General features: G+C 38.7%; 1 protein-coding gene, 1 long non-coding RNA gene and 1 pseudogene across 4 annotated transcripts; 1 reads left to right on the top strand and 2 right to left on the bottom strand.

Moving 5' to 3' along the window:
• Positions 1-20,102: 20,102 nt before the first annotated feature.
• Positions 20,103-21,006, top strand: LOC114275458 (uncharacterized). Its single transcript, XR_003633719.2, has 2 exons — positions 20,103-20,401; positions 20,769-21,006. It is a non-coding gene; the product is annotated as an uncharacterized LOC114275458 (long non-coding RNA).
• A 31,547-nt stretch (positions 21,007-52,553) lies between these two features.
• LOC114298160 (rust resistance kinase Lr10) lies at positions 52,554-56,213 on the bottom strand. Of its 3 annotated transcripts, none has more exons than XM_028242689.2 (3): positions 56,102-56,213; positions 54,143-54,175; positions 52,554-53,917 (listed from the first exon to the last, which is right to left on the bottom strand). In XM_028242689.2, exons 1-3 carry the CDS (start codon positions 56,148-56,150, stop codon positions 52,812-52,814), a joined length of 1,188 nt encoding a protein of 395 aa, XP_028098490.2. In that variant the 5' UTR covers positions 56,151-56,213; the 3' UTR covers positions 52,554-52,811. The 3 variants fall into 3 exon arrangements, with proteins under 3 accessions (XP_028098490.2, XP_082748710.1, XP_082748709.1); XM_082892584.1 differs by lacking the exon at positions 56,102-56,213 and adding an exon at positions 55,093-55,835; XM_082892583.1 differs by lacking the exon at positions 56,102-56,213 and having other exon boundaries at positions 54,143-55,082.
• A 15,981-nt stretch (positions 56,214-72,194) lies between these two features.
• LOC114275450 (PR5-like receptor kinase pseudogene) lies at positions 72,195-109,685 on the bottom strand (annotated as a pseudogene).
• Between the last annotated feature and the right edge of the window lie 34,494 nt (positions 109,686-144,179).

Genomic DNA, 144,179 nt, shown 5'->3' with positions numbered 1-144,179 from the left:
GACTGATCAAGAGTCACATTGGTGGTCGCCAACGCCTTGAGCCAGCCATGCTTGAAGCCTCGATTTTTAAAATTCAAAGCCTCATCTGCATATAGCTCTTTGGCCACAAGCTCTTCGTCATCATATGCTTTTGCTACATCTGCCTCAGCGAGCTCCTGTGCCTTTTTCGCCTCCTCGAGGTCGGCTTTCAATTTCGCTATCTCCTCTTTGGCCAACTTCAAGGAGCCATCTATGAAGTTTTCCCTTTCTTTAGCGGCCCGTCGAAGTAGATCAACGTGCTTAGCTTTCTCCTCTTCGACAGCGGCTCTCGTTCACTCTTCTTCCGCTTTCTTAGTTTCGGCCTCGGCCATGGTCGTCGCCGTCACCAAGTCAGCCATAGCAGCTGTGGCCTTGCTTCTTTCCTCTTTAAGCCAGCCTTCTATCACGTCAAGTTTCTCCACAACGTCATAATGACAACGGCCGATTTCGGTTGTCCTTCTTGCCGCCTAACAAACATAATGAAGCAAAGGTACATTAGTTGACATGGAAAGTAAAAATGGATTACAAGTACGTGCTACCTACCAATATAGCCAATTGAGCCGCAAAGTAATTGAGACCACGTCCAGCTTAGTACGGAATGCAGTTTTGTTCGCCGGAAAAGAAAGTGCCGAAGCCACGCTTAAGGCCACAGCGGGATCTCTGATAGCTGACCCATTGGTGAGAACCAGCATATTTTTCATCCTTGGTTGGATGATGAATGGTGCGGTCGAATCAGATGAAGTCGCCTTCACCCTTTACCGTTTATTAATTGGTTTCTCTGATGACTCAATAATAGTGTCGGCGGGTCGTTTCTCACCTCTTTGTTTGGAGCCTGAGTCTTCAGTTTGTTGCTGATTAGGAACCGATCAGCCATAGCCACAACAAGTTTGCGAGCTATTTCTACTGAAACAGCTACTGGAGGGAGAGCTTCTTGGTCCCCCCCTAGTACCACAAACTTTCCTCTTTGCTGCTATCTTTTTAGCATTCCTCCTCCTGGGAAATTGGGAGAGAGATTCTCTGCCCATCTCCTTAGAATAGGCCCCAGGTAAAGCTCCTAACTAGTTGAAGATGTCGTCCTCTAGGGAAGCAATAGCTACTCGGCTAGAAGTGGAGGGATGGCCATTATGCTGATCAAGGCTGATTTGCTTGAAGGCCAATTTGATTTCCCTGTTTAGTTTCTGCTCTTCTAAACGGCCCTTCGATCTAGTGTCTTTGGCGTCTGAACTCTCAAGATTGATATCTCTTAAGCTCTTGAAGTTGGGGAATATAAGTGCAGTAAGTTGTTGTTCTCCCCTCGACATTGGGATATGGTCTGCAGCCGAGAATATGGAATAGGTTGGGTCGCACTTCAATAGCATGTGAGCGACGCGCCCCTATCCTTGAAGATTTGCATGCCCTTTGTAATTAAGGACCGTCTTTACTTGGTCAAGAACGGCCTCGTCCACCGACGTGAGAGCCCTTTTTAAATCATTGCCTACACGAAACAAAAAACTGGTCAGTGTAAAGAATTTAAGTGTCGGACAACTCATTTAATCAGGAAATAATTATATTCGGCCACCTGGCTCCTTTCGGTCTTGGCACAGGGTCTGGGCGATCTTCTCCCTCGCCGAATTCCCAATTACCTTAGATGGCGACCATAACATCGTCAACTCTTTTGCTAGAGCTAGCAAGCATAATCACCAAATGGTGATCTATGTCCTTGGATGTCAAAAAATATCGGCCCTGTTGACCAGTTAATTTCGCCATGACATAGCAGTGCCGAATAGCTGGGATTTCTAGGTTAATGCCAAGAAGGCGGTTCAGTACTACTATGGCCATGATTATATGGTAAAAGTTCACATTGGGCTGAAAGGGAATTAGACCCCAATAACGCAGAACAGTCCTAAGAAAAGGATGGAGGGAAAAATGGATTCCGTCCTCAATAATTGATAGAAGAGGAAAGACGATGGTGTTTGCGTCAGACCTCTCCATGTCAACCATATTGTCTGCAACAAGGGATAGATGGACGTTGTTCGGATTGAAAAATGACGATAGAAGGTAACGACTCGCTCGTCAGAGAGAAGAGCTTTCAAATGTGTCGCCATTCAAGACGAAATAGAAGATGTATACTAAATAAAAAAACACACAAAGGGGACTGGAATGTGAGCAAAAGAGGAAGAGAGAGGGGGACTTACAGGTCAGAGTGAAAGAACGATAGGAAGCAGAGTCGAAATCGTAGAAGTCTTGAGGGAGGAAGATCGGTATGAAGAATGCCAAAGAGCCAAGAACCTTTCAATTCAAAACACATAGAGGGACAGTTTTCAAATCGCATTAAATGAGTGTCAAATAAGAAGGGGTGGGAAGCAATGATGATTTCGTATCGTGTTTGTTCTGACGTATCAGTACTAAAAAGCATGCGTGCGCCGTATTTTTGGTTTTCGAGACATCTTTTGATCTGTTAACCGAGTAATATATATAATCAACCAAACACACCAACTAAAAAGATCTTAATCAGATGTTCGAGGGGCCATTGTGGGAGCCGAAAAAATATAATTATTTAGGAAGCCCGAAAATTGTCCCAATCGGAAAGTCATGTACAAATCGGCCTAAAATCGGCTCTCCGACCCATGTGGCCCGTAACTGGCTACGAGGGGGCCGAAGACAAGTTGGCCCGTGCCAGGTCCGTCTGGAAAGGGCCGTAGCTAGATAAAAATAAGTTGAAGGGCCACTAGAGCCATATATTCCATAGGATATATGGGGGTCCAGAGATGGGTCAGGGTATCTAGTGGGCTCATGGAGAACATTATAAAAGAAGAAATTTCAATCAAAGGAAATGAGACATAACTTGTGAGAAAAGAAAGATCGGAGAGAAGACTATCAAGTTCGTAGAGAAGAGAGGATCAAGAAGCTATGTTTGGACTAGAGAGTATTTCCAAATCCACTTCACCGCAAGTTCTATGAATAGAACCCATTTGAAACCCTGGTACCAGGTAACTTATAACATATCACATTATGCTAAGAATGCCACAATTACATTTCAGAAAGCTGGACAATCATTCATGGTTCACAAAATAGCATTTCAGAACACAGAGAGTATCATATCATTCAAAAAATACTTATAGTCAACATAGGTTTACAAAATTGTTCCTCATAGATAGCTCCAGAAGTAGAACTGACAATGTAGACAGATCGGTCGGATAATGGCGCATGACCTACACATAACCACGTGACAAATACATATTGGAACACACACTCCGAGTACATTTAACCTATTACATTTCTTTTTTAGTGTGTTTCTAATTCATATCCTCATTAATATGGCCTAAACCATGGGTTAAGAATGCCTAAGATGAAATGAGGATGCAATAATGCACTTTGAAACACTTTGCAAAATTTTTGAAAACATGGCAGTACGCTTGAATGAAGCTTTGGTTGCTCGAGCGGTCTGTAAAGTTTGCAAAAGTACTAGATGCGCTCATTTTACGCTAGAGCCAACTTTTAGTCGCTCGAGCCAAGGTTCAAAACAAAGGATGGTCACTCGAGCGGTCAAGCCAACCATCAAACTCTGCAAAAATATTGAGAGCTCGCAAAGTAAGCTCGAGTGAAGGTTTCACTGCTCAAGTGAACAGTGCAAATTCTGAAATTTCTAGATTGCTCTTCAAGGTTCAAAACTCAATCCAAAGTACCAAAACTCATTGGGCCAAAACTTGAGAAAACACATAAAAACTTATATAACAACATGAATAGAAGATTATTTTGTAAAATCAAGGTCCAAAGCTCAACCATTTCGTCAAAACTAAATCAAAACTCATATCAAAACTCATGTCAAATACATGCATGCATTGTTTTGAGTTCAAACTTTTAAAAGCAAGAGTGAATACGATGTTAAGTACAAAATCATGTTGGATACTCAAACTCATGCAAGTCTAGGCCCATGCAAGTAAGAATTCTTGGAAATCAAACTCCACACATGAAGAATTATGCATGCATGCATGATTTGGTTCTAAATTCTTCACTCCTAGTTTAATTTACACTCATAGACTCAAATTCCTCTTGATTCTACATGCTTAATGGCTGAAACATAAGATTTAGGAGTTGAATTCCTTATCTATACTCTTCAATTGGACTCTTAGTAGCTAATTCTTGAGCTAGCAAGTCAATTCTCCATTTTTCTTCCAAATTTCTCTCCTCCTAGCTTTGAATTCAACTTCTCTCTCTCTCCCCTTCTCTCTCTCTACACATTTTTGATCTCAAGAATGAAGTTTAGAATGTTGTTGGATGAGTCTTAAGTGGCCTTATATAGGCTTGATTAGCTTATGCTAATTAATTGTGACTAGAGCTAAGTTAATTCAACTTAATAATTAATTTATTCTAATTATTTGACTTCGAATCGAAATCCAATTAAACTTATCATAAAATTCTCAAAATTCATATTAACACATTGACGTAGTCAATTTCACATTCGGATGCCGATAAGGCATTTAATTAATAGAACAAAGTAAAATTTTGAACAGATATTCCTACGGCTAACAGATAGGAATGCAAAACACATACACAATACATAATTAACACATAATCCCATTCCTAAAACTTAATTAGCATTCTTTATTACAGATTAACAGCTAATTATAGATCGATGTTATTACACTTAGATTTGAAATTTTGGTCTAAAGTGGATTTTCAATTAGGTTGTGGATTTATTTGATAAATTGAAGATGAATGTTTATTTGAAAGAAGGATTTGAAATTATAGCGATTCTGGTTAGGACCCGACCCATTTGATGTTTTAGATTCGGGTTTCATTATTATATATAGTTATCCATCTCTTGTTTTCCCTTATATCTCTTTGAGTCTAGCTTTTAGAATGTGTTAATTGCGTTGGGAATAGGTTGGTAGCTTGTTTTCCAATCTTTTGTTGCCTAGATTTTTGTTTCTTTACTTGAGCGGCACTTCCTGCGCTCGAGCAGTCTTTGTGAACCTCCAGTACTTTTACAGGTCTTCAAAAATTTTGGAAGTTTGTATTCTTTGCTTGAGTGAAGCTTCTTGTGCTCGAGCGATGACCTTCTGTTTGTAAAACTTATGGGAGTTTGTATTCTGCACTCACGCAAAGTTTCTTGCGGTTGAGTGGTAAAACTTATTGTGTCTGGTCGCTCGAGCGACACATCTTGTGCTCGAGCTGACTGTGCGTATATCAGATCACAGAACCACCTTTTTGAGTCACTTTTTCATTTCACTCTCTCTAAACATTCCAAAAACCCTAGATTTAGACACACTTTCTCTAAAACTTACACTTTCTCTACAAAAACATCAAGATCTAGTGATTTCTTCACCCTACTCCCTTTGTTAAAAAGGTAGAACGCTCTGTGGGCTCTCTTTTCATCCAAACAAAAGTGGATCTCGGCTCCTTTGAGGATTCTCCACTCTCTCTCCTTGGTCTTCTAGCTTCGAGGTAGGGATTCTCCACACTATAGTATAGGTTTGTCTTTGGTATTTGTTATTTTGAAAGACTATAGTGGTTTGGGGATTTTTGGCAAAAAACTAGGGTTTGAAATCATAATGTAAAAGAGTGGGTTTCAACTGTTTTCTTGAAAAAGATTGTGATCATGAGTTTGGGGTTGATATATGTTGAAATGAGATATTTCTTGTATTGAAATGGATTTTCAAAAAGAAAGGGGTTTTCCCCTAACATGTAAATGTTGAGATTTTAAAGAGAAAATATAATTGATATTGGAAATTGTGAAATTGAAATGATGATAATGATGAGGGTTATAGTTGTTGTAGCCCGACTTTCCGCACTTCTTTCGGAAGACGAATAGTCCTATAGTTCAGACTCTACCTGTGGTTCTAAATCTAATTTCACAAAGTGCAATGTGAAATAGTGAAAAGAAAAAAAAAGTCCAAATCCGGTAATTCTTTTTGGAAAATCAATGTTTGAATCAAATGCCAAAAATGGACTGCTTTGCTAGATTTCAGAGTCGCCACCTAAATATTTTTGAGAAATTTAGAAAACTCGGGACTGGTGCCAAACGCTATTAGTCCGTCATTATCAAAGTGTCTCGGCTCGAGAACTTAGGTACAAGAGGGGAAGGTTATGAATTGAGCATCCCACTCGCCTGATCAAAGATCGGCCTCTATTAATCATGATGTGATTTTTATTTACATTATATGCTCTTGTTCCGATTTTTTAGCTATATCACTATGTGATGCACACACAAGGTATAGACTAATATTTGCAAGAATTGGAACATTTGATTTTATGTTTTGTTCGAAATTGTTTTGTAAATTTGCCACTTAAAAAAGTGGGCTAAAATGAACATTTAATCAAGCCATCCTAATTCAAGCAACTAGCCTCATGGAAGTATGCTTGGACATGGCAACACAAACATATTCATGCAATATGCTAAAGCTCAAAATTAATCACCTAGTACTTCGAACCAAACAAAGCAAAATAATTAGAAAAATATGCATGTTCCTAATGAATACAATATGACTAATACAACGCACATATTATGTATTTTATAGGCTCGACTATGAGCATGGCATATGATTTTATTCAAGACATACGATAAAGCACGTATTCAAGAAATGAATTTGAACATTGATATTGGGTTAGTATGATGAGCCGAGCCTTGGATGCATGCAAGAGAATGGATGCAAAGCATAAGGATGCTAATGAAACGTGATGTCCTATACTAACCATCATAAGCAAGTAAGTAAAAGGGAGAAAGACATGGGGTTGGAAGATATACAACTTATTACAACATTGCCCTCGTGCAAGAGGGTGCAAATCAAAGTTTGAAAGTCTAAATTAAACTACTTATTACAAAACTGAATGAATAAATAAAAACATTAACTAGCTAATTATGCTATTACAACAAGGATAATCAAGATAAGTAAACTACCTATTTAAGCTATTTAACTATAACAATAACAAATAAACAATAATAATAACAATAATTAATTACAACAATGATAATTAATAATAACAATGATAATTAATAATTAATCATCAAACATGGATGCATAAGGTATGTACAATGTTCGCATGCGCAACAAACAAGAACATCCCTGTCTGCCTTAGGTTACTCTGTTTCACCTTCAGCCACTGCTTTATGTTTTCTGCAGAAATACACTGTTGACCAAACATTGATGACCAGCTAGCCCTTAATGGAGCCCAGCCGGGCCTAAAGAAGACCGGCCATGCCTCAATGTCATGTAAAATTCTATTTTGTGCTCTGAAGTGAAAACAGTACAAACAAAGTGTTTTGGACTCTATTTGTCCCTCTCATACTTCTCTGTCATGGGAAAGCCTCGAGAGAAGGTTAGAATTGTTTCCAAAACCATCAATGAGCAAGTTGATTGCTTGATGATTTCGATGCACAATTTTGGACAAAAATCAATAAATGAAATGAATAATGACCACCTTCCCTCTTATCATGGAGTGAACTCAAAGAAGGAGGTAGAGACGCTTTAAGATCCATCAAAACATCATGAATTGATGTAAGAGAACTCGTTACGTGAGTTGGTTCATTTTAAGCCAAATTCATTAGTTTTTACCGTCCTTTAATCCATTGAGTCCAAGATGATTGTTACGTCCACTAAAGGTTATGTCCACTAAGTGAGAAATTTGTCAAATGGGAGGTGATTCTTAACATGAAAAAGAGACTACACCGTTGGCAATGAATCTCCATAAAGATTAAGCCATTAAGTGTAGATTGCTAGTTCACGTTTTAAATAACCGTTAACCGATTGAAACAACTCTCAAATGAAGGAGATGAATGGTGAGTTGATTATTAAAATGAGGTTCTTAAATATGGAAATGAATTGAAGAAAAGCTTAGAACAATATACAACATGCTATGTATGAGCTATGGGTAAAGGTGTAGAAAGAACAAACTCTCTCTACCCTTTTAGTAGCTCTTCAAACCCAAACTTAAACACTTAAAATAGGATCAAACAACACAAAACAATAAAAACTAGGTAGCAAATGAAAGAAATGAAAGCAAGAGGGAAGATAGCAAGCTTACACTTCTCAAGGGAGTAAGATTTTTGTTTGTGATCAAACTAGGCTCCAACACACTCTCAAGCTTGAATTATGGTGTTCAAAGCTCAACCAAGGTTCCTAGTCTAAGGTATGAAGGAATGTATGGTGTATGGATATGAGTTCAAGGTGGTAGGTTAACTCAAAGTGTTACTTGCACAAGAAAAAGAAAAAGAAGGAGCTCTCAAGGTGATATAATGGCTTTCTTGAAATTCTTCAACCCTAAAAACAGAGATATATGGTCGTTTTTATAGAATTTGAGCCAGAAATATCATAAATATCGTTAAAAATGGATAGCTGGCGGCCTCCTGCCTAGAACAGTGTTTCTCGCTACCAAGGCCCTGCCGGCCCTCACTGAGGCACGGTTGAGCCTCAATGCATTCCCCTATTTTTCTATTTCAACCTCAACACAGGGTGGCACAAGGTGTAAAAATGGATTTCTTGGGTATAAGCAATGGAAATATGGAAGGTTTGGATTGTTTCGAAGCTTAAACACGGCCCCTTCATTGAGACATTGAACCACGCACAATACCGCTTTCATCATCGAGTGTATTAGACAAAGTGCTCAAGCCTTGCAGGTGATCAAAAATGGGGTGTCCACAGCTGCGCTTTTCGTGCTCTTCGATGGGGTTTAGTCTCCTCAGATACGATAGCCCTACAGTTCGGGCTTCCGTGGTTTTGAATCTGGTTTCACAAGTGCAATGTGAAACAAAAAAACACAAATGAGAGTCCAAATTTGACAAATCTTAAAAAATCCATTCATCATCAAAGATGACAAAAACGGACTGCATTGCCAGATTTTAGAGTTGCCACCTAAATATTTTGAAAAATTTAGGAAACCCGTGACTCATGCCAAAGGCCATTTGTCCGTCATAACCAAAGTTATTTTGGTTCAGTAACTTAGGTATGAGAGGGGAAGGTCATAAATTGAGCACCCTACTCACTCGATCAAAGATCGGCCTTTACTAATCATGACGTGATTTTTATGTACATTATATGCTATTGTTCTGATTATTATGCTAATTTACTATGTGAGGCACCCAAGTATAGACTATGTCACTCATTTTGTAATGCTTTGATTTCATGTTTATTTGAAAAGAGTTTTGAATATGTGCTAGTTGAATGAAAAACGATCTCATATGTGCATTTATCAAAGTCGTTTCAACTTAAGCGAAATAGCCTTCATCCACAGGCATTCAAACAGTTTATTTTAAGTAAGCACGTAACCTCATGGTAAGATACTAAGCATGGCAACACAAACACACATGAATATGCTAAAGCTAAAATGCTTACCTAGTACTCCGAGACAAGTCAAGTAAAAAGATAATAATTAGAACAATGCATGATCCTAACAATGCGCATGACTAATGCAACAAATACAAGCATGCGACTAATAGGTTCGGCTTGTTACATGTCATATGGATTAACTCAAAGCATGCGGTGGTGCACGTATTCAAGTAAATAGGAAATGACAATGATATTTCAAGAATGATGAGTCAAACCTTATTGTATGCAAAAAAAGGATAAAAGCATGGCAATGATATGAAACTAAAACATGACATTACATGCAACCACATTAAGCATATAAATAAAATAGAGAAAGAAATGGGGTTTGAATGACATACAAATATTACAAATTTACCCTCGCACAAGAGGGTTTGAATGAATGTCCTAATTAACTAATTATTACAACACCTAATAAATGAACTACTTAATTAATTAACTAATTATTACAAGTCCGAATGAAAGAAACTAATTAATTACAAATTATTACAAAATATGAATATTTAAGCTACCAATCCAATGGACTAAATCGGGAGGTGAGGAACCACATGTACACAACCAAGAACTTCCTCTGGAAACCTCTCTATTTGCTACCAGAATCAGCTTTGTTTACAGTCAGAAAATTGTTCTGTTTTGGCCTCAAGATTTGCTTTGTTCTGTTGTAAAAATACCACTTCCTGTACAAATGGCTGGCAGGAGTAGATTCGATTCTCAAATCATCAATCAAGGAAAATTTGTTGTATGATGATCTTAGAAGCGATAGGACAAGAGTTAATAAACGCAACAAAAGACAAACAATATCTCTTCCCTATCATGGAGTTACCTCAAGGGAGAGGGTAGACATGCTTCATGAATCATCGAACATCACTGAAATAATATACGATGATTCAAGACGTAATAGGTTCAGTATAACGTCCAACTGAACCTAACCAAATTTTATTTTCTCTTTATCCTTTTCACTCTGGTTTTATTAGCCTTTTTTACTTTACCTTTCCTTTTTCTTATCTTTTCTTCCTTTTTGTCCAAAGGTGATGATTATGTCCACTGAGTCCAAAAGCAATAAAGAATAACAAGCATGACTTACCCGAGAGACTAAAAAGGAAGAATCAAACCCATTTACGAGCAATAATGAATTCAGAGTCAAACTCGAAAAAAGCGATAATGACTAGTCAAACTCAAAAAGAGCAATAATGACTTCGAATCCAAACCCGATAATGAACTATAATGAATCTTTCCTTTATGTTTTCCAAGGGTCTAACTAGAAAATTAGTCCCTTAGAAGTAATGCACCAGCGATAAAAGGAAGTGTCAAACAAGAGATCATGGTTGACATAAGAGACATGTAATGCCCTAGTAATGAGCCTCCGAAGAGATTAAACCATTTAGCATAAGGGGTCTCTTTTTTATGCCTTGAGCAGCAATCTTTTGTTTGATACAACTCTTAATCAAAAGAAAAAAAGAAAGGAGGGAGGTTGCAGAGTATGAATGAAAAGTGGATGATTACAATAGTGTGAATATACACATGAAAGTTATAAAAATGAAGGAAAAGGCTATCAACTCAAATGGATTGGAATCTATGGCCTATACACCAAACCCATGAGGACTTACAACAACACAAGTGTAATATTCAAAGCATAAATTAAATAAACCCATTAAACATCTCCTAAACTCCAAAAAACAGTGGCCAAAACCAAAATAAACAAAGTAGAAAAAGACAAAGCAACAAGTTATGAAATAAGGCCTAAGGAAGGGTGCCTAACCCCTCCTCTTTTGTGACTTCAAATCACATTTTTAAGCTTAAAATAACTCTGAAATCTGTATGAAATGGCAAAGAAAAGAGAGAGAAAATATGGTAAAAGAGCTCAAGATTACCCCTTTAAAGAGAGGATGAGCTTCCTAATTGGCAAATCACAAGCTTAACATTCTCTAGGATTTGAAATTATCTTCAAGAGCCTCAACCAAAGCCTCAAGTTTAAGCTTAGAAGGTGTATGTATAGTATGTATATTGTAAGAGAAGGGGGAAGTGTGTTGGACAAGTTATGGCTCTTGGAGAATTTTTGTAAACCCAAACCATGAGGGGAGGTCTTGAATTTATAGAAAAATAGGTTCTCACATAGGAAATATCAACAAAGAGACAGCTAGTACAAAGCATGCACATGGGGACAACTGGTTGTTACAAAATATCTACTGTCGAGAAACATGGTCAGCCGGCTATGAAGAGGTACAACCGTTCTTCTAAAAATAGCCTGCTGGCCATCTGTTGGTCGGTAGTTCCCTGAGTGGTTACGTCAAAAAAAAAAAAAAAAGCTTTTGGTCCAAAGGAGGTGCAAGGTTTTTTTAAGCTTGAAACCGAAGCTTTTTTTTGAAGAAAGCGAATAATTGCATAGTGTAACATTTCATCATTGAGTGTTTAGAGTGAGGCGCCCAAGTCTTAAGGGCAGTCAACATAGGATGTCTGCAAGGGTAGAGTTGGATATGTATTATCACTTCCATTTGAGATTTTGAAAAAGTGTATCTTTAATGGAAATTTATTTATCTGTTAGAGATATTTGTTTGGGCTATCGGTGGAGGATAGTTATGATTGTTCTAGAAATTGCATGAGGATTAGGTGAACTAAAACTAAATTCTCATCCATTTTGTACTGAGCATTGTTGCATACTGACCAATACATTGAAAATGTATATGATTTGAGAAAAAATGGTGGATTTGTGATTGAGGCCGAATTGTACAACACTGAGGCTGTTAATTGAGATCTCTTAACTTTACTTGCTTGTCAAACTATATATTTTATGTTTGTTTAATGTCAATCAGGTTGTACATAGTGGGAGCATAAAATGAGCAAAAATACAGAACTTGTAGAGAAAAGTGCTTCCTGCCCGTGCGAAGGCCCATTCCCGTACATGCGGCCTTTACCTCGCAACCAAACATGGCCCAAGTTTCCTGCACGTGTGGAGGCCCATTCCCACGTGTGCGGAACCATTGCCGCGCATGCGATAGAAATTCCTACATGTGCAATCGTACCTTGGGACACGAGCCTGTTGTTTTGAACCTGTTGGAAAAGGCTAGAGGTATAACAAGACAAAAAAATAGGTTGGATTAGGGTTCTAAAAAATTCCAAGAGACAGAAGAGGCTAGGGTTTGGAGAAAGGTAATTCTCAAGCTTCATAGGCAATTTCCGTGTAGGGTTTTTTTCCCTTCACTTCTTCCCACTCCTCTATGAGTGGATAGGCTCATCTTTCTAGGGTTTTGATGAAACCCTACCCATGTAAATAGGTTTTCTTTTATGTAATGGTTTGAACAATTGTATGGTGTTTAAGAAGTTTCAAATATATTTTTTCCATTATTTCTTTGAGTATTTGACTTTCTGTGATTGTTGAATGCTTTCCATACAATGGTTTTTTTTTTTCCTTTCATATTCAAGGTATGAGATGAGCCATACTATGAGGGACAAGTCATTTTGCTATCCTAGTTTAGAGCGAACGACTTGTACTACTTGAGATGGTTCGTGCCTATACATTGACCGTAACTCTCTTGATCAATGCTTCGAACTAGTAGTTACGAAGTATTATTTAGTTCAAACCGTAACATAATTGATTTTCAAATTGAAACCTTATTTATGTAACTAGTGGTGAATTCATTACCCTAGGTTTTTCCACATTCAATAATTCCAATTTCATTTTTTATCGCTAGTTTAATCACTTTGTTTAATTTAATTATTATTAGGTTATGAACAACCATTTTTTTCATCAAAATTAATTTAGAATTTAACAATTAAATTAGTTTAATTTCCCATTTGTCCCTGTGGATCGATACCTAGACTTACCATTATCCTAAGGAATTTGGTACGGTTTAGTCTTTATTTTTGGTGTGTGAAATAATCCATCAAATTTTGGCGCCGTTGCCGGGGACTTCAGGCGAAATTAAGTAATTTAAAGTTACATTCCTATTTTAATATTTAGTTTAGGATTTTATATTTTAGTGTTGCTAAGTATGCAAAGTTTTTGCAAGTGAAGCTGTCATCGAAGTGCAAGCGGAGCGCAACCGAGCTTTAAAAACAAACTGCAACACCAAAGTGCTTTAAAAAAAAAAAAGAAGCAAATACTAGCAAGCAAAGCACCAAAGTACTAAAACTAGAGAGCTCAGGTGGAAATTGGGGACAATGTCTACACGTCAAGCACCCGCAAGACGAGTAAAGCATTTTTGTTAAATCGCTGTGAGTATTTTCTTCTTTGGTATTTTGCTTTCATAACTCAGTGCACAAGAGTCAGAACTTAGTGTATGTGTGTGCGAGTAGTGTATGCACAGGGGCCGTTCTTGTCACTATGAGTTCTGAAATTTGGACCTTGAACTAGAAAGGACTCTTAAGAAACTTAGAGCCTCTTCCCTGTGTTCCTAGGCTTGAATATCCACATCCATACTTCGAGCCATTAGAGATGGCGAACCCAAATGGCCTAAATGGGCCCAACTGGACCCTTAAGAATTACTTCACACCTACTGCATATACATCACCGTCATGCATCCAGTTACCCAACACCACTGCTGCTCATTATGAGATTAAGTCCAACAGCATCCAAATGCTCCCATTATTCCATAGACTAGCTCATGATGATCCTTATAAACATTTGCATGAATTTCTGGAAATTTGCTCTACAGTGAGGATCCAGAATTTCACAAATAGAGGCCTTTATGTTGCTACTGCTTCTATTTTCACTAAAGGACAAAGCCAAACATTGGTTGAACTCCTTACCTGCTAATTCTGTCATAACATGGGACTAATTACAACAAAAGTTTTCAGAGAAGTACTTTCCCATTGGTAAGACCAACTAACTTAGGCGAGCCATCACCAATTTTGCTTAAATTGATGGCGAGCAATTTCATGAGACATGGGAGAGACTTTGTGACCTTCTCCAACAGTGTCCCTACCATCAACTGCCTGATTGGCAATTTGTTCAGACCTTTTACTATGGCTTAACTAAGCCTCACCACCAAATGGTGGATTCTTCTTGTAGTGGGACATTCATGTCCAAAAATGATGCCAACGCATGGCAATTATTTGAGAACGTAAGTGATAATTCCCTTCACCATGGCTCCGCAGCCTAGAAAGTCCGGCAACCAATAGTTGAAGCCCTGAAAATAAGGGGCATTTATGAGGTAGGGCAAAACCTAGAGTTAGCCCAACAAGTAGAGGCATTGTTCCACAAAATGGACCAATTATAAGCTGTGGGACATGCCCCTACACAGCAAGACCAGCCTCAATTTCACGAGGCATGTTCTATTTATGCGAGCCCTGGTCATGACTCGAGTGAGTGCCTTTCGGCATCACAATTTATGGAATTAGTCCAAAAGCATGTGAATGTGGCTCAAGGATTCTCCAACCCGGGTAATGACCATATTCCAACACATATAATCCGGGATGGAGAAATCAACCTAATTTTCATGGAGACCTCATTCACAAGCCACTTCTTACAATCCTCCACCACCAAGGAAGAATTTTAATAATTTTGCCAACCAATCTTCCTACTGACCACCATAACCTTACCGACCCCCACAACCTTATTGGCAACCACAACCCCTGCCTGTTCCTCAAGGTAACTATGCCTTTGAGACTCAAGTATTGGAAGTTCTCTCAGAACTTAAGGGGTTAGCACCAGTAGTTCACTCCTATACTCACTCTATTGCCAAGCTAAAGGCCTAATTAGGTCAAATGGCTAATAACATGAATAAGAGAGATGAGTAAAAATTACCGAGTTAGACTGTAGCCAACCCTAAGGTTCAATATGGGGTAGAGGGGACGAATGGGAATGGAACGCACCATAAGCAGGTGCAAGCGGTGATCACTTTGAGAAGTGAGAGAGAGTTAGAGCCTCGGCTAGTTGCGTCTGAAGCAACTAGGGCTAAGAGGGTGACCACGGCGGTAAACCCAGTTAGAGCAAGGGCAAGGGAGAAACATAAAATGGGGATGACTTAGTCCCTAGTACTTCACATGAGTCTAAGGCATCTCTCCAATGCCTTGATACACCGTCCCCTTTTAATAAGAAGGAGGCATCCATGGAAGCGATGATGGAGGTTTTTAAACAAGTTAAAATCAACCTCCCCCTGTTGCAGGCGATTAAGCAAGTACCCTCATATGCTAAATTTTTGAAGGACCTTTATACGCAAAAGTGTAAATCTAGAACAACGTGTCCCAAAAGGTCTTACTAACGGAGCAAGTAAGCTCCATTTATTGATGACACCTCCCCTAAGCTTAAAGACCCGGGTGCCCCAACCATTGCATGCATTATAGGGGATCATTTCATTGATAGGGCCTTGTTAGATTTAGGGGCTAGTGTCAATTTGTTGCCGTACTCTGTGTATGAAGATTCGGACTTGGCGAGTTGAAGCCCATTACTGTTACTCTCCAGTTGGTTGACCAGTTCCTCAAAGTGCCACGTGGCATGATTGAGGATGTGCTAGTAAAGGTCGATACGTTTTATTGTCCTATTGACTTTTTGGTTTTAGATATGGAATTGGTAGCCAGCTTTCTTGGCTACAGCCAATGCATGCATAAATTGTCGTATCGAGGTTATGGATGTTTCATTTGGAAATATGCAAGTGAAACTCAATGTTTTCTAAGCATCCCAAAAACCCCATGAAAGAGAGGAGTGTTTATTTGTGGATATTGTGGATGGGATTGTGGATGAGGCTTTACCCTCCATTCTTGTAGAGGAGCCTCTAGAAGCTTGTCTAGTTCATTTTGGGTTTGAAAATTTTGATATTGACAGGTTAGTTGAGGAGGTGAATGCCTTACTTAATTCTTCTTCAACACTGGATTTTCCTCCATGGAAAGCTCGGTTTGAGTCCCTTCCTTCTCTGTCTAGAGAGCTTACCATACTATCCATAGTCACACCACCTACACTTGAGTTGAAGCCACTTTCGACCACACTCAAGTATGCTTTTTTAGGGCCAAAGGATACTTTACCTGTCATCATTGCATCTGACTTAACTACAGAGCAGGAAAGTCAATTAATGAGTGTTCTTGTGGCACATCGGGGTGCTATAGGGTGGTCGGTGGCTAATTTGAAAAGGATAGATCCCTCCATGCGCATGCATCATATACATCTAGAAGAGGACACCAAACCTTCTCATGAAATGCAACGGAGTCTTGATCTAAACATGAAAGAGGATGTGAAAAAAAAGGTGTTGAAATTGTTAGATGCAGGTATTATATGCCCCATCTCGGATAGCAAGTGGGAGAGTCCCACACAAGTGGTGCCTAAGAAATCGGGCATCACTGTTATAGAAAATTAACAAGGAGAGTTAGTCTCCATACGAACCACTAGTGGGTGGCGAGTGTGTATTTATTATAGGAGATTGAATTCCATGACTTGGAAGGACCATTTTCCTTTGCCATTTATTGATCAAATTCTTGAGAGGTTAGCGGGGTAGGGTTTTTATTATTTTCTTGATAGCTACTCGGGGTATAATCAAGTCCCGGTTTGCCCCGCTGACCAAGAAAAGACAACGTTCACTTGCCCTTTTGGCACTTTTGCATACAGACGCATGCCCTTTGGGCTATAAAATGCACCGGCGACTTTTCAACGATGTATGATGGCCATTTTCTCCGATATGGTGGAGAAATTTCTAGAGGTTTTCATGAATGGTTTTTCGGTGTTTAGACCGTCTTTTGAGGAATGCCTTAGGAATTTGACTAGGGTGTTGGAACGATGTATTGAGGCAAACCTGATTTTGAGTTGCGAAAAGAGCCATTTTATGGTTCGTGAGGGTATAATGTTGGGACATCCTGTCCCCTCGAGGTATAGAGGTAGACAAAGCTAAAGTTGATCTCATTGCAGGCCTTCCTCCACCCACTTTTGTGCGTCAAGTCCGATATTTCTTAGGGCATGTAGGTTTTTACCGTAGGTTGGTCAAAGACTTTAGTAAAATATCTCGTCCTTTGTGTAGTTTACTTGTTAAGAACGCACCTTTTATCTTTGATGAGGCATGTTTGAAAGCCTTTGAAACACTAAGAGTGGCCCTTTCTACCGCCCCAATCACGAAATCACCGGATTGGTCATTTCCCTTTGAAATCATGTGTAATGCCTCAGATTATGTTGTCGGGGTTGTGTTGGGCCAAAGGGTCAGTAGGGCACCCTATGCTATATACTATGCCAGTCGCACTCTCTCGAATGCACAATTGAATTGCACTGCCACCGAGAAAGAGTTGCTAGCTGTGGTCTTTGTCTTAGATAAATTCCGGTCCTATCTCCTAGGTTCCAAGGTCACAGTCTTTATGGATTATGCCACTTTACGGTATTTATTATCAAAGAAAGAGACCAAACCTAGGTTGATTAGATGGATTTTGTTGCTTCAGAAATTTGACCTAAAGATCCAAGATAAGAAAGGATTTGAGAATGTGGTGGTGGATCACCTCTCCCAAGTCCTTGTTGCGTATACTAGTGACCCTTTAACTTTGCATGATTCGTTTCCAGACGAACAACTTCTTGTGGTGTCACGAGCCAGCCTTCCGTGGTTTGCACATATTGTGAATTACTTGGCCATTGGGCAAATTCCTAAAAATTGGTTTAAGCGAGACAAAGACCGATTCTTTTCACAGGTTAAGTATTATTTTTGGGAGGATCTGGAGTTGTTTAAATATTGCTCCGACCAAGTGATTCGACAGTGTATGTCGAAGAGTGAGGTGCATAGCATTTTTATATTTTGTCATTCTTCCTCATGTGGCGGTCATTTTAGTGGGCATAAAAAAGTCGCTAAGGTTTTACAAAGCGGGTTTTGTTGGCCCACCATTTTTAAGGATGCCATCAATTTTGTAGAACTTGTTTGCACTGTCAGCAAATGGGTTCGATATCTCGTCGTGATATGATGCCAATGCCCTCTATTCTTGTGGTAGAGATCTTTGATGTTTGGGGGATTGATTTTATGGGCCTTTTTTTGTCGTCATTCGGGTTTGAGTATATTCTCTTGGCAGTAGATTACATTTCTAAGTGGGTGGAGGTGATAGCTACCCAAACAAACGACCATAAAGTAGTGAAAAAATTTTTGCGTGAAAATATCTTTAGTCGTTTTGGATTTTCTAGAGCCATAATAAGTGACCAAGGTACACATATTTGTAACCGGTTCTTTGAGTCGGTAGTTAATAAATACTCTATCACTCATAAAGCTGGCACTCCTACCACTCTCAAACTAGTGGCCAAGTAGAGACATCTAATAGGGAGGTAAAGCACATAATAGAGAAAATGGTGAGGCTAGATAAGAAATATTAGTCAAAACGTTTGATTGATGCATTATGGGCACCTATCGGGATGTCACCATATAGGGCAGTGTTTGGCAAATCTTGCCACCTCTTGGTTGAACTTGAGCACTGAGCGTTGTGGGCTATAAAGAAGTTTAACTTCGATAGGGCTACGACTAGGCTCAACCGGAAATTGCAACTCAATGAGTTGAAGGAAATTCGAAATGATGCATATGAGAGTTGGAAATTTTTTAAAACTCAGACTAAGGAATTCCATGATAAACACATTAATAGAAAATCATTTGAACCCCGGCTAAAAAGTATGGCTTTTTAACTCGAAATTGAGACTCTTTCTAGGTAAGCTTAGATCAAGATGGGATGGTCCCTTTGTGGTTATAGAGGCATTTATTCATGGCGCCGTTGAGGTGTAAAATCCAAGGAATGGCCACACTTTCAAAGTGAATGGCCAAAGACTGAAGCCATATATAGAGGGGATTAGGAATGAGGATATGATTGAGTCCATTGCTTTGATGGACCATTTTACTCTGTTTTGAGAGATTGATATCTTGTTCTCTTTTCTTTCCTTTCTATTCTATTATATTTTTATTTATTCTTGCTGTGCTTTATTTGATGTCTGGGAGACTTTAAATCCTTTAAAGGTATAATTCCTTTGGTGTTAGCTGTGCCCGAATGGCATTTGACGATCTGGTATAGCCACCTAACTGTGTTTGTAGTAAGTTCCTAGGAGACCAACTTAGGCGGTGGAAACTAGAGTTCGAATGGCAGAGCCTAGAATGCAAAGGTTTGGAATTTTCAAGACTAAATTCTATTTTAAATACCCAAGGGTGTGGAGATTGCTTCAAAACCACCCCGACTTGAACTCTGTATGGTAAACCTATAGGTCGAGTTAGCTTTATGTGTCTCGATTTTGGATACTGAATCAACCTAGTCTGTTACCTTGTTAAAGAATAGGCAAAGTTACAAACATTGTTAGGGAGAAAAGTAGTACCCGTGGTTTTTGCGTGAAGATTATACTTTTGTTGAGCATTTAGTTATTTTTGAAATGCTATATTTATTTCGGATGTGAAATGAAGGTATAAATGACTTGAATTGTTTTTGGATGTACTTGGGTTTTAAAAAAAAAAATCCTGCACGTGCGGCACAACCCACCGCACGTGCAGCGAAAACTCCAGTTTACAAATTTGCTACTGCTTTAAATATAGAAGTGCGATATGGTGCGGCTTGGGTCCCGTACGTGCGAGAAATTTCTTGAAACAAATTGCATCACTTGCTTTATATGCAGGTGCGTGACCGGGTGCGCATGTGCTGCCGCACATGCGACGTACTATCCCTCACATGTGGAATGACGTCAAATTATAAAAATTTAAAAAAAAAATTCATTTTTTTCCTTTTATTTATTTATTTGTTTATTTGTTTATTTCTTATTTATCTACTAAATAAAAAAAATAAATAATAAAAATTATTACATTTTTTATTTTATCTATTTTATTTTATTTTATTTTTGTTTTTCCAAAAAAAAAAAATTTGATTTCATCACAACCCTAGCCCACTCTTATCACTCTCACAGATACACTTTCTCTCTGCCTCACATATTCTCTCTCTCTCTCTGCCTTATCATCTTCTTCTTTCCCTTCTCTTTCACACAAACCCCACCACCACCAACTTTCTTCATTCTTCTTCCCACTATCACTAATCTTCACCCAACCTCTTCTCACTACCACTCTACCATCGGAGCCTCACTGCCGGCGCCCTACCTTCTCTCCGTCCTGCAATCTCCGGCGACCAGCATTTTTTTTTGGCGGAGCTTCTTTCTTTCTCTTCACTAATTCAAGGTACGTCCTCCTTTTTGTTTAAACTTTGCATTTATTCTTTCAATCTTCCCTTGTAGTGAGGTTTAGGGATAGTTTAATAGAGATCCATTGCTCATCCTTTAAAAATATTTTTTTTTTAAAAAAAATCTGGGTTGCCAAGAAGTTGACCGCCGCACGTGGGGCTATCTCCGATGCCTGTGCGGCCCATCAAAAAAAAAAAAAAAAAACCACTGGCAGCTCAATAGCTATACAGGTTTGCAGAATTCTCTCATGAACAAGAAGAGATTGACTAGGATCATCAGGGCATTTATAGTAAACTGTGTAGCCTGAGCAGCCTTTGTAATCACTGTATGATTATGGTGAAAGAAATCCTTAATTTGCTTGTCAGGTGCACTGCTGCCGGTAGGGCATTTGAAGAAGGTGAGACTAGAGGAGACTAAAAGAAACAGAAGGTGTAGTGGAAAGAGTCCAGCTCAAGTAGAAAGTGAAAACATCAAAACTTTTGGATTTTATGAGGCTTTCAAGCCTTTTGTCAGCAACATTAAGAACACGTTGATCATCATTTTAAAACTTGCCTTGAAGTTCATTCCAATTTTGATCATCTATACCGAAATTGAGTTTTAGAACTTTTTTCCTGCAATCTACAGTGCATAACCCACAATTTAGCAGAAAATAAAAATAAAAATAAAAAAACCCATCAAGAGCCTTTGTATAATGTTCGTTGATCATGTTGGTTTGGCTTCTTGACACGGTAATTGACTTGGAAATACTATTAAAGGAGAGAGGATTGGCACAGAGAGAGAGAGAGAGAGAGAGAGAGAGGAGAATGGGGTGAAAGTAGAGACAAGTGGCCTAACGACGTTTACCCATTGACTCTTCGGACACTCCTTCCCCTGTCTTTGTTGAATGAATGAATATATGCATACTCTTTGACTCTTTCAAACTCCCTCTCTTTCACCAAAAAAAATTATTCAGAAAATTACTTAAAAATATAAATGAGGATTTCGGATTTATTCTAGATTAAAGCTGCAAACAAATACAACTGTTCATGAACAAAGTCGAGTTTCGTTTAGTAAAGACTCATTTAAATATGGTTTGTCAATTTTTTTATTGCGTTCGAAATCGTACTCGATATCTGTTGGCTTTTTTGGCTTTCGAAGGTTAATTTTGTAATTGCGAGCGTGCCAGCAAGGATCAATCAGTCCTTACAGAAATTTAATTGCCAACCAATTATCAGACGATTGTGTTTTAGTTCTTTCAGCCTCAATGAAGATGACTTTTACTGATGGCTTGATTTAGGAGAATTAAGGAAAATATCAATCAAATGAAGAACAACTGAAGCATTTCATTAGAATGAAAAACTTACAATGATCCAAACTCAGCCTCGTAGAGGTTTAGAGCGACAACCTACTTGAAACTACTCCTATGAACGAAATGCAGTACAGGAATGTAAAGAATAGGAAATGTAAAACTGGAAAGAAAAATAAGAAAAGTAGAATAAGACTGGTTTTTTGGATCTGAGTCTGGGGGTTTTCTGGGGCCTTCTCTGCTATTTATACTTCTCAAGGATGACCATCGAACTGTATTTCAAACCGTCGAACTGCTCCTCCATGATCTCTGATCATGTTGCTTTACAAGTAGTTCCACTATGCCATCACTTGCAGTTAGGCTTCCCTCATAAATTTGAATTTGAATGTGAGTAACCGTTGAAGCCACATCACTTTATATCTCTTTGCTGATCCAATGCTACTCAGATCTCGTAAGAACCAATATTAACTGCCACGTGTACAATCATGATTGAAGACTTAAACATTCTTCCCGTATTGCCCTTACTCTGCCACGTGTTGAATTGTAATTGGCTTATACAAAATATGTAGCCAACATTACCCACCGCACTAATATACCCAATACTTGGTGATATTAGTTGATCAAAGTCTTTTTCCTGCGTTTTTAGAACGTGCATGGACTTTGTATTTTAGAAACACAACCGTCATCCATTGATGATCATTTGCATTAACTCTCTTTCAATCTTTTAAACACCCCCACCACCTTAGTATTCGAAAAGACTGATACCTTTTTCATGGCCAAATCATCTCTATTGATCGAGCATATAAAGAGTCATTTGATGATGCTGTTTCTCCTCAAAGGAACCTCCATGCATTAATTAGTCACCTTTACCCACCTTTTTATATTCAAGTCATGGAAGCCTTTGCAAATTATCAGCCTTTGGACTACGAACACATTGCCCTTAATCCTTCGATTCAGAAAGTTAAAAACATGGACGTGGGAAATTCTTATTCTGATTCACCCTTGGGCTATGAACAAACTGCCCCTAATCCTTTAATTCAGAAAGTTGCAGATATGGACATAGGAGGCCTTTCTTCACAATCCTCTGCATGGGATAAGGCTGTGGCTTCTATTTCCTCCGGGGCTTTTGGCTGGTCAAGCTGGTCAGAACCTGAGGCTTGCGATTTGAGGGAGCGAATTAATCACCATTTTGTCGAGTTCACTGACCCTTTGGATTTCCCTTCCGATATTCGAAGCTCGGTGGTTTATCCTTACGTGCCTATCGACCATCGACGCAGTTTAGAGGACAATCTACTCGTAGCATGGTATACATCATCCATGCCTACAAAAATGGTACGATCTATTCCCTGCCCAGAAGAGGCACAGGGGTTTAGCCCCTCATTCTTAGCCAGGAAGGCGAAGCTTCATCCTTCTGACTAGCTTGATTGTGTTAATGTCCCTCGATTTCTTCCTTCCTTTGAAATGGAGGCCTCTATACCTCCTCCTCCGAAAACACTTTCCTGGATGGAGAGGTTGAAGCTTATTCTTTCTGCGTTTTCCCTCCTTACGAGCCTCCATCTCTTCTTACTCCATCTCAACAGAAGCAAGCCCAACTCCTACTTGCAGCCTTTTCTCACCTACCCTTCAATGTTCTTGAGGACGATATTCCCCTTAAGAACCTTCGATGGGCCTGTGATATTCTGACTCGGGGCCATGTCCTCAACCCCATTGCCCAAGCAGAACTTCACATATTTTTGGACCAACTCCCATCGCTTCTCCATTGGCACCGCACTTCTTTGGCCACCACTTAATCCTTGGATCAACTTTCATCCCTTCGAGTTTACACCCAATACGAAGCAGAGAATCTCATTGAAGAACACAATGACTTCAAAAATAAAGATTCTGCGTATTGGGATGATTTGGATATGGATGAGTTGGAACAGGGATTGAGAGAAACAGCGTTCAAAATAAAGGCCGAAGAGCTCTTTTATGAGGTGAGATCACATCAACTTCAACAACCAGTCCTAGAAGAAATAGAGGATAGAATAAAGAAAGAATAGAAATTCATTGATCATAGTTGGGTCAAATTTCATGATCTTGTCATTTACTCTATTCCTTACTTTTATGAATTAGAATTTGTACCAAAAGAGGAACTTTTAATGTAATCGCTTTTATTTCGATACATCTAAGTCTTTTCTCTTTGTTTGGTATTGTCTGATTTTGATCTCTATTTGTCTTTATAAACAAGTTTAGGGCTTCGAATTAACCAATCTTACTCTTCGAATTTGGATCCAATCAAATCCAATAAAAATGCTGAAAAATTAACATGAATTTTCTAACTTATGGACTAAAGTTGACAGTTTTGTTGATTTCTGTTTAGAATCGGTGCTTCGAATTTAATAATCTTACCCCTTTAATCATAACCAAAATATGGTCATGGTTAGTACTGATCATTTTTGCTTCGAACAACAGTCCATACTTCTAAAAATATGGAAGCTCCTCTTGGGGTTGCACTATTTTAGTCCAAAAAGACAATCCTTTCAGTATATATATAAACCAACTATTGGTTTTGACATTTTGAACACCAATTCCCATTCTTAAGGGGCCCCAAGTTTTGCTTCGAAAGACATTACTTTCATTAAGAAATCTAACACAGGTTTTTTAATTCCTTCGAAACGAACAAATACTTTGAGCATCCTTACATCTTTAAGCATGGAAAGTGCTTCGAAGCCAGCTTCTCTGTTTCGAAGCCATTATTATTTGACTTTTGGCGCCAAAATCTGGTTTCGAAACCAATATTTTACTTCGAAGCTGGCATTAACATCTGGGCTGTGTTTTTTCCCTCCAAAAGTATCAATATTGAAGGAAACTCTTCATATTCGTACTTTTAGTACTTAACGAATCGCGCGATATATCTCCCAGACACAAAGGCTTTTAAAACCCTTTTATTTCGTGCTCTGAAATTACTTGCTTGCTTAACACACAAACCCTTCTCTTCTGTTAAACCTCTCTTCCTTGCTACTTGCTACCAATGGATCCTTCCTCTTTGAAAGTACTTGCTGGCGATCGTATAAGCCCAACCATGGCTGTGAAAAAATGTATTGATGAAGAAATCGCCAAGCTAACAACTGATGGGTCAAGTGCCATAGATGGGCGCCTCTTCGTTCCTCGCCACAACAACAAACAAGAGTACGTCCTAGGTCCCATCTTTCGGGAAGCTCCTGCTCAACTTCTAGCTTTATACCCTCGCTTGGAGGATCACTTTCTTCTCTACCAAGGAGGGCTCGATTGGGGGAATTGGAGAATGACCCGGCCTCACCGTTGTTGGCCGACATTGAGAACTGAATAGGAGGAATGGTATGAAAGAGTTGTGCTTGTGAGAGAAGATGACCTGCAATAGCTTTGTGTCCTCGACGCCCTTCGTCTTTCCAGGTTCATCATTCCTGAGGACCCCTTTTTGATTCCTGCTGCTCTTTGCTTTTGGAATATGGCTTTTAATTTTTTCCAGTTTCGGTGCGGCATGATGGCCCCCACCGTTCTTGATATTTTCCATCTCTTAGGGCTTTCACCTCTTGGCTCTCCTTTCACTCCCAGTTACGCAGACCTCTCTGTCAAATTTTCCCTTCCGCTCTTAAACTCCTCTTACAGTGACTTTGTAAAGGCTGAAAATAAAAGGGAAGGCCCCGTGAGAGATAGGGAACTTTTTTCCTTTATTTTATACTAGTTGTGCAAATTTCTCTTTTGTACATCATCTCAGAGGGTTATGCCTGAATTCGCTCCACTTGCGAAGGCACTCGTTTTGAAAAACGCATAGCCCTTGCTCCTTATCTCTTAGGCCATGTTTACAGAGCCTACTCCCAATTTTGTGAAAAACTTCTCGATGTTAACCAAGGAGGTCCCCTCTGGGTGCTCCAACTCTGGCTCTTCGCTTGTTTCACTGATTTGCATCCCAAATGCTTAAAATTCCTTGTTCAGGATCCTAGCACTTATGGGGAGAAGTATGCTAGGATTGTTCTTTATCCTGCTTTCTTTGCTTATAACCTCACCTTTTTTCACCAACTCCCTATTTCTCCATCTGCCACATTCTTTTGTCCTTTTGATGCCAGCAAAGGACCTGCTTGGCTGCAAACCTTTTTGGCTGATAAAGAGTGCTCCATCTCACCACACAAAGATATGTGGGCTTCTATTCTGCTACCGAGGGAGCTGTTCATTGGCACTTTAAACCCTCGAGCTTATAAATGTATATCTGAGGTGTATTGCCCTTCTTAGTTTGCCAGGCAATTTGGGTTCACTTAGAGGATTCCTGTTCCACTTTGTAGTCTCTTGAATGTTCATCTCACGGCCAGAGACCTGAGAATCCCCAAATCCAAACTAGAGGCGGCTACATTCAAACTGTTGAAAGAATTGAGTGAGTTCACATTTGTCCCCTTTCTTCCTTCTGGCTTGGTCTTGAAAAGATTCCAAAACTGGTGGATAGCCAACATGGAAGTACGCCTATCAGTGCACCCTCACGATTTACTGATAGGGTTAGGAGTGCCTTCTAAGGCTAAATCAACAATAGCCGAGAACATGCCTTCTCTTTCCACAGTTGCTCAAACTGTTCCTGCAGCCTCACCCCTTCCAGCTAGAGTCACTAGAGCTGCTTCAAAAAAGGGTTAGTATTTTCAGGTTCCTTTTCTTTTTGACTCTTTTGTTTGTTTCCTCTTCACTCATACATTTTAGTGCAGGGTCTCCACAAGAAGAATCTCCTAAGAGAGCTGAAACTCTAGCTGTTCACAAGGACAAACAATAGCAGAAAAAGAAAAGAAAGCTGGTACTCACTCCTGAAGAATCTAAATCCCAAACCGAAGAGAGGGAGATTGAGAAAGAACAGGAGCTATCATTATAGAGGAAAAAGAGAAAGCAGATGATTGTCTATTCTACTGATTCAATCGAAGAACCTACTCATGGGACAGCTACCAAAGCAGCAGAAAAGAAACTCGCCCCTGAAGAGTCTGAGTCCCATGTTGAAGAGAGAGAGGTTGAGAAAGAACAGGAAATACCAGTACCAAGAAGAAAGAGAAGGAAAATGATTATCTCTCCTTCTGACTTGGTCGAAGACCTTGTTCATGAGGCGGCCGCCAAGGCAGTAGAGCATGAGTATTCTAAGGCCCTAATTGTTTTTTAGAGAGCTGAGAAGAGACGGCAGCAACAGTGCTTAAGAGATGAAGTTGCTGCTGTTGATGTAATCCAAAGGGACACTGTAAGAAGGCAGCAAATTGCTGAGCACTATTCCCTTCGCAACTCTCCCACTGTTACTACCTCTTCTGAAACAAGTAACTTCTTTCAAGCCTCTACTATCTTTTTCCTTGTCAAATTTTGGTATTGAGACTTAACATTACTTTGTACTTCTTCTTTTTTTCAGCAACAACTACTGAGCCTATTCTTCCAATAAGGACTCCCTCAGTTTCAGTTGAAGTTGATCAATTGCAAACTGTGAGATCCATTCAGATAATACTCCCACTTCTTAGGCCTATATTTTCTGTACCCTCCTTGAGGCCAAGTATTCCTACATCTTTTTCCTTTGGATTAAATCCATATCTTCCTTACTTATCTTTTGATCTACCTCAATTCAGATCTCTTTCGAGGCTTGCACTTCCTCCTTCTTCTAAGGAAATTCCAACTGATGCTCCATCTCTGATGGTAGTTCATTCCCCTATAGAGGGTGCTGACAGCTCTCCAATTCATAGTTTATTATCTCTGCCTAGTTTCAGCCCTTCTTCCCTTGACCTATTGGTGGCTAGGACCATAGAGACTGCTGAAGATGCTCCACCCATTTCTCCTATCCCTATGCAGTCCTCTGTGCCTTCCACTACAGCTCTTTCTATGCCCCTCATGTCCACGGATGAGGTAGATATCTTCGAAGCAAGACTCGCCAGTCTCTGCGACATGCCCTCTACCTCTCCAATAGCCAATGATGAAGCTGAGCCATTAGTTTTGGCTGACTCCTTGCTAGAAATTTTTCAGAGTCCTTCCAGTAGTAAGCCTTCTACACCTCTAATAGACTTAGACAACTGCCTGGAACTATTGACATCTTTTTCAAGGATTCCTTTCGAGGCCCTAGAGAGACCTATAATAAGGAATGGCTTCCTTCAGTGTTGCAAAGTTGTTGAGCAATCCGGCATGACTGTCTCAAGTCATCTATCTCAAGCAGTAGCTACTATTGACTTCTACATCAATATTTGCTATGCTACCAAGGCTGCAGAGGAGAAATTGGTTAGAGATCAGAACTTTGTTTCAAAAGTACATGCTGAGGTATCAGAGCTAAAGGAACAACATTCCTCTGTCTCCCAATTTCGAACTCAACTACTGGAGAAGAAGGCTCAACTTGAGGAGGAGCTATCCGTAGTCAACTAGGCCTTAGTCTAAACTGATACCAAGTTGCTGATCACCAACCAAGAAATGACTACAGCCATTCAGTTGTTTTCATCCTTTAAAAATAGAACATCTGTTGTAAAAGAACAACTAAGGCATTGTCATGATTTCTGGGCCAATTTATGGCAGAATATATTTAATTCTTTATGAAAAAAAAACTCTTGTTTATCATTTGAGTATTCTTGTGTTCTTGTACTTAGTATTTATTTTATTCCTTGTGTTCCCAAATGGTTGGAAAATAAGGCTTCAAATATCTGCCATTAATCTTTTTGGGATGTACACATCCATTCAAATTTCTCAAATAGTATGCTCCAAAAGGCAGTACTCTATGAATTTGATATGGTCCTTCCCAGTTAGGTGACCATTTGCCAAACTTATAGCTTTTAATTCCTATTGGGAGTATTATCTTCCAAACCAAATCACCTTCATCAAAGCCAATGTGTTTGACTTTCTTATTATAATTTTTGGGTGCTTTCTTCTTTTGAAAAAGAATGCTATTTAATGCCAGAATTCTAGCTTCATTTATGCCTTCTAATTCCAAGCACATACTCTGATGGTATTGCTCAGGATCTAGCTGGTCTTGGCATCTTACCTTCAAGAACTTAACATTAATTTCCACAGGTAACACTGTATCATGCCCATATACTAAGGCATAATGAGTAACTCCTGTGCTTGACCTTGGGGAAGTTCTATAAGCCCATAATACATCCAACAATAAATTATGCCAATCCCTAGGATTGTCTTCCACAACCTTTTGTATTCCTTTCATCAAGGACTTATTAGATGATTCAGCTTGACCATTGGCTTGTGCATAAAAGGGGGTGGAATTAACAAGGCTAATTCCAAACTCTGCCACAAAAGACTTCACCATTTTCCCATCGAACACAGTCCCATTATCAACAGTTATAGTTTGTGGGATGCCAAATCTATGGATTAAATCCTTAATGAATCCAATGACCTCAGTCTGGTCCACAGCCTTGTATGGCTTAGCTTCGACCCACTTAGTGAAGTAATCAGTGGCCACTAAAATGAAACAATGATGCTTCGAAGAGGGTGGGTGTATTTTTCCCATCATATCCATGGCCCATCCTCTAAATGGCCAAGGCTTTACTACTGCATGCAGGTAAGTTATGGGCACATGCCTTATTGTGCCATGCTTTTGACATGCCTGGCAACCTCTTGCATATTCTATGCAGTCTTTAAGGATAGTTGGCCAATAGTAGGAATGCCTTCGAAGCAACCATCTCATCTTCACACTAGGCTGATGGGCACCACAGACGCCTTCATGAACCTCAGCCATAGCGGTTAATGCCTCTTTTGGGCCCAAACATTCCAGCAATAAACCATCTCCCCCCCCCTTTTGTAGAGAGCATTACCATACATCATGTATTGCATAGACTGAAATTTAATTTTTCTGCTGGCCTTTGAAGATGGCCAGCCAAGTACTGCATTATTGGATGCCTCCAATCTTGTTCTTGTAAGTCATCATGATTGACTTCCAAGACCACATTCCTTTTATTCAAGGGTGGTATTAATTTCTGATATGTTGTTTGGCTTATGTCCCTTTGAGCATTATCCATTATCTTGAAATTCGAAGCTTTCTGAGCCACATCATTAGCTATATTATTCAAGAATCTTGGGACATGAGTTACATTTGCTATTTGAAATTGAGAAAGCAGATGTAAAGCAACAACATAGTATGGCAGCATGCTTATACTTTGATATTTGAAAATCCCTTTCACTTGGTTAACCACCAATTGAGAATCTCCAAATATATCAACTGCATGAACTTGTAATCTAATAAGAATTTTCAGCCCCATTATTAAGGCTTCATATTCAGCTTGGTTATTAGAACAAGTAACTTCATCCACTCTGAAACCATGTGTGGTTTCTACTCCTTGTGGTGACTTAATCACAATACCAATTCCAATTAGGCCATTGGCTTTTGATCCATCGAACCACATTTGCCATGGCTCAACACTAGCCATACCAAGTTCCATTATCTCTTGGCTTTCTGTTTGAGATGGATGGTCTGCCAAAAAATTGGCTAAAACTTGTCCTTTTACAGCCTTTTGGGGAACATATTCTAAATGAAATTTTGATAAGGCTAGTATCCATTTGCCAATTCTTCCCCTCAACATAGGTCTAGATAACATGTACTTAACCAAATCTGTGGTTGCAATTACCAAGACAGTTGTAGGCAAAAGATAGTAGCTTAATTTCATTGCAGCAAAATACAATGCAAGGCATAACTTTTCTACAGCTGAGTATTTACATTCACAAGAATTTAGAAACCTACTAAGGTAATAAACAGCTTACTCCTTGCCTTCTTCATTGTCTTGGGCTAAGAAAGCTCCCAATGAATCTTCTGCTGTAGCTATGTACAACTTCAAGGCTTATCACCCTTTGGTGGCATCAGAACTGGAGGATTGGCCAAGTAGGCTTTGATTCCTTCGAAAGCAATTTGATGCTCTACTGTCCACACAAATTCCTCTTCATCTTTTAGCCTTAACAAGGAAGAAAATATTTTAGTTTTCCCTGCAGTGTTAGATATGAATTTTCGAAGAAAATTAACCTGCCCAAGGAACCTTTGTAATTCTTTCTTACTTGATGGAGGTCTGGCTTCAATGATGGCTTTGGCTTTATTCTGGTCAATCTGTATTCCTTTCTTGTGTACTACATTGCCCAAGAAGTTTCCAGATGATACGCTAAAAGCACACTTAAGAGGATTGAGTTTCAACTTGAACTTTCTCATTCTTTCAAAAGCTGCTTCTAAGTGAAACAGATGTTCCTCCATGGATTGGGATTTTACTACAATGTCATCAATAAAACACTCTAAATATCCTCCAATGAGGTCATGAAAGATAGTGTTCATGGCCCTTTGATATGTAGCCCCGGCATTCTTCAGGCCAAATGGCATTTTAACTCATTCGAAGGTGCCAATATTCCTAGGACATCTGAATGCTGTCTTGTAGACATCTTCTTTTGCAATGCAGATTTGGTTATAACCAGAGTGCCCATCCATTATTGATAAAATTTAATGCCCTACCGAACTGTCTACCAATAATTCTACTATAGGCATAGGGTACTCATCTTTTGGAGTTGCTAGATTTAAGTTTCTGAAATCAATGCATACCCTCATTTTAGCATTCTTCTTAACTACAGGCACAATATTGGATAGCCATTCAACACATCTGGCTGTCTTAATAAAGCCTGCCTTGAGTAGTCTAAGAATCTCCTCCTTAACTTTCTGAATCACTTCTAGACTGATTCTTCTTGGTTTTTGCTTGTATGGCTTGAAATTTGGCTTCATAGGGAACCTATGTTCTACCAATGACCTATCTAATCCTGGTAGCTCATTATAGGACCATGCAAAACAATCTTTATATTTCTTCAGGACAACCAACAACTGGTCCTTATCAAGAGCACTCAACCAAGCACTTACATAGGTGGGCTATTGTACAGAACCTTCCCCTAAATTTACTTCTTCTAAGGGGTCTTGTGTCTGAGAACTCACTGAAGCTCCTTCTTTGATTTATTCTACCTTCGAAGGAATCTTCTTGCTCTGTACTGCTCTTAGGCTCTCTAATTCAACATCTTTGCCCTCCTCCTCATAGACAAAGTCTATCCAGGGGGCTTCTTCTTCCTGTATCTCCTGGACTTTTGTTTCAATGTCCAATGCACAGTATTTATCCAGGGCTAAAACTCTGACCTGTTGTTGCTCCTGCTTGCAGCGAATTATCATGGCTTCTCTCTCTTGCTCTTGTACTTTCTGGACTATTGATTTTACGTCCAATGTTGAGAACTTAATTAGAGCCAAAGACTTGGCTTCTTGGGCTTCATCCTTTTGCCTACAACCAGGCATCATTGTCATCCTTAACGACAGCCTCTTCATCAGCACTCTCCTGGACGAAGTGCTTCAGGCATGTCACTTCCTCATCAGCCGCCACTTCAGCTGAGCCATCAGATTTCCTCAGTATACTGAGTGGTGTCACTCCCTCAATATACAACTTGGCCTCTGCGAAGTCTGCACAGGCTATGAAGGGCTGAAGATTTGCATCAATTTCCTCTATCTCTCTATTGCCCAAGGCCATCATTATTTTCTGATGCAAAGAAGAAGGCACACATTTGTTAGTGTGAATCCAATCTCTACCAAGTAAAGCATTATACTTAGCATTGCTGTCGATAACGAAGAATGCCGTCATGCAGTCCCTGGTTCCAACACTCAGGTTGATGGGCAAAATTCCCTGAGCCATCTGTTTGTCTCCCACAAAGCCAGCAATGGTTGTACTGGTTGGGATTAACCTGGGGTTCCTTTTCCCTAGTTTCTTCAAGGAAGATTTCGGTAGTAAGTTCACTGCTGTCCCATTATCTATCAAGACTCGGTTCAATTGTATCCCATCGAAGAAGGCCTTGATATGCAAAGGCTTGACATGTTGTGTCATAGAGTTCGAGGGATACCCAAAAGGATATGAGAGGTTAATGCTCACCTCTTCTTCACTCTCATATTCAGTTTCCATTGGGGTAGCCATTCCAGAATCATCTTGTACCATACTCACTTGTGATTCTTCACTAGAGACTGGAATTGGATCAATTTCTTGACCATCTTGGTTCTCATTTCCAGCTTGGAACTCATGAGGTAGTATATGTACCATATTTACTGATACTGGAGGAAACGAGCCAAATTGGATGGCTGGCTTTGCCTGTTTCCCCTCTTGGCCACCTTGTTCAGTTACTTCAGAAGCATCTTCCATACTGCATTTTGGCACTTCATTGCTAACTGACTCCTTCGAATGGTCTTTCTCGACTGGTTTTTCAACCAAAAATGTTTGTTCAGCCATGAAGGCTTCGAACATTTCTTCCTCCACCATTTCTTTCTTTTGGCCTACGCCAATTTCTTCTTCTGTCTCGCTATCACTCTCCATCAGAGCTTTCTCCAATCCCACTAAGCTGGACTTCTCTCTAACTTTCAGCTCAGAATGAACTTTGGCCAACTGTTCTTTACTGCAAACCACTTTGCCTTGTAGAATTGGTTTTGGAGTATGGACTGACTTTGGATTCTTCTTTCCTTCTGTCTGGACCAATGAAGAGCTCTCTCCACTTTCTTTCATGTCTTTCTGATACTGAGTGTACCTACGCTAAATCTTCCTCCTTTGTGATATAGAAATTACGGGGACCACACCTGGTTCCTTTGTTTTTGGGTGTTTAAGTAATACCCAATTATTTGGGGCCACTAAAGGAGGCTTGACCATCCTACCTCGGTTTCCAATATCTCTTTGAGTAGACATTTCCGTAGGTTTGTTCTGCATCACAAACCAATCTGGAACTCCAGGTACCCACGAACTTACTGACCCAGATGTTGAACTATCATTTTCTTCCTTCGAAGCCATCTTCGAAGCTGGCTGTGAAGGCAACTGCTTGGCCATAACTTCATGTTTTGAGCCTGATTCAGGCCTTCGATGAAGGTGGCCACTTTCTGTTCTGCGTGAGACTGGTCTAGGGGGCCAATCTCTGGCTTTGACCCCATAACCTGAACTCTTCTCCAGTCTCCTTTCAGAATGACTGCTCTCCATTCTGTAATAATTAGGTGGCCTAGACTCATATAAGGGCCTCTTGCCTTTAGAATGCATTTTATCGACTGTTGGTTCAACCATTAATGGCTGCTGCCTAACACCAGATGGATATGGCCTTTTGTTATAAGCATTGATTGGTTTAGGACGTCTCTGCACATCCCTGTAATATTACTTCCCATCAATTGGAAGCCCTTTCAGCCATTTGTAGCTCAGTCTGCACCTGGGACACATCCTTTGCATTACAGCTGCCTCTAAAGAATCGTCATCCAGTGCTTCTTCATCAGAGTCTTCCCTCTGGTGTGGGAAACCTTGTCCAATAGCTGGCAGATTTCTAGTGTCCTTCTTGATGGTTGTTTGGTTGGCAACATGCATCTGCACATTGACTTCTTCCAATTCTTTTAAAGACAAGTTCTGGAAGTCTGACATAATGACATTGGCTACCACCTCTCCAACTTCTGGAAATGGATTACTATCGATCCCCATGGCCTTTTCTGCTTTGGCTGGGAATTTCAAACTTCCTTTCCGAATTTGTTCTTGAATCCTGTCTCAAAAAACAATGCAGTTTTTAGTCCAGTGAGACCAAGAGTTATGCCATTTACAATATACTTTTCCTTTAAGTTCAGCTGGAGATGAAATTTTGACTCCTTTTGGTAACTTAAGGAAGTTGACCGTAAGCAAATGATCAAAAATGTCATCTGCCTTTGTTAAATCGAAAGAGTACTTCCTATGAAGGTCTTTCTTTTTAAACTGCTGGTCAATTGTTGTGTCCTTATGAATTAATGCCTCACAGATTACAGGTTCTTTCCCCACAATCTCTGCTGCATCAATCTCATAGTTAGGATCTCTATAGTATGTCTTGTATGATGCATTATTTCGATCTTGTTCCTCCTCTAGTAATGCTTCATACCTAGATACATTATAAGTCAGTTCCATTAAGTCCCTAAACTCAGTTGAGTCAAACTTCTTTCGAAGCCTAAACTCTAGGCCATTTTGAGCCAATCTTACGAATTCCGGCTCTGGCAAGATGACTCTACATTTATTTCGAGCCCTTTTAAATCTGGCAATAAACTGAGTAGCCTTCTCTTCAGGCCTTTGACTCAATCTTGCCAAGTCTGCCATGGAAACCTCTAGCTCTGATTAGAAGAATTGGGCATGAAATGCCTCTTCCATTTGTTACCAAGTTTGGATTGAGCCAGGTGTAAGATTAATGTACCATACAAATGCTCTCACAGTTGGAGAGTTTGGGAATAGTCTCAACTTCATATAGTCATTATTAGTAAATTCACCGCATTGAGCAGCAAACCTAGCAATATGCTCTACTGTTGACTGGTTTCTATTTCCATAAAAAAGGGCGAAATCTGCTATCTTGAAACCTCTTGGGTATTCATGTATCCTATTTACCCATTCTGGATATGGTTTTCTGTACACAGGAGTCTGGACCCCCCGAGCCATCGGTACACACATCTCTCTAACAATGTCAGCAATTTGGTCCCAATGGATCATATTTTGCGCCTGCTGAACCACTACTGGAGGGACAAACACAGGATTTGGTGGATAACCTTGTGCCTGTGGTCATCTTGGTCCATAAGGTGGTATATTTGGGACTGGTTGTCCCTGTGGTATAGGTTGCTGTTGGGGGTGTGAGTAACCCCTTTGAGTCTGTCCTACGAAAGGACCTGCAAAAGGTGCTGGAACAAGTGTTGTGTCCCTTCCATTTGTAGGAAAACCTTCCAATCCCCCGGGTATAAATTCAAATAAGGGGTTAGTGAACCCCCTTGTGCCAGGTATGGCTTCGAACATGGGATTGGAAGCCATTCTTATGCCATTTGTGCTGGGCCAGATCCACCAATTTCCATGGCTTCACTGTTAAGCACTGAGGCATTTTGACCTGCTACAGGCCTCGAAATAGGTTCATACCAAGAGTGAGGTGATGGTCTTTCATAGTTCTGATTACTAGTTTGACCATTAGAATGTCCATTAACTTGCATAGGCTGTTTATCTCTAGCCAATCTTTGCCGAGGGACATTTAAAACTTCCTCAATGTGTCTTGTGTTTGTTGGTTGGTGGTTATTCATTAGATCCAAAAAGGATGTTGCCCACCTTTCCATTGTGTTCATTAATTGCTGTCCCATGGCATCTACTAGGCCACTCCATGGATTTATTGGCTGAGTAAATGGAACAGTGGATGGTCCAATTCCTTGGCCTTGTCCAATATTATGAACATATGGTGCTTGTTCCGAAGTACTGGTCTGTTCGACCATAGGTTCTGATGAACTGGATGCCTCCACAGGATGTGTTATCATATTATCCTCTGGATTAGGCACTTCTACCTCTCCTTCCATGCCTTCTTTCAGGCGTTCATTTTCTCCTTGTCTCCTACGTCTAGCCATTTCAATTAGTCCCACTGGGCGTGCCAAAAATATATGTTGGCTTTTTTGGCTTTCGAAGGTTAATTTTGTAATTGCCAACGTGCCAGCAAGGATCAATCAGCCCTTACAGAAATTTAATTGCCAACCAATTATCAGACGATTGTGTTTTAGTTCTTTCAGCCTCAATGAAGAGGACTTTTACCGGTGGCTTGATTTATGAGAATTAAGCAAAATATCAATCAAATGAAGAACAACTGAAACATTTCATTAGAATGAAAAACTTACAATGATCCAAACTCAGCCTCGTAGAGGTTTACAGTGACAACCTACTTAAAACTACTCCTATGAACGAAGTGCAATGCAGGAATTTAAAGTACAGGAATGTAAAGAGCAGGAAATGTAAAACTGGAAAGAAAAATAAGTAAAGTAGAATAAGACTGGTTTTTTGGATCTGAGTCTGGGGATTTTTCTGGGGCCTTCTCTGCTATTTATACTTATCAAGGATGACCATCGAACTGTATTTCAAACCGTCGAACTGCTCCTCCATGATCATTGATCATGTTGCCTTATAAGTAGTTCCACTATGCCATCACTTGCAGTTAGGCTTCCCTCATAAATTTGAATTTGAATGCGAGTAACCGTTGAAGCCACATCACTTTGCATCTCTTTGTTGATCCAATGCTACTCAGATCTCGTAAGAATCAATATTAACTGCCACGTGTACGATCATGATTGAAGACTTAAACATTCTTCCCATATTGCCCTTACTCTGCCACGTGTTGAATTGTAATTGGCTTATACAAAATATGTAGCCAACAATATCGTTAAAATCTTAGGTGTCTTTTGGGAACCAACTTATAAGCCAACTTATTGACTCATTTGAGTAACATTACCTCTCTATTTTTTTGTACATTTTTTCGTAATAAGCTAAAAAGCCAGCTTATAAGCCAAACATACTAAAACTCATCTCGTTAGCTCGGCTCGTTAATTGAATTGGTTTAACATTTATTTAAATAATAGGATAAATATATTATTTATGTATTAAATAATGTAAAAATATGTATAAAAATAGGATAAATATGTTATTTATATATTTAAATAAGAAAAATGTAAATAATAGTTAAATTTATTTATATGTAAATAATAGCTAACTATAAATAATACATTTATATAATAGTGGTGGTAGATATTATTATTTTGATAAGATATTGACTTTTTTCTGGTATGTTTATAGATATCGTATATATAATTGTATAATCAAAGTATCAATTGTAATTTTAATCTCATACAAGAGTATAAATTTATAATTTCTTTGGCTCGTTATCGCACGTGAATAACAAGAACTCAGTTCGTTAAATTTTTATTGAGTCGAACTTAAACTCGTTAAAATTTTAATAAATAAGCTCAAACATATTAACACTCGGCTTGACTCAACTCGCTTAGAGCCTTATGCTACATATAGACTCTACAACACATCATTCAATCTCTGTCGCACATAAATTTTAGGCACATCCCAAACTTAATATTTTGTATAAATTGGAGACTACCTACATAAATGTGTGATGTTGTTGGTGCCAATGAAAACTTGGACCTTTTTCTACTCCCTTTGAATATTCTATCTTGAAGGTTACTTGTGTTTGATAAAATTAAAAATTAAATGCTAAACTAATTGAATTGAAAAATTATTTGATAAAAATTAATGTTGAAATTAAAACAAGATGAAATTTGAAATTCATTTTTATTTTTAAATTTTCTCTTTCAATATGAATATATTGTGACGATGGTGAGGTGGCGGAGGCGATGATGACAATGACAATGATAGTGGTGGTTATGGTGCTAATGATGATGGTGACAGTGGTGGTAGTGTACGATGTGGAGGGATAATGGTTGTGGTGATAGTGGAAAGGTGGTGTAGTGGACGCTGTGATGGTATTTGTGGTGATTTGATGGTGATGGTGATGGCGGTGGTGTAATAGTGATGGTGGTGGTTGAAGCGACAGCTATGGTAATGGTAAAGATGGTGATGCAAGTGGAGAGTTGTGGTAATGGTAGGGGTGACATATGTTGCTCTGATTACCATCCCCTTCGTGTTTTGGTTGGTGAATTAAAATTTATCCCTTTTATGCACCACTATGAATTATATATTTCATTTGTAGATAATGGACATGCTTTCTGTGCCTAGCATGGGTTATGTTTGCTTTTTTTTCACTCTGACCCTATAAGGTTTTTTTTTTTTACTCTAGTTATTCATATTTCAAGTTTTTTATTTTTTATTTTTTTTTATTTTTAACTTCGAAAGCTAATTATGTTCAAAATTAGATAAAAAATAACACATTAATAGTCACATGATATAAAAATATTTTATTATATATAACTCATACATTTGACATAAATTTAAATTTCAATATAATAATATATATATTTTTTATTTTATGTGAGAGAATGTGACATTTTCTCTCTAATTTTGAATAGAAACTAGTTTTAGGATTAAAGTGGAGGAAAAAATTGAAACATGAAGGTTGAAGGTGGAGAAAAAAATTACTTCAAAGGCTAAAATGAGAAAATGACTAAATATAGAGGAGACAAAGCATAATTTACTCAAAATTAATCGATATGTCCGACTTATATCTTACATATAGTTTATTTCAAATGATTTTTTTTTTTTGGTATTATATATTTTAGATAAATTGATTGTGTGTTCATTTGTTATAATATAAATATATTACCATTTGATAAGTCGGACTTATCAGATAAATTCTCATCCAATAGACTTGAAGTCTCATGATCACATGAGACTCGTTCTTAGATCTAGATAGTTCGTTTTGACTTAAGAAAATGTTGAGATGTAAGCATACTCCATAATTTTTTGAAATAATATTTTCGTACCATTTTTCTTTTAAATTTCTTCCTTTAATGAATTTTTAAATATATTTTTTTTTGGTTAAAGTTACTACAAGATTCTAAAAAATATGTAAATAGTTCAATAAACTTTGCTAAATACAAAAAAAAAAAAAAAAAGACAAGACAAGAAAAATGACCTTTTTCTAAAAATTTAACTCTAGTTTTAAATTTTTTAAAATTGTTCTATCAATCAAATCTACGAAAAAAATAGATAAAATTTTATAAAAATAATAAAATAGTAAGATGATAAATATTATCTTTTTATACAAAAATATTATACTAATTAAATAAAATAATATAGTAAGATGATAAATATCATTAAAACTTTAGTGTCTTTCTACTAAATCGACAACCATATGTTTATGGTATGTGTGGGAGCCGAATGTTCCAGGGGGAGTAAGGCCGGATACAGATATGAGATCAGCCAAAGATGGAATTTGTACTCGGCATTGATCCTAGTCAACATCAGAGCCGAATAGGATAATCGGCATTCCGACTAGCAAAACAAGAGCCGAACAGATAGACGTGCAATGGATCAAGGGTGGGCCCGACCCTAAGGCCCAAGGAAAAGGATATAAATAGAGGAGCATCAACCAGAAAAACGTATGTGAGAATTAGTATGTTTAACTTAAGATACAAGCAACAAAGAGAGTATACACTGACTTATCCGTCGGAGTGCTAATTTCGACACCCCCGACCGGAGTGTTCATTCCGTTTTAGGTTACTAGCTGAGGATCTCGAGCATCCCATTGGATCCAAAGAGTATTTCCTAACCACTTCTCCACAATTGGCGCCGTCTGTGGGAATACTCCAGCACATCCATGGCAGGCGTGATTAAAGATCCTTCGGCAGTCGCTGACAACCTTACGCCACGAGTTGATACCACTCCAAGCACCATGCTGGGACCAGAAAACATTACTGCACGAAGAGCCTTGAACTTCGATTCAGCTGATGAAACAATGCAAGCGATTATGGATCAGGCGAAACAAAACGAATAGAGGTTGGAGAACATGATGACTGAGAACGAGCGCCTTCGACAGGATTTGGCCTTGGAGGTGGCAAAATCCCAACAGGCTGTGTGCCATGATCTGGCACAACCTCTGAGAAAGGATGGTCGACGACCTTGAGTTCAAAGACAAGATAGTGGCAGTGATTCTAACTCTTCATCTCCAAAACCCAAAAAGAAAGGGCGAGTCGAAGTCTCCAGTTCTTCTGAAGGAAGTCTGCGTGCACGGAATAAGAGAAGAATAAATGATTCAGATGAAGAGGACCAACATGACCCCTTTGTGCAATGGATCGCAAGGGCAGTACTACCCAAAAAGTTCAAGGCTCCATCGTTCACCCTATACGATGGAAAATTGGACCCCACTGACCATATCCATCATTATAAGCAAGCCATGACGCTGCATGCAGACGACGAGGCTCTCATGTGCCGAATATTTCCGAGCAGTTTAGGACCATTGGCTGTCAGATAGTATTACAAGTTGGAACCGACATCGATTAAGAGCTTCCATTAATTACAGAAATCCTTCAGGGCAAGATTTATCACCAATGAGGTCCAGTCGAAGTAAGCCGACTCTCTCTGGGCAATGCAAATCCAACCAGGGAAAACCTTATGAGTGTATTCGGTGTGCTATTGGGAATGCTTTAATCTTATGGATGACGCCTGCAACGACTCCATGGCCATCACCGCCTTTGAAATGGGGTTGCATCTTGATAGTGCCATCCGTAGTTCCTTGACCAGAAGGCCTCCCAAAACAGTCTGGTCGTTGATGAAGAAAGTCGAGGAATACTGCAAAGTGGAAGATGGCGCACTGCGGGTTAAAGCCGGGCACAAGGCCAACAAGATGGACCCTTCTGAAATCGTTCAACCGATAAATTCTTTACCATCCCGGAGCCCTGAACCACGGAATCAGGCTAAACGAGACAGAAGACAGGATTCGCGCCGACCAAATGACCAATGTTCCCACCGAGCTAGTGAACAACTTCAAGTGGATAGCAGGCGCACAAGGTGTGCGGACAAGAAATATACGGAGTTGTTAGAGCTGATCAGCATGGTTATGTCTAAAGTTCAACACCTTCAGTTCTTCAAATGGTCATCCAAAATGGTGGGACCTCCCAACACGAGGAGACGGGATAGGAAGTGCGAATATCACAAGGACCACGGCCATGATACCGAGAGTTGTTATGTGTTGAAGGATCACCTTGAGGAACTGGTACAAGATGGTTGGCTTAAGCAGTATGTCTGAAAAGACAACGCAACTAAAACAATAGCTTTATGGCAGGATTCACCTCCACTCGGCGTAATCCATATGATATACAGCCTGCTGACGGCATCCACGATACATACAATTCAATCGAATCTTAAACCCCAAAAGCAAATCACACCAGCAAAACGGCTCCATGAAGCTCCGAGTATTACCTTCGACGATTCTGATTTGATCGGCGTAACGCTCCCTCACATCGATCCATTGGTCATCGAACTAAGCGTAAACTGATTCATCGTTAAACGCGTTCTCATTGACCAGGGGAGTACTTCAGAAGTTATGTACTACAAGACCTTCATCAAACTTGGGTTCACCGAGTCGGACGTGTCTCCAGCTCATTATCCGTTATTCGGCTTCATCGATAATCCAGAATACCCATTGGGCAAAATCACATTACCAGTTCGAGCGGGCTCCCGAACAGTGGATATGGAATTCTTGGTTGTCAAGCTGCCTTCACCGTATAATCTCATCATGGGATGAACTTGGCTGCATACCATGTATGTCGTGCCAAGCACCTATCATCAACTACTCCGCTTCCCGACTGAACGCGGCATTGAACAAATCCGTGGTTCCTAGAAATCGGCACAAGCATGTTATCTTCTTGCCGCAAAGACTCTAAGAGAGCTGGAAGTGAATTCTATTGAGGTGCCAGATCGAGAGAGCCTCGATGATGTTGGACGGCTCCCAGGTGAAAAGGTCACGGAAGCCCTGGATCGAGTTGAAATTGACGGGAATCCTGACAGGTTCTTCATGGTCGGCACCTCCCTGAATAAAGTCGACAGACATCAGATAATTACCTTCTTACTCGGCAACCTTGATGTATTTGCATGGTCACAGTATGAGATGCCGGGGGTAGATCCATGTGTTTCTCAGCACCGTTTAAATGTTGACCCTAAATGTAAGCCGATTATTCAGAAAAGCCGACGGTCAGCCGCAGAACACACTGCTGCCGTTGTTGAAGAAGTTAACCGGTTGCTTGATACTGGGGTAATCCGGGAAGTGACCTATCCTACATGGCTGTCGAATACTGGGGTTGTAAAAAAGAAAAATGGGGCTTGATGTGTCTGTGTGGATTTCACAGACTTAAATAAATCTTGCCCCAAGGATTGTTTTCCCCTCCCCAGAATTGACCAACTCGTAGACGCCACGACACGTCATCAATGTATGAGCTTCCTCGATGCCTACAGAGGCTACCATCAAATTTCCATGCATCCAGAGGACTAAGACAAAACTGCATTCCTCACCCTAAGAGGAATCTATTGCTATAAGGTTATGCCTTTTGGGCTGAAAAATGCATGGGCAACTTACCAAAGACTAGTCACTACCATGTTCAAGGTGCAACTCGGCCGTACTATGAAAGTGTACATTGACGATATGGTGGTCAAGTCCAAAGAAGAGTAAATTCATTTAGCCGATCTGGAAGAGACATTCAGCATTTTATGCAAGTACAAAATAAAGCTGAACGCTTCCAAATTTGCATTTGGGATCAGATCCGGCAAATTCCTTGGCTACATTGTCAACCATCGAGGAATCGAAGCCAACCCGAGGCAAATCATAGCAATCCTGGAACTCGGCTCCCCTCAATTGGTGAAGGAGGTTCAAAAGTTGATGGGGATGACCGTCGCACTCAATAGGTTCATCAGTCGTTCCACAGATTGCTGCCGACAACTCTTTCATACCCTACGGCAGGGTAAAGCTTTTGAATGGACCTCTGAGTGCGAAGCTGTTTTCAACGGCTTGAAGACTTACCTCCGATTAGTTCCACTCTTGACAAGACCTTCGACAGGTGACCCGCTCATTTGATATCTAGCAGTTTCCGACCGGACCGTTAGCGCCGTACTGTTAAAGGAAGAGCTCGGGAAGCAGCGGCCAGTGTATTATGTGACCAAGGCAATGGTTGAAGCCGAAACACGTTACCTTCCGTTGGAAAAACTCATCCTAGCCCTCGTCATGGCAGCAAGAAAACTGATGCATTACTTTCAGGGGCATATCATCAGGGTACTAACAGACTACCCCCTCCGGTCAGTACTCCGTAGTGCAGAAGCATCAGGGCGCGTTTCAAAGTGAGCTTTCGAACTCGGCTAGTACGATATTCAGTTTCTGCCTTGAACCTCAATCAAGGGGCAAGTGCTTGTCGACTTTGTGGCCAAATTCACTGGGGGTCTTGCCGACTTCAAGTCTGATCAAACTCAACCTAAGCCGAATTGGAGAATTTATGTCGGGGACATTTGGAAATTGTACTATAATGAATCGTCCAATCAATGCAGTAGTGGGGCGGGCGTAGTGATCATGGCTCCCGACAGAGCAATAATCGAGTAGGCTGTCAAACTGGGCTTCGATGCATCAAACAACGAAGCCGAATACGAAGCATTGTTAACCAGCTTGCGGAATGCACATCTCCTTGGTGCTCGGCGTCTGCTTATCTTTTGCGATTCAAAGCTAGTCATCAACTAATTGAAAGGGGAATACGTAGACAAAAATGACCAAATGGCAGCTTACATGAAAACAGCAAACTCTTTGCTGGCAAAATTCGACCATCATGAACTAAATCAAATAACCCGGGATCAGAACACACATGCAGATGCCTTGGCCTGCCCAGCCTCCGCCATCAACTCAGAAATCAGACGGACAATTGAAGTGGGATTTGTCCTTGAGCCGAGCATTGCCCCCTCAGAGTCCATTCAAGTTAATGTCATAGAATTAGGTCCAGGTTGGATGGACCTTATCATTGCATTCCTATCTTCTGAATAGCTCCCGGCGGAAAAGAAAGAAGCACACAAACTACGAAACAAAGCCTTGCGATATTACTTGGATCCGCAAGAAAAGCTCTACAGAAAATCCCTTTCTGGTCTATATCTCGAATGCGTTCATCTGGATAAAGTCGAAGAACTCCTGACTGAAATACATGAAGGTTGTTGTGGTGCCCATTCCGGTGGGCGTTCTTTGGCTCATTGAGCTGTGACACAAGGGTATTATTGGCTGACAATGAGAGCTGATGCCGAGAATTACGTCAAGAAATGTGAACAGTGCTAGAAATTTTCCCCTTTAACCCATTTGCCTGCTGAAGAATTGAGCTTTATCACCAGTCCTTAGCCGTTCGCCCAATGGGGACTTGACATCGTCGGACCATTACCTCGTGCCCTGAGCAACAAGCGATTTTTGATTGTCGCAACCGACTACTTTACAAAATGGGTCGAAGTGGAGGCACTAACGTACATTCGAGATACTGATTTTAAGCGCTTTGTATGGAGAAATATCATAACACGATTTGGCATTCCAAGAGCACTTATTTCAGACAATGGCACCTAGTTTGATTGTGGCGTCTACCGGGAGCTATGCAGCAAGTATGGTATCCGGCCTTATTTCTCCACGCCAGCTTACCCACAAACCAATGGTCAAGCCGAAGCTTCTAACAAATCTATCTTGGACGGTATCAAGAAGAGGCTAGAAAAAGCTAAAGGCAGATGGGTTGAAGAATTGTCGAGTGTGTTGTGGGCTCATCGCACCACGTTGAGGTGATCCACTGGGGAAACACCATTTGCCCTATACTTTGGAACCCAGGCAATCATCCCCCTAGAGATCGGCCTCCCAACCTTGAAATCAAAAGTTTTTGACATGGACTGAAATGACATGATGTTGGCCTTGGATTTGGCTCTGATTAAAGAATGACGAGATCGTGCCCTTGCGTCCATGGCACGGTACCAGCAACAGCTTGCTAAGTTGTATAATCAACGTGTTCAGCTACGCCGCTACGCACTAAGAGAATTGGTCCTCAAGAAAATACTTCCGACTGCCAGGAATCCGGCTGACGAAAAACTGGGTCCTAACTAGGACGACCCCTATCAAATTGATTCAATCGCGGGTACAAGGGCATATCGGCTCAAAGACATGTCTGGGAGAAGTCTACCACGTCCTTGGAATTCCACGCATTTGCATAAATTTTATCATTAACCCGGCATGTGGGGCATGATGACTTCTTTTGAATGTTCGCCGTGTATAGCTTTCACTTTTATAATGAAAAGACTTCTTATCTCACTATATGGAATTTTAGTTCGAAGTTAAAAGCCTCCGAATTCGGAGCCCCATCCGTGAATGATATGTTTGGGCCAAAAAAGCCTCCAAATTCGGAGCGCCCTTCATGGATGCCACGATTGGTCAAGTTAAAAGCCTCCGAATTTGGAGCCCCATCCGTGAATGACACGTTTGGACCGAAAAAGGCTCTGAATTCAGAGCACCCTCCGTGGATGTCACAATTGGCCAAGTAAACCTCCGAATTCGGAGCCCTATCCATGAATGACACGTTTAGGCCGAATAAGCCTCCGGATTTGGAGCGCTCTTCGTGGATGCCACTATTGGCCAAGTTAAAAGCCTCCGAATTCGGAGCCCCATCCGTGAATGACACATTTGGGCCGAACAAACCTCTGAATTCAGAGCGCCCTTTGTGGATGTCACGATTGGCCAAGTAAAAACCTCCGAATTCGGAGCTGCATCCTTGAATGACACGTTTGGGCCGAAGAAGCCTCCGGATTTGGAGCGCCCTTCGTGGATGCCACGATTGGCCAAGTAAAAGCCTCCGAATTCTGAGCGCCCTTCGTGGATGTCACAATTGGCCAAGTAAAAGCCTCCAAATTCGGAGCCCCATCCGTGAGTAACACGTTTGGGTCGAAAAAGCCTTCGAATTCGGAGCGCCCTTCGTAGATGCCACGATTGGTCAAGTAAAAGCCTCCGAATTTGGAGCGCCCTTCGTGGATGTCATGATTGGCCAAGTAAAAGCCTCCGAATTCGGAGCCTCATCCGTGAGTGACACGTTTGGGCCGAATAAGCCTCTGGATTCGAAGCGCCCTTCGTAAATGCCACGATTGGCCAAGTTAAAAGCCTCCGAATTCGGAGCCCCATCCGTGAATGACACGTTTAGGTCGAATAAGCCTCCGAATTCTGAGCGCCCTTCGTGGAATTCACGATTGGCTAAGTTTGAGCCTCCTATTCTGGAGCCCCATCTGTGCAGGATCGAGTAAGCATCTGGCTTCGGCACACTTTTTATGAATATTCTGATCAAGCATCAACTTAATTGAAGGATGGAAGATTCTTAACATGTTTAAACATAAACTAAAACAACATGCAACATAAGTTGACACAACATGCAAACACGTAAGATAATATGTTTTATTGATTTAATCGATAATACATAGTTCACTCCTAATTTATGTCGGAGCGGTACAATATGCTTAATTTTATTTGGCGTCCCCCTCATCATCGTTCTTCTCGACTTCAAAGGCCGCAAAAGGAAAATGATGACCTTGGTATAATGGCGACGCCAAATCAACGCCTGCTACCCGGAGAGACTCTACAACCTAGAGAGCCTTGATCCACCCATGTTTAAATCCACAGTTCTCACATCGACAGACCTTCTCGGCGAGCTTCTTCTTCGTCTTCTCTATCCTAACTTTTCGACCCACATGAAAGCCTTGTTCATAAGCCCGGCCCTTCGCACCTTCTATTGCAAACATGTTTGCTGTGTCGCGATCGGCAATTGTGTGACTTATAAGACACTGGGTCACCCTTTCCTCTACAATCAGGTTAGCTATGCCGGCCGATTGAGTTTCGGCAGTTTTAACTTTTCTTAACTCCCACTCGGCCTTCTCCGCGCGGGCCTCTAAACTACGAATGCGTTCATCTTTCTGTTGGATCTCCTGCCGTGCGGCACGAAGGCGCATGCCGATCTCGTAAGCAGTATATAGTCCTTTCACCGCTCCATGGATGCCCTCCCCAAAACACCTTAAAATCAAGTCGACCGACCACCGACTGCTGGACTTTTGGTGGAAAGTTTTTTCGCGTAAACTCGACTGGCACATTTGGGTCGTGCACAATTGAATCTACTTCCGTCATCGGTTTGTTCCCCACAAAAACCATAAAGCTCAACGGGCACGGAGTCGCACTGGTTTCTCCCCTCGAGCGTGGTTGAGGGGAGTTGCCCCGTTGCTGTTTTTCCCTTCTGGGTGACCTACTTCGACGACGTGGGGACTGGCATTTTTCACGTTCCCTCCACGTCCTGCTTCTCATGCGCGTTGGCTCACCACCTCGATTCATCTCTGCATCTAACTCAGCGAGTGTCCTTACTTCTCCTCTGCTGTTGAAGAATACTCTTCTTGCCATCCACAACAGTCGTCCAGCTTAGTTCGACACAATGCTTTTTTCCTCCCACGATTTATTGGATTTAAATGCAAAACTGACACCTACGCGCACGTAGAGCCCACTCAATTTATTAATTATGGGAGCAGCATCCCCGAGGTGACCCAGCAGCTCCATGACCTAATCTTACTCGGCCTTCCAGTTCATGCACCAGCTAGGGCAAGGGCAAATTCTTTAATCCAATCGGCAAATTTTTGACCTGGTGCCGATCATCTCATGTGCCTCAGTCGCTCCATGACCTAATGTCATTCGGCATCCCAATTCATGCACCAGCTGGGGTAAGAGCAGATTCTTTAATCTAATCGGCAAATTCCCGACTTGGTGCCGATCATCTCATATGCCCTAGCCGCTCCACGACCTAATGTCATTCGACATCCCAGTTCATGCACCAGCTGGGGCAAGGGCAGATTCTTTAATCCAATCGGCAAATGTCCAGACCTGGTCGATCATTGCATGTGCCCCAGCCATCCCATGACCTAATCTTATTTGGCCTTCCAGTTCATGCGCTAGTTGGGGTAAGAGTAGATTCTTTAATCTAATCGGCAAATGTCCAGACCTGGTCGACATTGCATGTGCCCCAGCCGTTCCATGACCTAATCTTATTCGGCCTTCTAGTTCATGCACCAGCTGGGGCAAGGGCACATTCATTAATCTAATCGGCCACACGTCGGGGCCTTGAGCCGTTTTACTCGTTTATCGAATATGAGCCTTTCCAAGTTGTTAACTGCCGATTATTTTAGTCATTCGGCTAAATAGCAAAAAGGCAAGGGATGCTTAACTGATTCAGTTAATTTGTTGGATGTTTAATTTACTCATGTAGCAAACAGAAAAGCGTAAGGAATTGTCATTAATAAATTAAAGACAAATGACAAATAGTATATGCAGTAAACTGAAAAGCACAGAAAATTTTCATTAATAAATTGAGCGCAAACAACAGTCATTTTACACATGAAAATTAGCTTACATTTAAAGAAATGAAAATTTACTAACAAAAACCCACAACTACTATTCATCTAAGATGCCTACCTAAAACAAAAATATCCCCTAAATTAATCTTCGGGGTTAGACGCCAGTGGCTCAACGTCCACCTGCTCGTATGGAATCGACTGCACCAATGTCACATTCGCAGCAGCGAGGGCTTTGAGCCAGCCGTGTTTGAAGCCCCGATTCTCGAACTTGGGGACCTTTTCCATGTAGTTGTCCAAGGCGGTGTCCTTCCCAGCTTGGAACGCCTTGGAAATCTTGGAGTCGGCTATTTCCTTTGCCTTCCTCGATTCATCCAAGTCGGTTTCCAGCTTGGCGATCACCTCCTTGGCTAACTTCAGCGCATCCTCACTCGCTCTTGCCCTCTCCTCGGCGACAAGCCTTAACTGGTCCGAATTTCTCGCTCGCTCGGCCTCAGAGTCGGCTCTCGCACGTTCCTCCGTTGCTTGCGATGCCTCGGAATCGGCCCTTTGAGAGGCTACAGCAGACTTGTTCTTTTTATTGTCAACTTCGACTTTCAAGAAGCCGATCTGTTCTATGGTGTCATGCTGTCGGCGGCCGATTTTGGCTATCCCACCGTCTGCAAAATAGGAAAATAGAGTTGCAGCAAACAAATAATAAGAAAAATTATATATATATTTAGTTGAAAGACCACAGGTATGGCAAGTGATGTACCAATAAGGCCGACTGAGCGGCTAAAGCAATCAACATTAGGTCTGGCTCCGCCTGAAATACGGCTCTGTCAACCGGCAGGGTAATTGAGGAGGCCATGCTCAAGGCCACAGTCGGGTCCTTCAAAGCCGACGCATCAGAGGCAATCGACATATTCCTTATCCTTGGTAGAACCGTGAACAGAACAACCAAGTTTAACTCCTCAATGCGGGGCCGTTTGTCACTTTGGTCCTCACCCTGGATGGCCTCTTGCTCAGCGGGGCGCTTTTTCCCCCTATGTTCAGCCTCATCCGCTCGTTCTGCCTACTCCCTCGTGGCCGTTTCTGTCTGAGCCGTTTCTTCCGTAATAACAGGCAAAGACGACTCGACTACCGGGACGGGTGGAGTTTCTGATTGGGCGGCCTCCACTCTCCTCCGGGCGGCCATCTTTTCGGCGTATTTTCTCCTGGCAAGTTGTGTGAGCGACTCCTCAGCCATATTTTCAAGATAGGCGCCGGGAAGGTCTCCCAAGTCTGTAAAAATGTCCTCAAAGGATGCCTCCCCTCAGCCTGAGATGAACGGAGGGTTGGATGAATTGAGGCCGGCTTCTTCGAAGGCCAAGTTTAAAGCCCCGTCTACCTCGGCCTCCGACTGATTCGGCTCCTCGACGACCTCCTCGGCTACTTCTTCTTCCACTTGCTCAGAATCGGAGGCTTCCAAACCAACCTCCCTTAGGTTTTTGTAATTGGGGAAGATAAAGGCCGTAAGCTACTACTCACCCCTCAGAACAGGAATGTTGTCCGCCGCCGAAAATGTTACGTAAGTTGGTGCGCATCTCAGAAGAATGTGGGTTGCCCTCCCTTGTTTCTGAAGGCTTGGACGGCCAAAAAACTGGAGAGCGATTTTAATTTCCACAAGCACAGCGTCGTCGGCTAAAGCCAACACTTTCTTTAAATCATTGCTTGCATGAACAAAACGATTAGTACATAGAAGAAAAGCCGAATACATGTGTGATAATAAAAAATAGAAAAATAACGAAAATGAGCTATACTGCCACCTGGTATGCCTTTTCGCCTTGGCACGGGATCTAGGTGATCTTCACCCTGGCCGAATTCCCAGTTGCCTCGGACAACGACCATTACATCGTCAACACGCTTGCCAGAACTAGCAAGCATGGTCACTAAGTGATGATCGGTATCCTTGGCTCTGAGAAAATAACGTCCCAGCCGGCCAGTGGAGTTGGCTAAAGCATAACAATGTTGAATAGTAGGTATACCTAGCTTAATCCTAAGGTGTCGATTCAACTCTATAATCCCCATTATGATTCGAAAAAAATTTACGTTAGGCTGGGAAGGGATTAGACCCCAATGTCGAAGGACGGCCCTTAGATATGGGTGAAGGGGAAAACGGACTCCGCCTTCAGCAATCGATAGGAGAGGAAAGATGATTGTACTCTCATCAGTCCTCTCCATATTAGTAGTGTTGTTTGCCACGAGTGACAGATGGACGTCGTCGGGGATGGAATAGTGGCGTCAGAAGCCAGAAATTCGACCGGCAGAAAGGAGTTCTTTCAAATGTTTTGCCATCCTAGCCAGCCTAAGGATTATACGAAACTAAAAATAAACGAGGAAATGGGATTCGAAGTGAAGGAGAAGAAAACTTACAAGGAGCAGAAGAGATAATGAGAGACAGGAGGAAGTTGTAGAAGTTGCAGAAGTCGCGAAACGGAGGTATATCGAAAGGCAAACCAAAAGCTTTGAGTATTCAAAAAAGAACTTACACACGAAAAGACAACATAGTTTCAAATCGCATTAAATGAAGAATGCGTGCGAAGAGGCGGGAAAATATAATAATGCCTAAAAAGCGTCTGCTCTGACATACGTTGGGATGAGGTTAGCCGCCGTTCTTTCTATGACTTCTCAAATTCGAAAATAAACATGCCGTACGAAACCAAACACGCCAAATAACTGGCGTTAATAGAATGTTTGGGGGGCAATTGTGGGAGCTGAATATTCCGGGGGGAAGTAAGGCCGGATACAGATATGAGATCAGCGAAAGATGGAATTTGTACTCGGCATTGATCCTAGTCGACATCAGAGCCAAATAGGATAATCGGCATTTCGACCAGCAAAACAAGAGCCGAATAAATAGACGTGCAATGGATCAAGGGTGGGTCTGACCCTAAGGCCCAAGGAAAAGGATTTAAATAGAGGAGCATCAACCAGAGAAAGGTATGTGAGAATTAGTATGTTTAACTTAAGATACAAGCAACAAAGAGAGTATACATTGACTTATCCGTCAGAGTGCTAATTCCGGTACCCCCGACCGGAGTGTTCATTCCTTTTCAGGTTACTAGCTGAGGATCTCGAGCGTCCCATTGGATCCAAAGAGTATTTCCAAGCCACTTCTCCACAGTACGTATTTTTCTTTATTTTTTATTTAAAAATCAAAGAGGTATGCATACTTTTTTTTTTGCTTGATTAGGTTAACTGATAAAATGACTCAAAATGGTGATCTAATCAATTATACGAGTTCTAATTCATAGTTTAGAATTTTAGAGAAAATGAAAAAAAGTAATTTGTTAGATTTATTTAATTTTTTGCAATTATTTTCGATTGAACATGTAACCCCTAAACAATATTTTTTGTTCCACACCTGTATACTTTTGTTGGCGTACCGGGATGTGTAACAAATTTATGACTTATTTATATGTTTGTTTAAATTGCACCAAACTAATAATCTCTGTTATATATCTAATGGCTACAAAATAGTACAATGATTTTTTTTATACCCATAAAAAATTGTAAGAATCATGTATATTATTGTACTCGTAATGAGTAAGACAATTTCAAAAGATGAGAAGTTATATATGTTTTTGCCTCCCAAAGTTTGAACCCTGACATAGAGAGATTTAAATCCCTAAGGCTCGTGGGGTATCGTTCGGAGCCTATTTTGATAATTTGAACCGTTTATATTATACCGTTTGTCGAGTAGATCATTAATGAAAAAATCAAGTTAATTGCATATTAGTAACTCTATACGACAACCACATTTTTTTTTGTCAAAGAATAAACAGCTATCATAATTTTGATAATGTTTTTTTAAAATAATTAGAATCCAATCATTGGGTTATGAATATCCGATTAACTTAATTTTTTATATAAATAATATATTCGACAAACTCTATAATATGAACGGTTCGAATAATCAAAATAGGCTCAAAATAAATCCTCAAAAACCTCAGAGCAATTGTCGCAGTAGCAGTCCCCATATTCCCCTTTCTCAACCATTGGTACTGGGCATGACTTGAAATTTTTGCGGACTCAAAAATTTCAAATTTAATATAATTCATCAAAGTTCTATCAATTTATTGATCATGTTGACTCTGGAAAACATGTAAATTGTTATTAACCTCCACATTTACCTTTGAAATGGGTTGTACTTTGTTTGGAACAATTTAAGGTCTAAAGTGAAGTAGCCTGATCCCCAAATTTGAATGCCTTTGTGGGAAACAATCATATTGAAAAAACATCTAGTATTTTTGTTCTAAACAATTTTCTAGATCTTGATTTAATTGTACTATGAAATAAGCATACTAGTATTATTTGTAGAGGTTTATGATATTACAATTTTTTATTTTTTATTTTTATTGTAACTAGTTTTTAAACCCTAGGCAAAATCTGAATTATAGTAATCACAACTGTCAAACACAAGCAAAAGAGAGATACAATTTACCTAATTTTCACCAGTGCACCTTACCTTGGCAATAGAAGTATGCATTGTAAACCGCACAATATTATGCCATGAGTGTAGTTGAATAATCTGGTGGTGATCTTGGGGGAGAAGACAAGTAAGGCTTAGGTGGGATTTGCAAGGACTCCAAGCTCCCTTCTAGCATCTCTATGACCCTGCTCATTGATGGCCGGTGTGAGGGATCGGTTTGTATGCACCACAAGCCAACTATAATCATCTTCCTTGTACTTTCGTTTGCCTCATCATTCATAATGCCATGCACTCCAAGTTCTTCATCCAGCTCAAGTCGATTGTATATCCAATGTGGAAAATATATCTCACTTGTGTGATTAAATTTGATATCAATATTCTTTCTTCCTCCGACCATTTCTAGAATCATCATTCCATAACTGTAGACATCTGACTTGTGTGAAACTCCCCCAAAGTTCCTACAAAATATTTCTGGGGCAATGTAACCGACAGTCCCTCTAGCACCCAATAGTGATACAATACTCTCTTTCTGTGGGCACAATTTAGCAAGGCCAAAATCGGAGATCTTTGGGCAAAAGTCCTCGTCTAAAAGAATATTGTGAGGCTTTATGTCAAAATGCAAAATCCACATGTTGCAACCACGGTGTAAGTACTCTAATCCTCGAGCAATGCCAACTGCAATTTTGTACAATGCTTCCCATCCCAATTGGTGATATGTCAAGGAGTTCCTATCATATATGAATTTCTCAAGGGATCCATTAGGCATGAACTCATATACAAGAGCTCTATTGTGACCGTCAAAACAAAATCCCAAGAGATTTACAATATTAACATGAGAAGTCCTACTAATGGCTGCAACCTCATTAATGAACTCTTCTCCGGTGTCTTTCAATCCTTTTAGAACCTTCACTGCCACTAGGGAGCCATTTTCTAGATTTCCTTTGAAAACACAACCATAGCCTCCTTGACCTAGTTTAACTCTAAAAGAGTTGGTCATTTTCTTGATGTTAGAGTAAATGTACCTTTTTGGAGCAAGAGATCCATAGTTCTTTAGAAAGGCCTGAACATTTCGGTATTTCTCTGTTTTAGTCTTCCAAAAGAATGTGGATTGATCATTTTGTGCTAGTTTCCTTGTGATGTAGTACAATATGATTACTAAAATCCCAATTCCAGCAACAACTGAAGGAGTTGCAAAGCGAGAAAAATTAAGCTAATGTGGCAGAGGAACAAAAAAATTATCAAAATCTACTCATGCATATAAATACTGGCTAGTAACGTATATTACCAGTTTCTAAAATTAATGGCAACCTATTTCTTTTTGCAACCACTAGTTAAAAACTTTTGATGTATATAGATGCATCTAAATTTATTCATGCTTATAGATATTGATCAGAGGTATATTACCTGTTGCTAGAATCAATATCACTTGTTTTGTTCCTGTAAATAATGCCAAGGAGAAAAACCTTAGGCAATTTGTTAAGACAGAATCAAAAATTGAGAAGTAATAAACAAAACAAGCACACAAGCATACAAAAGATTTACGCGGTACTTCTATAAGTCTACATCCATAGGCAAAGAACATGAAAGCGTTTTACTATGAAAATAAAGAACATAATGAGTCGGTTCTCTATAAAACCCCCTATTGTACAAATGCTCCCAAGATCATGAACCTTGAAACTCCAAAATGATCCCTTACATATAAAGATCCGAATAATACCAAATAGGGTCAATATAGACACAAATGCAAAATGGGGTAATCCAAATGAAGAGGTTTCAAATGAAGAGAGAGCAATTGAAGAAGATGGGGTAGTCAAAATGGGCTAGATCTTTGTCGATCTGAACATCTTAAAGGGGTTCCACAGACCCTTTCGAATGAAACATTTGTTGGTCTGCAGACGAACCCATCTTCAAGAGGTTATAACAAAAAGAAGCTCCTTGATAGAATTGGAAATCTTAAGGTTGCTAGAGAAGAATGCTATTTTGTTTAACCAAGTCTAAGAAATCTAGTCGTATGCCTTCTATGAAAGAAATAGTAGGCGTTGTCCTCCAACTTGGCATCTTGTCTGTTTCTTTGGCCTAGCTCTCAAGCTGTGAGAGTTCTTTTTAGTGCTAGGTTTTGAATGATCTATTTTAATGGCTTGCTTAGACATCTTTCTTGTCCCCATAGAACAATACATAGTAATTTACTAAGCATATTCTGAATGCTTGAATTTTTAAATGGGAGAAAAGGTACATAATGCAGATTGCACATGAAAAGAAAAAAGAAGGGAAAAATAAAACATTTGATGTATTTTTGCAATATAGATGCATCTAAATTTATTCATGCTTATAGATACTGCTCAGAGTTATATTACCTGTTGCTAGAATCAATCTCGCGTGATTTGTTCTTGTAAATAATGCCAAGGAGAAAAACATCAAGCAATTTGTTAAGACAAAATCAAAAATTGAGAAGTAATAAACAGAACAAGCACACAAGCATACAAAAGATTTATGCAGTAATGTAAGTCTGCATCTGCCTCCATAGGCAAACCCTGGAACAGAAGCTCTCAAGATCACAAACCCTGGAACTCCAAAATAATCCCTTACATTCAAAGATTCGAATAATACCAAACATGGTCAATATAGACACAAATGCAAAATGAGGGTAATCCAAATCGGAAGGTTTCAAACGAAGAGAGAGAAATTGAAGAAGATAGGGTAATTAAAATGGGCTAGATCTTCGTCGATCTTAACATCTTAAAGGGGTTCCACAGACCCTTTCAAATGAAACATTCATTGTTCTATGGACAAACCCATCTTCAAGAGGTGATAACTAAAAGAAGCTCCTTGAGCGAATTGGTTAAGCTTGCTAGAGAAAATGCTAATTTGTCTACCAAGTCTAAGAAATCTAGTCGTATACCTTCTATGAAATAAATAGAAGGTGTTGTTCTCTAAGTTTGCATGTTGTTTGTTTCTTTGGCCTAGCTGTCAAGCTGTGAGAGTTTTTTTTAGTGCTAGGTTTTGAATGCTCTGTTTTAATGGCTTGCTCGGACATCTTTCTTGTCCCCGATAGGGGTGTATCAAGCATATTTTTTGGTAGATCTAACCCACTCACCTACCCCCCCCCCCCCCCAAAAAAAAAAAAAGGTATCTAGCAAGTAATATGTATAATCCAACTTGAATTTGGCACATAAAACAATTCATAGTAATTTACTAAAGCATATTCTGAATGCTTGAGCTTATAACTACAAGTAAACAGTAAATTAATCAAAACCCGCCAAGGTAATGAACCAAAATCCATATGGAGCAGACTTCTACAGATTGAAGATTTTGGATTAAATCAGAAATAACAGTATGCTTTATGCAGCAGAGAAATTCCAATACCGTGTTTTGCCTGCTCAATGTTTTTTTTGGGTAAGCCAGCCTGGACCATGCAGTGGAACTTGGAGCTGTTGTATCGAGGACATTGGCGTCCGGATCCTCTAGAGTCATCCTCTAGAGTGATCCTCTAGAGTGGTCCCTTAGAGTGCAACACGTGTCCCATTATCGCATCCAACGGCTGAGATGATCCCTCACCAAAACGGCGTCGTTTTGGTGAGCTAGACCAAAAAAAAAAAAAAAAAAAAAAAAAAAAAAAAAAATTACAGAGCTGCAGATCGAGTTGAGAGAGGGGAGGAAGAAGAAGAAAATGGATTTGAAGGGAGGACAGATCGAGTCGAGAGGGAGGAGGAGGAAGAAGAAAATGGATTTGAGAGAAGAAAATGGATTCTGTCAAATCTATTGTTGGGCTCTGAGGGAAAGATGAAAATGGATTCTGAGGGAAAGATGGGTTTCGGAGCATACAAAACTCAAACTCAGGGGAGTTGGAGTCGCTGCTTCGTCTTCCACTGCTGCAAGGTGAGAGTATTGTTGGGCTTGCCATTTGAGAGAGAGAGAGAGAGAGAGAGGGAGAGAGGAGAGTTGGGAAGTTATATTGGGTTCCTGAGGAGAGAGAGGGAGAGAGGGAGTGTTTCGAGTAGTCTACAGATGCAATAGAGAAAGGACAGAATCCATTTTCTCTCAAATCTATTTTCTTGCAATTTTTCTTTTTTGGTCTGGCTCACAGAAGAAAATGGAAGTTCATCCATGGTGATGAACTGCAGCTCTGTAAATTTTTTTTTTTTTTTTTTTTTTTTTGGGTCTAGCTCACCAAAACGACGCCGTTTTGGTGAGGGATCATCTCAGCCGTTGGATGCGATAATGGGACACGTGTTGCACTCTAAGGGACCACTCTAGAGGATCACTCTAGAGGATGACTCTAGAGGATCCGGACGCGACGGGACCACCATTCCAATCAACTACATTTAAGCCACTTCTCTACATTTACCACATTCTTCTCTCTCTCTCTCTCTCTCTCTCTCTCTGTGCCAGCCCTCTCTCCTTTAACAGTATTTCCAAGTCAATCGCCGTGTCAAGAAGCCAAACCAACATGATCAACATCCGGAAAACTCTATGGTACTAAACTAGATGCTTAACAAACATTATACAAAGACTCTTGATGGGTTTTCTTATTATCGGCTAAATTGTGAATCTACAATGGTTGTTCCCCCCTGCATTTTGGCTTTCTTTGTCCTCTCTCACCTACTGTTTCTTCACTCTGCTAGACAAGACAACACCTCATTCCAAAACTGTCCACAGTCCTTCCAGTGTGGAAAACTTGGGCAGATCAAGTTCCCTTACTCCGACATCACTTATCCCCAATGTGGGTTGTGCACTGTAAATTGCGGTGAAGCAATTCCAAAACTCAATTTCGGTGTGGACCAACTATGGTATGAAGTTCATGACAAGTTTCTTAATCATGAGGTCCAAAATGTTACTGACAAAAATCTTGAAAGCCTCATAAAATCCAAAAGCTGCGATGTCTTCACTTTGTACTTGCGCTGGAGTCTTCCCACTACACCGTCTGTTTCTTTTACAGTCTCCCCCAATCTCACCTTCTTCAAATGCCCTACCGGCGTCAACGGTACACTTGACAAGCAGATTGAGCATTTCTTTTGCCATAATCACAGTCACAGTTACAGTTATTGCCATAATCACAGTTACTATAAAAACCCTGACGATCCTCATCAACCTCTTCTTATTAATGAGAGATTTCTGCAAAGCTGTGGACATTTTCAACTGCCGGTGTTTTCGTTGAACGATGGCAAGAAGCGAAATGCCAGTGATCTGTTCTCTGTATTGGCTTCTGAGTTCTCACTCGGATTTCATGTGTCAGAGGAATGCGGTAAGTGTAACCTCACAGGAGGCCAATGTCCTCGCGTCCGGATCCTCTAGAGTCATCCTCTAGAGTGATCCTCTAGAGTGGTCCCTTAGAGTGCAACATGTGTCCCATTATCGCATCCAACGGCTGAGATGATCCCTCACCAAAACGGCGTCGTTTTGGTGAGCTAGACCAAAAAAAAAAAAAAAAAAAATTTACAGAGCTGCAGATCGAGTCGAGAGAGGGGAGGAAGAAGAAGAAAATGGATTTGAAGGGAGGACAGATCGAGTCGAGAGGGAGGAGGAGGAAGAAGAAAATGGATTTGAGAGAAGAAAATGGATTCTGTCAAATCTATTGTTGGGCTCTGAGGGAAAGATGAAAATGGATTCTGAGGGAAAGATGGGTTTCGGAGCATACAAAACTCAAACTCGGGGGAGTTGGAGTCCCTGCTTCGTCTTCCACTGCTGCAAGGTGAGAGTATTGTTGGGCTTGCCATTTGAGAGAGAGAGAGAGAGAGGGAGAGAGGAGAGTTGGGAAGTTATATTGGGTTCCTGAGGAGAGAGAGGGAGAGAGGGAGTGTTTCGAGTAGTCTACAGATGCAATAGAGAAAGGACAGAATCCATTTTCTCTCAAATCTATTTTCTTCCAATTTTTCTTTTTTGGTCTGGCTCACAGAAGAAAATGGAAGTTCATCCATGGTGATGAACTGCAGCTCTGTAAATTTTTTTTTTTTTTTTTTTTTTTTTTGGTCTAGCTCACCAAAACGACGCCGTTTTGGTGAGGGATCATCTCAGCCGTTGGATGCGATAATGGGACACGTGTTGCACTCTAAGGGACCACTCTAGAGGATGACTCTAGAGGATCCGGACGCGGTCGGGTCAAAGACTCCAATGAAGTTTCACACTCTATCTTCTCCTTCACTGACTAAAGCAAGCTGAATGTGGTAAATGTCGAGACAAGTGGCCTAAATGTAGTTGATTGGAATGGTGGTCCCGCCAAAGACACCAATGAAGTTTCACACTCATCTTCTCCTTCACTGACAAAAGCAAGCACTAATAATGACATTCACCCATTGACTCTTCAGACTCTCCTGCGACTGTCTTTGTTGAATGGATGAATATATGTATACTCATTGACTCTTTCGAACTCCCTCACTCTCACCAAAAAAATTGTTTCAATGTGGGAACCACTTATTTTGTGTAGTAATACTACAAATACAACTACAAAAATTTTATTTAGAAAATTACTTTAAAATATAAATGAGGATTTCATATTTATCCTACATTAGAGCTACAAATAAACAAAATTATTTGTGAATAGAGTTGAGTTCAGTTCAGTAAAGACTCATTTGAACATAATTCATTAAATTTTTATTGCGTTCGACATCGAACTCGAACTCGAACTCGTTGAAATCTTAGGTTTTTTTTGAGAACCATCTTATAAGCCAACTTATTAGCTTATTTGAGTCATATCTCCTCTCTACTTTTTTGCATATTTTTTCGTAATAAGTCAAAAAACCAACTTATAAGCCAAACATACTAAAACTCGTCTCGTTAGCTCAGCTTGTTAGTTGAGTTGGTTTTAACATTTATTTAAATAATAGAATAAATATATTATCTATGTATTAAATAAAGTAAAAATATGTATAAAAAATAGGATAAATATATTATTTATATATTTAAATAATATAAATATAAATAATAGCCAAATTTATTTATATGTAAATAATAGCTAACTATAGATAATACATTTATATAATAGTAGTGGTAGATATTATTATTTTGATAAGATATTGACCATTTTCTAGTATCTTTATAGATATCGCATATGTAATTGTATAATCAAAATATTAACTGTAATTTTAGTTTCATACATAATTATAAATTTATACTTTCTTTGGCTTGTTATGGCACGTGAATAGTTCGAGTTTAATTCGTTAAATTTTTATTGAGTCAAACTTAAACTCATTAAAATCTTAATAAATAAGTTTAAACATACTAATATTCGGCTTGACTCGACTCATTTAACGCCCTTTTCTCCGTATATACTTTACAACACATCATTCAATCTCTATTGCACATAAATTTTAGGCACATCCCAAACTTAATATTTTGTATAAGTTGGAAACTACCTACATAAATGTGTGATGTTATTGGTGACAATGAAAACTTGAAGCTTTTTCTACTCCCTTTGAATATTCTAGGTTACTTGTGTTTGATAAAATTAAAAATTAAATGCTGAACTAATTGAATTGAAAAATTATTTGATAAAAATTAATGTTGAAATTAAAATAAGATGAAATTTGAAATTTATTAGTATTAATTTTCTCTTCAATGTGAATATATTGTGATGATGGTAAGGTGGAGGTGGCAGAGGCAACAATGACAATGATAGTGGTGGTTATGGTGCTAATAATGATGGTGATGGTGGTGGTGGTGTACGATGTGGATGGATAATGGTTGTGGTGATAGTGGAGAGGTGGTGTAGTGGACGTAGTCAAGGACGGATCCAGAATTATGACTTTGGGGGGGCTATTCTATAGTTTAAAAAATTGGGAGGCTATTCTATATAATTTTAAAATTATCTAAAAAAAATTTAGAGATGCGAACTCCTATAATTTTAAATTTTTAGTATAATATATGATATTTTTCAAATTTTTGAGGGTGCGGCCGCCCCCGCCCCCACCCCCACCCTCTCCCCCTCCCCCTCCCCCTCCCCCTCCCCCTAGATCCATCATTGGATGTAGTGATGGTATTAGTAGTGATTTGATGGTGAAGGAGGTGGTGTAGTAGTGATGGTGGCGGTTGAAGCGACAGATATGGTAACAGTAAAGATAGTGATGCAAGTGGAGAGTTGTGGTAGTCGTAGGGGTGACATATGTTGTGGTGAGGTCGCCTCTGATTAGCATCTCCTTCGTGTTTTGGTTGGTGAATTACAATTTGTCCCTTTTATTCATCGCTATGAATTATATATTTCATTTATAGATAACGGGCATATTTTCCGTGCCTAGCGCAAGTTATGTTTAGCTATTTTTTCACTTTGAACCTTAACGGTTTTTTTTTTTTTTTTTTTTTTTTTCTACTTTAGCTTTTTATGTTAGAAGTTTTTTTTTTTTTTTTTTTTTTTTTTTCTTTTCTAATTTACTTTGAAAGCTAATTATGTTCAAAATTAGACAAAAATTAATACATTAATAGTCATATGATATTAAAATATTTTATTATATATAATTCATACACTTAACATAAATTTAAATCTTAATATAATAATATATTTTTTATGTCATGTGACAGAATGTGACATTTTATGTCTAGTTTTGAATAAAAATTAGTTTTAGGATTAAATTTGAGAAAAAATTGAAACATAAAGGGCGAAAGTGGAGAAAAAATTACTTCAAAGGTTAAAATGAGAAAATAACTAAACATAAAAGGGACAAAGTATAATTTACTCAAAATTAACCTATATGTCCGCCTTATATCTTATATATAATTTATTTGAAATGATTTTTTTTTTTTTTTATAGATAAATTGATTGTGTGTTCATTTGTTATAATATAAATATAAAACCATTTGATAAGTCGGACTTATTAGATAAATTCTCGTCCAATAGACTTGAAGTCTCGTGATCACATGAGACTCATCCTTGGATCTAGATAGCTCGTTTTGACTTAAGAAAATGTTGAGATGTGAGCATACTACATAATTTTTTGAAATAATATTTTAGTACCATTCTTCTTTTAAATTTTTGCCTTTAATGAATTTTTATTTTTTTTTTGTGTGTTAAAGTTACTAGTAGATTCTAAAAAATATGTAAATACTTCAATAAACTTTGCTAAATACAAAAAACAAAAGACAAGAAAAATGACCTGTTTCTAAAAATGTAACTCTAGTTTTAAAATTTTTAGAATTGTTCTGTCAATAAAATCTAGGGAAAAGAATTGATAAAATTTTATAAAAATTCTTAAAAAAAAAAAAATACTAAAAAGTCATTTGCCAAACCCTACCTAGAGTTTCTCTAACAGTTATCTAAAAAGCTAGAATATTGACTAAAAAAAGTGAATACTAAAAAAATTAATTTGTTTGATACATTCTTAGTTTTTAGGTTTCAGTCAAATGAATTAGTATTTAATAAGACACTTTAAATTCTTGTTTGATACTGCTTAAATGCCGAGTTTTATTACTGTTGTTCATTAGCTTAGAGCATCTCCAATGCACTAGGCATATAATACTTGTTAGTTAAAATGCCTAGTGTGATTCACTTTTTTCAATTCCAATGCACTAGGCATATGATTAGGCATTTTGCCTCAACTCATATTATCATTTTTCGATTATTTCTATTTTATTTCAGGACTGTAGGGATGGTTTTTGACACCAAAACAAAACTAACATCTAGCCAAAAAAATAATAATAATAAAAAAAAAATTAAGTGTTTGAAGGGCCCAATATGCATGAGAGGAGACAAAAGAAATGAAATGGAGTAGGATCATTTGCTCTGCATTATTGGCGAGTTCTACTTCTCTTTTCTTCTAAAAGATGAAGGCTTTAATCATTCAGTCTAAGGATAAAAAGAGACAAGTTGGCATTGGTTGATTAGATATATCATTATTTAATTTGTCGCACAAATGTTCATGTAATAAGGCTTTTAATTTATTTTGGTTTCGTTTTTTTTCTTGGTCTTGGTCCCCTATGTGGGGTAACCATGAAATAAACAGATTCCATAAGCACTTTCCAATGCAATGAGTTGGAATATCACTAAATATTTTATTCAAACGCTTCATACTTTGCATAATTTTTAATGTGACATAATTAATTTTATTATTTGTAAAAACGTAATAAGTCTTATATATATAGTTTTTATTGTATTAATATACACAATAAATAAAATAAAATAGTAAGATGACAAATATTATTTTCTATACAAAAATATTTGGGTAAATTATATTGATCTTTCTTGATATTTGAAAAAAGTACAGTAAGTCTTACAATTTTGATATAATTATACTAATTTTATTTCTAGTAAGTTTAAAGAGGTGAAATTAATGCAAATAGTATGAAAACACAAAGATCAAGAAGAAAAAAATATACATTTTTGTATAAAAGAGATGATAATATTATTTTTTTCATAAGTATAATCAATAGATTATTGACGAAAATAGAATTAAATATGGAAAATGCTATGGACTCAAACTAAATTACCAAATTTTCTATCAAACCTCTCACATGGGAGTGAGACTCTCACATGAATGTGAGTCCACACAAATTATATGTGTGTGGGTCTCACACCCATGTGAGAGGTTTAATAGAAAATTTGATAATTTATTTGAGATTCTTGGCATAACTCATTAAATATTATGTGAATTAAAATTTTAAGAAAGTTCTATATAATCATATTAAAATAGTGAAATTCACTGTATTTTTTACGAATCTCATGAAATTATTGTAATTTATCCAAAATATTTTGACTTGCAGCAATGCTAGGTATCATGAAAAGTCTTTTCATGAAAATGATCATGAAAGATTTATGACCTTTGAATTACACTTAGAATAAAGCACCACACACTAATCAAGGTAATTTAAAAGTCACAAATCTTTCATAATCATTTTCATGAAATTTTTTTCAAAATCCCTAATATTTCTCTTTGACTTGGGAGAGCCTACTTATAAAACAACTCAAAAATTGAGGCAGGAAACAAAATTTATTTTGGGTGGAGAATTGTGCCCGGAGGTGCTATTTACTTCTTTTAATTAAGCTTAGTTCATTGACTTGCATAGTGATTGGATGACTATGGATAAAAGCACAAAGAAAACATATATAATTATATTTATATTTTGAAAATAAATTTACTTCTTGTTTTGTTGTCCTTCCAAAACTGAGAACAAAGAAAACCAATTAGTAGCTAGGTTTGTTTGATGGGAGAATAACAATTAAGTGTGCATTTTAAAAGTTAATTTTAAATTAGTGATAAAATTTACAAGTATTAATAATTATAATTATAATTTTTTTAAAAAAATTTATAACAATTTTGTGAAACCACCACTGTGTTGTAATTTCCTTTTGTCTGATTGGTCTGGTTTTATAGCATTTATATTTTATTACTATTATTTTTTTACAAAAAAATATTAAATATAATTATATTTATATTTTAAAAATAAAAACTTGTTTGATGCCTACATTTATTTAAAAAACAAGTAATGTTATATAAATAATTTTTTGTTGTAAATTGATATGTGTAGACATGCCCGAACGTCCCGACTCCGCGCGTAAGGGCGCGAAATCTGTTTTGTTCATTAGGCTACTACAGTTCGGACTCAATGTCACAGTTCTAAATATAATCTCGCAAAGTGCAATGCAAGACCGATAAATCACCGAAAAGTCTAAATCCAGCAAATCGTTTTGAAAAACTGATTTTTATAAAGAAGTGTCAAACATGGACTGCTTTGCCAGATACAGAGTCGCCACCTAAATGTTTTGTTTTGGAAAATTTAAGAAACCCTGACTCGTGCCTAAGGCCACGTATCCGTCATCACCAAAGTTGTTTCGGCTCGGGAACTTGGGTACGAGAGGGGAAGGTCATGCAATGAGCACCCCCGTTCGCCCGATCAAAGATCGGCCTTTACTAACATGATATTTTGTTTTTGAAAACACATGTGTTCTTATTCTGGTGTATTAGCCTAGAATTACTGTGTGATGCGCACAACATACAAGTATAGACTAGATCGCCTAAGTTGGAACAAAACATCTCATGTTTGTTTGTTTGAAAATAGTTTGAAGGTGCTACTCGCAAGTAGGCTAAGACGTGGATTTGCCACCCTCAAGTGGGCTTTGGAAAACATGATTTTGCCACCCTCAAATGGGCTTAAAACTCGCATTTCGATGAACTGTTCCAATTTAAGCAATCCAACCTTCACCCATAGGCATTCAGGCAGTTATATCACTTAAGCATTTAGCCTCATGGCAAGCATGCTATTATGGTAACACTCACACTCATGCAAGATGTTAAAGCATAAACACTTACCTAGTACTCCGAGCCAAAACAGAGAACTAGTTAGAAATCAATGCATGATCCTAGTTCATGTTAATATGGCTAATGCAACACATGCAAAATGCAACTAAGATAGCCTCGGCTATTTTAAGATGGCATGTGAATGTAACTGGATAACATGTATTCAAATTGGTATTGAAATACAATACAGTTTGTATCATGTGCCGAGCCCGGTGCATGCAAAACAGATAAATGATGCACTCATGCAAAGCATAAGTATGCTAATCGAAACATGACCTAAAATAACCATCGTAAGCGGTTAAGTAAAAGGGAGAAAGACGTGGGGTTGGAAGACATTCACACACGCACGCACACTTATTACAAAATTCGCCCTCTCGAGGGAGGGTCCGAATGAATTTAGCTAACTAGCTACGCTAATTAAACTAATTATTACAAACCAACTAATTAACTATGCTAAGCTAATTAATTATTACAAAACAATAAAGAAATAGCTAAACTAAGCCACTTAATTATTACAACATTTAATTAATTAAAAAATTAATTAAATTACAAATTGAAATGCTAACTAATAAGTAAAACACTAAATTCTACTACTTTAGCTCTGTTTGAAGATGTTGATCATGCATGTTCGCATTCGGTTTCTCGCCCCGAAAAGTTCTCCGGTTACTCTCTTGAGGCTCTGTTTGCAGGGTGTCTTCAAGAACTTGCTGCTGGAACTTGCCAAAACAGTGCTGAGGAGTGCACCAGTGGCCTGCCGACCATAAATGGTTGCTGCCGACCCTCCTGCCGACCAAGGATGCACACTGCCGGCCACAGATGAAGAGGTGCCGGCCAACAATGAGAGGTGCCGGCCACTGGTGTGCTTTGACACCAAGCTGTAATAGAGCACAAAACAGAGGAAAGGGAGGGTCTTCCAAGGACATATCTGTGCTATGCCACTCCATATAACTTCAAAACATCAATGGAGGGGCATCATTGGATCCAAGACCATCAATCAAGCATACAATGCATGATGGCCAAAGATCCAACTTGCACACATTTCAATGAATGCAATGCAAACAAATCAAGCAAAACACTAAGACCACGGCCTTATCATGAGAGGTCAAAGGCAACGGCGACAAAGGGAGATTGGCTCACTTTCATCACTTTGAGTATGAAGTGGACCAATCAACCTTGTGTTCAACATAACGTCCGGTTGAACACAATGCAATGCACACATGCAACATGCTATGCAAGCAATCATGCTAATCTTGACATGTTAAGGCAGCATGCATGAGACTCTATCATGCAAGCAATGCATGCATGGCATGTTTAAAGGCTAAGGCATCAAAACTAGTGAAGTGTATTACACTAGAGGCATGCAAGACAATGCTCAAATGGCCAAACCAACCCCAAACAGACCTTATGCAGGCCAAAACAGTAGCCAAAATAGACTGAGATGATGGCTTGAAAGGCAAGAAAATGAGGCTCATGCAATGGCTCACAAATAAGGCAAAAGGGTACAACTCTCAAACATGATGAAGAAGTGAAGTATATGAGAGTGTGACTACACTACATGCACTGAAATTACTTTCTAAATTGTGCCATACCATGCAAACATCACATACACAACATGTTAAAGGCCCCAAAAATTCAAAACTAGTCAAGGCCCTTTACACTACAACCATATTAAGCAATGCTCAAATGACCTTAGCCATTCAAAAAAGACCTAAGGCAGGTCAAAATAGTGGCAAAAACATGCTAGACTCACAGCATAGATGACAAGAAAGATATGCTCATGTATTAGCTCATAAACAAGGTATAATGGCACAACTCTTAAACACAATTAAAAAGTGATAAACATGAGAGTATGACAAAGATATAAGCTTTGAAATACCATGCCAAATGATGCCAAGGCATGAAAACATCACAAGTATAGATTGGTAGTGGCCTCAAAACTCAAGACTAGTGAAGCCATTTACACTATAGCCCTACAAGGCAAGCCATACATGACTAAGACCACTTCAAACAGACCTCAAGAATGTTAAAATAATGCTAAAACATGTATGGAGTATAGCCAAAATAAGCTAGCATGATTGGCCAAAACATCAAGCATGTTAGACTAGTAAGCATGGATTACACTACAAGTATATGAGCCACTCAAGAGACACCCAAACCAGCTAAAAACAGAGTCATGCCAGACCTAAAAACTCACAAAAACAGGCTCACACCATGCCTCAAGAGTAAAGAGACACATGCTCATTTGATAGGCAAATAATACAAGCAAACAAAACAAGAAGAGAGGGGATCACCCCCTCTAATTTAGGACCTCAAAACCACATGTCTACCACTGAAAATCCAGTGGATTTTAGTGGCTAAAAGGCCAAATAAAGACTAACTCAAAGGCCTTAAGACATGGCACAAAACAAGGCCAAACAAGGCACACAAAAGGGTAGAACACCCTCAACACCAAAGAGGCCTTAAACAACCATCAAAAGCACTTAAAAATAGAATTTTTTTCAGTTGAAAGCAAGGCCTAAAACAATATGCAAGGATGGCCAATATGGTATATAAACAAAAGCTTAAAAGGGGAATACACTCAGCCTTGAAGCACAACTTCGAAACCAGCAATCTCTGAGGCCAAAAACCAACTTTTAGAGCTCAAAAAACACTCCGAAGAACCTCAGCTCAAAGATGGTGGAGTATCACAAGGTGTTGTAGTGCAAAAGTGAGAGGAAAATGCACTTTAAGGCACAAACAAACACAATATAGAGAGAGAGAATGAGAAATATAGAGGGAGAGATATATCTTCTCAAAATATATTGAACCTTTGTAAGGGAGGAGGAGCCTCTCCTTATATAGAGGAATGCAATGCAAAGCTTGTTAAACAAACTTTAAAAGGGCTTCATCCCTCCGTAGTGAAAACCAGCTGGCTCAAAAGGTCTAGCACAAAATCTGCTGAGACAAGGTGTTCTGCCGGCCATCAGTGGTGGCCGGCAGTGCCTCATTGATGGCCGGCAGGCTTCATCAATGGCAGGCGGGACAAATACATGGCCGGTAGGGCCAAAAGGTGGTTGGCAGTGCCTCACAAGAAGCATGCAGAAAGGGCCAACACATGGTCCAAAAATGAGACAGAAAGAATATAGGGTTTGGAAAGCTCAAACCTGTGACGTTCTGCTGCGAAACTCGAATACTCAACGAGCAATCGAACTTGTCACTGGATGTACCTGCAAGCATATTCAAGTCTTGAGGACGGTAAAAAATGGGGTGTCTACAATATGACACTAATCACATTAATAAACTGGATTCCATTTCACATTTCAAAACTTAATGATTTCATAAATTTGTATGAAAAATTTGTCTATATTGTAATATTTTTTAAAAAAATTTCTAAAAAAAAATGAAAGAATGAGTGGTTGAAAGTGATTGCTAAAGGTAGTTTCCGATGGTTGGAAGTGATTTTCAACATTAGGGGTAGGTCAGAGGTGATTTGTAGAGGGAGATTGTTATTGATAGGCAAAGGTGATTGTGCCATATATATTACAACACAAGGACAAGTTTCCTCCGATTCACTAATTGGACTAGAGGGTTCAGTTTAGTAATTTTTGGACCCATTTTAGGTTCAACTTAGTGATCTGAATCATTCAAACTTTAGTGTCTTTCGACTAAATCAATAACCATATATTTATGGTATGTATTTTTCTTTATTTTTTATTCTAAAAATCTAAAGCGTGTGCATACTTTTTATTTTCATGATTAGGTTAACTAATAAAATGACTTGAAATGGTGATCTAATCAATTATACAAGTTCTAATTCATAGTTCGGAATATTAGAGAAAATGAAAAAAGTAATTTGTTAGATTTATTTAATTTTCTGAAATTATTTTCGATTAAGCATGTAACCCCCAACAATATTTTTTGTTCCACCCATGTGTACTTTTGTTGGCGCACCGGGATGTGTAACAAATTTACAACTTATTTATGTTTGTTTAAGTTGCACCGAACTGATCGCCTCTGTTATATATCTAATGGCTACAAAATAGTATAATGATTTTTTTATACCTATCAAAAATTGTAAGAATCATGTATATTATTATACTAGTAATTAGTAAGACAATTTCAAAAGATGAGAAGTTATATATGTTTTTGCCTCTCAAAGTTCGAATCTTGGATCCATCATTGATACCTATTAGATATGTGATAGAGATATTCCACTACAACTATGCGATAGAGAGATCTGAATCCCTATGGCTCATGGGGTATTGACGTATCATTCAGAGTCTATTTCGATAATTTGAACTGTTTATATTATAAAATTTGTCGAGTAGATCATTAGTGAAAAAGTCAAGTTAATTAGATATTCTTAACTTTATAAAAAGACCACATTTTTTTTGTGAAAAATAAATAGCTATCATAATTTTGATAATGGTTTTTAAAATAATTAGAATCCAATAATTGGGTTATGGATATCTGATTAACTTAATTTTTTATATGAATAATATATTCGACAAACTCTATAATATATAGCGATCCCGGGTTTTCCCTTTATGTACAAATTCCGGACTTGAGTTCCATGATTGAGTATTGTTGTTTATGTCTTGTTCCGTCCTGTAATTCTTGGTATATGAGTTTTAGGACGTCTTGGGCGTGTTTCGAACTGGCTGGATGAGTTTTAGTCTCTAATCTTGTTGCCCAGATTTTTGATGATCCGCTCGAGCGGGTCTTTTTGCCCTCGAGCGGAGTTTGAATCCTTTCAGCATTTTGTGCGTCTGCAGATATATTGCAGAAGTGTTTTTCACGCTCGAGCGGGTATATTTGCGCTCGAGCGGGTATCTTGCGCTCGAGCGGGTAGTGCTTTGCTGTTGTGCCTTGGTGCTCGAGTTGATCTTTTTGGCGCTCGAGCGGGTAAAGATTTTGTGTCTTATGCTCGAGCATCTTACTATCTGCTCGAGCGGACAATACGTATATTAGATCGCGACTGTGTCATTTTAAATCACTTCTTTGGTTCTCTCTCTCTCTCTAAAACATTCCAAAACCCTAATCTGAGAGCTTCTCTCTCTAGAATACCCTCTCTCTCTCTACATTTTAGCTAAGATCAAGTGATCTCTTTACCCCCATTCCTTCATTAAAAAGCTTGGGCTCTTCAAGACCTCCATTTTCATCCGAGTGGAAAGTGATTTCGGCGTGTTTGGAGTTCTTCCCTTGCTAGGCTCGTCTTCTACACTTAAGGTAGGGATAACCTACTTCTTTTTATGAGTTTTGACATAGATGTTATGTATTTTGTATGAATGGTGAGTTATGAAAATTTTGGGAAGTTAGGCTTTTGAAATTTGAAATTATAAAATACAGATTTTCTATTTTTGGGGTTCCAAGTGTATGAGTGGTCCCTAAAATGAAGTTATCGTGTATGGTTAATGAAATTTGGCCTTGGGTGCAATATTTGAGAAAGGAGGGGGAAGCCCTAATTTATTTTGATTGATTAATTTGTAGAATTAATCTGGGAAATATGGAAACATGAAATTGAGATGAAAATCATGAAATTGGGAAATTATGGGATTGAATGGTGTAGCTGGATGAATAAATCGCTCACTTCTGAAAATGTTAATATTTGGATGAATAAATCGCTCACTTCTGAAAATGTTAATATTTTATCTGTTTGATAAGTTTATTATCTGTTTAGAGATAACTGCTTTGGGCTATCAGTGGAGGATAGTCTTGATTGTTGTAGACATTGTATGATGATTAGGAAAAACTGAAATTAATCACCTCGAATATGTCATTGAATGTGACGGATGGAATAACATATTGAATATATGCTTTGCTTGATCATTGTATATGATAAGTGTTTAAATACATTGTATATGTATGTTGTTTGGGAGGAGATAGGGGATGTACTCCACGGTTTGGGAGGAGATAGGGGATGGACTCCAGTGATAACTAAGTTGGTCGGAGTGTCCAGGGTGAAAGTCCTGAAATCTTAATTACGTTTGCATAACGTAGATGAATTGAAGTATTGAAATATTGTTAATATGAGTTGAATCTCATTTGAAATTAAAGTATTGAAGCATTGTTAATATGAGTTGTAGTCTCATTATAGACTGTCTGGATGAACAGAGAACCATATCTATGAATTGGTTTGGATAATGAAATGAAAAGGGATTGAAATATACTTGTGAATGTGAATTGGTTATGAAAGAGTTGTATGTTTTTTATATGAGTTAAACATTTATCAAATGCTAATGTTTTAGTTATTGCTTATATTTGGTTTAGTATATCTCTACTGGGCTTTAGCTCACCCTATATGGGACATCATTTTCAGGTTCAGGTGATATGCTACATCCAAGGACGTAGCTTGGGAGGCTTAGAGGCTGAAAGACCTTTTTGTTGTTATCATTTTGTACTACATGTAAATCAAGCCAAGGGCTTATTTTATATAAAGAGTTAGAACTCTTCTTTTGTTGTAACCAAGTGTTGACTTGGAAAGTTATAAGCCCGTAGGGCATTTACTTTTGATGTCAACATGTAATACTCTTGTACTTAATACTCTGATGAATGGGAAATATGCTTTACTCTCTTGTCTATGCATGTCAAGAATGTTGGGTTTATATGTTTTATTTTGAGGGCTTGACATAATATGAGCAATTTGAATAATTAAAATAGGCTCAAAATAAATCCTCAAAAACCTCAGAGCAATTGTCACAGCAGCAATCCCCATATTCCCCTTCCTCAACCATTGGTACTAGGCTTGCCTTGAAATTTTTGGGGACTCAAAATTTTCAAATTTAATAGAACTCATCAAAGTTCTATCAATTTATTGATTAGGTTGACTATAGAAAACATGTAAATTGTTATTAACCTCTACATTTGCCTTTGAAATAAGGTGTACTCTGTTTAGAGCAATTTAAGGTCTAAAATGAAGTAGCCTTATCCCCCAATTTGAATCCCTTTGTGGGAAGCAATCAAATTGAAAAAACATTTGCTATTTTTGTTCAAAACAATTTTCTAGATCTTGATTTAATTGTACTATGAAATAAGTATACTAATATTATTTGTAGAGGTTCATGATATTACAGAATTTTTTTTATGTTATTTTATTTTTTTTATGTTTTTTATTGTACCTAGTTTTTAAACCCTAGGAAAAATCAGAATTGTAGTAATCACAATTGTCAAACATAAGCAAAAGAGAGATACAGTTTACTGAATTTTCACCGGTGCACATTACCTTGGCAATAGAAGTATGCATTGTGAATCACACAATGTTATGGCACGAATATAGTTGAAGAATCTGGTGGTGATCTTGGGGGAGAAGACAAGTAAGGCTTAGGCGGGATTTGCATGGACTCCAGGCTCCCTTCTAGTATCTCTACCACCCTATTCATTGATGGCTAGTGTGAGGGATCCATTTGTATCCACCACAAGCCAACTATAATCATCTTCCTTGCACTTTCATTTGCCTCATAATTCATAATGCCATGCACTCCAAGTTCTTTATCCAGCTCAAGTCGCTTGTATATCCAATGTGGAAAATATATCGCACTCGTGTGATCAACTTTGACATCAATATTCTTTCTTCCTTCGACCATTTCTAGAATGATCATTCCATAACTGTAGACATCTGACTTGTGTGAAATTCCCCCAAAGTTTCTACAAAATACTTCTGGGGCAATATAATTGGTAATCCCTCTAACACCCAATAGTGATACGATACTCTCTTTCTGTGGACATAGTTTAGCAAGGCCAAAATCGGAGATCTTTGGGCAAAAGTCCTCATCTAAAAGAATATTGTGAGGCTTTATGTTACAATACAAAAGCCCCATTTTGCAACCATGGTGTAAATAATCTAATCCTCGAGCAATACCAACTACAATTTTGTACAATGCTTCCCATCCCAATTGGCGATATGTCAAGGAATTCCTATCGTATATGAATTTCTCAAGGGATCCATTAGGCATGAACTCATATACAAGAGCTTTATTGTGACCGTCAAAACAAAAACCCACAAGATTTACAATATTAACATAAGAAGTCCTAGTAATGGCTACAACCTCATTAATGAACTCTTCTCCGTTGTCTTTCAATCCTTTAAAAACCTTCACTTCCACAAGGCAACCATTTTCTCGCTTTCCTTTGAAAACACAACCATAGCCTCCTTGACCTAGTTTATCTCAGAAGGAGTTTGTCATTTTCTTGATGTTGGAATAAGTGTACCTTTTTGGAGCAAGAGATCCATAATTCTTTAGGAAGGCCTTAACATTTTGGTATTTCTCTAGTTTATTCTTCCAAGAGTAATTAAAACAATTACACTATCAATACTAGTTCCAAGAATAGGGAAAATTGGCCTCTCATCGTCACTCTCGCTTTCACTCTCTCCACCACATGAAATGGAATTTGTTTGAAAACTCCGTTTTACTTCAACAGTTCTGTTTTGTAGCTCGAAAGGCCTGAGGTCTTTGTACACCCACCCACATTTCTTTGTATGGCCCGAGGTCTTTGTACACCCACCCCCATTTCTTTCTACAGGTCATCCTTGTTACAAAACTCACACATTTCATTTCAAATAAAAAAGAAAGAAAGAAAAAAGAACAGAGTAGAGAGAGTGAGAGACAGGAGAAGATGAAGAAGATGAAGAAGAGCATCAACATCAACACCACCACATCATCATCAACAACAACCAACAATCACAAAAAAAATTGTAGAATCAACAAATCATCATCAACACCAGATCTGTGTGTATACACATATATATATATATATATATATATGAGGGAGAGATCTACACATCATCATCATCAATATCAACACCAGATCATCATCATCATTATCAACACCAAATCATCATCATCATCATCAACACCAAATCATCATCATCAACGTCAACACCAGATCTGTGTGTATACACAGATCTATACACACGCACACACACACGCACACACACAAACATATATATATATATATATGAGAGAGAGAGAGAGAGACACCCACCGGCGTGTATACAGATCCCCTTCTTCTCCTCATTTTCATCTTCTCTTCTTCCTTCTCTCCATCTTTTCTCCTTCTTCTCTCTCTCTCTCTCTTGCCTCTTCTATCTTTTTGTCTGTCTCGGAGAAGAAAGGGAAGGGAAAGAAAGAAAAGAAAAAAAAAAAACAAAACGACATCGTTTTGGGTTTCGGGCCAATTATTTTCGAGCTACCAAGTATTATTCTTACTTCAATGTCTAGCCAGTTATCTTAGATACTTTGAATTATTTATTTGTTCGTACAGACGCAAAAGGTGATTGAAACGTGCTAGGTGATTACAAAAATTTCAAAAACTTGTTAGGTATGTGTCTAAGTGATTATCTATCTGTTTTCATGCACTTCTTTTCTGAGTTATATCTTATTTGAATTTGCTTAATTTATAGTAGAGTTAATTACTTAAAAATTCTATTTACAAATCTTATGGTAGCCTAAATCCTATTTAAGATTTTTTGAACCTTTAAGTCCTATTTAATAAAGTTAAAAATATTAGTTTTTTTTCAATTTTTAAAACTAAGAACATTATCAATTTTACATAGTAATGTTCTAAATAATTGTTTTAGTAACTAATGACAAAAAAAAAAAAAAAACAGAGCATGAGATTAAACATTTTGCTCTTCTATTTATTTGTTTGATTCAACTATCAAATAAAGTCGAGAATATTAACAGTTTTTTTTTCAGTTTTAAAACTGAGAACATTATCAATTTTTTCATTTTAATTTATTTTTTTTTTTAGTTTTGCACATCAATGTTCCATCATCATACTCCTTTATAGACACAAAATTTTCAGTTTTGCACAAAAAAAAAAATAATTCAGTTTTTTCAATATTTTCAAAAAAAAAAAAAACATTAAGTGTGTTTAGTTTCAATTTTCTAAAAATTAATTTTTTTAATTTTTTCATATATATATATATATATATAGATTAATTTTTAGTGAATATTTTTAAAATTTTAAACAAGTTTTTTTTTTTTAATTTTTTTAATTTTTTTAAGGCACATTACTTAGATGTATCTAAAAAATATTTTAAAAAATAATAAATGCACAAGAATACAAAAAATATACTAAACGCTCGATTATATATATATATATATATATATGTTTTTGGTATCTAAGAATTAAAAAAAATTACTTAGAATATTAAAAAAAATTAGTGAAAGCAAAAAAACACGAAAAAATAAAAAAAAATTAATCTTTCTGAAAAGTAAAACCTGAAATAGGAACTAAACAAGCTGATTAGATTTTTTTTTTTTTGGCACATTTTTTTAAGTTGACAGAAAATCTCAGAATCATCACCCAGAATATCCAATGTTTCTAATCAAAAATCTAAAACTAGCACTACTATTTTCAATCAATTGGCTTATAAGAAGAATTCTAGATCCTATCACTGTCTTCATTGTCCTCCCCGAAGAGATATTTGGGAAAACCCAACATTCACCAACTAGAATATCAAATGTTTCGAACCCATATCCAGAAACACTTCAAACCCCCATTCCTCATTGGCAATCAACCATTACAACCATGGTGGCGCAGGGACGATGTGGTGTTCCTTGCTTGTGCTCTCACTTAGGATCTGGGTTTGCATTCTTAGAGCCGATGACAAGTTGGTACGTTGGCGGGGTTGGTCCGCCGGCTTCGACACGTTGGAGGAGGTTACCGTGCGCACAGAGAGTAGGTTAACTTGAAATAGAGGAACTGACTGAAGATCGTGCCGTGGATAAGACAACAATGATAATGTATCGCCGGCTAAGAAGCTCCAAAACACACCTAGTGACACCACCATTTTTGGACCCCTCTTCACTGATATTTCTCTTTCTCTAGAAAACAATGTGAAGCAATGCTTAGAGCGAGAAGATAAGAGCTTCGAAAGGGTTTTTTGTGTCTCTGTTGAATTAAACCTTGCTTTCGGTGGGATGGAGGTCGTCAATCGCAGTGGTAAGAGGTAGTGTAAGGGTGGTCGCCAGTGAGGTAGAGATGGAGATGAGGTTGGAGATGAGGTTGGGGTTGGGATTGGGATTTGAGTGGGAAGGATAGAGATGGGCATTTAAGCATCCCTCTAAAATTCTAACTATTAAAAATTTGATAAGATTTGAAAATCCAAAATTTTTTAATGGGTAAATTACACTGACCTCCTTGAGGTTTACCTTAATTACAGGGACCTCCCTTGCAGTTTCAAAAATAACACAGACCTCCCTAACTTTTGAAACTAATATACAAGGACCCCCTTCTGTTACCCATCAGTCCAAATTCAAATAGATGATACTGATGTCATCCATAATTATTCTTCAAATTCCAATACTACCCTTCAAGGGAGGTTAGTGTAATTTACCCATATATATATATATATATAAATACATACATTTCATCACTCTTTCCTCTCTCTCTCACTCTCTCTCTCTCTCTCTCTCTCACACACACACACTTATATATTCTAATACTACCTTAGCTCTGATCGATGTATACCGCGAGCGGTGGTACACTCTCCGACGGGGCTACCTCCGGACTGCCAACTGGGACGCAGTGGCTGTCGCTGTCATCTTCCACTGCCCCGACGCCTCTCCTTTCAAAACCTCCGCCCAATGCCGCCACAAGGCAGTGGTAATGCAGCGTGATCAGCGATCCAGAGCTTGAAGGCTTGGAATGCGACTTTGAACTAGTTCACCGTGTGTATATAATATACACACAGTGTGTGTATATATATGTATATATATATATATATATATATAAGGTGAATTGGTTCACCCAATTTTCTATCTCTCAAAATGTCTCTCTCTGTATATATATTTACCAGATCTAATTTGCCCCTTCCTTAATTTGTGTGTTTAATTTAGGAATTTGATTGGGATTACCAGATCCAATTTGCCCCTTCCTTAATCTCTATCTCTCTAAATCTCTATCTCTCTCTCTCTCTCTCTATATATATATATATATATATATTTGTTGTGTTTAGGATTCAACTGAAATTAACTAGGAAGATTGAAGAATTGGGTTGAAGATTGAAGGGAAACTGAGAGAAGAGAACTGCCAAGCTGAGAGAAAGAGAATGGGAGTTGAAGGGTCAGTTGTGTCTTTTCACAATATGGTTCAAGGGTATTATGTCAATTTAACTGTCAACTTAACGTCGTCCATGTTCTTTTAACAGGAATGGGGAATCTGTATATTATTTTCAAAAGTAGGGAAGGTCAGTGTTATTTTTGAAACTACTGGGGAGGTCCCTGTAATTAAGGTAAACCTCAGGGGAGGTTAGTGTAATTTACCTTTTTTTAATTAACACTTAATGACATATCTATTTATCTATCTATCTATATATATATATATATATATAAGGAGAATGATTTTTTTAAGAACAATGATTGTGGAAGTTCCAAACTCTCAAATTAATTTTGTTAATTTGTTAAGTTTTAAAGAAATAAAAAAAAATTCTATTGGTTAGTTCCTTGAGTCAAAATTTTTTAAAAAATAATAATAATAATTTTAATTATTTACAATTTTGAATTTTAAAATTCAAAATAATATGATAAGTCACCCACACACTTTCCAAAACAATTCAAATAAAAAAAAATAAAAACACTAATTATCTTTGATTTTGAATTTCAAAATTCAAAATAATATGGTAAGCCGCCTTTATCCCACTCTTACTTTTTCCGAAAATAATATAAATCTAAAATTTTAAAAACCCATTCAAATTAAAAATTCAATACAATTCTTTTTTTAAAATACTCAATATTTGATCTTTTTTCCTGCCTGGCCAACTCCCCCCCAATTGTAATGATGCTATGGTTATTCTCTCTCTTTGCCAATAGTCCAAACTTATTTAAAGTTTGTTTGTTTGTGATTTTTTTTTTTTATATTTTCGTGTGAGTATTTTTTTTTTTTCTCTATATGACTTTTTTTTCCAATGTATTTTTTTTCCAACTAAATTGATAATAAATATATATCTGTTAATTATTTTTGTTTTGGGAGTTGATTTGAATTTTTTATTTTTTTTCTTGGATGTTTGTGTATTTTTTATATTGTTGTTATTATTTCTTTTGATATATGTGAATTGATAATATAGTTATGAGTTTTTTTTTTTATTTTTTTTATTTTAAGAATAAGGCTTCTTATATTGTTCTTTATGATTTGGCCAATTTTTAAATTTCTTAAACAATGTTTTCAAATTTTTTATTTGTAAAAAATTAAAAACATTTAATTGACTTGCCTATCAACAAATAAAAATTTAAATAATGAACACTGTTCCATAATTTATGGATTTAAAAAAAAAAAAAATCAACACCCATATATGGAATAAGAAAACCTAAAATCATGCATTTTTTTTTAATTTTTCATTTTTAACTCTTTAAAACTCTAACGGTACCTTTTTATTTCCACAACATTGTCTTTTTAGATTTACAAAGATAGAAAACTAGACCGGAGTTGTATAATGGTTTGTAAAAGTAGTGAGCATGGTAACAACAACGGTGATGATGAACTCGACAAGAGTATTGTTTGGGTGGATTTTGAAAAGGTGAATATTAAAAGAATAGTAGATAGTTTGGGTGATAAATTGATTTAGAAAACTAATGCGTGGTAAAGATTAAGTATGAATTTTATTCTGATAACCGAGTACCTAACCGTCTCGTTCTTCCTTGGTTATTGTTGGGTTTACTCATGTTAGAGTGTCGGGTTTTAATGTGGGGCCTTGTCAACTATTGGGTTTGTTGTTTTTGAAAAACTTTTTCTCTAAATTTTCATTCTTATTTATTTCAATTCCGAGTTTCACTTGTTTCGGAAGAAGCGAGGATGGATTCGAGGTGTCACGGGTCGAGCTGGGAAATTTTTTTGGCTGGGAGGCAGAACTGCACGTGCGGGGGCTTGGGCCGCACGTACGAAGTGGGGGCTACACGTGCGGAGAAGAGGGAGGTGTCCATGGTGCATTTTGCTTTATATGGACGAGCAGAAGGAGGTGTGGGAGAGAGTGCCGCACGTCCAGATGGGAGTGTCGCACGTACGAGAATGGGTGCCGCATGTACAGGATAAAGCTGAGTCCGAAAATCTGTCTTTTTCTCTCTTCTTGGGCTAAGTGTATCTCACTTTTTACACATCTCTCTCTTTCTAAAAATATTATTTCCTCTCCCTTCTCTCTAAAAACCTCCACCAAACACCATAAACTCTTGATTTCTTGTCATCCATTGGAATTTTGGTCCAACATCCTTCATTAAATTTGGAAAGCTAACCGAGGGCTTCGTTTTGGGCGATGGAGATTGGATTTCAACACAGTCAAATTTGGGGTTTTCTCATCTTTTCTTCTCCAAAATTTTCAGGTAGGGATTTTCTTAGAGTTATATATATATATATATATATATTTTTGCAAGATTGTGTTAATTTTGGAACTTCCTTGATGGTATTGAAAATTTGGTTTTTGGCTCAAGAATGATAATGGTTTTAAAGGTGGGTTTACCCCTTGTCTCTTTCTAAACAACTTCTTGAGAGTTTAGAACTACATTGTATGAGGGAAAATACTTTGAGTGAGATTCTTTCAAAAGATGAGGGGGTGTCTATTTTTGGTGAAAAACCTAGAAATTTGGGATTTTTGAAAGGGGTTGAGAATCTATATATATATTTTTTATTACTCATTAATGCGCCAAAATGAATGAATGATTGGAAAATTTCCTATTGTTATATATAAATGACAAATTTCATGGAATATGAGAATTGTTGATTTTGGAAGTTATTGTTCAAAATGTTGATACAGTCATGAAATAACTAAATTGTTGAGAATGCATGAAGTGTGAAAATGTTGCTACTCATTGATGGATTTAAATGAATATATGGCTATCTTGTGAAATGGCATTGAAAAGAGAAATGGGAATTGTGATTATTATGGAAATATTGTGTGGAATAATAGAAAATGGAAGGGCATTTCATGGCATTGATAATTGTTGCATTGGCATTTCAATACTTTTGGTTTGTAATGCCCTCATAATAATAACATTAAAACCCATCAATTTAGACATGCATTGGTATAAAAGATAAATATTCTTCCATTCATCAAAGTAGTCCTTTACAATGAGTGTTACATGCTAACAACAAAAGCAAATGCCCTACGGGCTTACAGCTTTCCAAGTTAACACTTGGTTACAAAACAGGAGTACTAACTCAACTACACATTAAGCCCTTGGCTTGAATTTACATGTAACACATCCACATATATCACATTTCGGTTTCATGACATTAAGTCCGTGTTACATTTCATTTCCCATGTCTTTTCCAACTTTGAGTTTGAAAACAAGGCTCAACACCTAGCCAGATAACTTAATGAGATTTAGACTCATCTTTAAAACACTTTCGAAATTCATGAGGGATACACATTTTAATGCTGTATCAATAACACATAAACCATTCCCACACTTTGTGAAAGATACACATTTCGGTGCTGTATCAACATAACATAGAATTTCTTTTATACTTCACAATTGATAACGATATACATTTTAGTGCTTTATCAAATCAATTCAAACACTTCCATAATCAACACTTGATACACATTGTAGCACTATATCAATGTCACACAAAATCCGGTTTAGAGGTCCATCCCCTATCTCCTCCCACACAACACATGTATATAAATATAGATCATATACAATCAATCAATACATAGAATTAATGTATTATTCCAGTCGCTATATTCAATAGCATACTCAATCGATTAGTTTTAGTTTGCCTAATCATCATGCAGTGTCTACAACAATCAAGACTATCCTCCACCGATAGCCCAAAGCAGTTATTTCTATACTGAAAATAAATGCACCAAATGGATATATAATCAACATTTCAACTAGGTAAGTGATGAACGAATCTAACTACACCCTTTAATCCCATACACATCCAATTCCAACATTCTCAATTTAATTCCACTTTTCTTCAAATTAATTATACCAATTAATTTATCAATGTAATTAGAGCATTTCCCATAATTAACATCACAACCCTAAGGTTCCATTTGCACCAATAATCCAATATTGATCTCATTTCTCTATGCCAAACATGCATATAAGTTTATATAAACAAAACCCCAACTTTTGTTAAATTACACAAAGGCCCAAACTTTCTCAAAATTACCCAACAACCCCCAACTCATCAAAATGCTAAAATTCAAAGACAAAACTCATGAGAAGGAGTAGGATATCCCTACCTCGAAGTTAGAGCTCAAACGGGAAAGTCGAAGAAAGCCAAAATGCTCCAAACTCAAAGATCCACGGATCAAAATGGAGCCCTCGACGATCAACACACTTTTTACAAAGGCCGAAGGATAGGGAGACACTCTAACTAGATCAAACCCTAGAGAGAAGGGAGTTTCTAGAGAGAGGAGCTCTCAAAATGTCTTTTTAGAAAGTAAAAGAGAGAGAGAGAGAATGTAAAAAATGATTTTAAAATGCCCAGCTGCCAACTGATATACGACATTCCCGTTCGAGCGGAGAACACAACGCTCGAGCGTCAAGAACAAAAAACTAGGTACGCTCGAGCGCAAGAAGGCCCGCTCGAGCGCCAAGACACAAGAATAAAGTACATCCGCTCGAGCGCGAAAACCAGTCCGCTCGAGCGTAGATTTCCCTATCCCAGAACCAACACCAAAAAGTACTAACCGCTTAAGCGCTAGAGTACCCGCTCGAGCGCGACCGCTCGAGCGTAAAGAAACCCGCTCGAGCGTAAAAAACACACCTACAGAAGTTTTGCAGGGACACGAAATACTGGGAGTGTGCAATCTCCGCTCGAGCGCAATAAGGCCCGCTCGAGCGGAACGACCAAAAACCCGGCAACAAGATTTTAGACCAAGGTTCAACCCACCTGCTCGAAACATGCTCAACACATCCTAAAACTCAAACAAATAGAATTAAAGGACAACAACAAGATAGATACAACTACCAACTCCACGGAACCGAGTCCGGAATACAACAGAACAGTAAAGGGACAATCGGGATCGCTATATGGTTGTTACAAATTTTGAACTGAGATTTGAAACCTTTGCATTGATGGAAAGAATCATTGCGAAACAAGATCTCATTGTTTTGTTTATGGGATAAGTACGTTGGTAAGTTCGGATAGGGGGTGTGAATGGAATTGATTAAGTTGGCTTGAGTGTCCAAGGTAAAAGACCGAAAACACACGCGGAGGAGATACCATGTGCCTTCTGGTTAGCTACCAGTAAAGTGGGGATTTGGTAGTGCTAGTTATGCTTACTTGCAGACACTAACCTAGGGATTACCTGAGTCGTATTTACCACATCTTGAACTTAATTTAAAATTGTTTAATCTTGTTGAAATTTTAAGGTTTCATTATGCATGATGGATTTTTTTTTTATTTTTTATTTATTTTATTTTATTTTATTTTATTTAAGGATGAAGATTAGACTTTTTTATAGGCATGGCATAGCATGTGCATTGCATTTCATGAGACTTGTATAAAATATATATACTTTGTTAAGAATTTCCAACTGGGCTTTATGCTCATCCTGTGGGATTTTGGTGCAGGTAAAGATGTAGTGATTCTGCTAAACTAAGGGCGTGGATATATGTGTTGAGAGCACAAGGCTTTTGTTTTGTTGTGATTGTAATTTTTGCAAACCAAGGGCTATACTTGTATGGGTTCGAGCAACCATTTTGTGTAACCGGGCTTAAGCCTTGGACTTTGTAGCCCTAGAGGGCATTTATTTATTTTGACTAGATGTTTTACATGCTATAGATTCATATACCGAAGCCATTGAATGTATATCCACATGTGGGACTATTTTGTAAACACCTTATGATCATGTATTTAAGCGTTGGAGAATTACTTCTACTATCCTAAAGAGTGGTGGTTGATGCACACTTATCGTGTATTTTCTTGGGGTGTTACATTTACCATATAAAAATTGAATATGAATCATATACTATTTTTTATATATAATTTTAGGTACTTTTGTATAACTATAAAAATTATTGTGATTACATGTTGCTTATCATTTGATATATTATTGTTGTATTATTGTAATGAATTTTATTATTAATGTCTATGATCAATATAGTGGTGAGACGTCACATGATAAATAAAAATATGTTTTGTTATTATTATTATTGATAATATATTTCTTTATTTACCATTTTATAATGTTTAAAAAATTAATTTAGGTTTATTGTTAGTTTTTGTAGACGAGAAGTCAAAAAATTTTAATGAAATTCAAGTTATAACTAATTTGAGATTGAAAAGGAAATTTCAAAAAAAATTATCATTATATATAATTTTAAAATATTTTTAAAAAAACACAAGGAAAAATTGGAACTACAAATTAAAATTATCAAACAACCTAATTCTATGAAAACATTTAAATGAAAAATTGATTAATTTGAATTTATAATTATGAAATATTTTTAACAAGCCATTAATTTTTTATTTAGGTTCTAGCCTGATCTAGTCTTAAATAGTTTTTCAAATATAAATATATCTTAATATTGATACAATCAATATTAGATATATTTTAAGAAGGGTAAATTATATCGATAGTCCCCTAATTTTAGATTTTGAATTAATTTGGTCCAATTGATAATGCCGGTTTAGATTTTTGAAAGAAAATAGTTTTTGAGTTAGTTGAGATTAACTTATTGAGTTGAACAAGTTTATAATTTTGTCTATAAAAGTATAACAGATACTACTCATGTGTGTATTTTCAATATAAAAAAAAAACTAGCAATTATAACAATTGGATCTGTAACGCCCTCAAAATACAATATAAGTAACTTATTCATAAGATCCTTCAATATAAAAGAGATTTTATATTTTCATTCATCAGAGTCTTCTTTACAAAAATATTACAGATAAGCAACAAAACAAATTCCCTACGAACTTATAGCTTTCCAAGTCAACACTTGGTTACAACGAAAGAAGAGTTTTAACACTATTACATGTAAAGCCCTTTTCTTGAATTTACATTAAACACAAACAAAATATGTAAAAAGAAGCCTTCGACCCCTAGACCTCCCAAGCTACGTCCTTGGAGGCGGCATGTCGTCTAAATCTGAAAATAGTGTCCCAAGTAAGGTGAACCAAAGCCCAGTAGAGATATGCTAAACAATATATGAGAGTCAACTAAGACATGAGCATCAGATAAAGGTGCAACATTCTTAACTGAAATATATATTCTTTTCAAGATCAGTTAATATAGATAGCCAATACGTCATTTAATTTCCTTTTTTCCTATGCCGGGTAAATCAACTTATCAAGTTCATTATTATCAAAACAACCAATTTGAGACTACAACTCAATGGTTTACAATTCAACACATTCATCACTTCAACACTTCAATAACTTGCCATTTTACGGAATCATGTCCGAAGGAACTGGCACCCATACATATATAAAAGATTTTGGGACTTTCACCCTGGACACTCCGGCCAACTTAATTATCAATGGAGTCCATCCCCTATCTCCTCCCACACAATTGAGTGAATCCCCTAGCTCCTGCCAAACAAAGATACATATACAATGTATTTAAGGACCTTGTCATATACAATGACCAAATAAATCACATATTCAATGGTTTAATCCAATTGTCATATTCAATGACATAATCCAATTGATTAGTTTTAATTCGCCTAATCATCATGCATTTTCTACAACAATCATAGCTATCCTCCACCGATAGCCCAAAATAGATATTTATCAACTTTTCCATAGGTGAGTGACTTATTAATCCAACTACACCATTTAATCACATGTTCCTTCAGTTCCATAATTTCCAAGCCAATTTCATTAATTACACAACTAGTTGTTTAAACTCAATTTAGGGCAAATTTTCCCCAATTCCAAGACATTGACCCGAAGGTCTAAATCTCACCATTTCAACAATTATACACCAATAACCCCATTTTTAAGACCTCACATACACATATAGAGCCCAAAATAGAAAACCCCTCTTTCACAAATTCAAACTCAAACCCTAACTTCCCCTAAACTTCCCAAATCCCACCATTTATACAAAATGACAAATATCTAGGTCAAAACTCATATTAAAGAGTAGATTATACCTACCTCAAGTGTAGAAGATCAAAGGAGAAGAAGAGAGAAACCCAAAGATGCTCCAAATCCCACATTTTTCGGATCAAAAGGAAGCCCACGCAATGCTCAAGCTTTTTAACAAAAGGGAGTAAGGTAGAATGACCCTAGAACATGGAGTATTTGTAGAGAGAATGAGTATTTTAGAGAGAGGAGCTGCCGATCTAGGGTTTTGAAGAAGGAAGAAGGTTAAAAATGGTGTATTTCATCTTTGCTATGAATTGATATATGCGAGGCTTGCTCAAGCGAAGGACTTGTCACTCGAGTGACCAGACACAACAAGAGACCTTGCTCGAGCGCAAGAAGCATCGCTCCAGCGCACAATGCAAAGCTTCAGGTTTGCTACAAACGCAAACGCACGCTCGAGCGCAAGAGTTCTCGCTCGAGTGAAGGAACAAATAACACGGAGCTCGCTTGAGCGCAAGAAGGCTCAATCGAGCGAAAGCTATGTCTAAGAAAGAAACCTGGAGACCCTTAAGCATAAAAATCCTCGCTCGAGCGAAGAAGCAAATACCCAAGGCTCGCTCGAGCGCAAAAAGCCTCGCTCGAGTGAAGAAGCCAAAACCTGAGTAGCAACCATTTGAATCAACTCACAACTAACCTGTTCCAAACTCACCCAATACGTTCCAAAACTCAAATAGAAAGAGTAAAAGGAAAGAAACAAGACAGAGACAACAATATATAACCATGGAACTTGAGTTCAGAACACAACAAGGTCGGGGTAAAACCTGGATCACTATAACCTCCCCCCTTAAAGAATTTTGCCTCCAAAATTTTATATAAGTTTCAAAATCAAGGTTATTCAACTTTCAACGTGATTACAATTCAACACCCATCATCATGACCCACTCAACCTATATTACCAATATGCATATTCCGAGATTTAATAAATTTCAACTCATACATCACGTGTCTTCCAAAACATATTCAATGTTTATAACATATTTGCATTTCCAAAACACACTCAACATATACAATGTTTAAATTAAACTTGCATTTTCGAGACATATTCAACATTTACAATGTTTTACAATCCAAAACATATACAATATTCTTATAGTTCATCAACAAAACAAATTTTCAACATATACTCAAACATCAACAACTAGGTCCAGATATTTCTCTCGGACCTCCAATTCACGTTCCCAAGTTGCTTCCTCAACCCTGTGATGCTTCCACTTTACTTTGACCAAGGGAATCGTCTTGCCTTGCAAGACTTGGTCCCGTCTATCCAAGACTTGCACCGGTCTCTCCTCATACGAGGCATCCTCATCTACCTCTAAGTCGGTCCAATCCAACGCATGCAATGGATCCGGCTCATACTTCCGAAGCATGCTAACATGAAACACGTTGCCAAACGATATGCAACCTCCCCAATCCGCTCGAGGATCTCAAAAGGGCCAATAAACCGAGGGGATAACTTCTCACTCTTCTCAAACCTCATCAAACTCTATTTAGGTGATATTTTCAAAAAGACATGATCACCCACCTCAAATGACAAAGGTTTCCTCCTACGGTCGACATAACTCTTTTGGCGACTCTGGACTATAACCAACCTCTTACGAATAAGTGCCACTTTCTCCGTCGTTTCCCGAACCAACTCTGGACCCAACAAAGGTGCATCACTCACCTCAGCCCAACACACTGGAGATCTACACGGTCGGCCATACAAGGCCTCAAATGGTGCCATACCAATACTCGATTGGAAACTGTTATTGTAGGCAAACTCCACTAAGGATAGGTGTCTCTCCCACGACCCCTTAAAGTCAAGGACACAGCCTCGAAGCATATCTTCAATTAGCTGAATAGTACATTCAGACTTCCTGTCAGTCTGAGGATGGTAAGTTGTGCTAAAGGTTAACCTAGTGCCCAAGGCACTCTGCAAACTCTACCACAATCGGGCAGTGAAATGCGGATCTCTATTTGAGACAATCGATACTGGGACCCCGTGCAACCTTACTATGTCCCGAATATACAAGTCAGCAAGTTAATTTACCAAATCTCTCACGAGCATAGGAATAAAGTGCGCTGACTTAGTCAACCAGTCCACTACCACCCAAATGGCGTCACTACCCCGTTGAGTCTTCAGAAGACCCAAAACAAAATCCATCGTGACATGCTCCCATTTCCACTCAGCTATAGGCAAGGGTTGCAACAAACCCGCTGGCCTTTGATGTTCAGCCTTCACTTACTGACAAGTAAGGCACCTCGATACAAACACTGCCGCATCCTTCTTCATACCCTTCCACCAAAACTGGCGACTCGGATCATGATACATCTTTGTGCCTCCCAGATGCACCGCAAGGTGTGAATGGTGAAACTCTCGGAATACTTCCTCTCAGCAAAACTTCGGCACAAACTAGCGGTCTCGATATCTCACACTCAGGTCGGGGTCCACAGGCAAACCCTTCTCCACCTTCCCACTGGAGATCTTCTCCCGGAGGGATTCTACCTCAAAGTCACCCTTCTGTGCCTCTAACACTCGGTTCACAAGTGTAGGTTGTGCAACTACAAAAAACAAGGCCTCAGATTCAACAGACTCGCTCAGATCCAAGTCAAACTCACCAAGAGCACCCAATATCTCCCATTCCTGGATAGCAATACAAGCTACACTACTGATGGATTTCCTACTTAGGGCATCGGCCACAACATTGGCCTTCCTCGAATGATAATGCAACTCGAAGTCATAATCCTCTATGAACTCCATCCACCTTCTCTGCCTCAAATTTAAGTCCTTCTGTGTAAACAGATACTTCAGACTCTTATGATCAGAAAACACCTCAAATCTCTCACCATATAGATAGTCCCTCCAAATCTTCAAGGCAAAAATTATAGCTGCTAATTCTAGGTCATGAGTAGGGTAGTTCCTCTCCTATGTTTTCAACTTACGTGAGCCATAGGCTACTACTTTCCCTCCTTGCATCAATACACAACCTAGACCCTCTCGTGAGGTAACACAATAAACTAAATAGCCCAAACCCCTCTCTGGAATAATCAAGACTAGTGTTGTGGTAAGTCTAACCTTAAGCTCTTGGAACGACTTTTCACAAGTCTCACTCCACACAAATTTGACCCATTTCCACTTTAATCTAGTCAAAGGCAAAGCTAGTCTGGAGAAATCTTTTATAAACCGTCGGTAATACCCGGCCAATCTTAGAAAACTACGGATCTCAAAGGCATTCTTAGGCTGTGCCCAATCTTGCACTGCCTCAATTTTGGATGAATCTACAGTCACCACTTCCCCGGAAACCACATGGCCTAAGAATTTAACCTCCCTTTGCCAGAACTCACATTTCCCAAACTTAGCGTACAGTTTATGGCTCTAAGTAACTCAAGTACCACTCGCAAGTGTTCCTCATGCTCCTCTTCAGAAGGTGAATAAATCAGAATGTCGTCCACAAAGACGACTACGAAGCGATCTAAGAACTCCAGGAAAATCCGGTTCATCGGGTCCATAAACACAGCTAGGGCATTGGTTAGCCCAAAAGGCATCACCAGAAACTCATAATGGCCATACATGCGTATGGAATGCCGTCTTTGAGATATCTTCCTCCCTGACTCTCAACTGATGGTAGCCTGATCTCAAATCTATCTTAGAGAAACAGTTGGATCCTTTCAACTGATCAAATAGATCATCTATACGAGGCATAAGATACTTATTCTTAACTGTAACCCGGTTCAACTTTCAGTAATCAATGCCAAGTCTCAAGGCCCCATCTTTCTTTTTAGCAAAAAGGGTCAGTGCTCTCTGTAATAACCCTCACCACTGCTTACCGATAAACCTTGATCACTGATAACTGAACTGATTATGACTGATAATTGAGCTGATTAAAGTACTGAACTGATCATGACTGATAATCTGCTTAAATTACTGAATTGAACTGACTGACTGAAAACTGGAATTGAATTGACTGAGTGTGTATGTTAATTTGTATTCTATCTGTTTGATTGATTATTTGATCTGTTCACGTTTTATGTTTAAACTGCTAATTGAAGGCCTTATTGGCGGCCGAACCGGGAATTGATTGATGTTTTATGATCCTCATAATGAATGTGAATTTATGGTGTATCTACCTGAAAACTAATTAGGTATGATTAAATTAGATTAAATATTGATGGATTGCAAGTTTTGGACTTAATTACCATTAAGCCATCTAGTGGGCCACTACCTGGGCATATTGAGCTACACCACACTTGAATCAAAACATTTCCTCAACCTTGTTTGAGCACTCAACCGAATTTAGAGAGAGAGGGAGTGAGAGACTTGAGTTCACTTGTAGAATTGCTTGGAGAATTGAAGTATTGGTTTCATAATTGAGCTCCTAGTCTTGCATTGGAGACCTAAGGTAGAGTAATTACCCTCTTGTTATCTTGTTCTTGCATAATTCATGTCAAAATTGAAGATTGAGCCATGGATTAGTTCTAGCATGTTGGCATAGAGCATAATTCATGCATGCATGTTTGAATTGTTGAGTTGTGAGTTGATTTCATGGTAAAATGGTACATGCATGTCCATAACTTTGTAATGGTCCATGTTTTCAACTTTTTTTTTGGATCAATCGGCTCCTTAGAGCATCAAATTGAACTTTGAAGTTGTTTAAAATTCATGCATGTTTGCATGTTCATATTGTTCTTGATATTGATTTGAAATTGAGTTTGAATTAAACACCTTTGGGCTTTGATTTCTCAAATTGAGCTTTGAACCATGTTATTCTATGTGTTTATAAAGGTTTTCCAGAAAAATAGGCCCAAAAGGATTGGTTTTGATGCATTTGAACCTGGTTTTGGCTTGGAGGTGCAATCTGGAATTCCCAGATTTTGCACTTCCGCTCGAGCGGGGAAATTGGCGCTCGAGCGTGGAATCCGAGCATCCAGTATTTCTCTACACCATTTTACAGTCCGCTCGAGCGGAGGATTGGGCGCTCGAGTGGAGGCATGTGTCTCACAATCGAGCGGGCGTCGAGCGCCGTCGAGCGGAGATTTCACCCATCCAGTACTTTTACAGTACACTCGAGCGGGAGAGTTGACGCTCGAGCGTGTACCTTTGTTGCATGTCCGCTCGAGCGGGTAAACCTGCGCTCGAGCGGGACTCTGTTTTTCTGAAAATTCTGAAACTGTTTTCTGATCACATCTTTGCATCCTCATCCCATTCTAGGCATTCTTAGACCTAGTTTAAGACATCTTGTTGAGGATATAGATGTAGAATACACCGAGGCAAATTAAGGGTTAAGTTATTATCTTTCTCCAACTGTGCAGCTTAGTGTGTTCAATCTGTTAACTGTGTAGGGTTGGCGACTGGGGAGACACGCTCTAGCATACTGTAGCCCAGAACTCTGTGAGTAACAATTGTGTAAAGATATGTTCACAAATGATTATCTTCTGAACAACTGCACTGTACTGTTTTCTAAACTGATTACTGTTAACTGAATGAATGTATATCCTATATTCTGAACTGTATTGTGGCATCCTTAGCACCTACTGTTTACTGTTACTGAGACAGAAATCTCTGTCGGTTCCCTTGTTGGAACCACTACTGTTTACTGACTGATGGCCATCATTGCTGCTCGGTCTTTTAAGACCTACTGTTTACTGTACTGTTATGCTAATGGGTGTACCACATATGACTGTACTGACTGAACAACTGAAATACTATTTAAATGAACTGTTTTCATACTGTAAGGATATTCATTCTTAACCTCTATACGCATTATGTTATTCACTGGGCTTTAGCTCACTGCTTATATATATATGTAGGTGTACAGGCACCAGACCGCGGCTAGAGGCGTCAGGGTTACTCCAGTTTTGTCAAGCCAGCCTATGTGCCTCACTGCGAGGTTCCGAGCCTATCGTGCTAAGGCTTAGGGGTGTTTTAGAATTCCCTCTTCTGTACTGTCTTACTGTTCTGTATAGACTGAATGTTACTGTACTGTTCCATAGGGATTGAGTCCCTAGTTTGATGATTGTATAGACCGTGTATACCTTTCCACTGAATGTAAATATGTTTGGAAAGCCTTTTTGCATGCAGACTGTCACAGCTCATTGGGCATTGTTTCTTTACTGTTTTGGCTTCCGCCAGGCCCTGTACTCTGTTTTACTGTACTACTGTTAAGCAGGCCTTCGGTAATCTCGGATTACTGGCCGGTTACGGTGCTAAACCCATAGGGCCGGGTTTGGGTCGTGACAAAGTGGTATCAGAGCGATACTTACCACGAGTTATACCGCACACACGTGTCCATATGAGCTATAGGATGTCCTAGAAAAGTGATTAGGGCATTTCATGAGCATGATAAGTGTGTGATATGACTGACTGAATATATGCTAACGTGTTAAACTGTTAAACAAATGACTGCTTATGTTCAAAACTGTTATAACTGCTTATAGTGAAATGGATAACGCAAACACTACAAATGAAACGGAATCCTCATCCTCTGAGGCCAGAATGGCCAGACTGGAACAAATGATGGAACTGATAACTGCAAGACTGGACCAACAACTGAATCAACAGCCCCTACCTCCTCCGGCTGTACCAGAACAAAATGTGAATGTGAATGCTAATGATGGGGACATAATTGCACTGACCCATAAGTTCAGCAAAATGAAACCGCCGTCTTTTCAGGGAGGCTTAGAACCGTTGAAAGCTGAAGCATGGGTTCTGGAGACTGAAAAATTGTTTGAAGTTTTCCCGTGCTCTGAAGCACACAAAGTACTGTTAGCCACCTTTACATTGTAAGAAGAAGCTAGAAGGTGGTGGATGCTCATCCGTGATGAAAATACCGTTCTGACTTGGGCTCAATTCAAGGGAGCCTTCTTTGAAAAGTACTTCCTTCAGTGTGTTAGGGACAGAAAAGTAACTGAGTTTGAACAGCTGAGACAAGGAGCAATGTCTGTGGCTGAATATGAGACGAAATTCACCGAGCTTGCTAGATATGCACCGCATATGGTGGATACTGAGTATAAGAAGGCCAGAAAATTTGAAGGCGGCCTTAATGTTGCAATTCTTGACCGAATAAATGTTCTGAAACTACCGAATTATGTAAATGTTCTTGACAGAGCCTTGATGGCTGAATCAAACATTGAAGCACTGAAAACTGAAACGCCGTTGTCTGAATGGTGGGGTAAAAGGCAGAATTTTAAGTTTAAGAAAGGCAAGCATAGTCCATTGAACAAGAAACAGAATACGGTGTCAACGACTACGTCTAGTCAAGGAAACCGTACAATACCGCCCTGTTCTGAATGTGGTAAAAATCACAAGGGAGTCTGTTACAAGATATCAGGAGCCTGTTATAGGTGTGGCAAGGTGGGCCACATGGTTAAAGACTGTCCCTCTGCTCCACAAACTAGTAGTAAAGCTACACCAAGCGTAGCGGCATCAACTGTTACACCGAAACTGAACCCCAAAGCTACCGGGAAAGAGCCTATGAGGCAGGGCCGAGTATTCGCCCTAGTACCGGGAGACGTCCAGAATACCGAGACCGTTGTGTCAGGTATTCTCTCTATTTGTACTCAGAATGCTTATGTACTGATTGATTCAGGGTCTACGCATTCTTATGTGTCGCATGCTTTTTCGCGTAAATTGAATAGACCTTAGAACCTATGAATTATCTGTTAGTTGTATCATCACCCGTTGGGGGATCTATGACCTGTGCATACATGTACCCTGCTTGTGAAATCATTGTTGGAGATGCACATCTGTTTATCGATTTACTGCCATTGAACATTGACCATTTTGATGTTATATTGGGGATGGACTGGTTAACGAAATATCATGCCACCATAGACTGTGTAACGAAACAAGTAGTTTTCCGTCCACCTGGTCTACCTGAATTTGTGTTTAATGGGGTTGGAGTAGTACCTCCCCCGTATTTGATTTCATCTGTAAAAGCTGTAAAATTGATTAGAAAGGGCTGTAAGGGATATCTGTGTTCTGTATTGACTGTGTCTACTGATGATAATGCTAATGTGAACTGTATTCCTATAGTCAGAGAATTCCCAGATGTTTTTCCAGATAATCTTCCAGGAGATTTGACTGACAGGGAGATTGAATTTACCGTTGATGTGGTTCCCGGAACACAGCCAGTATCTAAAGCTCCTTACTGAATGGCTCCAACTGAACTGAAAGAACTGAAGGTGCAATTGCAAGAACTCTTAGACAAAAAGTTCATCAGACCTAGTACCTCACCATGGGGCGCACCTGTTTTGTTCGTAAAGAAGAAAGACGGCTCACTGAGACTGTGCATTGACTATCGTGAACTGAATAAGGTAACTGTAAAGAATAAATACCCATTACCGCGTATTGATGACCTGTTTGATCAGTTACAGGGTTCTAAAGTATTTTCGAAGATTGATCTCAGATCCGGATACCATCAGTTGAAAGTTAAATCAGATGACATTGATAAAACTGCTTTTAGAACGAGGTATGGACATTACGAATTCTTAGTTATGCCTTTTGGAGTCACGAACGCACCAACTGCATTTATGGACCTCATGAACAGAATTTTTAAACCGTACCTTGACAATTTTATTGTTGTATTCATTGATGACATACTGATTTACTCCAAAAGTATAGAAGAACATGAACATCATCTGAGACTTGCCCTACAAACCTTAAGAGAACAGAAACTGTATGCTAAACTGTCTAAATGTGAATTTTGGCTTGACCATGTTATGTTTTTAGGGCATGCTGTTAGCAAAGATGGAATTTCTGTTGATCCGCAAAAAATCGAAGCTGTAATAAACTGGCCTAGACCAACCAATGTGACTGAAGTTTGAAGCTTTTTGGGTTTGGCTGGATATTACAGAAGATTTGTCAAAGATTTCTCCAAAATTGCTTTACCGTTGACTCAACTGACTCAGAAAGGAATATCATTTGACTGGACTGACCAAAGAGAATCTGCTTTTCAAGAGTTGAAAACTCGATTAGTGACTGCACCGGTTCTTACCTTACCTTCAGGTACGGATGGTTATACTGTATTTAGTGATGCTTCTCATAAGGGTTTGGGATGTGTTTTAATGCAGAATGGGAGAGTAATTGCCTATGCTTCCCGACAACTGAGACCGCATGAAAAGAACTACCCGACCCATGATCTAGAACTTGCTGCAGTAGTATTTGCATTGAAAATTTGGCGTCACTATCTGTATGGGGTGACATGTGAAGTATACACCGATCACAAGAGTCTGAAATATTTCTTCACACAGAAAGAACTGAACATGAGACAGCGGAGATGGCTAGAACTGATTAAAGACTATGACCTACAGATCTTGTACCACCCGGGAAAAGCCAACACCGTTGCCGATGCATTGAGCCGGAAATCGATTGGAAACTTAGCATGTTTGCTTACCGGACAGAAAGAGTTGCTTTGCGACCTTGAAAAATCTGAAATTGAAATTGTTTTGAGAGAACAAGGTGGAACCTTAGCTGCTATTTCTGCTCAACCGGCACTGATTGATGAGATTAAAGAGAAACAGCAACTGGATGACTTCTTGAAGAGGATCATCGAAGAAAGAGAATCTAAACCTAGACCGGGATTCAAATTTGATTGAAGAGATTAAAGAGAAACAGCAACTGGATGACTTCTTGAAGAAGATCATCGAAGAAAGAGAATCTAAACCTAGACCGGGATTCAAATTTGAGAATAATGTACTGAAATTTCAAGACAGACTGTGTGTATCGAGTGATACTGAACTGAAAAGAAGAGTTCTGCAAGAGGGCCACAATTCAAAACTGTCTATCCATCCAGGGAACATGAAAATGTACCAAGACCTGAAATTGAATTTCTGGTGGCCAGGAATGAAGAAAGAAATTGCTGATTTTGTATCGAAATGTCTTCATTGCCAACAAGTTAAAGCCGAACACCAACGACCCGCAGGCCTATTGCAACCCTTACCAATACCGGAGTGGAAATGAGAACATATTACTATGGATTTTATCGTTGGGTTGCCTCGCTCCAGTAAAGGTATGGACTCAATTTGGGTTATTGTTGATAGACTGACTAAATCTGCTCACTTCTTACCTGTTAAGACAATTTATAATGCGGACAAATTGGCTGTACTCTATATTGATGAAATTGTTAGACTGCATGGAGTGCCCGTGTCCATTGTTTCTGACAGGGATTCGAAGTTTACATCGAGGTTTTGGCAAAGCCTACAAACTACATTGGGTACTGAACTGAGACTGAGTAGTGCCTATCATCCTCAGACAGATGGCCAATCAGAAAGAACCATCCAGACTCTAGAGGATTTACTGAGAATGTGTGTCCTTGATTTTCAAGGAAACTGGGAAAGCCATTTGCCATTGGCTGAATTTGCTTACAACAACAGCTATCATTCAAGTATTGGTATGGCGCCTTTCGAGGCGTTGTATGGCAGAAAATGTAGATCTCCGATTTGCTGGGCAGAAGTTGGAGATGGGCCTTTGCTTTGGCCCGAGATCGTATATGAAACAACCGAGAAAGTGAAACTGATACAACAGAGATTGAAAACTGCACAGAGCAGACAGAAGAGTTATGCTGATGTCAGAAGACGAGACAGAGAGTATGAAGTGGGTGATCACGTATTTGTGAAAGTGACACCGATGAAAGGCCAGACTCGTTTTGGAGTCAAAGGCAAGTTAGCACCAAGATACGTCGGACCATATGAGATTATTGAGAAGATCAATCCGGTGGCGTATCAAGTTGCGCTTCCTCCTGAAATGGAGCATATGCATAACGTCTTCCACATTCTATGTTGAGAGACTACCTCTGGGATCCTTTCCATGTAATAGAGCCTACCCGTGTAGTGCTGAGCGATGACTACACTTACGAGGAACAGCCTATACAGATTGTAAATAGACGGATCAAGAAACTGAGAAACAAAGAAATCCCGCTGGTAAAAGTTGACTGGCAGAACCATGGTGGTATGTATGCCACTTGGGAAAAGGAAGAGGATATGGCCAAAAGATATCATGAACTGTTTCCACTGAATCCTGTTTTCTTCCAGAATGAAGGTAACTCGAGTTTAGAGGACTAAACTCTTTATAAGGAGGGGAAACTGTAATAACCCTCACCACTGCTTACCGATAAACCTTGATGACTGATAACTGAACTGATTATGACTGATAATTGAGGTGATTAAAGTACTGAACTGATCATGACTGATAATCTTCTTAAAGTACTGAATTGAACTGACTGACTGAAAACTGGAATTGAATTGACTGAGTGTGTATGTTAATTTGTATTCTATCTGTTTGATTGATTATTTGATCTGTTCACGTTTTATGTTTAAACTGCTAATTGAAGGCCTTATTGGCGGCCGAACCGGGAATTGATTGATGTTTTATGATCCTCATAATGAATGTGAATTTATGGTGTATCTACCTGAAAACTGATTAGGTATGATTAAATTAGATTAAATATTGATGGATTGCAAGTTTTGGACTTAATTACCATTAAGCCATCTAGTGGGCCACTACCTGGGCATATTGAGCTACACCACACTTGAATCAAAACATTTCCTCAACCTTGTTTGAGCACTCAACCGAATTTAGAGAGAGAGGGAGTGAGAGACTTGAGTTCACTTGTAGAATTGCTTGGAGAATTGAAGTATTGGTTTCATAATTGAGCTCCTAGTCTTGCATTGGAGACCTAAGGTAGAGTAATTACCCTCTTGTTATCTTGTTCTTGCATAATTCATGTCAAAATTGAAGATTGAGCCATGGATTAGTTCTAGCATGTTGGCATAGAGCATAATTCATGCATGCATGTTTGAATTGTTGAGTTGTGAGTTGATTTCATGGTAAAATGGTACATGCATGTCCATAACTTTGTAATGGTCCATGTTTTCAACTTTTTTTTTGGATCAATTGGCTCCTTAGAGCATCAAATTGAACTTTGAAGTTGTTTAAAATTCATGCATGTTTGCATGTTCATATTGTTCTTGATATTGATTTGAAATTGAGTTTGAATTAAACACCTTTGGGCTTTGATTTCTCAAATTGAGCTTTGAACCATGTTATTCTATGTGTTTATAAAGGTTTTCCAGAAAAATTGGCCCAAGAGGATTGGTTTTGATGCATTTGAACCTGGTTTTGGCTTGGAGGTGCAATCTGGAATTCCCAGATTTTGCACTTCCGCTCGAGCGGGGAAATTGGCGCTCGAGCGTGGAATCCGAGCATCCAGTATTTCTCTACACCGTTTTACAGTCCGCTCGAGTGGAGGATTGGGCGCTTGAGCGGAGGCATGTGTCTCACGATCGAGCGGGCGTCAAGCGCCGTCGAGCGGAGATTTCACCCATCCAGTACTTTTACAGTACGCTCGAGCGGGAGAGTTGACGCTCGAGCGTGTACCTTTGTTGCATGTCCGCTCGAGCGGGTAAACCTGCGCTCGAGCGGGACTCTGTTTTTCTGAAAATTCTGAAACTGTTTTCTAATCACATCTTTGCATCCTCATCCCATTCTAGGCATTCTTAGACCTAGTTTAAGACATCTTGTTGAGGATATAGATGTAGAACACACAGAGGCAAATTAAGGGTTAAGTTATTATCTTTCCCCAACTGTGCAGCTTAGTGTGTTCAATCTGTTAACTGTGTAGGGTTGGCGACTGGGGAGACACGCTCTAGCATACTGTAGCCCAGAACTCTGTGAGTAACGATTGTGTAAAGATATGTTCACAAATGATTATCTTCTGAACAACTGCACTGTACTGTTTTCTAAACTGATTACTGTTAACTGAATGAATGTATATCCTATATTCTGAACTGTATTGTGGCATCCTTAGCACCTACTGTTTACTGTTACTGAGACAGAAATCTCTGTCGGTTCCCTTGTTGGAACCACTACTGTTTACTGACTGATGGCCATCATTACTGCTCGGTCTTTTAAGACCTACTGTTTACTGTACTGTTATGCTAATGGGTGTACCACATATGACTGTACTGACTGAACAACTAAAATACTATTTAAATGAACTGTTTTCATACTGTAAGGACATTCATTCTTAACCTCTATACGCATTATGTTATTCACTGGGCTTTAGCTCACTGCTTATATATATATGTAGGTGTACAGGCACCAGACCGTGGCTAGAGGCGTCAGGGTTACTCCAGTTTTGTCAAGCCAGCCTATGTGCCTCACTGCGAGGTTCCGAGCCTATCGTGCTAAGGCTTAGGGGTGTTTTAGAATTCCCCCTTCTGTACTGTCTTACTGTTCTGTATAGACTGAATGTTACTGTACTGTTCCATAGGGATTGAGTCCCTAGTTTGATGATTGTATATACCGTGTATACCTTTCCACTGAATGTAAATATGTTTGGAAAGTCTTTTTGCATGCAGACTGTCACAGCTCATTGGGCATTGTTTCTTTACTGTTTTGGCTTCCGCCAGGTCCTGTACTCTGTTTTACTGTACTACTGTTAAGCAGGCCTTCGGTAATCTCGGATTACTGGCCGATTACGGTGCTAAACCCATAGGGCCGGGTTTGGGTCATGACACTCTCCAAGGCGAAGTACTAAGGCGAATAAAATCCTTATCTAATAATTCCTGGAGCTGAACCTTTAGTTCACTCAACTCAGGTAGGGCAAAATGATACGGTGCCATGGACATCGGTGCCGTGCCAAGCACTAAGTCAATAGAGAACTCGATCTCTTGATGAGGTGGTAAACTAACAAGATCCTCGGGAAAGACATCTGAGTACTCACAAACCACTTTTGGCAACTCAACCTAGGTCTCATCACACTTACTACTCATAAAACTAGCGAGAAGACAACTAAGCTCACTCCGCCCACGCGGATCATACACCGGTGGTAAAACTCTACCAACCCGATCTCCCAAGAAATGAAAACAATCGCCGTTCAAGGTACATACAGTAACCCTCTGACAGTAGCAATCTATAACAGCCCGGTATGACAATAACCAGTCCATACCCAAGATTACATCAAACCCAGACATATCCATCAACACAAAACAAAATGAAAGCCGATGATCGGCGGCCTCTATATCATAGCCCCGACACCCCTGCTTTAAAATCAACTCACCCCTAATAGGTGACACAACACAAATAAGAGATGCTAACTGTGCCAACTCCAAGCCCAAAATAGATGCAAATGCAGAAGATATAAAAGAATGGGATGCACCCGTATCAATCAATACATTAGCAACCGAGTTGCAAACAAAAAGGTACCTCTCACTACTGATGAAGCCGATACAAGATCCGGCGTTGTAACAGCATACACACGCCCTGTAGGTCTCTGATCTACCTGCTTACCTCTCAGAGCATAAGATTGCTGTACTGACTGAGCCGAAGACGCTCCTTGATTGGCCCTCGAGGCCTGCACTGACTGCGCTGGCTGGTGACTCTGTGTCTGCCTCGAACCAGACGCACCAAGTGTACCACCCAACTGTGGGCAAAACCTCTTCAGGTGCCCCACCTTCCCACGCTGATAACATGTAAGCGGCTGGCCTCTGCCCTGACTCTAGCCCTGAGAACGAGCTGAAGATGAAGCTACTCGCTGCCCTCTTCCCCTCTGTGGGCAACCTGGAGACTTGTGGCCCAACTGACCACATTTGTAACAAGTGATGTCTCCCTGACCGCCTCTCCCAAAACCGAAACTCGGCATTGGAAAGGTGGACCTCGAATGCACTCTCTAGGACTGCTGAGGGTTAGGACCCCTTTGCCTCTTACCATCCCCCTGGCCATCCTGACTCCTCTTGGAGCCCTTTATCCTCTCCTCCTCTGCATGCATAACAGTCTTAAGATGGGTAGCAGCCTCCACAAGGCGCCCATAGTCCCTAATCATGGACCCAGCAACTCTGAACATGAGTCCAGTCCTCAATTTCTTCTCGAACTCCAGACAACGGCGTTCCTCAGTTGCCACTAATTCCGATGCAAACCTAGACAAGCTAGTAAAGGTGGCCTCAAACTCAGCCACTGGTGTGTTCAACTGTTTGAGCTGAGAAAACTAATCCCTCAACTTCTCCCTCACTGTAGCAGGCAAGAACTTGTCCTAGAAAGCTTCAACAAAAGCCTCCCAAGTCTCTCCAATGCACCCCCGCGCATACTTCCACCACTGACCTGCGTCTCTCTTCAGCTGGAAGGACGCCAAGGTCATCCATAAGCCCCCGTCTTTGATGCCAAGCATCTCAAACGTCTTTGTCATCTGCTCAAGCCACTCATCGGCCTTCAGTGACTCCTTAGGATCACCCAAAAATTTATCCAGATTCGACCGGAAGAACTCTCTTTTCAGAAAAGACGGCCCTGCCTCAGCTACTTGGGTCTGGACTTGATTCTCAGCTCTGAGAATGTCCATAGATTCTCTCAATGCTCCGGCCATTTCACGTGCTAAGGCACCCATGGCCTGCTGACAAACCGATTCAACCACATTGGCCTGACCCACTCTTTCCTTCTGCGCCGGAATTGCACCCGGTATAGGCATCTCCTGCATCCTAGGCCTACCATGCCTCCCACCATGACCTCGTCCTGATATCCTAATAAAGGTAACAAAGAGATTAGTACATTCACAAATGTACCGAAGCTATCTCACTTGCATCCTAATACAATGGATAACCGTAATTCACTCCACGTAAGCACATAATCACATAAACACAGACGAATTTCGTCTCCAGATACTGACCGTCCCGTGGCGTTACTAGAGTTCCAGTTACAAATAGCAGTGATCAAGTGCCTTTCCAACAGGACTTCTAGAAACCCATAAACCCGATCAACATCCTAGAAACTAAATTCCATACCCATATAGTCACATAAACATGTTATCACATAAGTACATAACATCATACATAAGTCTCTAACAAGCGAGACAAACCCATTCTGGTACTAACCACTTCCCACGTACCCAAAGTATTCAAACCCGGTACGCTCTGATACCAAGTTATAACACCATCAAAATACAATATAAGTAAATTATTCATAAGATCCTTCAATATAAAAGAGATTTTATATTTTCATTCATTAGAGTCTTCTTTACAAAAATATTACAGATAAGCAACAAAACAAATTCCCTACGAACTTACAGCTTTCCAAGTCAACACTTGGTTACAACAAAAAAAGAGTTCTAACACTATTACATGTAAAGCCCTTTGCTTGAATTTACATTAAACACAAACAAAATATGTAAAAAGAAGCCTTCGACCCCTAGACCTCCTAAGCTACGTCCTTGGAGGCGGCATGTCGTCTAAATCTGAAAATGGTGTCCCAAGTAGAATGAGCCAAAGCCCAGTAGAGATATGCTAAACAATATATGAGAATCAACTAAGACATGAGCATCAGATAAAGGTGCAACATTCTTAACCGATATATATATTCTTTTCAAGATCAGTTAATATAGATAGCCAATATGTCATTTCATTTATTTTTTTCCTATGCCGGGTAAATCAAATTATCAAGTTCATTATTATCAAAACAACCAATTTGAGACTACAACTCAATGGTTTACAATTCAACACATTCATCACTTCAACACTTCAATAGCTTGCCATTTTACGGAACCACATCTAAGGGAACCGGCACCCATACATATATAAAAGATTTCAGGACTTTCACCCTGGACACTCCGGCCAACTTAATTATCAATGGAGTCCATCCCCTATCTCCTCCCACACAATGGAGTACATCCTCTATCTCCTCCCAAACAAAGATACATATACAATGTATTTAAGCACCTTGTCATACACAATGACCAAATAAATCACATATTCAATGGTTTATTCCAATCGTCATATTCAATGACATAATCCAATTGATTAGTTTTAATTTGCCTAATCATCATGCATTTTCTACAACAATCATAGCTATCTTCCACCGATAGCCCAAAACAGATATTTATCAACTTTTCCATAGGTGAGTGACTTATTAATCCAACTATTAATCCAACTACACCATTTAATCACATGTTCCTTCAGTTCCATAATTTCCAAGCCAATTTCGTTAATTACACAACTAGTTGTTTAAACTCAATTTTTCCCCAATTCCAAGACATTGGCCCGAAGGTCTAAATTTCACCATTTCAACAATTATACATCAATAACCCCATTTTTAAGACCTTACATACACATATAGAGCCCAAATAGAAAACCCCTCTTTCACAAATTCAAACTAAAACCCTAATTTCACCCAAACTTCCCAAATCCCACCATTTATACAAAATGACAAATATCTAGGTCAAAACTCATATTAAAGAGTAGATTATCCCTACCTCAATTGTAGAAGCTCAAAGGAGAAGAAGAGAGAAACCCAAAGATGCTCCAAATCCCACCTTTTTTGGATCAAAAGGAAGCCCACGCAATGCTCAAGCTTTTTAACAAAAGAGAGTGAGATAGAATGTCCCTAGAACATGGAGTATTTGTAGAGAGAAGGAGTATTTTAGAGAGAGGAGTTGCTGGTCTAGGATTTTGAAGAAGGAAGAAAGTTAAAAATGGTGTATTTCATCTCTGCTACGAACTGATATATGCGAGGCTCGCTCGAGCGAAAGACTTGTCGCTCGAGCGACCAGACACAACAAGAGACCTCGCTTGAGCGCAAGAAGCGTCACTGCAGTGCACAATGCAAAGCTTCAGGTCTGCTACAAACATAGACGCACGTTTAAGCGCAAGAGTTCTCGCTTGAGCGAAGGAACAAATAACAGGGGGACTCGCTCGAGCACCAGAAGGCTCGCTCGAGCGAAAGCTACGTCTAAGAAAGAAACCTAAAGACCCTTAATCCTCGCTCGAGCATAAAAACCCTCGCTCGAGCGAAGAAGCAAATATCCAAGGCTCGCTCGAGCGCAAAAACCCTCGCTCGAGCGAAGAAGCCAAAACCTGGGCAACAATTATTTGAATCAACTCACAATCAATCTGTTCCAAACTCACCCAACACATTCCAAAACTCAAATACAAAAAGTAAAAGGAAGGAAACAAGATAGAGACAACAATATTCAACCACGGAACCCTAGTTCGGTACACAACAAGGTCGGGGTAAAACCTGGATCGCTATAGGATCAAATTGAGACAAAATCATAAATTTAGGGTCAAAATTGGGTGAATTAAAATTGTAAGGACAAAAATAACACAAGAGTTAAAATATAGGGATTACCAATGTAATTTATCCTTTTAAGAATAAGTACATAATTTCTTAATTAATTTTGAAATTGTTAATAAATATACCAAACAAATATGTACATATTTCATATTTTTGTTATAAACTTTTTTTTAAATATATTTATTAATTAAAAATTAGATAAATAGACAGGTCTACTAACTCATGGATTGGACATGAACTAAACGATTCTCTAAGGACTAGACTTAAATTAAGATTTAGTAGCAAAAAAAATTGACTTGAACTAAATTTTTTTAGTTATTTTTTAGCATTTAATCTAATATTAGAACCCCCAAATTAGCTCATATCAGTCACGAATTGATAAATAATGATATAATTTAAATATAAAATTTAAATTTATTAGGACTAGTATATGACCTACAATTTAGGGTGGCTTTATCTTAAATAGTAATTTTTTTTATAGATAAATATATATAACTATTCATTTGATTGTTTTGAACATAAATATATAGTTTTTTCTTTTAAAACTATAGTTCAAACTTTTTAATAACTATGCATAAAATAAGTCCATATTTCTTATTTTTATTATAAAAAAATATTTACAAATATTTATTTATTGATTTAATAAATAGATAGGTCAAATGATTCATGTTAATTGGGAATAAAACAAAACAATTTTTAATGATTAGGTGAAAGACAAGTTGGTGTAAATCTAATATTTAGCCTCCAAATTTAATATCATAAGTAAATCCTAATTCATTTTTACCTAAATCTTATAATATAAGACAAATTATAATTTTTAGACTTCACAAAACATGAAAAAATTACTATATTGACAAATGTAATTTACTACTATCATATGATAAAGTAAATTTATGAAATTCATTAGAAGAAATGTATTTATATTTTGTCATAAATATAATTTCTATGATTTATTTTTTAATTTTTACCACTTAAATTATGACATATATTTGTTGTTAAGAACTTAGAGCACACAATTAATGACATAAGAATTTTTTAAAAAAAAATTCTTATATGTAATTGTCATAAAAACGAATTAAATTTAATGAATTCTAAATTATTTTTGCTAAATATTGTAGATAAATTTTTTAGATTATTATTTAATTTTAAAAATTAATTTTTGAATATTTATTTATACTTGTGAGTAGCACGGGTAATTATGTTAGTATCTATCTATACTATATATATAACCAAATGTATTTGTTTTTGTCAAAAGCTCCAAATATTTATTCCTCAATTCTCATAATTTAAAACTCTCTTTCCTACATGGATACCTTCTTTGATTGCCTTTCATGTTTTCTATTTTTTTTTTCATTTTTCTATTTATTTGATTAATTAAAATTAAAATTAATTTGATTGCTTATGGATAAAGATTTGAATTTCAAAATTCCACCATATAGATAAACATATAAAAACTGAAAATTAATTTTGTAGTCTACAGATAAAGATAAAAATTAAACAATTAATTTTAAAAAATTAATTTCATAACTTATGGATAATTTAAAATTTCTTCCAATAAATAAACACATAAAAGTTGATAAATAACTTATAAAAATTAATTTCATGGCCTACAAATAAAGATAAAGAGTAAATAATTGATTTTAAAAAAAAACGAAATTACTCCTTTTTTCCCCCTTCATTTTGTACTTTAATAAATTTCATTATAGATAAACATATAAAAATTCATAAATAATTTATGAAAATTTATTTCATGACCTATAGATAAAGATTAACAGATAAAAACTGAAAATTAATTTTATAGTCTACAGATGAAGATAAAAATTAAACAATTAATTTCATAACTTGTAGATAATTTAAAATTTCTTCCTATAAATAAACATATAAAAGTTGATAAATAACTTATAAAAATTAATTTCATGGCCTACAAATAAAGATAAAGATTAAATAATTGATTTTAAGTGCATGATAGATATACATATAAAAATTCATAAATTATTTATGAAAATTTATTTCATGACCTATAGATTTAGATAAAAATTAAAAAAATTATTTTAAAAAATTAATTTCTTGACTTATAGATAAATAAACATATAAAAATGATAAATAATTTATAATGATTAATTTTGTGGCCTATAGATAAAGATAAAGATTAAATAATTGATTTACAAAAAATTAAAATAATAAAATTTAGATAAAGATATGATTTGTTAATCTATATATCTATCAAAAACACATATATCTAAATCTTTATTTTGATTTGCTCATATTTTTTTTTCTCCTTCTATCACATATTATCTTTTTTTATTTTAAATTTTTTTATCTTATGAAATGCCCTTATCTATAATATAGCGATTCCGATTTTAACCCGACCTTTATTATATTCCGGACTCGGGTTCCGTGGTTGAATATAGTATCCATGTCTTGTTTTCTTTCTTTAACTCTTTGAATTTGAGCTTTGGAATATATTGGGCGTGTTTGGAACAGATTGGTTGTTAGTTGGTCTGGATTGTTGTTGCCCAGATTTTAGCTTCTTCGCTCGAGCGAGGCTTCTTGCGCTCGAGCGAGCCTTGTAAGATTTGCTTCTTCGCTTGAGCAAGATTTCTTGCACTTGAGCAAGCTTTGTGTGCTCTTAGTATTTTGCCCAGACACAAAATTTCTGGAAAGGAAAGAAATTCATGAGACGGTTTATTGCAAAATTAACCTTGACTTGTGAACCACTATTTGGTCTCCTGAAGAACAGAAAGAAATTTCAGTGGGATGACCGATGCCAAGTTGCTTTCGAGTAGATCAAACAGTGTCTACAGAACCCGCCTATGTTGTCACCGCCGGAACCAAGTAAGCCATTGATTTTGTATCTGTCAGTAACCGACACGACTATGGGCTGCATGCTTGCGCAGGAATCTAAGGATAAAGTGGAGAAGGCCATCTATTACCTGAGCAAGAAGATGCTGGAATATGAGACCCGTTACACTCCGCTGGAGAAGGCTTGCTTAGCCTTGGTATAGGCTACCAGGAAGTTGAGGCACTACCTGTTAGCTCACTCCGTAATTCTGGTTTCAAGATTGGATCCCATCAAATATCTCTTCAAGAAACCAGCACTTATGGGTAGGCTAGCCCGTTGGTTGCTTCTTCTCTCTAAATTTGATTTGAAGTACATGACTCGCAAGTCTGTGAAAGGGAGAACGGTAGTGGAGTTCTTAGCCGATCACCTAGTGGAGAGAGACGAAGCAATAGAGTATCTGTTCTAGGATGAGGCCATTCTGTAGGTCGAATAAGAGATTTGGACTATGTATTTTGACGGAGCATCTAACCAGTATAGGTATGGGATAGGGGTGTTGCTGATAGCGCCCAACAATTCCCACATACCTTTATCTTTCAAACTCTGGTTCAAAGTATCAAACAACGAAGTAGAGTACGAGGCATGTATCGCTAGCTTAAAAGCCGCTCTGGAACTAGGAGCAACACGGTTGGACGTCATTGGGGACTCGAACTTGGTTGTATCTCAAGCGAAAGGAGACTGGAAGGTTAAAGAAGAGAGGATGAAATTTATCACTAAACCCTGGACGTTCTAATTCCCAGGTTTGAGAAACTGACCTTCACGCATCTGTTAAGAGAGAGCAACAAGTTCGTTGCTTCTTTATCAACTATCTTCCATGATAGACATCTCTTTGGGAGTCTAGATGTGTCCAATCATTATTGAACAGAGGTATGTGCCGGCCTACGAGTTGATTTCGCGATAGATGAGGTACAAGATCAGAACCCTTGGTATCATGACATCTAGAACTTCTTGGAAAAGGAGGCTTATCCACAAGGAGTAAATGTCAAAGATAAGAGGGCAATACGACAAATAGCTGCTCAGTTTATCATCTACGGGGGTAAATTGTACAAACGGGGCCATTTGGGAATGCATAAACTGTGTGTCAATGCTGAAGAGTCAAAGCGCCTAATGGAGGCTATCCACGGAAGAGAGTGCGGATCGCACATGAGCGGGGTGATGCTAGCTCGGAAGATTCTCAAACAGGGCTACTACTAGTCAACCATGGAGAAGGATTTTATTGGTTTTGTCCGGCGATGCCACAAATGTCAGATCTATGCAAATTGCATGAATATCCCGCCGTCAAAGCTGTACAACATGACTTCACCATGGTCGTTTTCAGTCTGGGAAATTGATGTTATTGGGGCTGTTACTCCGAAGGGGTCAAACGGGCATGAGTACATCCTGGTGGTGATAGACTACTTTACAAAGTGGGTCAAGGCCCAATCCTACGCAATGCTAAAAGTATCACACGTAGCCAAGTTCATCAAGAATAATATCATCTGTCGTTATGGGGTCCCAAATGAGATCATTTCGGATAATGGTTCCCACTTCAAGAAGGAAGTGATTGACTTGTTAGAGAAATACAACGTGGCTTTTCATAAGTCATCCATATATCGGCTGCAAACCAACGGAGCTGTTAAGGCCACCAATAAGAACATCAAGCACATTCTACAGAAGATGGTGGAAACCTACAGGGATTGGCCAGATAAGTTGCCATTTGCTCTTTGGGGCTACAGAACATCAATTCGGACTTCTACTGGGGCAACTCCGTATTCTCTAGTTTATGGGATAGAGGTTGTTCTGCCGATTGAAGTTGAGGTTCCGTCGCTGCGAGTTATGGCTGACTGCCAAATAGCAGAAGTAGATTGGCAGCAGAGTAGGTTCGAGGAACTTATGTTGTTCGACGAAAGGAGGCTGAAAGCACTGTACCACGTCCAAGGTTATCAACGTAGGATCGCTAGGGCTTTCAACAAGAAAGTTAAGTCCAGGAATCTGAAAGAAAGGGATTTGGTGCTCAAAGACAACCGAGCTCCCATCCATGACCCTAGGGGCAAGTTCAGACCTAATAGGACTGGTCCTTACATCATCAAGTCTATTTGGTCGGGTGGAGCTGTCGTTCTTATGGACCTAGATGGCCTTGAATTCTCCCAACCAATCAATATGGACAAGTTGAAGAAATACTACCCCTGAGTGGCTCGCTAGGCCGAAAACCTGAAAGGGCGACCTAGGTAAAAGTTAGAGCACAAAAAATTGGAAATACGAAAAACTGAGCTCGCAAGGTTGAAAACCCAGAAAGGGCAGCCTTGGTAAAACTTAGAGCGGAAAAGGGGAGCGTTAATACCCGAGTGAACCTGAACTGAACTACGTAAGGCTTGATTCCCATCTTCGGGATATGTAGGCAACTTCATTCTGAGGTCCATCCATAAACACTTCCAAATCAACTATGTCCATGTGATTGTTCTGGCCATCTTTGTCTTTTCTGCATCCAAGAGTTTGGTTGTGATCTTTGTTATCAGAGCTGGTTACAGTGCAGTGCAGTGCTATTCAGACAAGGGGTAACTTTCCAGTTATTGGATTTGGGATTGTGCATCTTAAGGATAGATTCCGGGTGTGTCCAATTGTGATCCTCATCGAAAATGGTTTTGAAAAGTTTTAATAAAAGTTGATTTTGTTCAAATTAATCTTTTTACAACTTAGACCGTTTTTGGACCAAAAGAAAATTTTTCAGTACCCATAACCATCAATTTCATTGATTTCAATACAAAGTTCTCCGACTCTTGATACAAATTGAAGTTTCTTTTTATTACATTCAAAAGGAAAAACTTGAAAGTACAGATTAAAGCAATAAACTTGGGGCATAGTTGAGTCAGGTGTTCCTGCGTCCCCTCCCAGAGCTTGTGAAAGCTTCAGATGCTAAAGTAGGCCCAGTTTGTGCCTCATCTTCAAGCCAAGCTATGCATTCGCTAGAAAGGGCACAACTGAAATTGGGAGCAGGGGCCAGAAGTTCTCTTGTCCTCCATGCAGTAGAATATCGAGCTAGCTGTGTGCCTCGGATTGGAAAGGAAACTGGGTACCCTACCCCTTCTTCCGGGCAAGTCTGGTCTTGTCCAAACTGACACCGAAATCGAAATGGAAAATAGAGGACACAGTGTGTTAATCCAATCAACTGAATGCCAAGTTGGCGAGACATGCTGTAGCTCATCTCAAGCAGATCAAACCAGCGGCAAAGCCAAGCGATGTTAACAGCAGACCTGTTACACATCCAGTGGCACCACCACCCCTCGTTTGGGAAATCAACTAGCCGTTGGTGAAAGAAATAGCCGCGGGCTGAATATGCAGGGCAAGAGTCCACTACTTTCAACCTATCCATAAGCCATGCCTGGGAAGGGATGAAAAATAAGAGAAATTAAATAATAGAAATGTGTACGTGGAGAGAAAAGTGAGAAAGGGTTTTGAGAGAAAAATAGAGCCTGAGGGCCGAGTGATGTGAGAAACACATGTGAGAAGGGTGGGAAACATTACCTGCAAGAGTAGTGGACTTCCTGCGAACCTGGTCGTCTCTTGGCAATGGAAAACATCCAAACCCCTTAAAGTCTCGGCTAGTGTCAAGCCAATGCAGTTTTTGCCCTCTTTCAAGCCTTGGGAAACTTCAATCAAGCGAATGTTAGACCTTCCGAAGCCAGGGGAAAGCAGAAAATGAGTCAACATGTACAAGCAGAGGGCATGTTGCCGAAAACCTTGCCGAAGATGATCGCCGTGGTCGCCGGCATCAAAGAGCCAATGAATCAAGCTGGGAATATCTGACTCTCCATTGTGAACTAGGGATCGAGCATCATGTAAAGTAAGCCCACACATCTATCCTAAAGCTTAGATGTGGCTAAAACGGGACTGGGACAAGATTTTCTCGTCACGTCAGGATTCTATCAAAGCTTGGAACTCTTCGATTGTGGGGCATAGCTCTTGTCTACCAAAGCTGAAAACATGTGTAACCAGATTCCAACATCTAGCCGCGGCATGGAGGAATGGAAAACACAGCATAATACGACTCAGTGAAAATAGTGCATTTATCCCGAAACCTCAGAAATTCAACTTTTCTGAGCCATCTAAAGTTGCAATCCAAGTCGAGAGTTTTTCGGCAAGGAATGGCTCCATTTGAAGCAAAAACAGAGCTGGAATGAAGAAGCTACCAAGTCCTAACTTTTGTAGAAGATAAGGCACTGAGTGGAAGACAGGTGGCAGCAATCTAGAGGTTCCCTTCATTGGTGGCCGACCGGCCAGCACTAGTGGCCGACAACCACTTTTGATGGCCAGCAGCATCTTTTTATGGCCGGTGGCCTCCTATTTTGCCCTTTGGTCCATCCATGTGTTGAAAATGCTAAGAACCTGTGTTTTGTTCCACTTTTGGTGCATTTATTCCGTCTCTCTTTAAGAATTTTGTCGAATTGCTTATCGAGTTGTTGTTTGCTCATCGAGTTGTTGATTTGGTTATCGAGTTATATTTGTTTTGATTATCGAGTTACTATTTGTTCATTGATGTGTTTTACTCTGTTTGTTATGTATTGGTTGGTTCACTACCTGATTAAGCAGTTGCCAATACATTATTCAATTTTCATCAAATCCTGTTTTTGTGTAAAATGGTGCGATGCGATGCTCAGAATATAAAATACAACACCTTTTAATCAAAAAGCTATTTTCATTCCAATCATGGTTTCCTTTTTACAAAGAGTACAAGGTTTTAAAGAAAATAAAACTGCCTAAGGCTATACAATGTGCTAACACTACTAGTAAAAAGAAATAAAGCAAAAAGCATCTAAATCAGTGCCACCTATCTCAAGATCGAGAGGCCCTCTTCGTTCTCTTCCTGGGCATGGACTCGGAGCTATCGCCATCAGCGCCACTATCTGAATCTGAGCCAGAGCCCTCTTCAGCATCTCCGCTCCCCTCCTCGGAGCCATCTTCAGCATCGCCACCGTCCTCAGAATTCGAGCCAGTACCATCGCCTCCACCCTCAGATGACTCTGACTACGGGCTCACTAGCTCTTCGTCCTCATCTATCTCATCATCATCCGGGATAGGCTCTGGTGGACTGCTCTCATCATGAGTACATCTAGCTCCACCTCGGCTGTGCGTTAGAGTCCCTCATCTCTCTTTTCCTGCTGTCGGGAGAGGCACTGAAGGCCCAGCTGTGGCTCCCACTGGGGCGTCTGGTGGAACTGGCATCTGAAAAGGGACCTAAAAAGAACAGTTTGCCAAATGCATCAATTATTGGTATGCAAAGATAAGTATAGTGTTGAATGCAGTGTGTGGGAGCAGTGTATCAATGCAGTGTTGTTAATGTAATGTATTCAGATCACTATAGAGCAAATTGCAGTTGAAATGCTAATGTATCAGCAGAAAATTTCATGGCATGAAGTGCAGACTGAAGAAAACTAAACGGAATCCTGTAGAGACTGAGTAGGTTCAAGCACGTCTGAACCATCCCTATCAGAGAAGCCGCCAGCTCGAGAGCATGTCCGGTGTACTCTATGGAAGCCTGCAAATGTGTCGAGATGATAAGTGGTCTACAAAGCATAAGTGAAATGAATTGAATGTGCAAAATGTAAAGTATGGTACATACCGGGGTCCGGCCTCAACTCTGACAAGCTCGTGACTAGCTGGTGCAGGCTCAATGGGAATCTGATAAGTCTCCCCTCTAGATCCTCAGCAAGTCAGTGTGGTAGGCAGCTCTGGCCACCCCGCTTTCTGCCTCCCCTAAGGACCTCTCCTATCATGAACCGGGGATACCCTGAATCCTCCCGCTCTCTTCCTTGCCGCTGGAGCTCTGGCTCTCTCACCTCCACGGGCCCCAATCAGAGGCAGCATGAGGTATGTTTGGATGAAGGCAGTGTAATCACCCTCAAGCCTGAAAAAGTTGACGTCTAAACCTCTAGTGAAGTTGGTCATCTCCTGCATGGTGTACCTCTCTGTGACCCTCATGTATGTGGGAGGCGGCATCGGAACTACTAGCTCAGGCAAGCCGAGGCTCTGTCGTAGGAATCACTCCCCTAAGAACCATGCTCGACAAACCTGGCCCTCGAGCAAGATCCGAAATTGGGAAGCCTCCTGAGTGCCGGCAAACTGATCTCTAACCCCGGCAGGCATCACTGCCCACGGCTGCCAGGTGATCTGCAAATAGTGAATATACAGACTGTTAGCTGCCATTGTATATGCAATATGAAGTAGAGCTGAATGACTGTAAGATTTGAGTTAGCTCTGCTGCGGTCACAGTGTCGAAGAATCGATGAAAAAATGAGAATGACTCTCGGGGCCTCCGTTGGCATCTCCCATCATACCTGTGTGAGTACGGCACCATGGGTGGTATCTCTACCTCTGGCTCTGGGGCAAGCCTCGAAAAATAGGCGTATACCCATAGCTACAGAAGTGGAAGGATAACAGTGAGTATATATCAGATGAGTACAGATAATGTAAAGTAGTGCACCGTACAGTGTGTGTAGTGTACAGATAATGTAAGGCAAAAAGCAGATTGTGTGCAGTGCAGTGTACAGTGTATGTAGTATATGGGAAATGCAAAGTAGAAATGTAAAGCACAAGGGTAGGGTGTACCTCCCCGGTCCTCCAGTAGCCTCCTAACAGATGCCCGCTCCAACGAGAGGTGGAGCTCATGTATCCGTATAATGTGGCCAAGCCTACGCCGCCCCAGTCGTAGAATTGGACGCGAGACAGGTCCACCAGAGCACTAATAAGGTAGAGCCCTACGGTGTTCACCCAGTCAGCGAACATAGTAGTACCAAACAGAAACATGAGGAAACCCCGGGCATAGTACTTGGTCTCCTCGTGGGTCATCGGCGTCATCCCTCTGAAATGATCAGCAAACCATGTATATTGCACCATCCCTGATCAGGAGATGGGTGGGCGAATCCCCAGCAGGTAGATCTGAGCGGCCTCCCACTCGTGCATGTCGGTGTCGTAAGGAATCGGATGACCCCCTACTGCTATGCCGGTGAGCATAGAGAAGTCAAAGGGAGTCATCGTCATCTCCCCTGCTGTAGAGAAGTGGAGCGAAATCGGTGGTATTTGTAGACACCCCATTTTTGACCGTCCTCAAGACTTGGATGTCATCGTTTGAACACTTGATGATCACCCATGCTCGTGTTCGTTTTGAGTTTTCGGAGGTCTCGGCTACGCGCCTTGCCTCAAGATCTCTCAACTGGTCTGTTTTGTGCTTGGTTGTGGACCAAACACTTGTGGTTTTGCTTCTGAGGGAAGAGGGTGGCTTGTTGGCCATCCTTACACCCCGCCGGCCAAGGCTTGAAGCCATCGGCCCCTTTTTCTTGCCATCGGCCACGAGTCTTGGCCGATCGGCACTATATTTGGTCGGTCGGCCATTGTGTTGGTTGATCGGCCATTTTTGCTGGCCGAACCCTATTCATCTGCTTTATGCAGATATTTTGTGCCAGTTGGCACAACTGGCACCCATTATTCACCCCCTCCATACACGTGTATGGAGGGATTGGCCCCTTTGCTTAGCTTCTCTTAGAAGCTTTAGAATTGAACCTCTATAAAGAGGGAGCTCCTCCTCCCTCCTCAAGGGTTCAGAAAAATTATTCTTGAGAGGATAGATATAGTATTGTATCTATTCTTCCTTGTTTAGCCTTGTTTTGTGTCCAAAGGTGTAATATTGTCTTACTATTGTACACCAACACACACTAGAACACCATCCTTGATTGCTGAGGTGCTAGGAGGTTGATTTCAGTGTTCTTGGGTTGGTTTAAACTTAGAAAACCTGCTGGAGCTTTGTTCTTGAAGAGGTTCTACAAGGGTGAGCTTCTTACCTTTAGATACCCCTTTCTTGCTTAAGCTTTTAGCCTATCTTGCATCTATTTTTAAGCTTAACTTATAACTGATAAAAGTTCTATTTTTAAGTGCTTAAAATAGTTGTTTAAGATCATTTTGGTGTGTGGGGTTGTTTACCCCCTCTTAGGCCTTGTTTGGCCTTATTTTTGTGCCGTTTTTGTGAGCTCTGGGACCACCTTGTATTGGCCTTCTCACCACTAAAATTCAGAGGGATTTCAGTGGTGGAGATGGTGTTTTTAGGTCCTAAGAAGGAGAGGGACATCCCCTCTCCTTGTTGTCTTCAATACTTGTCATATTTGCCTCATATGTGAGCACCTTTGTTAAGTTCATATTCGCCATGTCTTAGCTGGTATTTGGTGTTATTTTGCCATGATTTACCTCTGTCCAAAGTTGGTTTAGTGGTCTCTTGCATGCACCATATACTTGTCTTGTAATCCCTTGATTTGCCCTAACATGCATCATGTTGTAACATGTCTTTCTAGCATGATTTTGGCTCGACCTCAAGAAGATTTTATCCATGTTTTGGTATGCTTGAGGTCTGATTTTGATTGTCTTGGTCATCCATGACTTACTTTGTATAGCTACCATGTAATCTAGCTTGTAGGCTTTGAGTGTTGGATCCTCTAGCATGCTCTACTTGGATCATTTCAGTGGTTTGGCATCGCTTGTAATGTTATTTCAGTCCATATAGTATGCTTGAATACTTGCACTTATCGCTCCTTTAATGCTTTAAAGGGTTTGTGTTTTGTGCCTCATGAATGTGTCATTGCGTATGCCACCATGCTTAGGCCTTTGGGGTGCCATCTAAGCGGGTTTTTGGGCTCATTTTGACATGCCATAACTCTATTCTTGGTTGCTTAAATCATACCATGTTTGGTTGTATTAGATGTAGTGTAACACCTCTTTGGTGGCCTTGCATGCCTCATGATTTTCCCCCTTTGTCTCAGCTTGTTTTGGCTTTGGTCATTGCATGTTTTAGGCTTACTTTGCCATGCTTTAGGACTGTCTTGGGTCATGCTTGTCGTGTCCCCTTTGCTTTGTGTAGCTTTGGTTCAAGTCCCTTCACTAGCCTTAAGCTTTAGGCCTCCTTGCATGCTACACTAGTTTGGTTTAGTTGATTTGGCATCACTCCTAGCCTCATTTCAGAGCATGTAATGTTACTACATTTACATGCTTTTCATTCCTTTTAAGTGTTCCCAAAAGTTCCCCTTTGATGCTTGAGTGTTAGGCCAATTGCCATGCATGTTTGTATGTGAGTTTGTCCCTTATCCCTTAGCATATTGGCCACTGATTTGGACCTATTTGAGAGCTGTCCATTTTGGTTTAAGTCCATCCCCGCATGTTGTTGCATGCTTGCCTTGCATGTTGTCGCATGCTTGTTGCATATTTGGTTAATTGCATGTTGTGACATGTTAGTTCAATTATGCCTTGTTTCATATCTAGTCCATAACATGTTGGTGCGCGTTTAAGTGGCATTGCATTTCGCATGCTTTTGTTGAGTAGCTTTGCATGTTTACATATCTTGTCCCTACATGTTGTCACATGTTCACATTGCATGCTTGAATGCCCGTGTTGCATTTTGCATACTTGTCCAGGTTACATTGCATTTGGCATGCTTGTGTTGCACTAGTTTTGATCGCATGCATGCATCCATTGCCTCTTGATCAATCATGATAGAGGTTGGAGTCCATTATGTGTTGTGTGCATTTCATTTGATATTGAATTGCACATTCGGCACCTTTGGCCATCATGCATTGAAATGCGTGATTAATGGCCCGAGGGTCGAGAACCATACTCCTTTGAGTCTTAAACATGATAAGTAGGGTGGTTGTGCAAACATTTCCTTGAAAATGCATTGCCATGCTCTGTTTGTCCTCTGCTGCAGCAACACAGAATTCTGCAAGAAGAGATGGTCGATCGACCATGTTCAGTGCTGATCGGCTAAGTATATTTGGCCGAGAGCCCTACTTTTGGTCGATTACCAGTTTACTTTGGCCGATGGCCTCATCTTCTGGCCGGTGCCCTCACAGCATGCCCAAAAGGTGATTTAGAAGTGTCACAGAAGTTGGCACAGTTTTCAGAGGTACAGAGAAGTGCAAACAGAGGCAACATGAAGCATGGCGATGGATTTTCAAGCGAAGCCGTTCGAGCATGCATTCATCCCTCGTCTCGAGGCCATTTCAGTGTTTTAATAACTTAGGATAGTTATTTGTTTCAATTTGGTTTTGTAATTAATTAATTAGCTTGTTAGTTAGTTAATTTATATTATTCTTTCGGTCCCTCCGTCGAGAGGACACAATTGTGTAATAAGTGTGCCTAAGTGTGTGAATGTCTTCTAACCTCACGTCTTTCTCCCTTTTACTTACCTGCTTATGATGGTTAGTTTTAGGACATATTTCATTTTAGCATCCTTATGTTATGCATGTGTGCATTCATTCATCTGTATTGCATACACCAGGCTCGGCGCATCATACTAGCTGCATCGTGTTTCAATTCCAAGTTGAATACGTGTATCAATTGTTGCATTTCACATGCCATTCTTAGAATAGCCGAGCCTATTCTAGTTGCATTTTGTATGCGTTGCATTAGCCATCTTAACATGAATTAGGATCATGCATGATTACTAACTAGTTTCCTGTTTTGGCTCGGAGTACACTGTGAGTGTTTATGCTTTAGCATCTTGCATGTATGTGAGTGTTAACATGACAGCGTGCTTGCCATGAGGCTAATTGCTTATGTGTTTAACTGTCTGAATGCCTGTAGGTGAAGGTTGGATTACTTGAATTGGGACAATTCATTGAAATCCGTATTTTAGCCTACTTGCGAGTAGCAAATCTAAAACCGTTTTCCAAACAAACGGATATGCGATGCTTTGTTCCAAATTAGGCGATCTAGTCTATACTTGTTTTGCTGTGCGCATCACGTAGTAAGATTAGCTAATTAATCGGAATAAGAACGCATGTGTTTTCAAAAACAAGATATCATGTTTAGTACAGGCCGATCTTCGGATTGGGCGAGCGGGGATGCTCATAGCTGACCTTCCCCAATCGTACCCAAGTTCCCGAGCCAAAGCAACTTTGGTGATCACAGACACGTGGCCTTAGGCAATGAGTCAGGGTTTCCTAAATTCCCCCAAAACAAAATATTTAGGTGGCGACTCTGTATCTGGCAAAGCAGTCCATGTTTGGCACTTCTTTCTCAAAATCAATTTTCCAAAACGATTTACCGGATTTGGACTTTTTGGTGATTTATCAATCTCACATCGCACATTGTGAGATCAGATTAAGAACCGTGACATTTGAGTCCGAACTGTAGTAAGCCCAAATGAACAAAACAGGATTTTTCCTGGGACGTTCAGGGACGTCTACAGTATCCCACCACCTCTCTACTAAAGTGCCCAGTAGAGGCCGACTCGTAATGAGACATGAGAGCCCCATGCAAAATGTGCCGAAGTCGGCCTCGTCGACGATGTGACGGACGGCGTCCGGAAGCTTCATATACCACTTCCTCACGGAGGTGGTCATGTATCCTCGAAAGGCATGTGAATCCTCCAGTAAGCAGGACAAGCAGATGCAAAGCAGTGTAAGAAATACAGTGCAAGGGTATGTTTGGGACAAGCAGATGCAAGGCAGTGTAAGAAATATAGTGCACAAGTGTGCCGAAGTCGACCTCGTCGACGATGTGACAGACGGCGTCCGGAAGCTTCATATACCACTTCCTCACGGAGGTGGTCATGTATCCTCGAAAGGCATGTGAATCCTCCAGTAAGCAGGACAAGCAGATGCAAAGCAGTGTAAGAAATATAGTGCAAGGGTATGTTTGGGACAAGCAGATGCAAGGCAGTGTAAGAAATATAGTGCACAAGTGTGTTTGGGATGAGCAGATGAAAGGCTGTGTGAGCTACACAAGGAATGCATCCTACATTGCGGAAAACAAAGAGAAAATGTATACCTCGGAGGCGCCGTGGAATAAATATGACTCTAGCTAGCATAGCAAAAGGTCCTCCGGTGCACCTCGTGCAAACCCCCTGAACTGGCGGATGCTATCGGGAGGTAGCATGTGTACCTTAGGATAGTACGTCGCCGGGTCAAATGATCAAATATTGAGCGGCAATGGCTCGAACTCAGGATCCATCTCCATCCCCGGAGGAGCTCCATCGTGTGGGATGTCGTCCGCCATCTTGAGGAAGGATGAGAGAATGGCCGAAAATGTGGAAAATGGGCAGGAATGCCAAAAGTCAACAAAAAGTCAACTCCAAGGGAGGAAAAAATGGAAGAAAAGGTCGAGGCTCGGAAGAGGGCACTGAAATCAAGGGTAAATTGGGGGAAACAAACCCCGAGTGATGGAAGTCAAGAAAGAAACACCTAACGCGACTTTCAATCGGTTCAAAGTTTTGTAAACTATGAGGGTTAATCGAATCAAATGTTTTTGGGGCGTCGAAAAATGCGTTTGATGCTCAGATCAGAAGGGGAAAATGGTCTAGAGCAAAAGGGGAAATGTTTTTCGGCAAGGCAGAAATGAAGAAATAGGGTTTGGAACCCTATATTTAAAGATCCGTGGTGAAATGCCGAAATTGCCCCGAATCTGTCATCGGTGGCCAACCGGCCACCAGTGTTGGCCGACCGGCCACATTTGTGGCCGATGGCATTATTTTGTGGCCGATGGGTAGCCGGTGGCTCCCCAGAGTGGCCGGCAGGCCTCTGGTGCTCTTCATAGATGTTGTTTTGTTGTTTTGTGCCTTGATCCCTCAAGAAAGTGCAAGGGAAGTACATTTTTAAGCTCAAGTGGACTCTGCGGAAGCTCCGAACAGTGTTTTCAGTATGTGATGCTCAGCACGTATGAGGTGTATCTTTTTAACTTGTTGCAACTCCTCCGAGAGGTAAATCAGAGGTTACAACTAAATCAGTTTTGTTAAGATGCGCATTTCTTTATTCGGTGTTGCATAGAACATGCTCCATGTTTCGTTGCATAGAATATGCCTTTGTTTCATTCCTCGTATGATATGCATGAAGCATGCCTCTCTAAGCATTGTGTCATGGTTATTCGTCTTGCATAGAACATGCATTCCTATTGTATTGTACTTGTCAAAGTTTCTTTCTTGTGCAGGCACGATATTGTATGTACGGTTCATTTAAAGCTGGTGCAACCAGACGATATTGAATGTACAGTTCATTTGAAGTTGGTGTAACTAGACAATATTGTATGTACGGTTCATTCAGAGGGATTCCAGGCAAGATCTTTCATGTCCTCTAAACACCTTGTTTTGGTTACAAACACTCGGGTATGCCTGGTGTTTACACCACTCCTTTGTCGAGTGTTTACACCACTCCTTTGTTGGTTAGAAACACTCGGGTACGCCCGGTGTTTACACTACTCCTTTGTTGGTTAGAAACACTCGGGTATGCCCAATGTTTATACCATCCTTCTGGTTAAAAGCGTTTGGGACGTGTGTCGGGCGCTTATACCACCACGTTGGTTAGAAGCATTGGGTTGTGCATCTGGTGTTTATACCACCCCTTTGGTTAGAAGCGTTTAGGACATGTGTCCAACACTTATACCGCCCCGTTGGTTAGAAACACTCAGGTATGCCCGATGTTTATACCATCCTTCCAGTTAGAAGCGTTTGGACCTTGTCCCGACACTTATACCACTCTGTTTTGGTTAGAAACATTGGAACGTGCTCTGATGTTTATACCACCCTCTGGTGTTTGCACCGCTCTCTCTTCCCTCTCGCGCTTGACGTGTTAGGACACTTTGGTTAAATGTATCTGGACAAGTTCCGATGCTTATACCGCTCTTTGCTTTGATTGCATAATGGTTGGATGTGTTTCACCTGTTATTATTGTTCTCTGTGGCTCGGAACCTTAGGGTGTGTCCTTAGGTTCGTGCCACTTCTTTCCTCGCATGTAATGCGTGTTGGAATCTTGTTTACCGCATCGGGTATGCCCGATGGTTGTGGTTCTTTACCTTTCCTGCGTGATGCATAGTTAAGCTTCCATAATTTCCTTACATCCTTTCTACATGAAATGTGGTTTGGTTCGTGATAACTTGCTTATGTACAAGTTTGCTGTAGTGTTTCTTTGCATAACATTTGCATTTAGATGTTTCGTTACAATCTCATTGCATGATCATAAGTTATATCTGTATCATGCATATCATTTGTATCTTGCCCCTAAACTACTCTGGTTTGATTCATTGCAAAGGGATACGTAAGCAGCCTGTGGGCGCAACCGCTCTTTGTTTTGATTGTTAGTTTGTCTAAGTCTTCGGCCTTGTCAAAAATGGGTCGTCTCTAGGCTTTGACAGTCACTCTTGTCATTTCATGACTTCCGAGTTCTGTCAAAGAGGGGCAAGTGTAGACACCCCATTTTTTACTGTCCTCAAGACTTGGACGTCATCATTTGAATACCCGATGATTGTTCTTGCTCATGTTCGTTTGAGTTCCTAAAAGTCTCGGCTGAGCGCCTTGCCTCGGAGCCTCTAATCTTGTCTGTCTTGTGCTTGGTTGTGGGCCAAGAGCTTGTTGCTTCACTTCTGAAGGAGAGGGTGACCTGTCAGCCATCCCCTTAGCCTGTCGGCCATGACTTGTGCCTGCCAGCCACCAATGGTGGCTGGTCGACTATGTTGATGGCCGGTCGGCCACTAATGATGGCCGATGGCCATTTTTCTCCTTTTTCAGATATTTCTTTGCCAGTTGTGCCAGCTGTTGTTCACTGATGCTCATCTCCATACACGTGTATGGAGGGATGAAGGCAAGCCTTTGGCTTGTTTTTCTATATAATGGGAGGTCTCTCCCCCATTTGAGGGGTTACAAAAATTTGTGAGCAAATTTTGTCTCTCTCTCTCTCTCTAGAATCCTCTCTCTCTTCCTATTTTGTGCTTGAAAGTGAGAATTCTCTACACATTTGCACTAAGACCCTTAACCAAACCTTTTCATCTTGGTGCTGAGGTTCTTTGAGGCTTATTTGGAGTTCCAAAAGTTGGTTTGAGCTCAGAATTGCACCTATTTAGTGTTGTGCTTCAAAGGTATAAGACTTTACCTTGTAAGCTTTGTTTTAGTTGCTTGCTTTGCCATCTTTTTACACTATTTTTGGCTGGTTTTCAACTACAAAAAACTCTGATTTTTGGGCCTTAACATTTTGGTTTGAGCCTATTTTGTGTTAGGGGGTTATCTCTCCCTTTTATTCCTTAGCTTGTGAGCTTCTTACATCATCTTTTAACATACTAAAGTCAAAAATTTTGGCCCTTTAAACCACTGAATTCCAGGGAAATTTCAGTGGTAAAAACTTGGTTTGAGGTCCAAAATAGGAGGGGGTGGCCCCTCCTCCTTGTGTCATGTTTGTAAGTGTAGATAGCCTAACATGTGAGCATGTTTTTCTACCCTTTTGTGGCTTGATCTCAGCATGTTTTAGCTACTGATTTGGCCTACTTTAGTCTGTTTTGAGCTGTCTCAGTCATATGAGCCTTGTCTTGTATAGTTGTAATGCATATGCCTTCACTAGCTCATTGTTCTAAGGCCTCTAACATGTTTTGCATGAGATGATTGCATGTCGTGGCATCATTTAACATACGATTTCAGTGCATATAACTCTGTCACACTCTCACTTATCTCACTCTTTCACTGCTTTTGAGAGTTGTGTTTTGTGCCTTGTTTGCGAGCTAACAAATGAGCATGTTTTTCTAGCCTTTGGTGTTTCTATCTCAGTATGTTTTAGCCACTGTTTTGGCATGTTTTAGCTCTCTCCAAAGTTGGTTTGGTCATTTGAGTTTAGTATTGTATGCCTCTAGTGTAATTCTCTTCACTAGTTTAATGCTTTTGGCTTTTGAACATGTTGTGCATGTATTACTTGCATGTTGTAGCACCATTTTTTCATGCCATTTCAGCGCTGAAATGTCTGCAACCTCCCTCTATTCTTTACTTTTCAATTTGTTTTGAAAATGGTCTTGAGCCCCTTGTTGGCTTGAGTGTGAACTTGAGGCTCTCATGCTTAATGGTTTTAACCCTCTCCTGAGGGTTCCTCCTAACCAACAACATGAGACCTCTTTCTTGCTCAAGACACTTGTGGTTTAGGCCATCTTTCCACTTAGAGGATACTCATCTTCGACTTAACCGGTTAAAGAATGACTTGGTGATGTTAAAATATGTAAACAAAATGAACAAAGTAAAACATGAACAAGATAAGCATTTGCGTTACATTGCATGTGTTTGAATCGGACGTTAATCCAAACACAAGAAATATGGGATGTTTCATACTCAAAGTGATGAAACGTGTCGCGTTTCTTGGTCACCGTCACCCTTGATCATGCATGATAGGATGGGGGTCTTTCGAGTCTTATTTGTGCATTCATTGACTTTGTACAAGCTTGACTCTTTGGCCATCATGCATTGAAAATGCTTGATTTGTGGCTTGAGAGCCGAGAATTACACTCCTTTAAGCTTGAGAAATGATAAGGAGGGTAATAGTGCATATATTGTTTGAGAATACACTGCTTTGCCTCTGTTTGCTCTCTATTGCAACAAAAGGGAGAATTCTAGGTAAAGGGTGGCCGACAGCCATAAACAGTGGCCGACCGGCCAGTAGTAATGGCCGACAGCCACCTATCATAGCCGACCGGCCATCAATGGAAAAGTTGTTCAGAATGTTCTTGTGTTGGGGCAGAAGCAGTCCAGAAATTGGTACAATGTTCAGAGATCGAAGCAAAGTGCAAACAGAGGCATCCAAAGGCAATGCGGTGGATTTTGGAAAGAAAGCCAACTAAGCATGCATATGTCCTTCGCCCTCGAGGCCATTTAATGGTTTCAATTAGTTAGCGTAGCTAATTATTTGATTCAAGTGTTGTAATATTTTAATTAGCTTAGCATAGCTAGTTTCAATTGGTTTGTAATAATTAATTAGCTAGAATAGTTAATTAGTTTCGTTTTGTAATACTTAGCTTAGCTTAGTGTAGCTTAGCTTATTCATTCGGACCCTCCTTCATGAGGGCGCAATGTTGTAGTAAGCTTGCGTGTGTGTACATGTCTTCTAACCCCACGTTTTTCTCCCATTTATTTACCTGCTTTCGATGGTTAGATTAGGGATCATGTTTCAATTAACATACCTTATGCTTGCATGTTTGCATCCATTCATTTGTCTTGCATGCACCGAGGCTCGTCACATCATTCAAACTGCTTTGTATTTCAATACACTTCTTTGAATATGTGCTTAAATCACATGTTATTCAAATCGATCATATGCCATATTAGTAGTCGAGCCTATTAATTGCATCATTGCATGTGTTGCATTAGGCATCTAACAGTTAGGATCATGCATTGTTTCTTACTAGCTTTTGTTTTGGCTTGAAGTACTCTGTAAGTTTTACGCTTTAGCATACTTGCATAAGTGTGAGTGTTGCCATGATAACATGCTTGCCATGAGGCTATGTGCTTACTTGATAAATTGCATGAATGCCTGTGGATGAAGGCTTGGTTGCTTGAATTGGAACAATTCGATAAACGTGTGTTTTAAGCCCACTTTGCGAAGTGGCAAAATCATGTTTTAAGCCCACTTGAGGGTGGCACTTTCAAACCATTTTCGAAAACATACATGAGTTGATTTGTTCCAAGTCTTGTGACTTAGTCTATACTTGCTTGTGTGCGTTACTTAGTAAAGTTAGCTAATAAACCGGACAAGAACACGTGAGGTTTATAAAACAACATATCATGATTAGTAGAGGCCGATCTTTGATCGGGCGAGCAGGAGTGCTCATTTCAGGACCTTCCCTCTCGTACCCAAGTTCCTGAGCTGACACAACTTTGGTGATGACGGACACGTGGCCTTTGGCACGAGTCAGGGTTTCCTAAATTTTCCAAAATAAAATATTTAGGTGGCAACTCTGTAATCTGGCAAAGCAGTCCAGTTTTGGCAATATTTGATTTAAAATCTGATTTTCCAAAATGACTTGCCAGATTGGACTCTTTGGTGTTTATCAGTTTCACATTGCACTTTGTGAAATTAGATTCAGAACCGTGACAGGAGTCCGAACTGTAGGACCAATTTGTGCTCTCCGAAAGGGGGCGCGAAGAAAGTCGAGTCCACACCTAGCCCAGCTCCTTCTCTCTCTAAAATACTTTCTCTCTCTATAAATACACCTTGATTTGGGGATCTCTCAACCCTAGTCCCTTTATTAAAAAGATAGAGCTTCTTGTGGGCTTCCATTTCATCCTAGCAAAATCAAGTTTGGACATCTTTGGGGTTTCTTCCATCCTACATTTGAGCTTCTACACTTAAGGTAGGGATATTCTACTCTTTGATATGGGTTTTAACCTAGGTATTTGTCATTTTGTATAAATGGTAGGATTTGGGAAGATTTGGGTGAAGTTAGGGTTTGGGTTTGAATTTTGAATGAGGGATTTTAATTTTGGGTTCCATGAATACATACTTAGAGTATTAAATAGGAGGTTACATGGGTTAAAATGATGAAATTTGGCCTTGGGTTTGGTATTTGGAAAAAGTGGAAGATTGCCCTAAATTGTGTTAAATAATTATTTTGTATAAATAATGAAATTGACATGGGAAATATGAAATTGGAAGGGTGTATAATTAAATAGTGTAGTTGGATTTGTTAAATCACTCACTTATGGAAATTTGATAAATTATCTGTTTGATGGATTGTATATCTCTTTTGGGCTATCGGTGGAGGATAGCTATGATTGTTGTAGAAACTGCATGAGGATTAGGTGGATTGGAACTAATCATTTGAACTATGTCATTGAATATAACGGTTTGATTAAACCCTTGAATATGTGATCTGGTTAGTCATTATATATGACAACACTTTTAAATACATTGTATATGTATCATTGTTTGGGAGAAGATAGAGGATGTACTCCATTGTTTGGGAGGAGCTAGGGGATGGACTCCATTGAAAATTAAGTTAGCCGGAGTGTCCAGGGTAAAAGTCCCGAAATCTTATATATATGGGCGCCGATTCTCTCGGATGTGACTTCCGTAAAATGGCAAGAAAATAGAAGTGTTGGATTGATGAATGTATTGAATTGTAAACCATTGAATTGTAGTGTCATTTTGGTTGATTATGTGATAATGAATTTGGTAAATAGATTAATCTGAAATGGATGAATGAAAATGGATTAAAGTGTGGTTATCTATACCGAATGGTCTTGGAAAGAATATGTGTTGGTAATAAATATTGCACATTTGTCTGATGCTTATATCTTAATTAAATCTCATATATTGTTTGAGCATATCTCTACTGGGCTTTGGCTCATCCTACTTGGGAAACCATTTTCAGGTATAGGTGACATGCCGCCTCCAAGGACATAGCTTGGGAGGTTTAGGGGTTGAAGGCTCTATTTTTTTTTTTTTTTTTGGTTATTTTGTTTTGTGTTAAATGTTTATTCAAGCCGAGGGCTTATTATGTATAGAGCTAAGACTCTTTCTTTTGTTATAACCAAGTGATATCTTGAAAAGGTATAAGCCCGTAGGGCATTTATTTTGTTGTAATCAACTAGTGTTACATGTTGTAGTTTTTGAATGAACATTTATAAAAGTATAATGCATGTAATGTCTTTTGTAATATAAACTCTGATGAAGGAATGTATAACATTTCTATCATATTTATGAATCTCTTGGGTTGGTGTATCCTCTTTATTTTGAGGGCGTAACAATGACAATGCTTTTAAATACATTGTATATGTATCATTGTTTGGGAGGAGATAGGGGATGTACTCCATATGTGAATATGTGCTTTTAAATACATTGAATATGTATCATTGCTTAGGAGGAGATAGGGGATGTACTCTATTGTTTGGAAGGAGATAGGGGATGGACTCCATTTAAAATTAAGATGGCCAGAGTGTCCAGGGTGAAAGTCCCGAAATCTTATATCTACATGGGTGCCGATTCCCTCGGATGAAAATTTTGTAAAACGGAAAAATTGAAGTGTTTGAATAATAGTTGTGTTGAATTGTGAATCACTAAGTTGTAGTCTCATTTGGATTGTTTAGATAACAATGAACTTGTCTCATGAAGTGACTTGGAATTAATTGAATTAATATGAAATGAATAGATGGAAATGGATTGAGATGTGGGTATCAGTATTGAATGATCATGGAAAGAATGTAAGTTGGTTATGAATGTGGAAAATTTATCTAGCACTTGTATCTTTGTTAAACCTCATATATTGTGTTAGTCTATCTCTATTGGGCTTTGCCTCACCCTACTTGGGAAACCATTTTTAGGTACTAGTGATATGTTTCCTCCAAGGACGTAGCTTGGGAGGATTTAGGAGCTGGAGGCTCTACTTTGTTAGTTTGTTTTAAATATTTATTCAAGCAAATGAGTTTTATATGTATAGCTTATGACTCTCATTTGTTGTAACCAAGTTATGTCTTAGAAAGATGTAAGTTCGTAGGGCATTTATTTTGCTGTTATTAACAAAAGTTATATGTTGTAGACTCATAATGAATATTTATGAATTAATAAAGCATGTAACACCTAATATATACTTTGATGAATGAAGTATATCATTTCTATTATGTTCATAGATCTTATGGAATGGATTATTTGTATTATATTTTGGGGGCGTGACATATAACTTCTTATCTCCTATTAAATTATTAACCATCTCTTGATAATTTTTATTATTCATTATTATCTACCAAGTGATAAAGATTAAAAAAAAAATTATTGGTTCTGAATGAGAAGAGTATTTATAATGAAATTTGCAAGCTCTGAATGAGAAGAATACTAATAATGAAATAATGAAGGCTTCATGGGAGAAGGCAGCACAAAAATCTCACAAAATTAATTTTTGTCACTATATTTATATAAGGTAATAATTTGATATTCTTTCTATTAGTTATTAAAAATAGTTTGCATAAGATCATTGTTATGTTTTTTTTGTTTTTTGTTTTTTTTTTATAAGGTTGTCATTCGTTATAGTATTTCTTCATTTTCATCTCTAAATTTTCTCTTTGAAATTTTTGTTTTTTCAATAATAAAGTTTTGAATCAATTTTTATCAAATTTGTTTTCTTGGTCATTATTTTATTAAAGGATCGAGATGAGTAAAACTTTCATATGATATATGAAATTAATGAATATAATACAAAGATGATAGGGAAGTACTACATATTTGTCAATATCTCTATGTTATTATTAGGTGATTCGCTAGATTATGCTATCAATTTAGAGCCCATATGATTTAATTTAATGTCTATGACTTTATTTATATTGGACCATTTTTTTGTTGAGTAACTTACATAATTTTTTTTTTTTTTGTTGGTATATAATGATTAAAACTATCATTTGTTATATTTCTTTGAGGACCGTTCAAATAATTTTTCATCATTTTTTTATAAATAAAATGGATCAAAACTATTTTCTTCTATAATTTCTATAATCCTACAAAATTCTTATTTGATTAATTTTTTTAAAATGATGTAGGAACTATGCAAGTATTATTCAAACTATGGAGAATGATTTATACTTTGATATGATATGCGTGTGTCATTGATAGAGGAAATCAAAGATAGAGAGTTGCTAACATAATCAATTAATGATTTGTTTGAGAAGTTCTTTTTATGAGCAAGGCAACAAACTTAAATTAAAATTTTTTAAAAACAACTTATAAATTATAATTAAAATTTGATATTTATTCATAATTTGATCCCACAATAATAATATACACCACTGATTTAAAAGTTCAAGTAAATTTATGATAACTTTTTTGAATTTATAGAATTTCTCTCTTTTAATGTTTTGTTTAGTTTGATACAAGTTATTTATATTATCAAGTGATTGTGATACTAATATTCTTAACAATTTTTATAATTAATAAGTTTTTATTTATTGTGAAATTTTGTGTGTAAATTTTTGTTAACATCTACCCAGATGGCTTAACATCATGGCTTGTCGCTATTAAAACATAATTTAAGATTAAGATGATTTATTTATCACACAAAATATATATAATCTATTTTTTTGTGCATCACACGGGTTACCGCTAGTCTATACTATATATTAAGCAAAAGGGAGTTTTAACCCCCAAGGCTTGTGGGAGCTCCAATATCCCAATCTTAATTTTCTAATTTTTTGATTTAAAAAAAAAACTCAGCATTTATTAATTTCTCCCAATCCCCATGTCTTTTGGGAGATTTGGTCAAAACTCCCTCATAATTAAACTTTAATGCATTAAAAACTAGCATAAACAAAATTCCTTAAAAATTTCAACACATCTATCTATCTATATTATATTATCTATATCTATATCTATATCTATCTATCTATCTATATCTATACTATACTATATACTAAGCAAAAGGGGATTTTTAACCCCCAAGGCCCGTGGGAGTTTCAATATCCGAATCTGAATTTTTTATATTTTTTATTAAAAAAAGAAAATCTCAACATTTATTGATTTGGTCAAAATCCCCTAATCAACATTTATTAACTTTTTTCAATCCACATGTTTTTCCACATGCCTGCATTTATTGATACAATCCCCTGATCAACATTTGAAATCCCCTCATACAAATAATTATAGATACAATCCGTGTATAGTTACTACAGTACCCTTTTTAACTTCTCTCATACACTATGCTTAGTGATAAGATTGTTAAATTATTTTTATAAAAAATCTTTAAAAACATAATTTATATATTAAAAAAAATCTAAAACAAATATAAATATTTATAATTATCTATACTATATATTAAGTAAAAGGAGATTTTTAACCCCAAGCCTTGTGGGAGCTCCAATCTTCCAATCTAAATTTTCTGATTTTTTGATTTAAAAAAAAAATCTTAGCATTTATTAACTTCTCCAAACTTCCAAGTCTTATCCTCATAATAACACTTTAATACATTAAGAACAAGCATAAAAACAATTCTTTGAAATCCAACACATACGAATTTCTTGAAAAGTCCCAACACATATGATTATTATCTCTCATAATAGCACTTTAATGTATTAAGAACAAGCATAAAAAAAAAATTTAAAAAGTCCAACACATATGATTATTATCAAAATATTAAATTTTAATATAATATAATAAAAAAAAGACATTTAATTCCTTAAAAAGTCCAACTCATATGATTATTATCAAAATATTAAACTTTAATATAATATAAAAAAGGAAAAAAAGAAGACATTTAAAAAAAAAGATATTTAAAAATCGCAATTCACATATATAGATAATTGTAACTATATTAAGAAAAATTGGGTTTCTAAACCCCAAGCATTGTGGGAGCCCCAATCTCTCAATCTTAATTTTCTAAATTTTTTATTTTAAAAAATAAAAAAAAAAAACTCAGCATTTAGTGATTTAGTCAAAATTCCCTGATCGGCATTTATTAACTTTTTCCAATCTACATGCCTGCATTTATTGATTTGATCAAAATTCCTGATTAACATTTACAAAAATACTAGAGGCCCCAAATATTCTACCAAAAGTTTTACCAAATGTCTCACATGGGTGTGGGTCCCACACCCATGTGAGACATTTGGTAAAACTTTTGATAGAATATTTGGGGTCTCTAGCATTACTCTAACATTTAAAATCCCCTCATACAAATAATTATAGATACAGCATGTGCATAGTTACTGCAGTAGCCTTTTTAATTTCTCCTGTACACTATGGTTAGTGATAAGATTGTTAAATTATTTTTATAAAAAATCTTTAAAAACATAATTTATATATTAAAAGAAATTAAAACAAATATAAACATCTATAATTATTTCGTGCATAGCACGGATGATAGACTAGTTCTGTGTTAAGCAAAAGGGAGTTTTTAACCCCCAAGGCCTGTGGGAGCTTCAATATTCCAATCTGAATTTTCTAAATTTTTTATTTTTTATGTAAAAACAAACTCAGCATTTATTGATTTGGTCAAAATCCCCTGATCAGCATTTATTAACTTTTTTTAATCCACATGTCTTTCCACATGCCTGTATTTATTGATTTGGTCAAAATCTCCTGATCACTATTTAAAATCCCCTCATACAAATAATTATAGATACAATTCGTGTATAGTTACTGCAGTATCCTTTTCAATTTCTCACGTATATTATGGTTAGTGATCAAATTGTTAAATTATTTTTATAAAAAATATTAAAAAACATAATTTATGTAATAAAAAAAATCTAACAAATATAAATATCTATAATTATCCCGTGCATAGCACGGGTGATTTGCTTGTAATATATAAGTAAAAGGGGATTTCTAACCTACAAACCTTGTGGGAGCTTCAATATCCTAATCTTAGTTTTCTAATTTTTTGATTTTAAAAAAAAAAAAAAAACTGGGTATTTATTGACTTCTCACAACCCACAAGCCTTTTTGACCTCTCTCATGCCTATTGCTACACCATTTTCAACTTCTTTCATACACTATGGTTAGTGATGGAATCACTAAATTACTTTTTATAAAAATCTAAAATAAAAAATAATTTGTATATTAAAAAAAATCTAAAACAAATATAAATTCTTATTAAATATATATATATATATATATATTATATAAATAAAAGGGAGTTTCTAACCATAAGTCTTGTAGGAGTTCCAATATCTCAAAATAAATTTTGTATTTGTTTATTTTAAATAATTAAAAAAATCCTCCATAGCTCTCATTCGAGCGAAAAAAAAAATAAAAAAATAAGAATATATCTTGATTTTTGACTTTCAAATGGAAAGTATATCAAATATATAAAATAAAAATAGAGAGTGTACTAATCCATTTTAAAATTCAAATTTGAGAGGCACTAAATATGGAAAACATTTAATTAATTTAAATTTAAATTTATAATGATTTATCCCATAATATATCTTGATTTATGACTTTCAAATGGAAAGTATATCAAATATATAAAATAAAAAAATAGAAAGTATGCTAATCCATTTCAAAATTCAAATTTGAGATGCACTAAATATGGAAAGCATTCCATTAATTTAAATTTAAAACTACAATGATTTATTCCATAATATATAAGTTTTAAATAATGATCTATTCCATGATTTATGTATATATTCTATTATAATTGTAAAATATTGTCATTTCATTAAGGTTGAAAGTTGTAATTCTTTTTTCTCATTTTTTTTTATTTTGTTTAATTTTTTGTTAATTTGTGTTACAATATGATTAGTCTATAAATTAATTTTATATTCTTAAAATAAAATTTAAAATTTGGATTCGTACTTAAATTATGTTACTATAATTGGGATGAGATCAATATTCATTCCTTAAATTTTGAATCCTTTATTAAATTATAAAATAAAATTTCAAATTTAAATTATTCTTCAAATTATATTACTACAATTAGAATGAGATCAATATTCACATATGTCATAATATTATTAGTCTAAATATAATTTGTTTTAAATACATGTGTTTAAATTATTAATCGCTATTATTGTTTTTTATTTTTTTGTTTTAAATTTTATTTAAAAAAATATATATCCTTCTAAACTATAAGGACTTGAACAATAATATATTTTAAAATAATTTCTTTTTTTTTTTAACAAAAGAACAAAACATAACTTTTTTAGTGCTTACCAAACATGGTGGATTTTGTTAGAATTATTTTTTTTTTATCTCAATTGTCAATTAAAAAAATTAAAATAAACAATAAAGATATCTTTGTCTCAAATTGTTAAAAAGTTACTTTTGCTAAAATAAATTAGAAAGAAATGTTAATTTTTTTTTATTAAAAGTAATAGTTCGTTAAACTTTTTTTATTTTAAAAAAAAGAGGATTATAGATGATAATTTATTATTCATTTAAAATTATTTTCAGATTAAATGAAAATACAATATTAAATTTTCTTCTTACATTTTTTATTCAAATTCTTTTATTTTGTAAAAAAAATTGTTTTTATCCCATTTAATATTTTATTGTAATTTTTATATTAAAAAGAATTTCTAAAAAATCATATTTAAATTATTTATGCCATTATAAAAAGTAAATTTTTTGAATATCAAGTTTTCTAAAAGGTGCATTTTAAAAATATTTTCAAGAAAAATTCTATTGGAAATCTTAAGTATATTTTAATTAATTTTATTTATTATTTAAAAAAATAAATTAGCAAATAATTTATATATTTATATATATATATATAATTTTGTTTTAGTTGCTCAGGTTATTTGGTGTTTCTATCCAAATCTACTCAAATTTAATTTGAATTTTTTAATTTTTGCATATATCCTCACTTAATTAAAAACTATGTGTAGATACCCCATTTTTTACGGCCCTTACGACTTGGACGTCCTTGCATGCACACCGGATGATGAGTCTGTTTGCTCACCAAGTGTTCGAAGTCCTCGGCGGAATACCACAACTTTGAGCCTTTCAAACCCTATATCCTTTCTGTCTCATTTTTGGACCAGGCCGTGGTCTTTCCAGCCTGCAACCTTTGGTGGCCTGCCGGCCATCCCTACAGCCTGTCGACCATCACTTTTGGGCTGCCGGCCGCCAGTGTTTTCTGCAGATATTTTGTGCCAACTGTTTGTACAGATGCATGCATCTGTCCACACGTGTAGGGCTGGATCTCCATGAGGGAATTTCATGTTTTCTATATATGGAGACGCCCTCTCTCTTGTAGCATGGTTAGAAAAATTTTAACTCAAATTTTTTTTTCTCTCTCTAGCATTTCTCTACACTTTAGCCTCCAATTCCTTAACCTTTGCCTATACACCCTTAACCAAATCTCACCATCTTTGAGCTGAGGTGTTCTTGACCTTGGTTTGAACTCTAGAAGGTGTTGTTTGCTTGTGTTGTTGCTTGAAATTGTTTCTTCTCTTTAAGAGGTATAAGGCTCTACCTATTTACCTGTTTGCTTTGCTTTTATTCCTACTGTTTTTCCATTGTTTTGGGCTATCAAGACTCTGTGTTTTTTGGGCTGAAGCCTGGGTTTAAGGCCATTAAAGGTTGAGGGGTTGATAGCCCTTCTCTATACCTTGTTTTGGAGGCTTTTGCCCTTGTGTTTCCCACCCCTTAACTATCTTTTTCCAAGCTTTTAAACATTAATTTTCAGAGTTTTTTCAGTAGCCAAAATCATGTTTTGAAGTCCAAATTTGGAGGGGCTAGCCTCTCCTCCTTGTGTCTTGTTTGCTAGCCTAGTTAGCTCTATGTGTTAGCTTATTTTTCTAGCTTATTTTTGCTTAATTCCGGTATGTTTTAACCTCTGATTTGGACTGTTTTAACTCTATTTTGGATTTGTCAAGTCATTTGAGTCTTGTTTTGCATGCTTTCAGTGTAATAGTCGTCATAAGCTTGATGTTTTAGGTCTTAGACATCACCTATTTGAGTTGATAGCACTTATTTTGGGTTTTTTATACTTCACTTCAGCGAGCATAATCTCTGCAACCTTCCTCCATTGTTGGCTTTTTTATTTTGCTTTGAAAGTGGTTTCAAGTCATTTGTTTGCCTAAGCATGAAATTGAGGTTTCATACTTAATGGTTTAACCCCTAAGGGGTTCATTACCAACGGTATGAGGCTTCTTTCATACCCAAAGCAACTTGTGTTTTGAGCCCACTTTCCATTAGAGGACTTTAATTTATCATTGGACTTAATTGAATTAAAGAATGGTTGGTAAGTTAAAATGAGTAACTAAAACTTGAGATTAAAAATGAGCAAGATAATAACTTTTGTGTTCAATCAGACGTCAGTTGAACATATGGAACTTGGACCATTCATACTTGCTAGTGATGAAATGATCCAAGTCTCCAAGGTCAACTTCTTCCCTTGATCTTTCATGAACGGGAGGAGGTTTGTGTCTTGTTTTGCATTTATTGAGCTTGCTCATCTTGAGTCACAAACCATCATGCAATGAAATTGTTTGAATTGGTGGTTTGTTGCTTAAGTTCACAACTCCTTGGATTTGCTCATAAAAAGGAGGAATGAGTTGTGCAAACAAACCCTTGAAATACCCTGTATATGCTCTGTTTGTCCTCTGTTGCAACAAGATGAACCAGTGCATCAATGGCCAACAGGTGGCCGGCAGACCACCATCCGCGGCCGACAGGCCACTTTCATGGTCGGCAATCTTTACTAGTGGCCACTGATGCAAGTCTCAGCAGAGTGTTGGTAAGGTGAAGCAAAATTGTTCTGGAAATGTTCAACTGTGCAAACAGAGGTATTCGGGAGCAAAACGGTGGTCTTTTCAGGTGAAATCTGAGCGCACGCCTGCACATCCCTCGTTTCCCGAGGCAAATTAGTTAAATTGCTTAGTTTAATTGCAATTGTATTGTAATTCCTAGCTAGTTTATTCAAGTGTAGTAATAATTAGTTAATTAGTTTAGCTATTTATTCGATTTGTAATAATTAGCTTAATTAGCTTAGCTTAGTTAGCTAGTTAGCTTTATTCATTCGGGCTTTCCTTCGTGAGAGCGCAATGTAATAACGTGTATGTCTTCCAACCTCACGCATTTCTCCCTTTTACTTACTAGCTTACGATGATTAGTTTAGGGACATATTTCAATTAGCATACCTTATGCTTGCATCTATTCATCTTGTATTGCATGCACCGAGGTTCGGTTCATCATTCTAACTACATTGTTGTTTAAATACTTAGTAGAATACGTGCTTAGACAGCATGTTATCAAATTGATTCATATGTCATATTAGTAGCCGAGCCTATTAATTGCATTTTTGCATGTGTTGCATTAGACATTTGGCATAGTTAGGAACATGCATTCTTCCTAACTAGTTTCTTTTTTTGCTTGGAGTACTTGGTGAGTTTTTAGTGCTTTAGCATACTTGTATGAGTGTGAGTGATTGCCATGACTAGCATGCTTGCCATGAAGCTAAATGCTTACTTGCTATACATGTTTGAATGCTTGTGAATGAAGGCTTGTTGCTTGAATTGGAATAATTCAAATAAATGTACGTTTAAGTCTATAGCGACCCCGGTCTTTTCCCATTTGATTATAGTATCCGGACTTAGGTTCCGTAGATTCTGTCATTGTATAATTGTTGTTGTTGTCCCTTATTTTCTCATTTGGAGTTAGGATGTGTTGGGCAGGTTTGTTTCAAGTTGGTTAGGTTTAGAAACCAAGTGTTGCTGTCCAGAATTTTGGATCTTCGCTCGAGCGAGGAGTTGGTCGCTCGAGCGAGCTGTTGTTTTTGGTTCTTCGCTCGAGCCGGAGTTTAGTCGCTCGAGCGAGAGTTTGCGTCTAGTATAGACCTGTAGTATTGCATTCTTGGCTCGAGCGAGATTTTCTTCGCTCGAGCGAGGTTTTCTTGTGTCTGGTCGCTCGAGCGACCATGTATTCGCTCGAGCGAGCCTGTCCAGTTTATATACGCAGCAGCGGGTTTTGATCAGTCTTTTTCATCTTCTTTTTGATTCCAAACCCTAGGTCCGACCTCTCTCTCTCCCTACTCACCTTCTCTCTTAGGTTTGATCTATTTAGAGTGTGTTTCTACCCTAGTTGCTTTATTAAAAGATAGAGGGAGTCGAGGGCTTTCATTTAATCTGAACATTTGGCGATTTGGAGCACATTGGTATTTGGGTATTCATCTCTGTCTTCTCCATTCGGGTTGTTTTCTTCGAGGTAGGGATTTCCTACTCCATTTTATAGGTTTTGTTCTAAGTTTTGGTATATTGATATGTTGGGGTTACTTTGATAATTTTGGGAAAAACCCTAGTTGTATTAATTAATTAATTTGTATAATTAATTTAAGGGAATTGGGGAATTTGGTTAAATTCATGAAATTGAGGACTTTATTGATTAAATGGTGTAGTTGGATAATTTAAATCACTCGCCTATTGAATTGTTGATATATTTATTTCCAAATCTAGAAATAATTGTTTTGGGCTATCGGTGGAGGATAGTCGTGATTGTTGTAGACATTGCATGTGGATTAGGGATAACTGAAACTAATCACATTGGTTGAGTCATTCATTTTGACTTCTGAATTAATACAGACATTATGTGTATTAATTGTGTGTTATATGTTATGTGTTTACATACATTGTTTTGTGTGGGAGGAGATAGGGGATGTACTCCACGGTTTAGGGGAAGATAGGGGATGGACCTCTAAACCGGATTTTGTTTGGGAGGAGATAGGGGATGGACTCTATTAGCATCACTTTTATGTGTGCTTATTTATATTGAAGTGTTTTTATTGATACAGCACTAAAATGTGTATCAAACTGGAAGTATGAAGTGTTTTGATTTGAGCTTGAGTCTCATTTGTTTGTTGACATTGGAAGAATGTGAATTTGATATATATAGTTCACTGTTGTAAGTTTGGCCAGGTTCTGAGTCATATTAATAATGTTGGAAAGTAAAACGTGTCTTAGACATTAATGTCATGAAACTGTATAATGATGTAATTGATTATCTTGGTTAACCATCTATTGAATGTTATTACTTTAATCAATGCTTATATTTGGTTTAGTATATTTCTACTGGGCTGTGGCTCACCCTTTATGGGAACATCATTTTCAGGTTCAGGTGATAAGCTACCTCCAAGGACTTAGCTTGGAAGGGACTTGGATTTTGAAGACTATTTTCAGTTGTTTGTTTTTTGTTTTTTGTTAGTACATGTAAACACTCAAGCCTAGGGCTTTATTTGGATTTGAGTTAGAACTCATACTTTTGTTGTCCAAGTGTTGGCTTGGAAAGATGTAAGCCTGTAGGGCGTTTAATTTGAGGTTACATGTAATGCTTTTATTTAGTAAGACTCTGATGAATATTATAATGAAATGTTTCCTCTCTATCATTGCATGCTGATGATATATATAATTAATGGGTTTATTTTTGAGGGCGTTACAACTTGGTATCAAAGCGTACCGGGTTTGAATACTTTGGGTACGTGGGAAGTGATTAGTATCACATTGGGTTCGTCTCGTTTGATAGAGACTTAGTGTAATGTTATATGCTTATGTGATAACATGTTTATGTGATTATGTGGGTATGGAATGTAGTTTCTAGGATGTTGATTGGACCCTTGAGTTTCTAGTAGTCTTGTTGGAAAGGCACTTGATCACTGCTGCTTCCAACCGGAACTATAGTAACGCATTGGGACTATCATTATCCGGGAATGAAATTCGTAGGTGCTTATGTGATTATGTGCTTACATGGAATGAATTATTGTTGTCCCATGCATTAGGACGCGAGTGTTTAGCTTCGGCACATTTATTAATGTGCTAACGTCTTTGTTTCCTTTATTAGGATGTCAGGACGAGGACGAGGACGCGGTAGGCGTGGTAGGCCGGGTAGGCAGGAAGTGCCTGTGCCAGAGGAGATTCCAGCAGTTCAGGAGGGAATTGGCCAGGCCAATGTGGCCGAGCCAGTAGGCCAGCAGGCTATGGGCGCTTTAGCTCGAGAGATAGCAGGGGCATTCAGGGAGTCAGTAGGCATTCTCAGAGCTGAGAATCAAGCTCGGGATGTTGCTGCAGATGCAGGACCTTCCTTTCTAAAAAGGGAGTTCTTCCGGTCTAATCCGGATGAATTTGTGGGTGATCCTAAAGAGCCACTTAAGGCAGATGAATGGCTCGAACAGACAACGAAGACGTTTGAGATGCTTGGCATCGAAGACGAGGGGTTGAAAGTGACCTTGGCATCTTTCCAGTTGAACGGGGATGCGGGTCAGTGGTGGAAGTTTACTAAGGGTCGTATAGGAGGTACGTGGGAGGCTTTTGTGAATGCTTTCCAGGAGAAGTTCTTATCTCCAGCAGTCAGGGAGAAGCTGCGAGACCAGTTTTGTCAGCTTAAGCAGGCGAGTTCTTCAGTGGCCGAGTTTGAGGCTGCATTTACTAGCTTGTTCAGGTTTACACCTGAGTTGGTAGCGTCTGAGGAACGCCGTTGTATTGAGTTTGAGAAGAAGTTGAGGCGTGGCCTCAAGCTGAGAGTTGGGGGAACTATGATTCGGGATTACGGGTGTATGGTTGATGCTGCAGCCCACATGGAAATCATGATGCGGGAGGAGGAGGAAGGACAGAGGGGCTCCAAGAGGAGTCAGGATGGTCAGAGTGATGGTAGGAGACAGAAGGGTTTTAATCCTCAGCAGTCTCAGGGTAGCTTTTCTAGATCGACTTTTCTTGTGCCGAGTGCTAGTTCGGGGAAAGGCAGTTAGGGAGACATTACCTGCTTCAAGTGTGGCCAGCTGGGCCACAAGTCTCCAGTTTGTCCTCAGAGGGGAGGAGTGCAGAGAGCAGCATCATCTTCGGCTCGATCTCAGAGCCAGAGCCAGGGTAGAGGCCAGCCACTCTCGTGTTATCAGTGTGGTCAGCCAGGGCATATGAAGAGGTATTGCCCGCAGTTGGGTGGCACATCTAGTGCATCTGGTTTGAGGCCGATTCAGGGTCAGCAGCCAGCTCAGTCGGGTCAGGCCTCGAGGGCCAATCAGGGGGCTTCATCTTCCCAGTCGGTGCAGTAATCTTATGCTCCTAGGGGTGAGCAGGTTGATCAGAGGTTGTCTGGGCGCGTGTATGCTGTTACCGCGCAGGATCTTGTGCCGGCACCATCAGTTGTGAGAGGTACCTTCTTGTTTTGCAACTCGGTTGCTAATGTTTTGATTGATACGGGTGCATCCCATTCCTTTGTGTCTGCTGCATTTGCATCTGTTTTGGAGTTGGAGTTAGCACAGTTAGCATCTCCTATTTGTGTAGTGTCACCTCTTGGGGGTGAATTGATTTTGAAACAAGGTGTTAGGGGTTGTGATATAGAGGTTGATTACCATAGAATCCCATTTTCCTTTGTCGTTATGCCTATGAGGGGTTTCGATGTTATTTTGGGTATGGACTGGTTATCGTCATACCGGGCAGTTATTGATTGCTACCGCCAGAGGGTCACTTGTTGTACCGTGAGCGGAGAGTATTTTCATTTTCTGGGGGACCGGGTTAGTAATGTGTTGCCACCGGGGTATGTTCCGCGAGGACGGAGTGAGCTTAGTGGTCTACTTGCTAACCTTTCGATTAGTGAGGATGATGAGTCTCAGATTGTGTTGCCAAGGGTGGTTTGTGAGTACTCGGACATTTTTCCCGAGGATCTTGTTGGTTTACCACCGCATCGGGAGATTGAGTTCTCTATTGACCTAGTGCCCGGCACGGCGCCGATTTCTATGGCACCTTATCGTTTTGCCCCAGCTGAGTTAGTTGAGTTGAAGATCCAACTCCAGGAGTTGCTAGATAAGGATTTTATACGTCCTAGTGTTTCGCCGTGGGGAGCACCGGCCCTCTTTGTTAAAAAGAAAGGTGGTGCTTTGAGACTTTGTATAGATTACCGGAAATTGAATCGGGCTACGGTTAAGAATAAGTACCCTATGCCTCGTATAGATGATCTGTTCGATCAGTTGAAGGGTTCCCGTTGTTTCTCGAAGATAGACTTGAGATCAGGTTATCATCAGTTGAGAGTCAGGGAGGAGGATATTCCGAAGACGGCATTCCGTACACGGTATGGCCGCTATGAGTTTCTGGTGATGCCATTTGGGCTCACCAATGCACCGGCAGTTTTTATGGATTTGATAAACCGAATATTCCGGGAATTTTTAGATCGTTTTGTAGTCGTCTTTGTGGACGACATCCTTATCTATTCACCTTCTGAGGAGAAGCACAAGGAACACTTGAGAGTGGTGCTTGAGTTACTTAGAGCCCATAAGCTTTATGCTAAGTTTGGGAAGTGTGAGTTCTGGCTAGAAGAGGTCAAATTCTTAGGCCATGTCGTTTCTGGGGAAGGAGTGTCTGTTGATACATCCAAGACTGAAGCGGTGCAAGATTGGGCACAGCCTAAAAGTGTGTTTGAGATCCGCAGTTTTCTGGGATTAGCTGGGTATTATCGTCGGTTTGTGAAAGATTTCTCCAGATTAGCTTCGCCTTTGACTAGATTGAGTCGGAAGGGAGTCAAATTTGTATGGAGTGAGACTTGTGAAAAGTCGTTCCAGGAGTTGAAAGTTAGACTGACCACCGCTCCTGTATTGATTATTCCAGAGAGAGGGTTGGGTTATACAGTCTATTGTGATGCCTCACGAGAGGGTCTGGGTTGTGTGTTAATGCAAGAAGGGAAAGTAGTTGCCTATGGCTCACGTCAGTTGAAAATTCACGAGCAGAATTACCCTACGCATGATCTAGAGTTAGCAGCTGTGATTTTTACCTTGAACATTTGGAGGCATTATCTTTATGGTGAGAGATTCGAGGTATTCTCGGATCATAAGAGTCTGAAATATTTGTTTACACAGAAAGACTTGAACTTGAGGCAAAGGAGGTGGATGGAGTTTATAGAGGATTATGACTTTGAGTTGCATTATCATCCGGGAAAGGCCAATGTGGTGGCCGATGCCCTTAGCAGGAAACCTGTTGGTGACATAGCTAGTATAGCCATCTGAGAATGGGAGATGTTGGGTGCACTTGGGGAGTTTAATTTATTTCTGGGCGAATCCATTGAGGCTGCGGCCTTGTTTTCTGTTGTTGTACAGCCTACACTCGTGACTCGAGTGTTAGAGGCTCAGAGGGGTGACCTTGAGGTAGAAACCCTCCGTGAGAAGATTTCCGGTGGGAAGGTTGAGAAGGGTTTGACGGTGTATCCCGACCTGAGTGTGAGATACCGAGACCGTCTGTTTGTGCCAGAGTCTTGTCGAGAGGAGATACTCCGAGTTTTTCATCATTCACACCTTGCGGTGCATCCGGGAGGCACTAAGATGTATCGGGATTTGGGTCGCCAGTTCTGGTGGCGGGGTATGAAGAGAGATGTGGCATCTTTCGTATCTAAGTGCCTTACTTGTCAGCAAGTGAAGGCCGAACATCAGAGGCCAGCGGGTTTGTTGCAACCCTTGCCTATTGCCGAGTGGAAGTGGGAACACGTCACTATGGACTTCGTTGTGGGTCTTCCGAGGACTCAGCGGGGTAGTGATGCTATTTGGGTGGTTGTAGACCAGTTGACTAAGTCGGCGCACTTCATTCCTATGCGCGTGAGAGATTCGGTAGATCATCTTGCCGACTTGTACATTCGGGACATAGTGAGGTTACACGGGGTTCCAGTGACGATCGTCTCAGATAGAGATCCTTGTTTTACTGCCAGGTTGTGGCAGAGTTTGCAGAGTGCCTTAGGCACTAAGTTGACCTTTAGCACGGCTTATCATCCTCAGACTGACGGACAGTCCGAGCGTACTATTCAGATCCTTGAGGATATGCTTCGGGGTTGTGTTCTAGACTTTAGTGGGTCGTGGGAGAGGCACTTGCCGTTGGTGGAGTTTCCCTACAACAACAGTTTCCAATCTAGTATCGGTATGGCACCATTTGAGGCCTTGTATGGCCGACCGTGTAGATCTCCTGTTTGTTGGGCCGAGGTGGGTGATGCACCTCTGTTGGGTCCGGAGTTGGTGAGGAAAACGACAGAGAAAGTTGAGCTTATCCGTAAGAGGCTTGTTACAGCACAGAGTCGTCAGAAATCTTATGCCGACCGTAGGAGGAGACCTTTGGTGTTTGAGGTGGGTGATCATGTCTTTCTGAAGATATCACCTAGACGGGGTTTGATGAGGTTTGGGAAGAGCGGGAAGTTGTCCCCTCGGTTCATTGGTCCGTTTGAGATCCTTGAGAGGATTGGCGAGGCTGCTTATCGTTTAGCTTTACCGCCGCAGCTGTCCGGAGTACATGACGTGTTTCATGTGAGTATGCTTCGGAAATATGAGCCAGATCCATCACATGTGTTGGATTGGACCGATTTAGTGGTTGATGAGGATGTCTCGTATGAGGAGAGACCGGTTCGGGTCTTGGATAGGCGGGATCAAGTTTTGCGAGGCAAAACCATCCCTTTGGTCAAAGTTTTGTGGAAACATCACGGCGTGGAGGAAGCCACTTGGGAACGTGAGTTGGAAGTCCGTGAAAAATACCCGGACATGTTTATCGATTTGTAATCTTGTATTTAGATTTTGTATTATTGTTGAACTTAAGAGCCTTACATATGTCTTAAGTTGTAAAACGTTGAGTATGTTTTAGTAAATGGGTGTATCTTGAAACTTGCTTCATTATAGAAGTTTAGTGTAGCATTGCATATGTTGATTACATTGCTGAATGTGTTGTATATATCATGCAATTGAATATGATATCGGGATTGCTAACATTGAAAGGAATAATGCATAATAATGATACAGGTTGAGATATATGTTGTTTTATATATATATTGTGAGATGCCTCTTGATAAAGAGATGAAGTGACCAGTATTGGGTCAAGCTGTTTATTATTGTTATATAATATCTTTGGGAATTGAGAAACACTTTTTTTTATAAACTTATGCTTAATTTCGGGGACGAAATTCTTTTAAGGGGGGAGGTTATAGCGACCCCGGTCTTTTCCCATTTGATTATAGTATCCGGACTTAGGTTCCGTAGATTCTGTCATTGTATAATTGTTGTTGTTGTCCCTTATTTTCTCATTTGGAGTTAGGATGTGTTGGGCAGGTTTGTTTCAAGTTGGTTGGGTTTAGAAACCAAGTGTTGCTGTCCAGAATTTTGGATCATCGCTCGAGCGAGGAGTTGGTCGCTCGAGCGAGCTGTTGTTTTTGGTTCTTCGCTCGAGCCGGAATATTTAGTCGCTCGAGCGAGAGTTTGCGTCTAGTATAGACCTGTAGTATTGCATTCTTGGCTCGAGCGAGGTTTTCTTGTGTCTGGTCGCTCGAGCGACCATGTATTCGCTCGAGCGAGCCTGTCCAGTTTATATACGCAGCAGCGGGTTTTGATCAGTCTTTTTCATCTTCTTTTTGATTCCAAACCCTAGGTCCGACCTCTCTCTCTCCCTACTCACCTTCTCTCTTAGGTTTGATCTATTTAGAGTGTGTTTCTACCCTAGTTGCTTTATTAAAAGATAGAGGGAGTCGAGGGCTTTCATTTAATCTGAACATTTGGCGATTTGGAGCACATTGGTATTTGGGTATTCATCTCTGTCTTCTCCATTCGGGTTGTTTTCTTCGAGGTAGGGATTTCCTACTCCATTTTATAGGTTTTGTTCTAAGTTTTGGTATATTGATATGTTGGGGTTACTTTGATAATTTTGGGAAAAACCCTAGTTGTATTAATTAATTAATTTGTATAATTAATTTAAGGGAATTGGGGAATTTGGTTAAATTCATGAAATTGAGGAATTTATTGATTAAATGGTGTAGTTGGATAATTTAAATCACTCGCCTATTGAATTGTTGATGTATTTATTTCCAAATCTAGAAATAACTGTTTTGGGCTATCGGTGGAGGATAGTCGTGATTGTTGTAGACATTGCATGTGGATTAGGGATAACTGAAACTAATCACATTGGTTGAGTCATTCATTTTGACTTCTGAATTAATACAGACATTATGTGTATTAATTGTGTGTTATATGTTATGTGTTTACATACATTGTTTTGTGTGGGAGGAGATAGGGGATGTACTCCACGGTTTAGGGGAAGATAGGGGATGGACCTCTAAACCGGATTTTGTTTGGGAGGAGATAGGGAATGGACTCCATTAGCATCACTTTTATGTGTGCTTATTTATATTGAAGTGTTTTTATTGATACAGCACTAAAATGTGTATCAAACTGGAAGTATGAAGTGTTTTGATTTGAGCTTGAGTCTCATTTGTTTGTTGACATTGGAAGAATGTGAATTTGATATATATAGTTCACTGTTGTAAGTTTGGCCAGGTTCTGAGTCATATTGATAATGTTGGAAAGTAAAACGTGTCTTAGACATTAATGTCATGAAACTGTATAATGATGTAATTGATTATCTTGGTTAACCATCTATTGAATGCTATTGCTTTAATCAATGCTTATATTTGGTTTAGTATATTTCTACTGGGCTGTGGCTCACCCTTTATGGGAACATCATTTTCAGGTTCAGGTGATAAGCTACCTCCAAGGACTTAGCTTGGAAGGGACTTGGATTTTGAAGACTATTTTCAGTTGTTTGTTTTTTTTTTTTTTTTTTGTTAGTACGTGTAAACACTCAAGCCTAGGGCTTTATTTGGATTTGAGTTAGAACTCATACTTTTGTTGTCCAAGTGTTGGCTTGGAAAGATGTAAGCCTGTAGGGCATTTAATTTGAGGTTACATGTAATACTTTTATTTAGTAAGACTCTGATTAATATTATAATGAAATGTTTCCTCTCTATCATTGCATGCTGATGATATATATAATTAATGGGTTTATTTTTGAGGGCGTTACAAAGTCCGCTTTGTTGAGTGGCAAATTCGCAGACTTTTAAGCCCACTTTGTTAAGTGGTAAAATCAAATCATTTTCGAAAAACAAACATGAAATTGAATTGTTTCTGTTAGGTTTTATTTCTTGGCAATCCCGTTTGACAAAACTCCTTTGAGTTGTAATTTTATTCGCATTTTTATTTCAGTGAGGCTATGAGTTGTTAGATGCGAATCCAACCCGAATCAAGCATTTCAGAGAAGTTATCCTAAAAACTGACCCAACACGCGAATTTATAGAATCTGTCCCGCGATCTCCGCTCGAGCTCAACACAGCCCGCTCGAGCGGACTGACCAAAAACTGCGTGCGAACAAACTGAGATGCGCTC

Source organism: Camellia sinensis, chromosome 10, assembly GCF_055761805.1.
Source record: "Camellia sinensis isolate YWXY chromosome 10, ASM5576180v1, whole genome shotgun sequence".
Taxonomy (NCBI): Eukaryota; Viridiplantae; Streptophyta; class Magnoliopsida; order Ericales; family Theaceae; genus Camellia; species Camellia sinensis.
This window is presented reverse-complemented; position numbering and strand designations above follow the sequence as displayed.

What these genes read in the sequence shown, in the direction of transcription:
- LOC114298160 (XM_082892583.1), bottom strand. Translation starts at nt 54,320, where the DNA reads ATGTTCTTTGCCTATGGATGTAGACTTATAGAAGTACCGCGTAAATCT. An exon ending in GATATTGATTCTAGCAACAG is followed by an intron (nt 53,918 to 54,142) that starts GTAATATACCTC and finishes CAACTCCTTCAG; the next exon opens with TTGTTGCTGGAATTGGGATT.